At 39.5% G+C, this 123,608-nt stretch overlaps 2 protein-coding genes across 8 annotated transcripts; both read right to left on the bottom strand.

The window, feature by feature from the left end:
* Window positions 1-3,029: 3,029 nt before the first annotated feature.
* ISCA1 (iron-sulfur cluster assembly 1) lies at window positions 3,030-13,773 on the bottom strand. Its single transcript, XM_070431404.1, has 4 exons — window positions 13,582-13,773; window positions 8,190-8,243; window positions 4,802-4,907; window positions 3,030-3,424 (listed from the first exon to the last, which is right to left on the bottom strand). The coding sequence occupies exons 1-4, from the start codon at window positions 13,660-13,662 to the stop codon at window positions 3,276-3,278; spliced, it is 390 nt and encodes a 129-aa protein (XP_070287505.1). The 5' UTR covers window positions 13,663-13,773; the 3' UTR covers window positions 3,030-3,275.
* A 6,910-nt stretch (window positions 13,774-20,683) lies between these two features.
* TUT7 (terminal uridylyl transferase 7) lies at window positions 20,684-77,993 on the bottom strand. Of its 7 annotated transcripts, none has more exons than XM_070431399.1 (29): window positions 77,813-77,993; window positions 75,923-76,473; window positions 70,614-70,795; window positions 70,206-70,322; window positions 69,508-69,685; window positions 67,624-67,712; window positions 66,395-66,446; window positions 65,535-65,604; window positions 64,345-64,471; window positions 62,674-62,793; window positions 57,496-57,648; window positions 54,383-54,563; window positions 51,635-52,689; window positions 50,568-50,718; window positions 48,009-48,095; window positions 47,089-47,189; window positions 45,358-45,415; window positions 43,049-43,152; window positions 41,292-41,381; window positions 40,780-40,893; window positions 40,356-40,433; window positions 39,560-39,737; window positions 37,857-37,904; window positions 37,686-37,777; window positions 35,630-35,745; window positions 33,836-34,161; window positions 31,695-31,771; window positions 31,240-31,303; window positions 20,684-21,861 (listed from the first exon to the last, which is right to left on the bottom strand). In XM_070431399.1, exons 2-29 carry the CDS (start codon window positions 76,440-76,442, stop codon window positions 21,794-21,796), a joined length of 4,596 nt encoding a protein of 1,531 aa, XP_070287500.1. In that variant the 5' UTR covers window positions 76,443-76,473; window positions 77,813-77,993; the 3' UTR covers window positions 20,684-21,793. The 7 variants fall into 7 exon arrangements, with proteins under 7 accessions (XP_070287500.1, XP_070287497.1, XP_070287502.1 ...); XM_070431396.1 differs by having other exon boundaries at window positions 77,865-77,993; XM_070431401.1 differs by having other exon boundaries at window positions 70,614-70,792; window positions 77,865-77,993.
* Between the last annotated feature and the right edge of the window lie 45,615 nt (window positions 77,994-123,608).

Raw genomic sequence — 123,608 nt, 5'->3', positions numbered from 1 at the left:
GGAAGGGCCAGGCGGCTTCACATCACAGGCTTTTGCATTTCCTGATCTCTGAGGCACCAAAACGAGACAAGAAGCTGTTTTTTTTTAAAGGTATTTCCTGCTACGTGAAACCTAGAAATGTTAGGAACATCTGATCTTGTAGGGATTTTTCCAACCCCGCTCCACCCTTTCCTTGAGAAAAAAGTCATCCTGTGGGTCCTGGGACAGAGCGCAGGGGCACGCTCTGGGGCAGTGCGGCCCAGCCCCCCCACCATTTCACGGGATATTTAGCCACAGTGGCCCGAGCCGTCCAGTTAGCATCTTGATGTGAAGAGTGGGCTTTTAATTGTGATGATCCATCGGTTCGGGGTCTGCTTCTGCGTGAAGATCCCTCCACAAAGCTGATGGTCTACCTGTCACACAGGACGCCCGGGGTCTGGAGTGGGGCTTGGATGAATAGGACACTGAACACGTTATGGCTGCTAACGGCTGTAAGAATCATTTTGCGAAAATATTTATGATGTGCCTGGTGTTAAGTGAATAGCAAAGAAAATGGTAGAACTTGTGTCAAGAACCTTTCAATATTGTGCAAGTGACAAACCAAGATAAAAAACATCAGTACAAGTTTTGCTAGTGTGGGTAGCCAAGAGGCACAAAATCAGGTTGGTCTGTTAATGGAGTCCCACTGATTTCACCTTAGCCTTCCTCATACGGGTCCCTCCCTCAGGTCCTGCTTGGTTTTGAGGTAGCTTCCTGCGCTCCGCCGCATCACACAGCCTTCTCCATGCTCCACAGGACAGTCCGGCTGATACTTCCACATGCACTTGTTTTGATGACTCCCTTTTAGAAACCATCAGCGGCTCCCAGCACCTACATCACCGAGAGAAAGCCCAACGTCCCAGGCCTGCCTTGTTCGTCCTGTCTGCTGCCTTCTGTGCCTCACACTCTTCTGAATGCTCAGCTTCCTAAGTATGCTTGCAGTCCTCTTTAGTTTTGTTCATTCTCTTCCCCAAACCTCTGATGTCTCTTACGACTTGGCTCTTTAAAAGTGCACCATTTTGGTTCTCATTGTGACATGCAATGTGGCCTCGCTGCTAGGAACACGGGGCTGGAGCCAGGCACCATGGGCTGTCATCGACTTGGCCACGTACCGTGTTACCTTAGCCAACTACTTTATCTATGATGTGCTTTAGGCTCTCATCTACGAAAAAGAAGTCAGACCTACTTCACTGGGTTGTGAAGATTATGTTAATTAGAACAATCCTGGGCACATAGCAAGTCTGCAATAAACGTTAGCTATTAGCAACACCATATTTTCTTTATTGGTGTCTGACTCATTTGTCAACTCGAAGATCTTTGAGGTCAGAGACTGACCATCTCTGGTCATCTGTGAAACCTCAGGGCGAGTGGAGAACAGGTGCCCATGAATATGCCTGAAGTGAACCGTTAAGCACCTTTTGGGAGGTGAACACAAAACTCGGAAGACAGACTTGAGAAAGCATCTCAGGTAGGGACGATGACACACGAGAATGTATGAAAGAAATCTGTGTGGGAGGCTTGAGAAGCAGCTTTGATGACATGGAAATGCTGAGGACGGTGGAGCCAAGAGCAACTGGAAATGGTGTGACAAGGACTGCGTGGAGAACACAGCAACTGAAATGCAACAGAATCAGGTGGAGAAGATTCTGGCCGCAGGGAGACTAGTTAGAAAAGTTATGGCAATTATTCATAAGTAGCTATAACAGTTACTATTCCTAAACCCATCTTCCTTAAAAAGAAAAGGCAATTTCATGATCACAAAGAGGCCACATTTTTTAATTGACAACTCAAATCACTACATACATTCAGTATTGCACAAATTATAAGTGGGTTGACAATTATATTAATACAAACTCATGAGCATAAAGCAACTGCTCTAGGTTTTGGTGCAATTTGTGACAGGTACTTTAGTAAATATGACAAACATCAAGGAACTCAGCTACTTCAATTCATAAGACTTGGCTTTCAAGCATATGGCATCTCATAAAACAATATGTCAAGCTCAGGAAAATTAAGAATTACAAAAGGAACACTGTTAAAAAGAAAAATTGGTGATCAAAATGTTGGGTTAAAATATTAAGATTTAAAAATTTTAGCACTTGGACTTAGGATCCAGAAAGTATATGCATCCTGGGGATTTCAGGAGAAGACCCCTGTGCTCTGCTACACTCACTACTACATTCCAAAAGGGTGCGCTGGGTTACCACGTCTTCCCTGCAGGTATAAACCACTGCTTTATACTTCAAAAGTAACGTGGTCATTCACATAAAGGAGTTAACAAATAAGATTCTTCTCACTCAAAATAAAAATATGATCTCCATCAATTTACACAGAAATCTTATTGAAACGTCAACCAGCTAGAGAAGCCAGATAGTCCATTTACCTTCGCTGCCTGCCTTGGTGCTCCGGGCTGGCCTGTCACCTGAACGGAAGGGGAGATGTGAGTAGTCCCGCTCTGTCTGTGCAGGTGGCCACAAGCCCTCCTCCTTCCCTGGGGTTTTGCTTCCTAAGGTATAGAATTGACGGGGAGGGGCTAGATAGCTTGTAGGAGACCTTTCAAATAAAAGAATCTAAGCTTGAGATTCCATCTTCAGCAGATGTTTAGAGTGGCAAAGAAAATGGATGAAAAATGGTGGGTGAAGTATTTCTTACCTTTGATGCCATCACTCAAAACCATTCTGCACTGTATTTCAAGGAAATCTTTAACACTTTCATTTGATGGCTGATGCTGCTAAAGGGTAAGGAAATGAGGCATCTGTCAATGAAATTTTGGATACAAATGTAGAAAGGCTGAGCCAAGTTTGGGTAGAAAAACAATGCATTGCCATGTCAACTAGCAGTCAGGACTTTCTGCCTCTGAGTTTTAAGAACCATCAATCTGGCCCAGAGATGCACATTCAAGCCATTCAACAGAGATACAGTGTGCACACCTACTAAGAATGTGTTTCCCGAAATCCTCCCAGGCCGGCACCTTCTGTAAAACTGGTTCTAACAGAAAGGATGCAAGAGAATTAAGTACAGGGCAGGATTTATTTTTCTTTACAGATCAGAAAAATGACCCAAAGAGAGTGATGGCTTCTCATATTGTCCTCTAAAAAGAAGACAAATATCACTTCTGAAATCTAACACACTGGCTTCATTTTCAAAATGCTTATTTTCCTCCTAAGGCAGCCATGCATTGTCAACCTTAAGCATGTGACAGTCACGATTTCTTCCACAGCTTTCCTGGAGCTTATAGCCAGAGTAGTCCCGAGGAGTCAAATATTAAAGCTTTCTCCACAGCCACATGTTCCTTTGATGTTGGGGTTATTGAACACAAACTCACTGGATAATTTGTCCTCAACATAGTCCATTTCTGTTCCTAAAAGTGTTAGCTGTGCTTTCTTTTCGATGAACACTCTGACTCCTGGGGGAGAAGAAAACACATGTCATATAAAGCCTGCACACCAACAGAACCTGCGAGCCAAAGGTCAGTAAGCTTTAAATAGTAACACTAACAAAACCCAGACAGGGCGCTTTTGAATCTCTTGTTTCCTTTAAGGGATTCTGTGCTCAGTTTCCTGTCCCCTCTTTCTACACAATAGCTTATGTAAAAAACAATTATATTAGGTCAGAAAGTTGTACCCAAGCAAATTCCATGACAAGTCTATGTAAAACTAGAATTTGCCTTTCACTATATTTCACCCATTTTTCAAATTTGCAACATAAGGAAAATGTGTATATTCAGTGAATTTTGTAAAGATGGAGACGATACATTTATGAAAACCCTGCAATGCCATCTATGCACATGACACATTGCCACACTAAAGACTGTGGTAGAGTGGGCTGGTTTAAGACAATGCAGCAGTTCTGTTCTTCTGTGCATGGGCTAGAAAACTGGTAATAACATAACCCATAGTAATTATGTAGGCAGAAGTCAACATCTTCATAAATACAATCAGTTTAAGAAAGCTTTCTTCCTTATAAGAAATTGAGTCATTACTTAAATATAACCATACATATTTATTAGATCTCCTATTCATTAAGATGAAAAATTTAAGGTTTAAGTTTATGTACTGATTTAAAAATAAAATATTAACAAATACCTTTTTTGGTTAGTAAATACAATTTAGTAAAATGAACTCACACTAGGAATCCAGGAAAGCTGGCCAATAGCACACTTCTGATGCACAAAGCCACCACTGCAAAACCCATGTACACTGAAGTTCCCCTAAAGCTGTAGCACTATTTATTTTGTTTTAAATAGGCTTAATCAGATTATTGCATAGGGGCAGGCATTGGGGGCAAATATAATTAAAGACCTAAAAATTTTAATTTGGAAATTAAAATTGAAACTATAGAATCCTCAAAAGCATGAGATGACATTACTGATTTGATATATATGTAAAACTGCTACTTTACACAAAAGTAGTCAGTTCATTTTGACGTTTTATCATCTTAAAAACTTTTTGCACAGAATAACCTTTCATAATTGAAATAAATATATTTAACCAATAATCTACCCTAATTCTGCCATAAATCTGATTGGATTCAAATGTTCACTAGGCCACTTACTAGCTCTGTGACCCTATGCAAATTATTTAATCTCTCCATGCCTCAGTTTTCCTTATTGGCAAAATGGGGACAATATGGTATCATTCTCATTTGGAAAATCTCTCAAACCATGTCTACCTCATAGTGAACATTATAAATGTCATCCCTACTATTATTATGACTCTTGCTATATAAGGAGAAACATTTTAGGCAAAATAAAGTGCCCAGAAAAAGTTTGTTTAATACTCACCATCTTGGACAACTTCTTCATCAGAATCTCCTTTTGTTTTTGTATATTCTAGAGTATAAGAAAGGCCATTGCAACCCCTGGTTCGGACACCAACTTTCAAGCCTACCTGAAAAATAATTGTAAATATAAACTTAATTTTAACATAGTACAGATTAAACAATCATATTTAAAAAGTCCTGGCTATATGATATTATTCACTTCTTCATTTCTTTTTAAGCTAAAAGATATATATTAGAGGCCCAGTGCACAAAATTCGTGTACTCAGGGGTGAGGGGTGTGTGGTCTTTCAGCCCAGCCAGTGCCCTCTCGCAGTCCGGGAGCCCTTGGGGGATGTATGACTGACGGCTTAGGCCCGCTCCCCACAGGGAGCAGGAGAGGTTCCCGCCACTGCTGCTGCACTCAACAGCCGTGAGCCTGGCTTATGGCTGAGTGGTGTTCCCCATGTGGGAGCTCACTGACCACCAGGGAGCAGCTCCTGCATTGAGCATCTGCCCCCTGGTGGTCAGTGTGTGTGATAGTGATTGGTCGTTCTGCTGTTCGATTGATTTGCATATTAGCCTTTTATTATATAGGATTCCTGGCTATAAAATAGCTCTTTAGAAAGTATAAGTGGAATGGGAAGCAAGTATTTTAAAAATGTACTTATTGTACAAACATTATTATGACACTAAGGGGTGGCCCAAAAAGAATCAAAACTAGTTATATACAAAGAAAACAAATACAGAGGGGGCAAAAAACTCAAACTATAGTCACTGGGAATAACATTGTAAAGGAAAGAGTTTTAATTAAAAAAAAGAAAAAGAATAATCACTCTTTTTAAAAGGAAAAGGAAAGTATCTGAATGGCAGAGATGACAACTTAAAAAAAGGAACTTGGCCGTAACCGGTTTGGCTCAGTGGATAGAGCGTCGGCCTGCGGAATGAAAGGTCCCAGGTTCGATTCCGGTCAAGGGCATGTGCCTTGGTTGCGGGCACATCCCCAGTGGGGGGTGTGCAGGAGGCGGCTGATGGATGTTTCTCTCTCATCCATGTTTCTGACTCTCTATCCCCTTCCCTTCCTCTCTGTAAAAAATCAATAAAATATATTAAAACAAAAACAAAAACGAACTTGCTCAAAAACACTTCTGCTCCACGTCATCATGTGAGATGTTCTCAGGACGTTTCCCTATGGTTAGGTTCGCCAAGGTCCACAGACCTGGCAATCATGCTGCCTCTAACAGGGCCTTAATTCTAAGGCAGAGTTGTGTCAACATTCTCAAATACCAGGAAGCAAAAGACTGATGCCAACAGAAATGTAAGAAATTTAAAAAGTGACCCAACAGCACTCTTAAAATACCAAAGTCTGCCTTAATGTAATTTTCTAACAATATCTACAGAATTTCTATTCTTGGATCCTATCTGCTTTTTCATTTATGTATACAGCAAAAATATCATCATAAAAAGTATTATTTCACTAAGCAGATGTTGATTCTCAGAAAAGCAGCAACATGTGCTTGCTTTCAGAAAGCGATCATGAAGGAGGAAGACACTGGTGAAGAGTGAGTTAGAATGTCAAGCTGTCTGAGAGTTTTGATGAGCTGAATCATTCAGAGTAGTCTCTTTTGTCCTTAAACAGCAGCAAGGACAGAGCCATGATTTTATTCACCTTCAGAGTGCCAGCTTAGAGAGCCTCGGAGGCAGTTTAACATATTCATAAATACACAATAAATTGTCTAGCTGAAGTTCTGGAGCTCAAGTCATAAGTATTTAACTTAGTCTTTATCGTTGTAAACAGGAAGACGCAAGCAGGACGTCCAACCATCAGAATGGATCTAGACACTTAAACAGTATGTGAAAGTACAGCTTTAGGTAATTGGAATTTGGAAAAGGGATTGACTGCCACAGCGACACCAGATGAAGTGCTTGCTCAATCCTTTTCATGTCACTATGACCAAATCCACAAAGTTAATTTTTTTGTTTCATTTGGTTAATTTCTACTCTAGTCATTAGTGTATCCAAATGGAGTTGGAACACTGACATACGTTAGCACATAATCATTCATAGGAGGAAGGTGCCAGAACTCCCATTGTAACAGGACGTTGTACAATGGAATCTAGAAATCACTCTGTAGTCTAATCAGTAGATGTTAATAGTCTTGGAAGTAATTTACAGTATTCTGTAGGCAATTAGCAATACAATAAGACTAAGATTATGTACACACTCTTTACTCATCAATTCCACATCTAGGGATATAGCTTATGCACTAAGCTACGCTTACAGGTCTAGAACAATGGGCCTGGTGTACTATAGACACTAAATATTTGTTGAGTGATGTTTGTGGCAGCACTGAATGAAAACAACCCCAAAAAAACCTTTAATATGGGGGGACTGGTTAAATAAATCAAACTTGTTCAATAGACTATACTATTAAATGCAGCCAGGAATAACAATGAGGTGGATCTTTATAGAAAGACTAGAGGCCTGGTGCACGAATTTGTGCACGAGTGGGATCCTTCAGTCTGGCCAGTGATCAGGACTGATGATGGGGGACTGCCCGCCGGGGAGAGGGACTGCAGGAGGTTGGCTGGCCGTCCCTGCCCCACATTGGGCTGATGAGGGGGAGGGGGCAGCCGGCTGCGGGGAGGGACCGTGGGAAGTTGTCCCCAGCAGCAAGCTAACCAATGGAATCGGGCTCCCTCCTTTCTCCTGTCTGGGTCTGGGGTGTGGGTGAAACAGATTCGGGGCTGTCAGGGCCCCAGCAGCAAGGTCTGGGTCAGGGCGTGTCATAGTTACTGGCTAGTCATTCCGGTCATAATGGTTGCTTAGGCTTTTATATATATATATAGATATGAAAAGATCTTCAAGCTATTTCATTAGGGGCAAAAAGCAAAATGTAACTACAGCATATATGGTATGTTCTCACCTAAGTAGGAAAGAAATACACACACAAGCTTAATAAGCAGAGTTGAGGCCAGTGGTTCCCCCCTCAAGGAAATATTTTTGGTTGTCACAACTGAGGAATGAAATGGAGTCACTGGCAGAGGCTATAGATGACACTAAACATCCTGCAATCTAAACCCAAAAAAGAGAATTACACAGCCCAAAACAACAGTGCTGAGGCTGAGAAACCCTGGTCTAGGTAAATAAAACGTACAGATTATCTCCAAAGGACACTAAGAAGTTGCCTCTTGAAAGGGAGAATGATGACGAAGTGTCTGGGGTAAGAGAGTGACTTCCTTTTCTGAGTATCCTGTTGTATTATGTGGATTTAGGGAGCGTTTGAGATCTTGGTCCCTGGCTATGTTGTCAGTTTGGCTCAATTAAACTAACCCCTAATTAATAGAAGCATATTGTTTATCACAAGACAAATTCATTGTGAAAATACAACTTTATTTGACTGGTTTACTTACATGTTCAGGCTTATCTTTAAGAAGTTGTTTTATCTTGTTTACTGCTGAAGGTGTCTGAAAAAGAAAATGTTAAGGTTTTAGCTACAAAATTTGCATTCTTCAAATCAAAGCCTTATATTTTCTAGTTTTTAAGACTACTCAAGTCTATCTGCAGCAAATTCATGTGATGAATTTATGTTCCATTCCCACCAGGGTACCTTGTGGATTTTATACACAAACATATGAACTGTACTTAATTAAAATCATTCAATTTTTCTTTCTTATTTATTATCCTCACCAAGGATATGCTTTCATTGATTTTTAGAAAGAGAGGAAGAGAGAAAGGAGAGAAACATTGATATGAGAAAGAAACATGAATTGGTTGCCTCCTATATGCACCTGGACCAAAGACTGAATTTGCAACCTAGGTTAAGTGCCCTGAATGGGAATAGAAGTTGCAAACTTTTGGTGTATGGGACAATGCTCCAACCAACTGAGCCACCATCCAGGGCTTAATCATTGTCTATATTTTTACAATGTCTTCTAGCAACAGCCTTTTCATCTTGCTCCCTCCAGTAAAGGTCCACTCCCTGTCATAATCTCTATGGTACTATCCATGTGCATCACAAATGTAATCTTTCTGGGCAGCATCTATTTTGTGCTCCTACTGGATGTCCAGCAATAAGCACATTGCCCGACACACAGAAGGCACTCAAAAGTCAATGAATGAATCAAGTTAATTCCCGGGAAAGCCAACTTTCAGGCATTTTTTCTGTTGGTTAACTCCATTGCTCTTTTTGCTTACCCCAAATCTATTTCAACCCATCAAAATGCACACCTAGATGAAAGAGTGCTACCATCATCAAATAACCCAGAGTGTGTCTCTCATCCCAGTCTCACCAAATGTTCAGATATAAAGTTGGCTTGCCTGGCCAGTGTGGCTCAGTGTTTGAGCATCGACCCAGGAGGCTACGGTTCAATTCCTGGGCAGGGCACATGCCCAAGTTGTGGGCTGGATCCCCAGTAGGAGGGCATGCAGGAGGCAACTGATCAATGATTCTCTCTTGTCATTGATAATTCTATCCCTCTCTCCTTTTCCCTTCCTCTCTCTGAAATAAATAAAAACATATTAAAAACAATGTTAAAGTTGGCTTACATCAGTATTTCAGGGTATCTAAGCTAATTAACACTCCGGTGTGGGGTGAATTTCCCGCCAAAATATAAGATGGCGCGGGCAATTATTTAGGTTTCCCGCGCAAAATCAGGGATTTTTATGATACCTATTACCCCAATGGGTATGAAACAGTTCGCATACGCAGGTAGGTATCTTTGTGAACGGCAAACAAACAAATATTTGGTAATACGCAGTTACAATCGGCCCGAGTTTACACGTTTCCCGCACTCCACCGCAAATCTATATGAACCGAGTTAAGACGGCTCCCGCGGAGTACGCGCAATTCACGCGAGCCGACTTAACTCGTTTCCCCCACTCCAAGTGTTAATACAGTGGGGCCTTGACTTATGAGTGTCCCGACTAACCAGTTTTTTGAGATACCAGCTGTCTCTCCGCCGATTTTTTGCATTGAGTTGACAGAGTAATTTGAGTTAACGAGCTCGATCTCGGAACGAATTAAACTCGAAGGTCAAGGCCCCACTGTAACAGAAACAAGAACAGGGAGGAGTTTTTTTGGGGGGAGAAATGCTTTTAACCTAGTCCAGCTGTCCTCAAAATAAGAAAAACATCACAACATACTGCATGTGTATCACCAACTCCACTTTCTTGAGAAGGAGGCTGTTAGGGACAAAGTCTGTTCCAGGGCATTCCTGGTCTACCTCCTAGCTGTGTCCCAGCCCATTACTTGGCTTAAATGGGTATAATAGTCTCTCTTCTTCAGGATTCATGAAGACCATGTAGAGCAGTGGCAAATATAAACCAGCTGTTGTTATGACGATGAAATCATGTCCTTCCTACTTTATTAGCTCCTCTAGCTGGCAATGCTGTGCTGGTCCTCCAGTTTTTGTACTGGCATTTTCCTGGTTTGTGAAATCCCAAAGAGTGGACATCATGACCTGTGATGGGGCAGTAACTCTGGCCAGAACTCAAGCCTGTGCCGAGGGAGCAGACCCAATGGATGGCCCCAGAGTATGCTCTTCTGCTTTGCCCCGTGGGGCTCAGCCAGATGAGGATGGTGAAGCAAAGTCTGAACCCAAATTAGAAACGTCATGAAACCAGTTCAGAAGGTTGAGACTAGCATTTTTAAAACACAGAAAACAAACACAAAATAGAAAACAATGCATTGCAGTTGATAAAGATAAATGTGCAGTGAAACTTTGATTTCAGTTATTAATATACTATATGTATATTTTATTGTGTGTCACTGTAAAAACAAAACAAAACCTATTTCTACCAATGTCCATAAATCACTACCAAAGTCACTGAAGAAAAAAAATTAAACAAATCACTACCAGTGTCCATAAAGGTTCTTTCTCACGATTTTATCCTAACAGGAGGCAAGCCGCTCAACAAGACAGGGAACAGTACCCAGGGGGAGAAAGAAGGAAATGCTGAAGAGAAGAATTATGGCTTTTATTTACTTTGGAAACCATAGCATTCCAACCTCAAAGAGTTACAGAAATATTAATGAAAAAAATTTTAAAGTGCTCATTTACCCTTCTAACTGACTGAGGATAAAAACTAGCTTGCAAAAAAAACAAACAAAAAAAAACTAGCTTGCATAATTTTTATGGTCATATTTCCCATGAGGCCTGAAGAACTTACTTGGATTTCAAAAAGCAAATGATAGCTGATAAATTACACACAAAAAGCACAGCCATGGGAAAATATTCTTTGGAAGTACAACCCAAGGTATAACCTTGGCTAAAGCTGGTGGGTCAAAGGTGTAGAGGGCGCACCACTGCTTGAAGTAAACAGAACACATGCGAGGGGTCTGTACACTAAGCTGTCAACAGCCCCAAGGGTTTTTATCTCCTAGTGACTTTCTAAGTGACCTAATTTAGTTTTACAAAATAATATATTTTCTTTTTTTCTCAACTCTTAGTAAAAAGAGGAACCCTCAATTTTTCTGTGTCAGGAAAATCCCAAATAGACTCCACTGGGAGAAGTGCTACTAATGACGGATGCCCTAGTTTAGTACTCATCTAAGGGGAAAGATATGGTTCTTCTAACTTTCCAAGTGATGAATCCAATTTTCAGAACAAGTCAGAATGACTAAACAGGGAACATTTGGGACTAAAAGATAACTTCCGGGCAGAAGCTAAGGGGCCCACTTTGCTCTAAATCTATTTGCATACTTCAGCAACTTTGCACTTAAGTAAAATCAACCTGGGAAATAGTATAAAAAGTCCAAATAAACAACAGGCTGCAAGCTAGCAGCCTTCCCATTTCACTGCATTTCTCAATTAAGAACCCCATGCCTTTCCAAGAAATTTATGTATAATTAATGACTAGGTCACTTGAGATTTGGTTAGTGAATTAAAACTTAAGAGATTCTTAAGGGGGGGAGGTGGTGGAAATGGGGGACATCTGTAATACTCTCAACAATAGAAAGTAAATTAAAAAAACCCTTGAGACTCTTAATATAACGATGGTTTTTAATCTACTCATACGTATATCACAGAACAAGACATTCTTTCAAGTGTAGGAACATCTTTGAGTGAGATAGTGTGGCCTTTTAGAAAAATATTTCCAGTTTGTTTTTCGTGTTAACATTATGGAAGAAGGCACTGTAGATGATGCATTTTTCACCTACTTCTTAGCAACATACCTTTATCCAATGCCATAGGGTTTCTCTCCTTTGTAGCAAAAACTTTTCATTCTCAATACTGTGTTTTCTTTAAAGGAGACACCAAGTATGAGTCATGTCCTATAGTTCTTGTGATTTCAAAACCTTAGGAAATCCGAATAATCGATGGTATATCTTTGAAACATGAAAACAGGCTTGGTGGTATGGGGAAAAGTAATACAGAATATGGCCTAAAATGTCAATCCATTGTAAAAACGAATTCTTCTATTTTGCAACAACGAATTTTCTGGCTTATGGCACTATACTGACTGGAATCAATGATTCCACTTAAATACAGTCATCTATTTTCCTAGTATCGAGGTCAGCGGTTCTCAACCTATGGGTCCCAACCCCTTTGGGGGTCGAATGACCCTTTCACAGGGGTCGCCTAAGACCATCGGAAAACACATATATAATTACATATTGTTTTTGTGATTAATCACTATGCTTTAATTATGTTCAATTTGTAACAATGAAAATACATCCTGCCTATCAGATATTTACATTACGATGCATAACAGTGGCAACATTACAGTTATGAAGTAGCAACGAAAGTAATTTTATGGTTGGGGGTCACCACAACATGAGGAACTGTATTAAAGGGTCGCGGCATTAGGAAGGTTGAGAACCACGGATTTAGGTGATCAATACTTGAACGAAGTCTTCTCCTTAATCAGAGAGAGGGAGATGTGTGAGAAGGCCGTTGATCGTAAGCTTTCCAATGAAATTAATCTTTCCAAACTGCAAATGCACACGCCGGGGTTTTCTTTTGAGACGAAATGTTTTGGAACGACACAGAAACGATGGCTGGACAATACTGTGAATGTACTAAGTGCCACTGAATTGAACCCTTTAAAGTGGTTCATGTTACGTGAATTTTCCTTCGGTGACAACAAACAGCGGTCGGGGGTCGGCATGAACGCCGAGTTCTTTGCGTGTCGGATTTGCACTCCGCTGCCCTCTGAGTGTCAGACCTCTCACCCAGAAATCGCTGTAAACAAACGCAGGGCAGACACCTTCATCCTCCTTTGTTGCTGGTAGGCGGCCTAGAACGGCCTCCACACGGGGGGTGTTGCAAAGAGCCTCCGCTAACCCCACACCAGGAAGTAACCCTCGATGCCCCGCAGCCTCCGTCAGCGCAGGGAACGCACCCTCACCGCCGAGCGCCGCACCGACACCGAGTCCGTCCGCCCCAAGCACCTCAAGGGCCAATTCCGGTTTATTCACCCGGCTACGCCCCGCGGCCGGCCCGTTCGACCTCTAAACCTACGACCTCCAGCACAGTACCCCAAGGCCCCCGGGGGGGATCCTGGGCAGCAGGCAGGCCGCGCCGACCCCACCGCCGGGTCACGCACGCACACGGCCCCTCCCCCCAGGCGGCGCGCGGCCCGATGGGAAACGTAGTACCGGGGGGCGCCGGCTCGGGCGGAGCAGCCCCTCCCGGATCTATTTTCCCAGCAAGGACGAGGGCCTAGGGGTGGGGGGCGCAGGGCTGCGGAGCGGGCTGGGGCACCGCCGCCCGGCCGTAGCGCACCCCGCCGCCCCGGCCTCCCCGCGCGGAGCGGAGGTGAGCCAATGTCACGGGCCAGGCCGCGCGCCCGAAAACTCACCAGGGTGAGGGCGGCCCGGGTGGCCTGCAGCTTCCTCTTGCTCACAGCCCGGACGGTGGCCCGGACTAACGAAGCCGACATCCTGGCCGGCCCGGCGCCCTGATGTCTCGGGCCGCAGCTCAGATGCCTCAGCCGCTCTCCATGGACACACAGCGGCGCATTGACGCCACAAGCTCCGCCGCTGGCTGCCTCAGGCCTCGCCCCGCCCCTCCGCCCCGCCCCGCCGCGCCGCGCCGCGCCGCCATTGGACGGGCCGCGTGAGTGATGGGCGGAGGGCGGGCCGTGGGCCGTGACTCGGCGGCGCGGGGCCCGGGGAAAGGTGGCCACCGCGAGGGCACGGGGCGTGGTGCCGGCGAGGGGCCGAGGCGCGTGGCTCCGGGCGCTTCCCATGGGCCGGGTGCACCACCGCTTGACGCCGCCGAACAGTCAGCCCGGCTCGGGAGCTGGTGCTCTCCAGGCAGATGGTTCCGAGGCCCAAACGGATCCAGACGCTTCAGTCTTCTTTTTCGGTCCAGGTGGACCAGATGTTTCTTCACTTGAAAGAATGTCTTGTTCTTTTGGAGCTAGAATTCCCGCAGAGTCGTGGGATAAATGAAGAGCCCCCGAGCAAGCGTGCTGGACAGCCTGGGGTGGTGAAGGATGGAGCTAATGCAATCTTCGCTTTAGGTGTTGCTTTTGGAAAACATTACCGTATCCTAAAACGTGACTGGGCAGCTCTGTGGATGCGTACATTTATAGTGTCAGACCTTACCGTGGCTGCTTAGGGGCCCTGCCTGTTAATTCAGCAAATATTCCTGAGCACCAGGCACTAATAGGAAGCCTCGTAAACGCAGGGCCCAGGGAAGAATGAGATCCTGGTAGGACAGACGTGCAGCAGGGTTAGCCGATGGGAGAACATCAGAATAGATGCCATTTCTCACGGAAGTACTAGAAGTAAAGGGGGGAAGGAGTGGTGCTGGGAGGATAGAGTCTTGCTCATGGTTTTGATGTGGAAAGAACCAATCGGGGCAGTGTGTTTGCAGCCTAGTTTATCTTTAATGCTCTAATTCAAGCTTATCAAACTTGTGGCCTGTGGGCCGCCTGTGGCCCACAACGAATATTTTAGTGGCCTAGCCAATATAATGGTATGGGTATGTAAGAAACGTTTTAATAAAAATTTCATAACTTAATATTTATAATATCCTCTTAATTATTCTGCTGTGTATTCCTTCCAATGTGTTCTTTGTGTTATGTCACTCTTTCAGACTGTTCTTTTTTCAGTTACTATATCTTTTTTTATGCTGTTGAGCATTTTTACTATTATTACTCTGAACTCTGATTCAGACAAATTTCTTATTTCTGCTTCATTTATCTCTTCTGGAGAATTCTCTAGTTCTTTCATTTGGGGGTTGTTTCTTTGTCTCCTCATTTTGGTTTTCTTTTTGGGTTTATGACTATGTATTAGGTAGATCCTTTACACCTCTCAATCTCTAGTGCACGACAATGTTAAAGGCTGTTTCTGACTAATTAGATCAGGCATAGACTCAAAGCCTTCATCAATAGCCTCTGCCTACAGACTGATAAGATTCCGACTTGAAATGCCCCCCAGGTATGGCGAAAGTTATTTTCAATAGGGTGGGGCAGTTTCTTCTGCTGGAGATTCTTAGTTTTGTTTTTTTAAAATATATTTTATTGATTTTTTACAGAGAGGAAGGGAGAGAGATAGTTAGAAACATCGATGAGATAGAAACATTGATCAGCTGCCTCCTGCACATCTCCCACTGGGGATGTGCCCACAACCCAGGTACATGCCCCTGACCGGAATCGAACCTGGGACCTTTCAGTCCACAGGCCAACGCTCTATCCACCGAGCCAGACCGCTTTCGGCTAATTCTTAGTTTTAATCTCTTAAGTGGCCTCAGGGCAAGGTGTTATCCAATAGACTGTTTTCCCCCAGGCAAGGCAGACAGATGTCTATGTGGGAAAGATGTCTTCCACTGCATGAGGGAATGACTCAGCCCAGGAAATGTGGGGTGTCTGCCTTGTGAGCTCTATCCCCCCCGAGTCCCCAATCCTGGCTTCTGCTCTCACAGCTCCAGTCCACTTCACCCTCCCTCTGCCGGAGCACAAGGTGGGTGGCTCCACAGGTAATTTAGTGTGTTGGTCCTTTTAGGGGGTGCCTGAGTTTTCAGCTGTTACTCCCTGGCAGATAGCACCTTGCTGCTTTTTACAGCCAGATGTTATGTGGGTACCCTCCTCAGGTTTGGTGCTCTCTGGGGGCCCAGCTTGGGGATTAGATCCCAGAGTTCTCAGTGGCAACCCCCTACATCTGAGATATCTTTTTGGAACTTCAGTTGCTGTCTGTGGGTGCCCGGCCAGCTCTTTCAAGCCTCCTCCCCTCCCTCCTATCAGTCTCTATGTGGTCTCCACTTTTGGTCCTTGGGTATTAGGGTTCTCTCCTGCGAGTTTTCCATGTTTGTGATACATCCACTTACTCTGCTGCCATTCTTAATCTCCTCTCATTGCCTGTTATACATAATCTATATATATAAAAGCCTAATATGCAAATTGTCCTCTCAGGAGTTCTATTACTCACTATGATGTGCACTGATCACCAGGGGGTGGTATGGAATGAAGGAAGGCTCTGGCCAGCAGCAAGAAGGCCTCTCTCTCTCTATAAAAGCCAAGTGACTAGAACGCCGGAATGACTGGTCACTATGATGTGCACTGCGGCCAGCCAACTGGCCCGATTGGGAGGGTGGCCCCTCCCCCTGCTGGCCCAACCTGATTGGCCCCCATTGGGGTGGGCTGGCTGGACCCCACCCATGCACGAATTCATGCACCAGGCCTCTAGTTATTAATAATGAACTACAATGTTTGCTAATGACTGATTATTATAATTGTGTTGCATTCATTTCCTTTACGTGCCTTACGTGCAGGCACACCATTTCTCTCTGCTAATACTAGCAGTGAATATTTAGCAGCCAATTGCCACGTCATTAGTCTTGGACTGACTTGTTTGGTGTGTGCAACAGGAAATATTTTGCGTTTAAAGAACAAGAAAAATAGGTTTATTTACCTTACGTTTATTATTTTATGCAGTAATTCAGTGTCTGGTAAGTTAATGTTCAAGAAAAAATATTAATTTTTATTAAAATGTTCTATTATTTTGTTAATTACTCATTTATTTCAGCCCTTTGTATTCAGCATGTCTCTATTGAAATAAACCTATGTCTCTATGAAAACTGAAGCTTTTGTTTTTTTTGCAGCCCACATAAACTTAAACCTTATTTATTTGGCCTGTGTTAGCCTTTGAGTTTGACAGGCTTTTTCTAGGGCAGTGGTTCTCAACCTTCCTAATGCCACGACCCTTTAATAGAGTTCCTCATGTTGTGGTGACCCTCAATTTCATTGTTTCAAATTGAACATAATTAAAGCATAGTAATTAATCACAAAAATAATATGTAATTATATATGTGTTTTCCGATGGTCTTAGGCGACCCCTATGAAAGGGTTGTTTGACTCCCAAAGGGGTTGCGACCCACAGGTTGAGAACCACTGCTCTAGGGCCTACAGGAATGGTTAGAAATCCTGTTAAATAGTTTCCTCTCCCTGGTACTGAAATGCAATTGCACTGACAATAAGAGTGTAAGTTATTTTTCCCTAACCTCCAAAACTTAGAAGAAACTGGGATTAGGAGACAGAAGTGTGGTGTGATAGTAGTTGGGTGACTTAGGAACAAGGTATTTTACTTCTCATGTCCTTCCTCCTACAGGTATTGTGAAGATCAAACGAAAAGCCCTTAGAGGAGTGCATGGCACATTGCAGTGCCCAGTAAAGTTGCTAATTAATAATGGATATTTAAAGATGCCATATATTTCGAAACTATTCTGTGTGACACTACAATGGTGGATGCAGGCTGTTATATATTTGTCTAAATCCATAGAATGTACCACATCAAAAATGAATTCCAATGTAACCTATGCATTTTGGGTGATAATGGTGTGTCCCTGTACTAGTAGGTTCTTGGGTTGTAACAAATGTCCTACCCTGGTGCAGAATGTGGATAGTGGGGAAGTTTGGCTTGTCCGGGCTTATGGAAACTGTACTTTCTGCTCAATTTTGCTGTGAAAAACTGAAGTTAATAATGTAAAAAAACACAAACACACACACAAAAAACCCCACAAAAGGCCCCGGCCAGGTGACTCAGAGCATTGTCTAGATATCCAAGGTTTCAGGGTTCAATCCCAAGTCAGGACACTTACCAGAATCAACCAATGAATGCATAAACAAGTAGGAAAAAAAAAATCAATGTTTCTCCTTTCTCCTCTCTCTAAAGATCAATCAATAAAAAATATAAGTCCTTTTAAAATGTAAAAAAAATTGATTACCTGTTATCATTTTTATCAATTACTAAAATATCACACAGTTGTGTAGCACTTTACAGCTTTTAAAAGAACCCTTAGCACACTGTGTCATAGTAGCCTCACAACTTTGAGCTGTATAGGTCAGGAATGTTGGTGCAGCTATTTTACAAGCAATGCTTTAAATATAATTCATCACACGCTATTTTTAAATTTTAGCTCTAAGTCTTCTGATTCAGGACCCTGTGGTACATTGAACAGCCTTCTTTCCTTTAAGACACACTACTTAGTTTTTAACTTGGTTAGGTGTTTTGCAAGTTAAGTGCTAAATCACAAAATCTACTTGTCGGTGGTTCAGTAATACCTAATGTTATTTGAAACTGGCGCAGGTCCCTTAAATTGGATTTAAAAGAGTTTTCGTGAGTAAGAAATATGTGCACTCCTTTATCTCAGAGCAGGAGCTGTTCTGTGATGTGGAAATGAGGTGGGGTGGGAACTGTTAAAGGAGATTGCAAGCTGTAACCATTTTTAGATGTCAACAGGGAAATGTTCAATATTGCACCTCAGGATTTAGTTTCAGGGTTCTAGACATTTAAAAATGTCTTTTCCTAATAAGACCTCACTTGATCCTCACCACACGGTGGAAGGGCAGGTATGATTTCCATTTTATATGCAGGGAAATGGACCTGCCAAAAGGTTAGGAGGAGTGCCACACTCCTAGCTGGAAAACTGGCAGAGCCAGACCCCCTTTAAGTCTAGAATTTCACACAGTGAAGTTTGCTCAAGTCTTGACTGCTGCCCATACACACCTGCTTTCAAAGAAAAAAGCATGGAGCACATTTTTACAGTTTTATGGGGGGCGGGGGGGGGGGGGGGTCTTAAATTCCGTATTTGCTTTTCAAAAAAAAAATTTTTTTTGGCCTGAAACACTATGAACCCTTTTGACCTATCTACCACAAATTTTCCCACTTGAGAAATATTAAGAAAACCCAGAACCATTTGTGAAATACATTTTTAGATGAAAAAATAAACTGAAGTTATCTCAGAACAATTAAATAACATCTTTGGGCACATTGTTGATACTGTACACACTGAGCAATAGATTTGTAAGTATTGACTGGGGTTATAAAAATGGAATTCATATTTTTGTTTGTTCCTGAGAGAAAGAGAAAAGAACCCCAGGAGTGGGGCATTTGTAGAGCCTGTTAAGAGAGAGGCCAGCTGCATTCAAAAGATAGCTACGCTCAGGGAACTGGACGTGATATGGAACAGATGTATCTGTCCCCCACGGGCGTTGAGAAGGGGCTATCACTGGCATCCAAATGAAGGAAGCAAAAAGCCTAGGGCAACACTGCCCAGGTCTGTTGGCAAATACTGGCCACTGTCCCCCTGATCCAGTGGGAGGGCTCAAAACCAAACTAAAAGCATAGTACACTGGGTGGAATCTACTTTGGAAATCAGACTAGAATGCAGGGAACTTTCAATATCCTTAAAAGGATGTAAGAAAACATGGTTTCTATGAAAAGGAAGACAATGAAATTAAGCTAAAATGAGAGGAAATGGAAAGTGGTTGAGAGTAAGTCAAGAAAATAAGTTAAATGAAAAAATTTAGTTAGAAATAGCAAACAGCAGAATGGCACTAAAAAAATCAAGCTAGTCATGTGGAGGTTAAATTTGAGAAGTTTTCCTAGCAGGAAGGAAAAAGATGAGAGGAATATTAAGACAAAAGGATTTTTGAGAAAAAAAAATTAAAAACAGATACTTTCTCAAATTGATTAAGCCCTAGCCAATTTGGCTCAGTGGATAGACCGTCAGCCTGCAGACTGAAGGGTCCTGGGTTTGATTCCGGTCAAAGGCACATGCCTGGGTTGTGGGCTCGATTCCCAGTAGGGGCGTGCAGGAGGCAGCTGATCAATGACTCTCTCTTATCATTGATATTTCCATCTCTCTCTTCCTCTCCCTTCCTCTCTGAAATCAATAAAAATATATATTTTAAAAAAAGCTCTGGCTAGGTTGCTCACTTGGTTGGAGTGTCATCCCATATACCAAAAAGTGTGGGTTCAACTCCTGGTCAGAGAACAAACCTAGGGTTTGGATCCCAGTTCGGGGCATGTACAGAAGGCATTGCTGGATGTTTTTTTCTCTCTCTTTCAAATCAATACAAAAAATACCCTTGGGTGAGGATAAAAAAACAACAATAAAAAAAACTTGGGTAGGGAGATACATTGGATTCAGTTTTGTTCAGACAAAAGTCACTGACACAAAAGATACAGGAATAAACACACAAGCTTCAAAGCAGAAAAATAAAACCTGCAAGGGAATAAAAATCAGGCTGGCCTCAGACTTCTGCTATCATGCCAGAAGACAACCGTGTCAATAGGCTTTCCACAGAAAGTCTGACAAGAACTGTATGCCCAGTCAAGCTGACATCCATGCATGAAGGCAAGAGAGGAACTCGGAGGAGCAGCAGCCGAGGAAAGTCATGTAGAGCAGAGTTTTAGCCAAGGTTGCAAAATTCACTTAATTTACAAGTTTTGTATTCATTCCAATTGAGTAAGGAATGATCACTATTTCTATCACAATTCTGAAGTTAATTTTATATGATTCTTCTTTAGCTGGAATATGTTTTCAAGTAATTTGTTTAAAAGAAGGGCCATGGGTGTATATGTTTTGAGATCTCCCCTACCTAGGAATGCCCAGCAAAAAACCTCTGGTACCTCCCTCTACGTATTTGTTCTCCTAAACCTGTGCCTATTTGTGCATTCCTAGTGCTTGCCACACAGTGGGTGTCAATGAACACCAGCAGAGGCACAAGTAAAGGGAGCACGAGATAAAGAGGCTCAGATCTGTACTGCCCTGACTCCGGATCTAGTTTCCTCATAAAAGTTAGGATTCTCACTAGAAAGGGATGTGGATAAAATTACAGGTCGAAATTTTGCTTTTATTTCAAAATCAAACTGAAGCATAGTTCTGACCATGTACTACTTTTGAAAGGCTTGTGAAGTTACAGAAACAGTTCCATAAGGGTTCCAGTCAGACCCAAAATGACACCAAGCAAACTTATAATCGGCAGAGATGGCTTCTTTAATCTGCAGGGATTTTTTTGAAGTTCTCCACCCTAATTTCTGAATATCATAAAAAGTAAAAAGCACTTTTGTCATTCTTCCTTTGAAAATGTTTTTAGCAGCAAACAGGACTACTTGTTTTCCTCACTTCATTTTTAGGAGCATAGTAGATATATGTCAACTTAATTAAAATTAGAGAGGGAAAAACCAAAAGCCCCTCATTGGCATTGCTCATCCATGGAAGACTCACAGAAACAGGTAATCATGTTCATGTTATCACTTCTTCTACAAATATCAATAAAATAAGGTTTGGAAATGGTAAATACAGTAGTAGCAGTTCACATATATTTGACACACTTTCACACAGGATTCAGTAAACAACAATAAATATAATTTCCCCTCTTCAGAACAAAAAAAGGGATTTATAGGAAAGAAAGGATTAATTTCTTGGGGTTTATCAGCACACCATTTTAGTGTGATTTGAAAGAATTAAAAACCATGAAATTGTATTCACTGAATACTGGCCCATAGTTACTTTTTTTTTTTTTTTTTTAACCTGGCTTAAATACACACACCATGGCTTTCTATTAAAATCCTTAAATCTATGAGGATTTGTGGTAGGTAAGACTACATTAAAATTTTTTTCCTTATTATGAATTTCATTCAGTTAAAAAAAATCTGACATTTCCCTTAAATGTTAAGTTGAAGCCTGATCTATGCTGCTGAGTCCTGTAAAATGAACCTAATTTTCAGAGTGATTAGGAATGCCTGAGTGGCCATTTAGAGCGCTGCATTTTCCTTCCCTCATGATTCCTGCTGGGTCCTCTTCACTGAGGCTTTTCCCTGAGTCATATATTTACTGGAAAGGCTACCTAGAGGAGGGAAGGAAACAAAACCCAACATAAATAAAATAAGTCTCACTTCATCAAAAAATCTGTAACATTACTACTTATTGCTAATTATTCACGGAAACTTTTCACACTGGAAATGGTCACTTGTTTTGAATTAAGTAATTAGGCTAGATATAAAGTCTATAGCATATGAAACATGATCTATTAAACATAAGCCTAGTCAAAGTCTTTTTAAATGCAGACAAGTCGCTAGAGTGACATCATTTTAATATAGTTTCAGAAATGAGGATTACTAATTAAAACCACACCACAGAACAGTTAATAATATATGCTGTAACCTAAATAATTTGACTTCTGAGCACACACACCCTATAGAATCTCTCACCTAAACTCAAGGACATTCACACAAGAATGTGCTGTTTATAACAGCAAAAAATCAGACTCAATTTAATGCTCATGTACTAGGTAATGGATATATACAATATTCTGTATTCATATGATGGAATACTGTAAAAAAAATACCATAAACTTATATACAGTAATATGTTTAAAATACAGCAATATGTTTAAAATTTAAAAATCATTTGTTAAATAGGTATGAAAAAGCAGATTGTAGAATATTTTATACAGCAAGATGCCATGTAAATTTAAAAATTCACCAAGGGTAATATGTTAAAGGATACATATGTATGAGCTTTCATGAAGAATTGAAGGAGCCCTCAATTCACAATAATGGATGCTTCCAGGATGGAGGGGGACATGACTTAGAGAATGGACCTGGGGGTGGTAGAGAATGGACCTGGGGGTGGTAGTAAAAGGGTACTTTCAGTATTTTAATCTTTTATTTAAAAAAAGATCGGAAATGTGCGCTGGCCAGTGTGGTTAAGTGGTTAGAAAGTTGGCCTGAGCACCTAGGGTCATAGGTTCGATTCCTAGTCAAGGGCATGTACTTTGGTTGCAGGTTCAATTCCTGGCAAAAAAAAAGAAACAAGATGGAGAAAATATCCTTGGGTAAGAATTAATCAAAAAGGATTGGAAATGTGAAAAAAATGATGCCATTTCTCTAGTAGTGATGGCAAACCTATTGAGCTCGGTGTGTCAGCATTTTGAAAAACCCTAACTTAACTCTAGTGCCATGTCACATATAGAAATTTTTTGATATTTGCAACCATAGTAAAACAAAGATTTATTTTTTTGATATTTATTTTATATATTTAAATGCCATTTAACAAAGAAAAATCAACCAAAAAAATGAGTTCGCGTGTCACCTCTGACACGCGTGTCATAGGTTCGCCATCACTGCTCCAGTAGATGGGTAGTTGTTATATTATGTGTATCTTTTTATATTTTTCCCAAAGTGTTAAGAACCATTCTTTTCTAGTAGTACTAATAGTTTTATTAATATATTACCTAAACATGTAACTTCCTATATCTATATATATAAAAGCCTAATATGCAAAGTGTCCCCTTGGGAGTTCAACTGACTGAGAGTTATATTGCTTGCTATGATGTGCGCTGACCACCAGGGGGAAGTGTGGAACCAAGGGAGGCCTCGGCTGGCAGCTGGCAGCCCCTAGGGACCCCACCTGTGCACGAATTTCGTGCACTGGACCTCTAGTATAAACATAAATCTCAGCATACCTGACGATACTTTAAAATTAATAGAAATAAAATATAAATGAACACCATGAAATTCATAAATTGTGTAAGCATGACTTCAAAGTACCCGAAAGTTGGCTTGAGATCAAACTACTAAAATAAACAAACAAGCAAACAAATGTCTGGATGGCAAAACAAATCATAAATGAGGCTTAAAGAATAATAAACTGAGGGTGGAGGTGGTGAAGGATGTTGTAACACATTTGACAAAGCATGAATGCATTTCTATGTAGAAAGAACTAAAAACAAAGATGACTACTGTAATAAAAAGTGCAAAGATATAACATGAAGAAATACAAATGAAAACATGTACAAAAATGTTGAGTTCAATGGTATAATAGAAATTCAAGTAGATTGACAAAAAAGTATCTCAATGAAGTGAGGGTGTGGGAGACAGGTTGTGAATGACTCTCTGGGATTGCCAATCATAAATTGGCATTATTGGTACCACTGTTGAAAGGTACATACTTCTCAACTCATCATTCTAACTGGGAATTTGTCCTGAGGATATATACCTAGACAAATATCCTTTATAGGGTTTTATATACATAGTGATCTTCAAACTTGGGTATATGTATTTCTGAGCTGACTTAACAAGACAAGTGGGGAAGGGGTGTTAAGAGAATTGCTTGCAGCCTCTCAATTTCTATCTGAATCTTCCTGAGAATGCCTTCATGACCAAGGCTTGGGGCAGGTTCTTAGAAATCACACCAATTTTCCTTTCTAACTTCCCTTTCACAATTCTTCTCCTACTTTCACTATAATATAAAACCATCCAAATCTTAATGTGGTATGATGCCCTGGAGTGGAAAAACCTGGAGGTAGGGAGGTGAAGAAAATGATGGTTTGTGATAAATGTGAATGCTTCTAATAAAACCCCAAAGTTTTAGTTTTTTGTAAAGTCACATTAATAGCTGATGATCATCATGAATAATTTCTGACATCACATTACTATGTGATTTTTGGTCATTTAATGAATGATAAATAAAGAGTCATTGTTGGCCGAAACTGGTTTGGCTCAGTGGATAGAGCGTCAGCCTGCGGACTGAGGGGTCCCGGGTTCGATTCCGGTCAGGGGCATGTACCTGGGTTGCGGGCACATCCCCAGTGGGGAGTGTGCAGGAGGCAGCTGATTGGTGTTTCTCTCTCATCGATGTTTCTAACTCTCTGTCTCTCTCCCTTCCTCTCTGTAAAAAATCGATAGAATGTGTTAAAAAAAAAAAAAGAATCATTGTTGTAATACATTTTCCATTCCCAAACTCTTAAAAGAATTTATATTATTTTTAATTTGCTATCATAAAGACTACTAAGTTTTCTCAATATTTACCAACCATAAAAACAAAAAACAAAAATTAGAGATAGTAATGATAAAGAACACTGTTTTCATTCCTGCAATAAGTAGTATTGGTCCATAGATAGATAAATGCACTGGGAAAAATCCCATCTATTCATTAAATAACAGTCATTTTCAGTATGTAAACATAAAAAGTAATTTTAAATCCAAATTTGTAACATTTTCTTTGATCAATCATTGTTCTAATGGTTGTAAAAACAACTTAGAAGAAAATTCTGCTTTGAGACTTAAGAAAAAGCTTAAAATTCCAATTTACATAAATATTTTTATTTCAGGTAAGTATGATAGGCTGATCAATAAAATGCTTGAACTGTATGATAAAAATATATCAACCTATATAAAAGCCTAATATGCAAATTGTCCCCTTGACTGGGAGTTTGACCAGGGGGGCAGGGCTGGCCAGCCAACCACTTGCGGCCCCTCCCCCAGCCAGCCCAGCCCCCAATTGGCTCCCCTCCCACACCCCCCCCCACCCCCGACCATGCACGAATTCGTGCATTGGGCCTCCAGTCTTAATAGAAAATTCTGTGGAAGTGAAACAAAGGTATTCAAGGAAAAAAAGGAAATGATGTAAAGTTTCTGCAATAATATTTATATTTCATTTGATACATACATTTAAGGCTGATTTAAAAGAAGTATTTTATGTTAGTATTTATTATCCCCTCCACCCCCAGAAATTACAAAAGCTTTGCAGCTATGATGAAAAACTTAGACATCAACTTAAAAACATAAAGGAGACATATGAACTTTCAAAATTTTGTGAGAGTATGTAATCAAATAATGTTTTGAAGACATTGATATATCATATATTTGAAAACAGTCCATTAATCAGGAATGATTAAAGAAATAATAATATAGCGATATACTGGAATATCAAGAATACCGGATATCAAAAAGGATGATTTACATTCATGAATAGTAAGATCTTCCTATACTGTTTCAAAAAATGTTGGAATGGCTCAGAGGTTGAGTGTCGACCTATGAACCAGGAGGTCACGGTTCGATTCCCAGTCAGGGCACCTGCCTGGGTTGCAGGTTCGATCCCCTGCGTGGGGTGTGCAGGAGGCAGCCCATTAATGATTCTCTCTCATCATTGATGTTTCTGTCTCTCTATGTCCCTCTCCCTTCTTTTCTGAAATCAATAAATATATATTAAAAAGAAAAAAGTTATATAAGTACACATCATCATGAGGGAGAAAAGATACCCATTAATCTATTTACAGCATCTTTAATTTTTAAGATTTCAAACCATGGGATTAAAGTGGAATACATGAAGAAACAGATAGTTCCTTTAGAAAAGTAATTTCCTTTAAAAAATGGGGGAGGATTAAGGATCAGAAATATATTAGGTTCTTGAGATTCACAGACTGAATAAGCAAAAAAGTCAGTTTATAACCACGATTCTCTAATTTCCAAATACTCTTATTAAGAAATTTGTCCTGTAAGATAAATTACAGCAAGGTTGGTATTTCCTGTTAATTACAGTAATAAGAACAGTGATAATTTATTGAGTGGTATGTGCCCGATACTGTGCTATGGGCTTTACATATATGAAATTAATCCTTATTGCCCTGTAAGGTGCTAGTTCCAATTAATTGATAAGGAAACTGAGGCAGAGAGAGGTTCAAAACTTGCTGAGGTGACACAGCCAGTAAATAGTTGGGCTGGATTTCAAACTCAAGTATGTCTGACTTTAAAAGCTCATGTTCTTAGCCATTCCACACTCTATTGTTCCTTCAAAGTGAGTATACCTCTAATCAATACAATTTACAGAACATCTAAGGCATTGTGTTGTCTGTGTGTATGCGGGGGAGGGAAATAACAACGAAGAGCAAGGAAATTCATGACATTTTCTATTCAATACTATCTAGTTTAGGAGGTAAGAACTGTATGTAGCCATATGGAAAAGAATGGCCCGGCTGGCGTGGCTCAGTGGTTAAATGTGAACCTATGATCCAGGAGGTCACAGTTGGATTCTCGGTCAGGGCACATGCCCGGGTTGCGGGTTTGATCCCCAGTATGGGGTGTGCAGGAGGCAGCCAATCAATGAGTCTCTCTCATTATTGATGTTTTTCTCTTTCTCTCTTCCTCTCCCTTCCTCTCTGAAATCAATAAAAATATATTAAAAAAAGAAGAAAAAAAGAATGGAGGCAGGTATTAGGAGAGGACAGGGAATGTGGCTGAGTGCTTACTATAATCTGGGTGCATCTTCTCAGCACCTAGAGAGATAAATGGTGCTACTGCAATTTTATACATGAGACATCTGGAACTCAGAGAAGCTAACCTCTTGCCCAAGGTCAACACAGCTAATGTGCAAGAGCAGTGGCTGTCCATCAACAGGCTCTGGTGAGAAGGAAGAGCTTTGGGGAAATATAACACTACATATAATTGAGACATTTCACATTCATAACAACATATATAATTTGGGTAAGTTTATCATGGATATGTTTGACAGTCTTAACAGCTGTCATATACTTACTTGAAGAGTTTATTTTTTTTGGAAAGGATAGATTTTAGCTACCTATAACTGTTATTTTTTTTTTTCTGGCATTACATTAATTTTTTTTTCTGTAGTAAATTTAAGTTTTACAGTTGCTCAAAAGATTTATAAGTGTCATTTTCTTACTTAGAAGATAATTACAGAAATCCTAACTTATTGCCAATCAGTAATGCCATTTTTATAATGTCTAACATCTGTATTCCTCCAGCACTTAAAAAAATTATAATAAAATTCTACTTTCAAGATGTGTAAAGCCTTTAGCAGGAGCAATGTTGACATAGCCCTGCAGAAATACCAATGAATCACCACCCACCACAAACCTCTGCTCTGTTCTTGCTGTCTGCAGGCGCTGCTCTAAGTGCTTTGACATGGATTTCTCAACATCCCTACAAGTCAGGTATTACTCTTATTATTATCCCTTAGAACAGATAAGAAAACTGAGGCAAGTGGAGGCTAAGTAGGTGTTTCAAGATTACAAAGCTAGAAAATATACCATGCAATCTGATTGCAGAGCTGATATTCTTAAGACATTTCATCTTTGGCCAAAAGGACATCTAAACTAAGCAAGAATCAGTATTTTTCCTATGTAACATGTTCTGGAAATGTTTGTTCAGGGCTGACCCTTGTATAAACAACTCTTGGCTTGTTTCCATATGCTAACCTTGTGACCCTCAAACCCAGAGGATCTATGAGAACAACCCCTAACTGTGGTTGAGTCTGTTTCCCACAGCTTTCATTTGTTGAATCAAAGTTGCTTCCAGGGACAGCCTGTCAACTTCCTTATCCTTCTTTCATGGCTGCTCTCATTGTCAATCAAATCATCTCACAATAGGCTCTATTCTCATTTCACTTCTATTTGATTTTGGGGGTTTTCAGTAGTATTTTTTTGGTTTATAAGTCCATGCATTCTACGGAGAACAGTTACAAAACCTTCTCAGCAAACAGCTGCTCCTAAATTTTCTCACTGAGCCTCCTGTGTCTTTACCTTTCACGCATTCCAGTCCCCTTTTGGGTAAGGGTGGCAATTCTTTGAAGCTTTGTGCTTCTCTTTGAATCATCTGACCTCACTCTGTATGTCAACCTCAATCCCCATGCTTTTGAAATTTTGATTGTAAAAAGGTCTGACGCTATTAAAAAACCCACCACCAGTCAAGTTCACAGATCATAAAAATAAATGCCTATTTCTTTTTAGATTATTTTATATGAGATAATTGACCTTGGCACTTTTCTCCTGTTAATATTCAAAGTAGAGATAACCAAACATTCCTCGCTGGAGCTTTCTTAGCCTTCCCAGGTGAGATCACTGTGCCCTGGCACCAGCTGGTGGACCAGGGAAGAGCTCTCTTTACTGCAGGATTTAGGAGGCTGCTGAGGATCTGAGAGTGCTACTTCTCCATAACTGACATTTATGGGAGATAGCTTAGAGTCCAGCGGTTCTCAACCTGTGGGTCACGACCCCTTTGGCGGTCGAACGACCCTTTCACAGGGGTCGCCTAAAACCATCCTGCAAATCAGATATTTACATTACGATTCATAACAGTAGCAACATTACAGTTATGAAGTAGCAACGGAAATAATTTTATGGTTGGGTCACAACATGAGGAACTGTATTTAAAGGGCCAGAAGGTTGAGAACCACTGGCTTAGCCCCTTCACACTCTGTAACTAACACAGGCATTAGCAATAATATGATATGTACAAACTGAGCATACAAAATGTGGGTTGACATGACATACGAAAATGTCAGGTTACATTAATGAAGTTTTAAAATTTCCAAATTTTCTCATAAATTATACAATCAAGTTCAAAAGACTATACATGCTTATATAATTTCCCTCCTTTAAAACGACTTTATTGGACAAGATGAGAGAGGGAGAGAGGAGAGAGGAAAGGGGAGCGGTGAAAGACTGACCGGCACTTTTAAGCAAAGTTACTAAGGATATCAACAGGCCAGAAGTCAGAATGTTTGCATCAAATTTATAGTTTCATCCTTTTGTACCAAAAAAGCTGAAAAAGCTAGTATGTTAAAGTTACTTTATTTTTCTTTTCTGCTTCAATTTCCTCCCTTCTGTTTCAAGACTCAAAAGCACTATTGAAACTCCAGGAAAAGGCCTGCAGAGCCTTCCAGTGTCCCCTCCCTTTCAGCACCTGTCCATAGACCCGGGGACCTGACACCTTGTGCCCACAGCTGAAGTCACGTTGCCTACAATTCCTCTCCCAGCATTTCTCACCAGAACTCCTGGTAATCAGGTTTTTCTCCCTTGCATGCCAAAGAAACAGCTCTTTCCAAAGTCACCAGTGACTTCTGCATTGCCAAGTCCAGTGCTTAATTCTCAGTCTACAGCTGCAGCAGACCTATGAGCAGCAACTCACACAATTCCCTTCTCTTTGAGGAACTTCCTCCATTTGAATTCCAGGACCCAGCTCTCGCTCTCTCTCTCTCTCTCTTTAAAAAAATATATTTTATTGATTTTTTACAGAGAGGAAGGGAGAGGGATAGAGAGTTAGAAACATCGATGAGAGAGAAATATCAGCTGCCTCCTGCACACCCCCTACTGGGGATGTGCCCGCAACCAAGGTATATGCCTTTGACCGGAACCGAACCTGGGACCCTTCAGTCCGAAGGCCGATGCTCTATCCACTGAGCCAAACCGGTTAGGGCAGGACCCAGCTCTATTGCTGCTTCTGCTCTCTCATTGACCATTTTTTCTGTCTCCTTTATTTTCCACCTGAGCATCTGAATGCTTTTCTTTTCTATCTGCATTTACTTTCTAGGTGATCTCACTCAGACCCAGGCCTAAGTACAATTACACTGATATTAAAATTTATATCTCCTGCTCTAAAGGCCAGGATGTATATCCAATTGGCTACTTGGCATCTCTACGTAGATATCTAGTCAGTTTCTTAAACTTAGGTTTCTAAAACTAAACTCTCTTTCTCCGTCCAATATGCTCTCCAAGCAGAAAATTCAACCTCTATTCTTCTGGTTGCTCAGGCCAAATATCATAGTGGCATCTTGATTTATACTTTGTCATCCAACCCTCAAAAATTATGTTTGAAGATGCCACCTTCAAAATACAGTAAAAGTCCTCACTTAATGTCATCGATAGGTGCTACAGAATCCAGACCCATCTACCCTGACCTCACCTCTTACCACCCTCTCCTGCTCATTCCACTCAGTGACCCAGGAGGACAAAAACTGTTTTTGGTTCTGCTGTAACAGTCGAACTCCAATTTCTCACTGACTTGCCCCTTTCTTGATTCTTTGCTTAAATTTAAAAGTTACTTTATAAGAAAGGCTACCTCCCTCTCCAACATTCTGTTTCCCCTTTCCTGCTTTATATTTCTTAGCACCTGTCACCACATGAAATGTTTATGTATCTCCTCTGACTAGAATGAGAGAAGGGGCTTTGCTGTATCCTCAGTGGGTGGGTGTGGGCCTTAAATATTTGCTGAAGGAATGAATAAATGACTTAGTGAGAGAGAGAGAGTGGAGTTCAGATCAATAATTAATTTCTTTCCTTACTTTGGTGCAGTGAATAATCTCCATGAAGAGATTACACTGTTGACAACACAGTGGCAATTTCAAAGCAGAAACAAAAAGCATGGAAGAGGAACAAATAATTCAAGACTATGGTTCCTTCTCAGGGATGGTATAAGAATCACCTATAAAATTAAAAAAATACACAGGCCCAAGCCTAATCCTTGAAGAATCTGATTTAGGAGATGAAGGAGGGGCAGGGTAACTGTATTTTTAAAAGTTCCCCAAGTGATTCTGATGTCCAATCCCTGTTAAAACCACTTACTCAAAAGAAGTGTCTCAAAAGGCATGTGGTAACTATGCAGTAAGTAAAATAACACACATTTGTTGTTTTCAACCCACATACCTGACTGGGGACTCAAAAATATAGTTGCTTTTTGTTTCTTTTTGTCTTCATGTAAAAGCACTGCCTAAAAAATGAAATACACTGGTTTACAAAATTGAAAGGAATAGCATCTGAAAGAGCTTTAAAACTGTAACCATATCCAAGGAGAGCTGAAATTAGGCATGTGGGTGGCAGAATTTTGCAAGTTACTGAAAAGCGAGACACATATGCAGGGATCCTTAAAGCACGCCCTGCCATCCCGGGCACAGCAAGCCTCCTCACCACACTGTGCTGAGGGCAGAGGGAGGGAGCCGGGGGGTTAGCCAGAAGGAAGGAGTGAGGGCCAGGGCCTGCCCAGCACCTCGAGGACCCGGCACACCTTGAGGACCTGGCACAGAGCTGCTAGCACCCAGTAAAGGTTTGCTGACTAGACAGATGCTGGAAGGCCTTCTTGCTTAGGTTTGAGCTAGGTTTACCTGAACAAATGTTTCAGTTGGTCTCAAAGTACTAGATGAAGAAGGGGATCCACATACCCAATGTGATTTAAACATACCTAAGAAAGAAATCGGCACTTTTTGTTCCTACTTTAAATGGAAAGCAGTAGCCCTGTTTTCAAACTTGCACAGAAAGCTTGTCTGCTGATATGACAGAAGCTCTACTGAATATATTGCGTGGACAAAATAATAATGTATTTGCAGAAATGAGAGGGAGCAGCAGAACTCTTAGATAGGAAGCAGCAGCTAATTATTTTTCATTGCAACTGGAAAAAATTCACCACACTCCAGCCCACTCTTCCCTTCTTATTTTACTTTTATAATATGACTACTTGACTTAAACTGTACATACTGCATTCTGAAGTAACCAAGACTAATGCTTCTGCTTTGGTTGGATTATACACCACCCTCCTGCCCCCGCCGCGATATCCCCTTCCCCTCTGATCTGCTGCTGTCACAGCCTGACAGAATCACTGCTCTAATTGTTTTGAGAGCTTCACTATTAGACAACTTAAAACTTGCTTCTAGCTAAAAAGAAGCAATCCATCCATGCTGGGGACCACAGGGGCATTCCTTCACCACTCCGTTGTACCAAAAAGGAACACAATGACAATGTGTTTCAGCTATTAGTAACACAGACCTTGAGTTCCTCTGAATGGTGGCCTACAAAAATAACTGTGGTAAAACTTTATTACATCTCATCTACACTGTTTACAGTTTCCTCATCTGTAAACTGGGGATATCAATAATACTACATTTGATGGGGTTGTGGTGAAAATTACAAGAACTTACCCATGTAGTTAAAATAGTGCCTGGTCTATATTAAGCACTCAGTGAATGTTAGTTATTGCTATTATTTTGAATTCTCATAATTATATTTATCTCATATAAAAGAAAATCATGTTATTCTGGCATTTGTCCCACATTAGGGCAAAAGAGCTTGAGTTTGAGTTCTTTAGAAGCAGGGCAAGGTGTATCTTTCATAAATGTTTTAAGTCCTATTTTAAAATCAATAATTAATTTAAAAATATACTCCTTTTCATATAAAGCTTCTTTTTGGAAAAAGAAAGTACAGGTGATCTATAAGTTTCCTGTTTTAAAAAGAAAGAGACAAAAAAGAAAGAGACACCATATTGCTGATTTAATGAACTGGGGAAGAGGTTATTAGTGTTCCAGGAACAATAAACACTGGAATGAACACCTTAAGGAAACTATCAGCAGTGCTAACTTTTGTATGCTGTTCACAAACATATACAGTTGAGGACAGAAATAGGGTTACTATTTTAATAAAAAAAATTATGTCTTAGAGTCTCTTTTCTAAACTAACCATATTTCATCCACATTCACAGATTTGTTCTAAAAAAAGTGAAAGTGTATAAACTGCTTATATATATACAAAGGCACCCTTACTCTTACTAGTCTGTCAAAAAGGTACCTTAAATATTTGAGCCATTTAAGATAATGTGTCAATTCAGATCCAACAACTTAAAGAGGCAAGATAATGGATGATTTTGAACTACTGACTTATGTTTTTCCTCATCATAATCGTCATACTTATTGCAGAAAAGTATTTCAATGATAAAATCCAAAGACAAACCCCTCCTTAATTCTCCTCTGCAGTTAGAACCACTATTAACTGTATAACCTATTTCCTTATAGTCCCTTTTCCACGCATGTGCATGTTATGTATTTAAATAGAAATACATGTGGCTCAGTGAACACACAGTTTGGCATCCTGAGACTACCTGACGCCTCCTCCATGGCTGGGCAGTGCTTTAACTTCAAAAGTGCCCACACTGAGTAGCGAAGCTCAAGTTACAGTTTGTCTTATGGTCACTTAGGCTACATTTTTTAGGTACTGGGAATGACCAGGTTTTCATTTTATTGATAATCTTATTTAAAAAGTCAACCAAATTACTTTCATAAGCTTCTAAATAAAACAAGGAATTAAGTGTTTAAGACTTACATGAGATAAGAATTAAAGGAGGAGAGGGAATCTCACTTTCTTAAAAAAAAATATTTTTGAGTCATTAGATTTGTTAAAGAAATAAATAGAACAAAACTCTAAAAGGATTTCCCTTGAGATGTGATTGGGAACATCAAAGTGTGACTGGGGTGCATACCTGGAGAGCCTTTGAACTGTGGGCATTCCTTTTTAATGTGCCCCTCTCGTCCACAAATAAAACAACGTTTTTCTCTCAAGTCTTTGTCATCCTGTCTCTTCCACTTTTCCGCCAACGGCCTGAGCATCTTCTCTCTCCCCAGATCGACAACTGCCTTCACCGGCTTGGCTTTCTGAGGCGTGTACTGCACGGGCTTCTCCTCTTTTGAGGACACCTCCCTCTCTGCACACTTGTTTTGAACTTCTTTGTCATCTTTGCTTCTTTTGTCCTTGTTCTCAGGGTATCTTTGGTTTGGGGTATCTTCCTGATCTCGCCGTCGCCTCACTCTGTAGAAAATGATATCATACTGGTAGGAAAAAAATCCAAACAGAATTCTAACAAAATAAGACAATTCCAGGTTTAGGAAATAATGAGAAACAGAAGGCATTAAAGGGCAACCCCAGAATTTAACAAACTTAAATCTATTTTTTTCTACTAAGAAGCAACCTCAGGGCTTAAGGGTATTTTTCCTTTTTATTTTCACAATTACTCCAGTGCTCTAAAACCAATTAGTGGAACTCCTTGATATTGATGTAATGAAACTTGTCCTTGGGATAATTTTTTTAGAACCTTTCTGGCCTGCTTAGCATTCTTTACTAGACACTGGAAATTTGAGATGTGAAACTTTAAATACATTCATTCACATGCCTAGAAAAGGGACCAGAAGGAAATAGGTTCACAAGCAAGTGATGGTTATAAGGAGATTTAGGGTCTTAAAATATTAAAATCATTTTTTTTCTTGCCCATGACCAGTGACTATATTACTTGAGTAAAAAAAAAAATGTACTAAATAAGAGCCTTAAATTTCAGATGATGACCTGTTTTATTTTTGTTGTTGTTTGTTTTTGGTTAATCCTTACCCAAATATATTTTTCCCATTGATTTTTAGAGAGTGGAAAGTGGGAGGAGAGAGAAACATCAATGTGAGAGAGACACATTATTGGTTGCCACCCATACACGTCCCGACAAGGGCCAAGGATCCAACCTGCTACCCAGGTACATGACTTTGACTGGGTATCAAACCCATGACCCTTTGGTCCCAGGGCCGATGCTCTAAGCACTGAGTAACACCAGCCAGGGAGATGATAACCTGTTTTTAAATGAGCATATTATCATCCAAGTAAAAGCACCACTACCACCCCAAACAATATGTTCAAAGTGAGCATCCAAAACCATGTCCCTCTGTCCTCCTGCAAACAGCAGAAAGCATGGTCACCAAGCTGAGTAGGTCACCATAGCAATATTAAGGCGTACAAGTAAAACTGTGTACAAGTGAAAGGGTCTTATAGTCCGAGACACTGTCAGTGAGTCCCAATCCCAACATGGCACGCCTGTTACTGTACATTAGAAGTGTAATTGACATCCTGAAGGAACCAATTTTACTTTTCATTGACTGAAATGATTCTGAACTTCTCACTGCTGTAAAAGGGAAGAATTTTAGTTTCCTCTTTTCTCTTCCATCCCAACTGGAGAGGGCGATAACCAGATGACTGAGTAATGATTAGGGCCATGACCAATATTAGGAAAAGGGACCAGGCCTGAGAGACTGTCGCCGTTACACTGGAGTCAATTCTCATTATCTGTATGTAAGGCCATATTTTAAATCACCTCATTTTCATTAAAAAAAAACCTTAAATTTACCTGAGAACTGCTGAATTTCCTAAAAGTTTATTTTCTGTTACAATAGAACCTCATTTAAAAACTGGTACATTAAGAGCATAAAATCAAAACCACCACTTTTGAACATTTACTTACTTTCTCCTCAAAGGACAGTCCTTCATGAAGTGTCCAATTTTCCCACAAATTCGGCAACATCTATCATTTGGGGCCAACTGTCCTTCAGTTAGCACATCTGGATCAAAAAAGTACTCCTAGAAAAACATAAATATATACAAATATGAAGTATTACTATGAGATCAAAACACAAAAACTAACCCGACAGCAATCAGGTATCTTATATCTCAACATCAACATTATCATTAACTTAATACCTATTATTTATACTGGTTAATTTCAAATCTAAAACCATTATGAGGTCTAAATCAGGATTTTACCTAAACTCCAATTTTATGTATCCTTTTCATCACACAGCACTCTGTTTATCCTTAACCACAAAGGTAGCTTTTCCCCAGCAATTCTAAATATAAGAGCATCACATAGCCCAGAAGTCAGCTGCCCCAGGACTTGGAGGGAGCTGAGTCCAGGTACAAAAGTTTCCTTGCTCTAAAAAAAGAGAAAAGCTAACACCTAATGAATTGAGGAACATGATTTGCATATACAGATTACAGAGAAAAATAAAGAGGCTATGTGTTGTTGTTTTATTTCATTGTGGTTTCTGAAGGGAAATATCAGAAGAAAGGAAAGACAATGGTCTGGACTCTAGCCCCTTTACCACTGAAATGAAGGTGGGGGACCAGCAGCATCAGCATCACCTGGGAGCTTGTAAGAAATGCAAAGTCCTCCTGAGTCAGAATCTGCATTTAACAAAATCCCCAGGTGATATGTTTGGACAAGTTTCAGAAGCACTGACAGACTACCACAGCAATATCTACAACTAGACGTTCACATGTAATCAAATGCTGAATATTGCTACACACAAAACAGTTAAGGTTCATTAAAAGTGTATTCAGAAGATTAATGCAGAAAAATAATAACTTTATTTTAAAAATACAACCCTCTAGCTCTGCTCTAGCTGGTGTAGCTCAGCTGATTGGAGCATCGTCCCATGCACTGAAGGGTTGACAGTTCAATTCCTGGTCAGGGCACATACCTGGGTTTCAGGTTCGATACTCAGACAGGAGGCAACCAATAGATGTTTTTCTCATACATCAATGTTTCTCTCTCTCTCCCCCTTGTCTCCCTCCCCCGCCCCCCCCCCCCCCCAAATCAGTAAAATATATCCTTGGGTGAGGATAATAATAATAACTGAAATACGTTATGTTTATAATGCAATTTTGTTTTTAATGAGTGCGGCTCAATAGAAACCTGAGCATTAGTTTATATGAGAACAGACAGTTCTAGTACAGGCAGCACCGTCCCATTAAGGGATTTATTACTCTTTGCAAGTACAGTAATAAACAAACAAAGGAAAGTCTAGACTTCATATGGATGCCCTTAGGCATGTGCAAATGGCTTGGCTGAGACTGGCATGGAGCTCAATGCTGGTGGTGCAGCAATGCCACCTATATGTCTTACCAAGGAAAAGCAGCAGCACCAAAATTATAAATCTTCCCACCCAAACTACACCTCTGGCTATTTTTCCCCATTCTTCTGATGAATTGTCTCAGAGCAGGGATTTTTTTAAAAAATGTATTTATTGTCTAAAGTTTTACATATGTCTCCCTTTTCTCCAACTGACCCCCCGCTCCCCACCCCACCATTCCCACCTCAGGCAAGCCCCCAAAAGCAGGGATGTTTTAGAAAGGGTTTTGAGGGATTTGTGTTGTAATTGTTTATCTTGGTGGCTAGACTCACCAGATATTCAGAATATTAAAGTTATTACTGAAGTAATGTGTACAAATTAAATGCTTAATATGGGCTTTCAGAATTGTTTTTATTTTTTTTATTTTTTTTTATATTTTATTGATTTTTTACAGAGAGGAAGGGAGAGAGAGTTAGAAACATCGATGAGAGAGAAACATCGACCAGCTGCCTCCTGCACATCTCCTACTGGGGATGTGCCCGCAACCCAGGTACATGCCCTTGACCGGAATCGAACCTGGGACCTTTCAGTCCGCAGGCCGGCGCTCTATCCACTGAGCCAAACCAGTTCGGCTGTTTTTATTTTTTTTTATGTCCAACAGATGCTTACCATTTTGGAGGGGTAGTCCTTTGGAAATCCTTTGACTGGAATACCAAATACTCTTCTACCATTAATAAATGCTTTCATTATAAAATTGGTCACTAAAAAGAAAAGAAAAAGAGCTCAAGTAGGTGAATTAAAAAGAGATCACATGAATATCTATAAACAAAGTTAACTTACTTTTCCTTGATAATCCAGCTCCAAGATTATGATTCAAATCAAAGGGATCTAAGTAAAAAAAATGAGAATAAGATAATCAAATGGAAAATGCCACTATTCATACAATAAATGGTTTATATAACAAGTGTTACATAATTTATCATTATTAAAAGTATTAAATAACTACCTTCTTAATGATCTTCAAATTTGTTATATAGTTAAGTAATATATATTCCCAACTACAAGGCAAGTTTTTTTCTCAAAAGTGTCCATCAGAAAAGAGGGTGTTGCTTCATATTTGAATTCTTATAAAATCTTTCACATTATGAAGAGTTGCTTTATTTTGAACAATAAAATACTATTTGGAGAAGACTAACATTAGCCTGACATTATTTAATGCTAGTTTTTGAATGTATATAGAGGTCACAAATATATTTAAAACATTTTAGCACTAAATGGTCCCGCCAATTAATAAGCTTTTTAAAGACCACTTTAGAAAATAATTCATCATGGATATCACAGAATGCACTCAAGTGATAAATTAAAACACACATAGCAATAGCTACTTGGATCTCAATTTCTAGTAAAGGCTTCATATAAGAATTCCCATATGATCTTAAATATTTTCACTCAAAACATCTTAGATGAGTGGATATCTGTTGTGTTCTGGAACACTATTTGTTAGATGATCCAGAAAGTGGTAGGAAGGATACAAAAGCTGCTGATGTCAAAGATGTATGTGGGATCTGAATAAACTGGTTCATAAAATAAATGGGGATAAAGCATGCTTTCTAAATCAAAATACTTTATAAATGATTTAAAATAAATTTACACTCATGATAATTCATAAGTGAAACATAATGTGTAGATATTTAATTTAATTATTTCCTGTAAATGCTTAAAAACATATTCAAGAAAGCAAAAAACACAACACAACAAAACAAAAACCATTCCAAAATCTTTTGGAGGGGTATCAACCCATTGTGATTTGAATTCCATTTTATATATTTTCACATTATAAGACTATCAATAGGTAGATAAAAGTTTAACCTAGAGCAGCGATTTTCAACCCATTTGTTGCCACATGAATTTTAAAACATGCGATACTTGACGTAGTCAGGGGGACTGACCTCTTTTCCCTTAGACTGTCAAATAAAAATATGACAACAGCCAGCACAATAGCCATTTGATGTGAATGAGTCAAAATTATACCAATTTTTTTTTTTTTTGCCAAATCGACACAAAAATATATTTTTTGGTGTGTGCAGAATTTTAGTAATTAGTTTATGTGTGCCATGAGATGAAAAAGGTTGAAAGTTGCTCACCTAGAGTAACACATTATTTAGGTGATATGACTCCTGATAGGTAAAAACCCTCCATTAATAGCAAATAAAGATGTTGAAAATTCACTCTTATTAGGAAGGTTTTAAAAGTCATTTATTTTGAAGCTGGCTTATGTCTACTAAGTGTTCAATGATAATAAAAGATCTGTCACGGTGACCAAAGACATAATGTGAGAGGATCCACATAAAGGCATCAATCATTTAAAAGTAAGTGTTCAGGTGGGAAACAGATGCCTCCACCTGACGCAGGCAGTACCGGAATGGTGCACTGCACACCCTAATCAGTGGCTCCGGGCTGCCCTCCTGGAGAGATGAAGAACAATGCCCTCTTAATTCAAACTCTACATTCTATGCAACTTTAAGTTTTGATCTTATTTGTACCTTCAATAACAATGTATTTTGAGGTCCACTGTTTCTTAAAAGTTGTAAGCAGACTTTTTCTTCTGATGCTAATAACATGTTCTTTAAAATCAAAGTCCTCTGTGTAGAAACGAAGAAGTCCCAGCCAGAGCTGCCCAACAGATTCTGTATTACTTCCATATTCTGGCCAATAGGTGGGCTAGAAAGAGAAGAAAACAAGGGATATCATGCCCTATAGTAGTGTTAATGTCAATATTCACTTGTATCTTATGAAGTAAATATGGGCTTATTTCTAATTAACTACAGTTTAAATACACAAAATATGTAATTACATAACTTCTTTTACATTTTAAAATACCACCTACCTGAGTTTATTAATCTTCACCCTATGACTTGGGATAGGGAGAGCTCAGGGTTTTTAATGTCAAACCTCAGAATGCATGCTAGTTGAAGAATCTTGAAATAAACTTCAAGAGCCTTGGTGATAATTATAAGTCTTTCCAAGTTATGTACAGAAATTACAGAGCAAATATTCATTTATTTGGAAAAAACTACCAAATTATTTGAAATTATTAGGCATTAAAGAACTTGGATATAGTCCCTAAAAACTCACCTGGCTTAAAAATGTTTTCAACTTCAAAGGAAACATCTGTATATGCTAGTTTTTTTGTTTTTGTTGTTTTGTTTTTACTATCATAATATAAATAAATATAGCAAATGATAATATAGTTGTTGACCATCTATCTATACTACACATAGTATAGCTAACTATTAGTCACGGATGTAAGAAAAAAATCTTTACTATTAAAATACGTACCAGTTCATCTATTTGATCAAAAAAATAAATATTCCAGCCATCAACAAATATTTCAGGTTTCTTTTCACCTTTGTATATCTGCAATTAATTTTTAAACTATTAGTATGGATTACAAACTTAATGCACTGATACAAAACTTTAGAAAAATTGTTAAAATTTTAACTATAGAACCAGAGAATTTTTCAAAAATATATTTTAATTGATTTCAGAGAGAAAGGGAGAGAGGAAGAGAGAGAGATAGAAACATCAGTGATGACAGGGAATCACTGACCGGGAATCAAACCATGACCTCCTGATTCATAGATTAATGCTCAAGCACTGAGCCATGCTGGCTGGGCCAGAACCACAGAATTTTTGAGAAGGAAGAAGGCTCAAAATATCACCCAGCTTTACAGATAAGAAATAGAATTTACTTTATTAATACCTCTTGAAGGACAGGAATGACTGGTGGTTTCCTCTGCTGGAGAAAATATAGCACCATAAGTGTGTATGCATATGAAGATAAGCTGCCTCTGGATGCATCACCAATATCACACATCTGGAGGGAAGGAAAATGAAGATCACAAAGGAAAGATTACCAATGTTTTCTGCTTGCAGCTATTCTATTATCACTAAAAGTAAGTGCTTCTACAGGGCATTAATATAAAAATTACATTTTCAAATGCTAAAATATGCCAACAAAACCAAATAAGAAAAAAACAAAACCCCAAATAAAACAAAGAACCCAACAAAGCAGTGGAACAATCAGTCACAGCAAGATCAGATAATCATGTAAAATTTAAGACAAAATTTTAGCTTGCTGAGTAGGGCTTCCCAAATAGTTAAAAGAAGCTTTTGACATGGCTAGTCTTAAAAAAAAAAAAAAAGACATGTTTTCAACAAGGTCTGAAGATGCAATAAAGTTTCCTAATAAGGTACAACTGAAAGCATACTCACCTTTGTAAAAACTTTCATGGTATAGCATAAATATTTCACTCTGGGATCAATGGCTGAATAAGCAAATAAAAGCCTTGTGTTATGAAGGGCCTGTTAAAAAGGAAATTATACTATAAGGCTATCATTTAGAAGAAAAAGTTTTAAGCTAGAATATTCTGAAAAGATTTACACTGTAATTCATTTTAGAATAAACACACTTAGACTAAAACTAATATTTCTTACCCCCAAATAAGCTTCAGTAACTTAAGAGATAATAATTAAGAATTGTAAATGAGCCCTAACCGGTTTGGCTCAGTGGATAGAGCGTTGGCCTGCGGACTGAAGGGTCCCAGGTTTGATTCCGGTCAAGGGCATGTACCTTGGTAGCAGGCACATCCCCAGCAGGGGGCGTGCAGGAGGCAGCTGTTCGATGTTTTTATCTCATCGATGTTTCTAACTCTCTATCCCTCTCCCTTCTTCTCTGTAAAATCAATAAAACATATTTTAAAAAAAGAATTGTAAATGACATTTGATTTCATGATTTCCATTATGTTAATACTAGAAGACCCAGTGTGCACTGGTGGGGTCCCTTAGCCTAGCCTACACCCTCTTACAATCTGGGGCCCCTCGGGGGATGTCGGACTGCTGGTTGCCGGGATCAGGTCAAAATCCCCCAAGGGATGTAGTAGTGCCTGAAGTGGCAAGCGGCTGGGGAGGAGCCTGAGCCTGGGCAGGGCGCCGCACTGCTCCCGCTCATCATGGCCAAGCTGCACCTGCTGCTGCTTGGTAGCGCTGCCATGGAGATGGGAGGTGGGAGAAGATCATGCTGCCGAAGCTGTGTTTGCCAGCCATGAGCCCGGTGTCTGGCACCTGTTGGTCAGCTGAGCGGTGCTTCCGCTGTGGGAGTGCAATGACTACCAGGGGGCAGCTCCTGCGTTGAGCATCTGCCCCCTTTTGGTCAGTGCACGTCATAACAACTGGTCAAACAGTCGACCAGTTGCTTAGGGTTTTATATATATATCGATAGATGTCCTTAGTGTTAACATTCCTAAAAAATAAGGGCTATTAAAATAATCAGTTTCCTGAATATAATGAACAACCTAAACTGATTAACAAAAATAGATCCAGAGATGTAGAAACACTGAACAGACCAGTCAAAGCTCAGAGGGAAGGTGTGTGTGTGTGTGTGTGTGTGTGTATGCGTGCGTGTGTGTGCACATGTGTGTGTGTAAGAGATCAACCAAAGGACTTGTATGCATGCATATAAGCATAACCAATGGACACAGACAGTAGGGGAGGGGGTGAGGTCATGTGCTAGGGAGTGGGAGCAGCCGGGGAGAGGTCAATGGGGGAAAAATGGAGACATATGTAATATTTTCAACAATAAAGAATTTAAGTAAAATTAAAAAAAATCAGTTTCCTGTAAGTAGATGGATGATTCCCCCAACCTGCCCTGGCATTGCCCTTAGGGGCCAAAGAGGTGCTATAAAGCCCTGAAACAAACCAAGTATGAAACAGATACACACACACACACACACACACACACACACACTCTCCAAAATTAAAAAAGTTCAAGCCAAACAAAGGCGCCTGCCACTCTGACCTAATTTCAAATGAATATTAATATTAACTTAATTCTCTGTTATACCCCCAGCCTCACATCACTGCCAGGTACAGAGCAAGCACTAATAACTACTGAAAGAATGAATGCATTGGAATGAATGGCTTAAGAGACATTTGTTTCCCTTAATCTCCCTAGAGAAGCCGCTATATCTTACCAATGTGTTATACAAACTGATGTCCACTTCCAGACCACTTCTCAAATGGTAGAACTTTACAATTGGCACCTTTGCTGTTGTAATAGGCAAGATGTTTCTCAGACCTAGGTTGAAACGAGAGTGTCATTAAATACAGCTGGGCACAGAAGCTCTTATGTGAATACCAGAGGCCCGGTGCATGGATTTGTGCACTGGTGGGGTCCCTCAGCCTGACCTGCTCCCTCTTGCAATCCAGGACTTCTTGGGGGATGTCAGACTACCTACGGGGCCTATGGGGATCGGGCCGAAACTGGCAGTCTGACATCCCCCAAGGGATGTAGCAGTGTGTGAAGCAAGTTGGCTGGGGAGGAGCCTGAGCTGGGGCTGGGCAATGCTCCCGCTCATCCCAGCCCTGCTGCACCTGCCAATGGCTGGGAAGCACTGCCACAGAGGTGGGAGAGGCACCCACCGCCACATCTGCGCTCGCCAGCCAAGAGCCCGGCTTCTGGCTGAGCGATGCTCCCGCTGTGGGAGCACACTGACCACCAGGGGGCAGCTCCTGAGTTGAATGTAGTATGCTCCCCTGGCAGTCAGTGCACGTGATAGCGACTGGTCATAACGGTTGCTTAGGCTTTTATTTATAGATATCAATATGGATGTATACTTAACTTTATTGTTATTCCCACTTTATAGATGAGTAACTGAGTGCTAATAACGAGGTTGAGTGACTTTCTGAGATCACATAGCCAGCAAGTGGGGGAGCCAAGATTTAAAACCAAGAGAATTTGATTCCAGACCCCCCCGCCCCAATTACTCTGCTATACTGCCTCTAAAGTAGACAGCCTTTTCTTCACCTACTTCCCATTCCAGAACTTGACACTGTTAACCTTAATGACACTTATAAACCCATCCTCTAGGACTTATTCACAGCACATCCTGGTTTTATTCCAATGGCTCCTTTTTCAGTGTCCTTCCTTAATTTCTACACACAGAAATTAAAGTGTAGTCCTCAATTTCTCTCAAACAACAATTCCCTTGGCCTCTTTACTTTTCTCTTTCTTCGCTTCTCTACTTCTCTCTCTTTAAGGCTTTCAATGCAAAACTTCTATTTTGTTCTATAATCCTGATTGACAATTCCATATTTTTAGTTTCTTACTAGAGTGCTATCTCTTGGAGATTATACCTTCATGGCAAACTAAACACCTCCACACTGGTGTTCTCTGCAAATATTCCCATTTCCCAAGTACCCAGACATCAGCCCGAACCCTTACTTATTTCCTACTTGTAGGTACCAAATCTAAGAAATTTTCCTTTGGAATCTCTGGTCTTCTTTTCCTTTTCGGACCACTTGGACCTGGATAAGGTCTTTCTGCTCTGTCCTTGGGTTATACCCTCCAACAGAGACTATGCTAGTTGCCTAAAAACCTCAAGTTATGCTTTTATTGGGTCCCTCCTCTCCTGAAGAAACTTCAGTGGCTTCTTAATATCTACAGACTTTACCTTATCTCCTAATAGTTTCCACTTGAAACTCCTCTCTAACTGTATCAATCTTCTCACTGTTCTCCAAAATATACTATACTCCATTCTAAGGAAAGACTTCTCTTCCTATTCTTTTCAAATCATATTCATCATCATTTGAGATCAGAACAAGCCCATCTTTTCCATTAATCTCCCCTATGCAACAATTTCCCACTCTCTCCTCAGAAGTTATTTAATACTTATTAATATTAATAAGACACCAATTCTGCAAACATAATATACATAAGCCATGATGCTGTTTTATTGGCATTAGTAAATTCTAACTATGCAAAATACTAATAAAAAGATGAAAATAGCCTTAACTGGTTTGGCACAGTGGATAGAGCATAGATAGGCCTGTGGACTAAAGGGTCCCAGGTTTGATTCTGGTCAAGGGCACATACCCAGGTTGTAGGCTCGATCCCCAGTAGGGGGCGTGCAGGAGATAGCCAATCAATGATTCTCTCTCATCAGTGATGTTTCTATCTCTCTCTTCCTCTCCCTTCCTCTCTGATAATAATTAAAAAAAAAAAAAAGGGCCAGCCTTTAAAAAAAGACGAAAATATTTTTAGGACTCTCTTCTTCTCTCTCTCTGCCCGCGCCCGCTTCCTTTAGGTGTGTTTCTTTTTTACTTTTCCTAAGCTCCAACGGCCATTCTTTTGCCTCTGTAGCTTATTTCCTGAGCCCATGCAGCCCAGCTAGCTCACTTCCTCCATGGCTCATTTCTACCTCTGATTTTCTAAATAAACTTTTGCTTGTAAATCAATAAATCTATATCTATATTTATATGTAGAAAAAATTTACAGAGATACCTGAATGTTTTTTGAGGACTCTGGCCAATTCTTCAATAGTTCTTATACAGTCCAACCCCTGTAACAAAAATGGCAAAGTACTGAACCAAAAATGAAAGATAGGTTTCTAACCTAGTTATAATTTCTAGTACCTTCAGAATAATAAAATTAATTTCGCCTCATTTTTTTCCCCTTTTAGGTGAGCATTAATTAGTATACATAGCAAATATCCTAAAGATACCCCCCTCCCCCCAAATACAGCCTACTTAATTAATTGCTTTTGGAGGCTCAACAGAGGCTGAAATTGGAGCCTCCAAAAAAGTCTCTGAACCAGTGAGGACCTCCATTTTTCCCTCTGGGTAATTATGTCACCAAGAAGAACCCTATGTGCCAGCATAAATAAGAGGGAGCTTCTATGCCCTAATTCATTCTGGGTAGCCCTTCATTATTGTTTCATTAAGAGCTGAATGACTGCTGTGGAGAGTGATTAAGCTCACATTATTTTTCCATAGGACTAGACAAAAATATAATGTACAAAATGAAAGTCATATGGCAAATATGAATATTTCTAATAGATCATACTTAAAAATATTTCGGCTGGCCCTGACTGGTTTGGCTCAGTGGATAGAGCGTCAGCCTGCGGACTTAAGGGTCCCAGGTTCAATTCTGGTCAAGGGCACCAAAAAAAAAAAAAAAATAATAAAAAAAAGATTTCGGCTGACCCTTTCCAACATAGGTCTTTTCGAAGGTTATATATGTCCCACAATACACTGAAATTTTATTTTAGAAATGCCTTCAAAACTAGTTTATAAATCATGTAAAAATTCCATCTTGATGATGTACATTAAGGTCATTCTAGGTATCGATCCCAATATTACTTATCTACCTTATTCAGCAAAGTTGGGCCTGATAACTTTGCTATTTTCCCAAATCAGATACATCCTCAAAAGACAGACTTGAAACTAAGAGAAGGCATAAATAGATCTTGGGCAACAGCAGCATCACTCATGTGGATATATAGTATTTGCACTGTTGCTAAAAAATCTTTTTAAGAGTAGGGATTTGGTACTAATCAGATTTTACACCTTTTCACAGTATTTTTATTTCATCTTCACCAGAGCTGGCAAACCTTTTGTTTTGTGGATCTTATGGTCTGTTGCAACTACTCAGTTCTGCAGTTAGAGTGAAAGTGGCAGTAGAGTATATATAACTGAAGGGTTGTGGCTATGTTCTAATGAAACTGTATTTACAAAACAGGCAGTGGGCAGAATTTAGCCCGTGGACCGCAGTGTTTGCTGACTCCTGACATACATGATCCAGGCTGATATGCGTAACAATCTCCTGAAGCAAAAGGACCAGAATTACCATTTCCATTTTGTAGATTATCAACCAAACACCACATGTACAGGGACTGATAAAACCAAGTTTGTCTTGAATCCAGGTCACTGGACTACAAGTTCAGTACTCTTATCATTATACCACATTACTGCCTGCTAATCTAAGCCTAGCTGCTATGCCAACGGGACACTGGAGACACTGGCTTGGCTTTCTAGAATCCCCAGAAGTTGTTTTCAAATTCACTTTGTACTCTAAGTTGAAAGTATAAGACTTTCTAACCCTTACATCCACTCTAAACTTCTTACTATATTTGGTCAGACTGTGCCCTGATAAATTTGGAGAACACCAAGCTATACTGTCAAAGTTATCAAATCACACTGCCACAGCAAATGGAAGTGTATGTGGTCACTGTACCTCAGCAGTTTCAAGTCCATTAATTGTCATACAGACGTCAAGATCACTCTGTTTGAACCCAAATCCATTTTTGGAGGAGCCAAACAAGCTCAATTTAGTTCCTGTTAGGGATATATGAAAAGTAATAATTAATTAACTGATTACATTTACTTTTTGGATCAAAAGGTCCCTCTCACAAATCAAAATATCCAGTTAACTATCTTATATTAATCACCTAATTATGTCCTTATTAATCAGTCATTTATTATATTTTTCTCTCAAACTTTACCTTAAATAAATACAAGTTGTACATGGCATGAAAGATTACCAAGTACCACTTTATTCTTAAATGTAAGGATATTGCCTGGTCAGCGTGGCTCAGTCATTGAGTGTTGACCTATAAACCAGAAGGTCACGGTTCAATTCCCAGTTAGGGCACATACCCAGGTTGCAGGCTCGATCCCCAGTGTGGGGTATGCAGGAGGCAGCGATCAAGGATTCTCTCTCATCACTGATGTTTCTATCTCTCTCTCTCCCTCTCCCTCTGAAATCAATAAAATAAAAAAATAAATAAAGAAAAAATATAAGGACATTTTGAGGAAAATGTGGATCTCCTAAACATATTTAATACTGTAAGCTTACTACTTTCTAAATAAATTGACTTTTTAGAGGTGTGAACTTTGACTCTAAACATAGTCCTCAATGAAATTCACTTCGCGACATCTGCTAAGAGAAATCCTACATCACAGCTGTCTTCTCTGTTGGGAAGCTAGGACCGAGCCGACCAATGGCCACCCTAGGCATGCCACCCACTGAAGCCCTGTCCCCTTCACTGCAAGATTACGTTCTCTTTCTCAAAATTAACGTGACTGCAACACATGGACGCTTTCTGAAGGAAGCTCACCCTACCCTTCTTTCCTTAAAGGTAAAAAGTTAGTTACCTGGAAACTCCTGTCTTATGAAACTTTCTAGGTTTTGCCGAATATGTTCACGAGCTTGATCTTCTAAAATAGTTGGAGAAAAATCCTCTGTTTTAAATAAAGAGAAACATCAGAAACAAAGATGTTCACATTTTCTGAAAACTATATTTTTAATAAAATGAAACCTAATAGGCTTACAGAAAAAAAAACACCCTAAGTTTTGTGTCTTCTCAGTAGAAAGCATGTAAAATAAAGAAGATGCCTTTAAAAAAAGATCTATCACCAAGAACTGCTTCTGAAATGGAAACTAATCTGAGAAGTACTGCCTTTCAGAGACGCAGGGTTCTCCAAAGGGCAGCCTTCAGGAAACTCTTCCAGAGGGTGCACACAAAAGTTTGTGAGCATGTGCATATATACACTGAGTGGCCAGATTATTATGACCACCTGACGTTTGTAGGCAAATTAGCTATAATTTCGTGCTGAAGTTGCTAGAGGGCCAGACCATTATAAATAGGGAGGCAGGTTGTTTACCACGACAGAAGTGATTTTTTCCTAAGGATATGGGTAAACAATGCGATTTAACAGCCTTTGAACGTGGGATGGATATATATACACACACACACACACACTCTGAGTGGCCAGATTATTATGACCACCTGAGGTTTGTAGGCAAATTAGCCGTACACTGCATCGTACGGGAGATGGAAGCCAAAGGCCGGTTCGAACACCTTTGCTGTCTGCAGTTACCAAGATAAAACATCTCCAATTCGCACAAGGATTGGACAGTCGAGCATTGAAAAAAAGTCATGTGGTCCGATGAATCACGTTTCCAGTTGCATCATGCAGATGGCAGAGTGAGAATTTAGTGGAAACAGCATGAAAGCATGCACCCTACATGCGTGAGAACAACCCTTCAAGTTGGTGGGGGCAGTGTTATGGTTTGGGGCATGTTCTCCTGGCATTATTTAGGCCCTTTAATTCGTGTGGAACAATGTCTGAATAGCACAACATACCTAAGTATCGTTGCTGATCAAGTTCATCCTATCATGTTGATGGCATATCCCAATGAAGATGGCTTCTTCCAACAAGACAATACGACATGCCACGATGCTCGTATTGTGCAGGAGTGGTTTCAAGAACATGAGGGAGACTTTAACTTGCTTAGGTGGCCCCCACAATCACCAGATCTCAATCCAATTGAGCATTTGTGGGACGGAGTTAAAAGAGCCATCAGGCAGCTGGTTCCACAACCATCAAATCTCACAGAACTGAACAGTGCTATTCATCAGGCATGGTGTCAGATTCCTCGCATCACCTTTCAACATCTCGTGTAGTCAATGCCAAAAAGAATTGCCGCAGTACTGAAGGCAAAAGGTGGCCCAACGAAGAACTGATGGGGTGGTCATAATAATCTGGCCACTCAGTGTATATATCCCATGTTCAAAGGCTGTTAAATAGCATTGTTTACCCATACCTTCAGAAAAAAATCACTTCTACTGTCGTGGTAAACAACCTGCTTCCCTATTTATAATGGTCTGGCCCTCTAGCAACTTCAGCACGAAATTATAGCTAATTTGCCTACAAACGTCAGGTGGTCATAATAATCTGGCCACTCAGTGTATATATTCAAGGAGGACCTACAATTTCCTTTCATAGGTTATAAACTCCAAAAAGGCTTAAAAAGTAAATCACTTGTTAAGAATGGTCATCTTTTAGCACACAGACACCTCAAGATGTAGCACTGTGATGCTTCCAGTTCTTCTCTAAGTAGCTGCATCCCTTTCCTTTAAAAGATTCTTCTTAGTATAAATTTAAACCTCTGCATACCAGTGCATCCCAAAACCAATGTTTCTTAAAGTGCTGTTATGTAGGCTATTAATTAGTGTTAACCAAAAGTATTCTATGCTCAATTTTGGAAATTGGGATTAAAGAGTTTAATAAATTCTTTACCATAACATTTATCAAAAGCCTTTATTATGCTACTGTGCCCTGTGTTCTCCGAGGGAACAGTAAGTAGAGTTATTCCCTACGTGACCCATAAAATATTTCTTATCACAAAACTAGAGGCCCAGTGCACAAATTTTTGCGGGGGGGGGGGGGGGTATCCCTTGGCCTGGCGATCAGGGTCAATAGGGGCCAATCAGGACAGGCCGGCCAGCTGGGGGAAGTGACTGTGTGAGGTTGGCTGTGGCAGCGCACTCACCACTAGGGGGCAGCTCCTGCATTGAGCGTCTGCTCCCTAGTGGTCAGTGCGCATCATAGGACCGTCAGGTCATCTGGCTGTAACAGTCACTTAGGCTTTTATATATATATAGATACTATTAACTGTACCTAGAAACACATTTCAAGAAATTCCACTTGAGAAATGATAGTACTCTAATTAAAGCCTTTAAAGATTCTCCTCCCTGTCTTTAGCAATTATTTATTATGTGTCCCAAATGGAACAGGATACAAAGAACACTGGATACAATGGGGAACAGAACAGATTTAGTTCCTATAAAGAAGTTAGAAGGTTAGTGATTCAAGTGACTCTTGAGAAAACATCAATTTAACAAATCAAAAGAAATGTTAACAACTTACTATAACACTGGATACAAACTTGATCTAGGATACTTGTAAATTTGGGCGTCAATGGTGGCAAAGGTTCCAGCTGGATTCTTTTGAAGTCTTCAGGGCAGTCCTTCTTTAGATGACCCTCTCGTTTGCATAAACTGCACACTACTGTAGGAGACTGCAGGAGGAAGGCAAAGCAAAACAAGACTTAAGATAAAACTTTATTTGCCAAATAAAGGGGCCGTAAATCTTTTTTTTAAAAATATATTTTATTGATTTTTTACAAAGAGGGAGAGGGATAGAGAGTTAGAAACATCGATGAGAGAGAAACATCATCAGCTAAATCTTTTCTTTTTAAAGTACACAGTCTACTCTTCACATTCCAAAGGAATCCTCCAATATAATAAAAGCCTAATATGCTAAGTGTCTGGTCGTCCATTCAACCAATCAAAGCATAATATGCTAATGATATAGTAAGGCTACTCAATTGCTCGCTATGACGTGCACTGACCACCAGGGGGCAGACGCTCTGACTGGTAGGTTAGCTTGCTGCTGGGGTCCTGCCGACTGGGACTGGGTGAGATGGGCCAGAAATGTCCTGGAGCCCTCCTGCGGTCCTTCCCTGGCTGACCAACCTCTTGCATCCCTCCCCGGCCCTGTGCAATTGTGGGGTCCATCAACCTGGCCTGAACCCTCTCACAATCCGGGACCCCTCGGGGAATGTTGGAGAGCCAGTTTCGGCCCTATCCCACAGGCCAGGCTGAGGGACTCCACTGGTGCATGAATTCTTGCACCGGGCCTCTAGTGAAAATATAAAGTGCAGCCATTCCAAGCTATCTGAGATGGGGACACCTGAATGGCATACTCAAGAGGAAAAGGCAGTTATTTTCACTACCAACAGTATTCCCTTTCTCCTGTGCAAATTCCCATGAGACTAAGGAGGGAAGTGAACCAGTACTGGAGTTGTAGACCAACTCATTAACCACTACCAAAATGGGGAGTGCCCTGTTCTAGTACATAAAATTGTAATCACATGCATTACAACTGTTTCAATTCTCCCAGTTCTATGTCTAAGACTGGCACTGATTACCTACCTTGCCTTTGGTGAAGGTGAGCTTACTAAATTCATAGAAGTTAGATGGATCCATGGTTGAATTTTCTTCACATACATTTTCCTCCTTAAGACTGATTTTATTAAGTTCTGTTAGTAGAGCTCCATCCACATCTTTTCCACATTCTTTCGAGTCTTCATACTTAGACTCGCCTACCTCCTCATCCTCTTCAGATAGGGCATCCTCATCCCCTGATCCAGTGTAGGCATTGTCTAACCCATCTTCATTAGCACCATCGTCCTCATCTTCTTTTCGGGTAACGCCCTCCTCCTCCTCTTCATCAGAGTGAATGACTCCTGAGGTCTGACTCCGTCTTAAAGGGGCAAAGTGGCTTAGAGAGTCTTCTAGTTCATCAACATCTAAGCTTTCTTCATCAACATCTACGTCATTATCTAAAGTAGCAAATCCATCGCATTCTTTAGCTGTAGAGCTTTGGAAGCCTTCTACATCCAAAGTGCAATCTGCCTCAGTATTTCCTGTGCTACCAGAGGTGAGAGGCTCTCCACGTTTGCTGCTGCATAAATCTCGAGCATCAGCAGTCAAAGGATGCTTGCCCTCCCTTCCAATTTTTTCTTTCTCAGTTTTACCTCCAGTTTCTCCATGGTGTACATTAACATCCTCATGATTATCACAACTAACTTCTACCTCGATACAACCTGTGTTTCCCAGGTGGACACTGATGTCTGTGCTTCCTGTTCCCTCTGTTGGTGGGCTTCCAAAGCTTTCAGCAGTCTCTTTAAGAGTAACTGGCTGTGCTGTGCAGGTATTTACAGCTGAACTGGGAGCACTGGGACCTTGAGCAACAACTGACTTTTCGAGTTTATCATTTTTTGCTTGTAAATCTGGATCATGCTTTGCTACTTCTTTAGAATGTTCTGAACATGTAACAGTACTCAGAGGCTTCGGAAGGCTAGATTTTGTAATTTTGTGTGGGAGAGCAAAATATTTATATGTTGTTCTTAAACAATGAAGTATGTATTCAAACACAGGTTGACTATTTAGGGTTCTTGCCACATTCCTTTTAACAGAGTAGGGATCTGGAATGAAAAAAAAAATCTATTGCATACATTTGTATTACATGTTTTAAAAATTAGCCTGCTCTAGATAAAAATAGACAACAAATGAACAATTGTAAAATTCAGCATGTATCTTAACTATGCTTTTAAAAACTTAAAGATGGGGAGTAAGAAGATTAGAGTTTAAGAACAAAAAGAAATGTTTTCTTAAATATCTGCTCTATGAAGAGAACCCATTCTGTTCTGAACCAGTACCCCTTCCCTATTTTGTTCTATGACTGTGGGGATAAAAAAGATGTCCTGAGTGTGGCTCTTGTGCCTGGGGAAGTGAGGGCTTTCCACCAGGTTCTGCTAAGTGCTCTGCCTCCCGACTCAGCCAGGCTGTGTGGTTTGTACAGCTTACCTCCACTCTTCTGCCCTGGGAAGCCCCATCACTGAACTGGCTGGGCTGAATTCAGGGGCGAGAGGGAGGCACCAGGAGGAGACACCACTTCTCTCAATCTTTTCTCCTCCCCTAGACTCCAGCAGGTTAGGTAATTGGCCAGAAGAGCTGAGCCAGAGAAACTGCAGGGGAGGGTTTAAAAAGGTGAGATCCCTATGACTGTACAAAGAATTTATGCAAAATGCAAAAAAACCCCTCTTATGCAATATAAAGCTTGAAAAAAATCAAGCAAAAATAACAGAATTCCATTTAGGAGATTCTTTAAATTATTTAAAGGAGGAGAATTAAGATTTCTAGAGAGATTTCAACCGCCTGACTTTGAAAAGCTGAGAAGAGATAGTCCATTTAATGAAGTTTATGGGGCACATCAGTGTGTCTTTTATTTTATTCATTTTTAATCTTCACCTGAGGATATGTTTTAGAGAGAGGGAGGGAGAAGGGGGAGGAGAGTAGTAAAGGAGGGAGGTAAGGAAAGACAGACAGAGACAGAGAGACGGGGAGAGCGAGAGAAAGAGCGAGAGAAAGAGCGAGAGAGAGAAAACCATCAAGGTGAGAGAGAAACATCCATCGGTTGCTTCTGACCAGGGACTGAACCTGCGCCTAGGTATGTGCCCTGACTGGGAATTGAACCTGTAACCTTTTCGTGTATGGGATGACACTCCAACCAACTGAGCCACCTGACCAGGGCCACATCAGTGTGTCTTTTAAACAATGTTTTCAATTAAATGAGCCTCACTAGAAAAAGTGTTTTCATTAATAAGTTCTAAGTGTTACTGCAGATATTCCAAAAATAACTATCTTTTCTATGGTGGGGAATCTAACAAAGAATGTTATTTTGCATGAGGAAAAGTATTATCTTCAACCTCTATAAAACTAAACAACATCAACAATTCACGAAATGACTCAATTAAAAAATACAGAAATGAGGACATTAAAAGAAGAAAGGGGATTCATACATCACTGGGAGAAAACTTTTTAAGGGCTCAAGTTTTTAAGCAATTTACAAAGAAAACAAGGACTCAGCCAGCCATTATTTAGTTGCTTAAGTGATTAAGATGCGCTTATTGCTGCACTTAAGAAATACACTTCAAAACAAAAAGTTTGGTTACTTGTAATGACCACTGTAATGCATGCAAGATCCTATCTATTTCACTTTTGGGGTCAGGCCTACCTTACATGTAGAAACTGAAAAGAGACTGAAATAAAAAGCATGCCGTTAGACAGGTACCTTAAAAAATAAAAAAGGAATTAAAGATAAACATTTTGGGATACCTTCGATGGCAATGCGCTTTTTGGGCCAATCCTTTGATTCCCGAGATATCATTTCTTTGACTCGGATACTTATCACTAAATCAGCCAAATTAAATTCTAAAGCATAGAATCGAAGCAATTCCACCCAAAGCTGCCCAACTGGCACTGAAGGCTGGTGTTTTAAATCAAATGTTAATGATACCTATTAATCGCAAAGAGAAAACACAGGTATTTCAGATGTCAGCACAATTTGAAAAATTAGCATTCAAAAGCATGAAATTTTTAAAAATCTTAAAAACCTTAGCAAAGATATGAATTTGACAACCATTTAGATAAATCGCATTCTAGTTTTAATTTTGCTTGTAGAAAAAGAGCATTCTTTCACTACACTGCTGGGATTAGAGTATTTTAAAACTTTGTCTTCATCATAGGAATAGACAGACAGTTGTATGTAATCAGACAGTACTCCTAGTTTTGAAGTTCTAGTGACAGGTGGAGAGAACTGTGCAACTATTTCATTGAACTCTCCCTGTTTCTGCTGCTGGAGGACACCTTTACAATGTTACACACAGAAATAGGTGGCAGCTAAAAGCATAGAGCAAAAGGAAAAATGCTCCTCTCATTTGCTCTGAGAAGCTACTTAAGCTCACTGAATGTGCCAGTGATCTTAAATTAATTTGAAAGTCAAATAACTCTCTATGTCAGATATTACTGCTAGTTTTACATTCACAGACTCTTGACAAGTTGGAACACACTGTAATTAATTGGAAAGCACACAGGACTTAGAATAGGAAAAAAGCATGTGTCCAATACTAATTCTGCCACTTCACAGTTAACTGCTCTGTGACTTAGTTTCTTCCTTCTCATTTGGAAGTATAGTACAGTGGCTAAGAGAACTGGCTTTGGAATGAGACATGCTTAGGTTTGAAATCCCGTTCCGCCATGTACTAGCTGTGTATGATCCTAGTCAAGGTATATAAGCTGTCTAAGCCTCAGTTTCCTCATGTGAACAATGGGGATCACAGTACCCACCTCATAGGGTTGTTGGGAGGATTGAGTGAGAGAGTGTCTGAAAAGAGCTTAGCACAGTGCCTGGCACACATGTTCAAAAAATGGTCGCTATCATTATCTGCAGAGTAGGGATGATACCACCTATAACACAGGATAGTTATGAGGATTAAATCAGAAACAAGGGAAAGCAGACGTGGTTGCTCTCTGTATTTTTTCACTTAGATAAAATCTTTAAGTACAAGAAATCCATTTATCACTGAAACATAAAGTCACAACTGTAAGATGCTGTAAAGAAGTAATCTAGTTCAACTCCCGTATGTTACAAGAGAAGAAATTGAAGCCAGAGAGTTTATGTGACTTGTCAAAGGTTCCACTGCTTGTCAGCGGCAGAATGAGAACAGTTTCCCATCCCAGTACAGTGCTATTTCAATCACACCAAGCAATTTCGACAGTTTAGATATCCCTTTCAGAAGTGGCAGCATGATTACTCTCTCCAAATAGCATAAAAATGTAAAGACATAGTCTTTAATTGGACTTATAGTAATAGCTTTTCCTTCTAAGGTATAAATTTGTTCCTGCTTGCATTTATTATATCAAGCTTCAAAACAAGTGGTAGAGTATTTTAATAACTACTACATCTCAACCACGCAGAATCTATCTAATAAGACAAAGTCATCAGGTGGATTTACAAAGCAGACCTGGTTGAAAAAGGAAGTTGTCTAGGTCCCAAACTCTATACAGTTGAGGACACAAAGAAAACCCCCAGAAATTGAAAGCCTTATTAAACTTCACCTCTTCATCCATAGGATTTTTAAGCATCTCATTGAAATGACTTGGTAATACTGTACTATGGAACTTAGAGACTTTTTATATATCTAAACTAGTGGTACTTAAGCGATTTTTTTTGGTTATTGTCATTGTTTTTTTTTTAAAGTAGAGAACACTTTCTTTTTTGGCACTGAGTTAAGCATTCTATAAATCAATGACCCTATGAGAGGGTACCAATATCATCCCCATTTATAGGTGAGGAAACTGGGGCCCACAGAAAGATCACATCACTTGCTCAAGGACACACAAGCTAGGAAGTGGGAGAGCTGGGATACAAATACACATATTCTGGCTCCACAGCCTGTGCTCTTATCCACTACTGGAACCATAAATAGGACACAGATAAAAGTGTTGCTGTGCTGGTGACAGCAGAGAAAGACAGGTTCCCTCTCCCCTTCCCCCTCCAGGATTATAGAAAGCAAACTGGAGTATCTATGATTCACCACTACCTCCTCTTTGTAGGCTTGGACTAGAAGAGTGATATGACCTATTGGTGTAAAGCTGGGATTAAAATCCTGGTCTCAGGAGTAATTTGCGGATATTATTATCATGTCACCCCCAAGGGTTATAAGGCTGTGGGGTCTGCCCCAATTTGGGGCAAAATCCTATTCTTTTTTTTTAAAGTATATTTTTATTGATTTCAGAGAGATAGAAACATCAATGATGAGAGAGAACCATTGATCCGTTGCCTCCTGCATGCCCCCCACTGGGATCAAGCCCACAACCCAGGCATGTGCCCTTGACCGGAATCAAACCTGGGACCCTTCAGTCCACAGGCTGACACTCTATCCACTGAGCCAAACTGGCTAGGGATGAAATCCTATTCTTATTACTAGTATAGTTATATTGCTCAGATTTTTGTTTGAAATTCAAATGGCAATTCTTTCTTTGTGCATAAATTTCCCTGCCCACCCCTAACGGTATGGAAACAAGTTCATATAATTACTCATTGTTATTTTAATAATCTGAGGTTAACTTTTCATCTGTTTAAATCTCATAATACCATCATCTAAGACCTAAGTACTTTGAGAATAGGTAGGGCTTTAGCTTTGAATTCTGAGTATCTTTCACAGGACCCTGCACACAGAACTACATCAGTAACTGTAAATCTAATTTGAATTTTACCTTTTCTCATTACTCGTCTATTCAAAGGACTGCACAGACTAAGAAATGAAACATCAATGAAACAGTTAAGATAATTGAGGAAAGAAGAGAGGACTGATTAATTAATGAACTCTACAATTAATGATAGAATTAAAAATAGATGATAAAATTAAAAATAAGAGAGAACACACCTGTCCTGTTTTAACAGGTATTTTTTTTAGTGCCTCTTCTTTTGCTGTGTCAGCATCCCCTGTGGCATTATCAGTGTATTCCCAGACCACGACGTCTTTCTGAATATCTTTTAAGTTGAAGTTGCCTAGTTTATTCAATGAGAATCCTTCAATCTAGAGAAAAATTAGACATACATTATTATAAGGTAGAAACAATTTTATATCAATCAGAACACATTAATCCTGAAAGGAATGAAAAGATTAACACACTATGGTTCATTAAAAATGTAAAAGGTATCAGTTACGAAATTTTTGAGATATTTATAAATTTTTAAAAAAATATTTTTTAGAGTAAAAAATAAGTTTTGATTTGCAAAATAAATGATTTTGTGAAATAACTCTTTAGTAAATAAGAGAAGGCAAAATGGCCCAGGCCAAAGACCACAAGTTCTGTAGTAAATCTGTCTGGGATAAAATCTCAGATCCTGGGGTGGGAATAGGTAGAAGAGAGAATAGGGGGGATAAATGGTGATGGAAGGAGACTTGACCTGGGGTATGAACACATAATACAATATACAGATGATGTATTCTATAACTATACACCTGAAACTTATATAATTATACTAACCAGTGTCACCCCAATAAGTCCAATTTAAAAAAGAGAGAGAGAAAAAAAAATCTCAGCTCCCTCATGACTTTCTTTAGGTCTCAGGTTTCTGTTTAAAGAGATAACACTAGACCCTCCTTCATGGATAGTTGTGACATGAAATAATGGCAATAAAGGACTCAGATACAGGTATGGTATGGAGTAAATGTCAATAAATGTAAGAATTGTTTCTACTGATATTGCTGAGATATTAATTGCTGAAGAAAAGCCTGGGCTCAAAAGGTCTAAGAAATGTGGACAAATCTGAACAGGTTTCTTTAGTGTACAATGGGATTTATCACAGCCTTGAAACAGGTTAATGTATATAATGAACGAATGTGGAGTGGGGTGATGTGGTATACTATTTCCCAAATGTATTTCCATATCAAATGGACTACTTCTTTGGTTTAGCACAGTAATCCTGAGATAGAGAGAGAGAGAGAGAGAGAGAGAGAGAGAGAGAGAGAGAAATCATGTTGCTCCCAGTTATAATGGTTTCCTTCAAACTCAGGATGAAATTCACAGCCCTTTCCAGGGCTGAGAGAGGGCCCACATAATCTGGCTCTTTGCTTCTTATCTGACCCATCTTCCTGGCTCACAGCTGATACCTGCTACTTCTTCTGCTCGGAAGGTTCTTTCCCCCAACAATCAGGTAGCCCACTCTCCCTCAATGCACTCAGGCTCTGCTCGAGTATCTTTTTCTCTAAATAGATCCTTCACTTTCACTTTCTGTCCTTCCCCCGGTTTATTTTTCCTCAGAGAAATTACTGCCACTTGATATGTACTCATTTACCTTTCTCACCTCACTGTATATATAAATTTGAGGACAAGGATGTTGTTTTGTTCACTGCTCTAACACTAGCATCTAGAACAGTGCTCAGCACACGTAAATGCTCAGTAAGGACTTGCTAACTGACTGAAAGAACAAACTGCTCTTACAGAAAATACGAGGTGCAGTGACTGTTAGATTTATATATTCAATATTTTTCTTTAATTCTGTGGATTATGTTTTTGTTTTCTTGTTGGGTTTTGAAGAGTAAAACATTTCTAAAGAGTTTATCAATATTTTTCTCTATTGATGCAGTTTGCACTTTTAGTTTTCTACATAAGAAATACTTGCCTATCCCCAGGCTGCAAAGATTTTTCTCCTAGGCTTTCTTTTGGGCATTTTATAGTTTTAACTATGTCATTTATGTCTCTGATTTATTTTGAGTTAATTTTCGGGTACGTTGTAAGGCAAAGATTTAATGTTCATTTATGGATATCTAGCTTTTCCAAGATCAGTTATTGAAAAGACTTTCCTTTCCCCCAATGAATTGCTTAATTGGGGCAAGTCATTCAAATTTTCACAGGCTTGGGTGTGACAGAGAGCATTATCAACTAAGAGTTGACTTTGTTCTTTCTTTTTTCCCACCAGAGAAGAACATTCTAGCAAAGATACCTTCTCAAGACCCTGAATTCTTTCATTTCAGTACTACAAACACAAAGAGAGCTCCCTTAGGCAACCTGGCAAAAAGTGGACTGAAACTTCTTATTCCAGGACATAGTTCATAAGGGGCTTATTTTGCTTTAGTCTTTATTCCTGGGTCATGGCAGATAAAGGGTGCTGCTTAATTCTCAATCTATTAAGTAAAAAGAAAAAAATCCGCCACCTCCAGCCCCCAATGTATCCAAAGTTAAGTAACTACTACTCTGGTAAATGTTCCTTAAATAATGAGAATTCTACATATGTTAAGAAGAAAGGTAGTTAAAATATCCAAATGTGCCAAAGTTAGCTTTGCACCAAGTGAGACTTTCTATTAAGTAAGTGTACACAGACATTATCAAGATAAATACCTTGGTATTAAAAGTGAGTTTAATTGTTCTTAAAGATAGTATCTAAGTATGATTTAAGAGCTTTGGAAACCAAGATGGCGGCATAGGTAAACACCGGAAACTGCTGCCTCGCAAAACCACTTCAAAAATACAACTAAAAGACAAAACGGACACCATCCAGAACCATAGGAAGGCTGGCTGAGTGGAAATTCTACAACTAGAAGAGAAAAGCACACTGAGACTCAGAGGAGGTGTGGAAGTAAAGTGCAGAGGCGCACATGGAAAGGGCTGGCAATTGAGGAAACGGTTGTCTTTTTCAATCGGGAGGGAGTCGCAAGCTCCCGACTGCTCTGAACTCCAGTTCTGGGCGAGTCTCTGGGGACCCAGACTCATACGGGGAGAAACTGGACTGTCTGGCATAGGGCAGAACTCGAGGGTGGCTTTCTCTCAGTGGTGCTTGCAGCAAATACCGAGGAACACTGAGACCCGGGGCCTCTTAGGGCAGGACTGAGAATCAGCCATAGCTGTTTGCTCCGCCTTGTTGATTCCCTGAGACCTCGCCCACCCAAGCTGTGTGCAGAGGCTTTTGCATAATAATGGCCTGGCCCTTTGCAATCTAAAATTACCTAACAAACTGCAGCTGGGTCAGAGAAACCCAGAACACCCAAAAGAAGGCCCAAGGCCCCACAGCAGCTTGCATTGCTTCACAGCTGGGCCTCATAGCTCCTGCGGGGTAGCCTCAGGCAGAGGCTAAATTAGCACCTCCTTAGAGTTCCAAGAGCCAGTGTACCCAGTGGTCAGAGTGGGACCATCCAGATTACAACTCCTCAGATCCATAAGGGACACACTCAGGGGGCAGACTCACTGAGCACCAAAGCCCCACTGAAGCAAGTTTTGCCCTATAAGGGTGTCTCCAGCACAGAAGTTCTCCCACCGTAGACACAGCTGATTCTCACAGCCAATTGGCCTAGAGGTCAATTCCTCCCAGTGATACCTACAATAATCAAGGCTTAACTACAAGACTGTGCACAAAGCCCACAAAGGGGAGCACCAATAGTGTCCACCTCAGGTAATTGGGGAGGCTGAGCCACTGAGCCCTATAGGACACCTAGCACAGAAAGCCACTCTATAAACCCAAGGAAGCATAAAAAATGTGGAGACAAAGAAACAGGTCATAAATGACAGAAATGGAGGAAAGCAAACTACTGGATATAGAGTTCAAAACCACGGTTATAAGGTTACTCAAGAATCTTCTAGAATCCACTGATAAATTTAGTGAGACCCTCCATAAATCTAGTGAGACCCTTGAGGATATAAAAAAGGACCAACTAGAAATTAAGCATACACTGACTGAAATAAAGAATATTATACAGAGATCCAACAGCAGACCAGAGGATCGCAAGAATCAAGTCAAAGATTTGAAATACGAAGAAGCAAAAAAACGCCCAACCGGAAAAACAAAAAGAAAAAAGAATCCAAAAATATGAAGATAGTGTAATGAGCCTCTGGGACAACTTCAAGCGTACCAACATCCAAATTATGGGGGTGCCAGAAGAAGAGAGAGAGCAAGATATTGAAAACCTATTTGGAGAAATAATGACAGAAAACTTCCCCTACCTGGTGAAAGAAATAGACTTACAAGTCCAGGAAGCGAAAAGAACCTCAAACAAAAGGAATCCAAAGAGGACCACACCAAGACACATCATAATTAAAATGCCAAGAGCAAAAGACAAAGAGAGAATCTTAAAAGTAGCAAGAGAAAAAAAGTCAGTTACCTAGAAGGGAGTACCCATACGACTGTCAGCTGATTTCTCAACAGAAACTATGCAGGCCAGAAGGGAGTGGCAAGAAATATTCAAAGTGATGAATACCAAGAACCTACAACCAAGATTACTTTACCCAGCAAAGCTATCATTCAGAATTGAAGGTCAGATAAAGAGCTTCACAGATAAGAAAAAGCTAAAGGAGTTTATCACCACCAAACCAGTATTATATGAAATGCTGAAAGGTATCCTTTAAGAAGAGGAAGAAGAAAAAGGCAAAGATACAAATTATGAACAACAAATACACATCTATCAACAAGTGGATCTAAAAATCAAGTGAATAAATAATCTGATGTACAGAATAAACTGGTGAATATAATAGAATCAGGGACATAGAAAGGGAGTGGACTGACAATTCTCGGGGGAAAGGGGTGTGGGGAGTGCGGGAAGAGACTGGACAAAAATCGTATACCTATGAATGAGGACAGTGTGGGGGGGAGGGTAAGGGCAGAGGGTGGGGTGGGAACTGGGTGGAGGGGAGCTATGGGGGGAAAAAGAGGAACAACTATAATAATCTGAGCAATAATGATTTAATAAAAAAAAGTATTATTTAAGAGGTGATTACTAAGTTCTGTATCAACAGCAATTCTTATATCAAATTATAAAACTGTACCTAGAGACAGTGTACCAAATGATAAATTTATTACAGGTTCACATTCTCTTGTTCAAAACCCTCAGGATCGTATGTGTTTCACAAGTGTTTTCTTCAATTTAGAATAGTTCTCCCAGCAGAGGGTGGAGCAGCATATTGTAAACAAATACATTAACATTTCAGCAGTTAAATATATGAATATTCACAAGAGGATAAATTCATGTCAATTCTGAGTAGGTTTTTAAATTTTGAAATTATCCACAGGTATTGTGTAGTCCTGTATAAAAATCAAAATTGAATATATAATCAAAAAAGTTTTATACCCATGATCCTAGATAAACAGGTAGAAGGGGTTCTTTCCTCTGCTGAAGAAAGAAAACTGTCATCAGGGCAAACACATAGGGTGGCAAACCTCCTTCTTCAGGGCGATCTATACTGCAAAGCTACAAATGAGAGAAAAGAGGATAAGCATTCATTTGTACCACCCTGTTATATAATTTGGTTTAAAACCTGTCACTTCTTTTCCTTGTATTACATAATTTACTCCTCAAATAAAACACCACAGTGACAAAAACGTAAAGGCTCCTTATACTTTTGGAGCAACCACATATTGTGGTTTTGAGTAACAGCTTTAATTTCAACATTTTAATCTTGTTAACTACACTTATTTGTAAAGGATCCTAACATAGTATTTGCTGTTTCATTTTTTTCACATCCACAGTAATCCATTCACTTGGTTAAAACATTTGTTAATGAAATCAAAACGATGGTTCGATTCCAAGTGCAAGCCCTCACCATCCTAACCTACTGCCTTGAAAATGCATGCTTTGACCACATAAGTGATCAGGGGAGAGAATGTGGGCAGATTCATTAACACTAACAAAAACAACTTAAAAGCATGGTCTAGCCTGGCCAGAGTGGCTCAGCTGGTTGAGCGTTGTTCTGTGCACTGAAAGGTTGTTGGTTCAATTCCCAGTGAGGGCATATACAGAAGGCAACTGATTGATGTTTCTTTCCCTTTCCCTTCCTCTCTGTGTGTCATTGGGCGAGGATTAAAATAAAAATAAAAAGGATGGACTATTTAGTGATAAAGCGGAAGGCAGCTTTCAAAGAATGGCATAGTGTAATTATCAACTTACCCAGTTAAGAGTGGGGTACTCTCTCTTTAGCTTGGCCACAAGCCACAGGAACTATATGCATTGTTACTGCTATATATTAATCAGTAAAGCTTTGGATTTTCTCTATAAAGCACCTACAGAGCAACTCATTTTTATAGTCATGATGGGACCTTACGTTTTGGGGCAATGTTAAATGCTCTACTGGCATTTTAATTGAGGTACTGTATTTAAAACATTATGAAAATGTAAGCAAGACCAGATAGTGGCTTTCATTTTTTGGAGTCTCTGGGTATTCAAACAATATTACTGGAAATGAAGCTTTATTTCAAGCTTTCCTGTGGCTTATAATCACCTCATAAAAATAGTTAAAATGTAAATTCTTGGGCCATATCTTCTGGGATTTGACTCACAAGTCTGATTTATAATATGCACTATAAATCTTTTGAGCAATACTACTATATAGTGAAACAGAAACAATGAAGTTCCCTTTCTGTGCACATTAAAATTTCTGGTCCACCCTAGCTGGTTTGGCTCAGTGGACAGAGCATTGGCCTGTGGACTGGAGGGTCTCAGGTTCGATTCCAGGCAAGGGCACATGCCCAGGTTGTAGGCTCGATCCCCAGTAGGAGGCGGGCAGGAGGCAGCTAATCAATGATTCTCTCTCATCATTGATGTTTCTACCTCTCTCTCTCCCTTTCCCTTACTCTCTGAGATCAATAAAAGATACTTAAAAAAGAAAATTTTCTGTTCCAATATTCAGATGCCTACTCTCTTTGTGTTTATAAATATGCATCCAAACATTTAAGATTAAATTAACCATACAAAAATCAAAGCATATACATAGAATGTATTCACAAACTTAAGCACTAGACCTACCTTTGCCCAGTACCTAAATGCAATCACCAAAGGAACCAGCTTTGGTTCTAGTTTTCCAAGGGCAGTTAAGTGATTTGTTGTCAGACAAGCATGTTCATTTCCTGCACTCACTTTACAAAGAAGTCCACTGGAGGGGGCAGAGATGAGGATGGGAAGGAAAAAGAAAAGATAAAAAGTGTTATATAGGTATCAGATATCTTTCATGCCAACAACTAATTTACATTGATAATAAGTTCTTTAAAAATGAAAGTAAAGTATTAAAACCCCAAAACTCACTAAATCTTAAGAAAGTGTGTTGTTGTTGTTTTTTTTTAATTAAAAAAAAAAAAAAACAGGGCAGCCATTTTCTGAGTAAATTTTATTTTCAGAACTAAAAACTATGCACTTTCATACATTAAAACTATTTTGTGTGGAAATGAAAATAAGGGAATACTGCCCTAGCCTGTTTGGCTCACTGGATAGAGCGTCGACCTGGGGACTGAAGGGTCCCAGGTTCGATTCCAGTCAAGGGCATGTACCTTGGTTGCAGGCACATCCCCAGTAGGGGGTGTGCAGGAGGCAGCTGATCGACGCTTCTCTCTCATCGATGTTTCTAACTCTCTATCCCTCTCCCTTCCTCTCTGTAAAAAATCAATAAAATATATATTAAAAAAAAAGAAAATAAGGGAATACTATAAAATATTTCAAATGAGAGCATGAATTCCTATTTGTAAGTATACAAGAGTGTTCTCCCAAGAGTTGGAGAAATCTGCCTAGTAAACAATCATTACAGCCTGTAAACCACCCACTTATAGTACTGATAGTACTTCCAGATGGAGCAAGATATACATGGGTGAAGTCATCTAATTGCTATTTAGCAGTGCTAAAAATGCTGCTAAAAAGATGGCAAAAGGTGATCAGAGCAAGTAAGTTGTTTTTTACCATGTTGAAATGGGTCAAAATGTTTCCTTCCTCTATTTTTTCCTTTTAAAAAATTTTATTCTTTTCAAAATGAAAGTTTCCTTTTGCATCAATTGCCAAAAGTATAGGAGAAAGCTAGTAGTACGCCTATGAAATTAACCACATAAGGACTCTATCAATCTAGAAATTAGACATAAGATTTAGTGAAGTATAGATAAAAAAGGTTTAGTGAAATACACATGCTTTTGGCAAGTTGATATTTAATATATAAACAGCTTAAAGAAACAGACCTTTTCTTCTCTTTGCACACCACCATTGGCACCCTAGCATGAAAATCTGCATCAACATCAATAAAAGAATCTGAGGAAAGAAGACAAAAATGTTAAGTAGGTTAATTATACTTTTGTTTAAATAGAGAACTAGATAAAGTACAAGTTCCAGCTATGACTTATCTGCTCTGCCTTTTCCAAAACCATTATTAAGTAAAGCTCCAAGATGAATTGAAAAGTAAAAAGTATTATATTTAAGAATTAAGTAATCATGTTAATTTAAAACCCTTATTTTATAAAACTATGTTTGACTGAAAATGACTATATTATTGAATTAGACTGTTTAAATGTTATATGAATAACATAATTAGAAATATGTGTAGGCTATTCAAACAAAATTGCTGCAAAAGTTTCTAAAATATTTGATGTCAAAAAATATATAAAGTAAAAAAAAATGTTTACCGGTTTAATTCAACAAGAAGGATGGGAAAGACTAATTCAATAGAGAAGACAGTTGGATGAGACCTTTGGAAAGCATAAAAAGCCATTAAATCCCAAGCTGGGCAACTGACAAGTCTATTTGGGAACAACTGTTTGTTGATTCATATATCAGGGTTGGGTCACACCTACTTGCCATTAGAAAGTATTAATTTAAACCACTGTACAAAGCAGATTACCCTTTAGTTTTACCCTCAAGAGTAAATTTTACATATTTTGTGTCTTTTTAGACTTGGTCTAAGGTTCATTTAATCTTTACAAATTGTGACATTATTATCAAGCTAAATAATGACTTCCGATTTTCAAAGTTTCAGAAATGATATATTCAAATTATAGACAAAAGAAACATTTAAAAGTAAAATGTAGAAAGAATCTGGCCTTACCACTGTTCTTTAAACATTCCTGAACAAGTAGGAGAACATCTGGCTGAGACATCTAGAAAATAGATCAATGAATACATCAAATTATCTGCAAGTACTTTTGCTTCACTGAGATGATATACAGTCATCTGAAATTATCCAAATTAGAAAGTACATTACCACCAGAGTAAAGAAATTAATCATTATATTGGTCAGGGACAGAGAAATGAGCACCAAACGAGGATGAATATGGGCAAAGGAGACCTACTACACAGTTAACTCCAAATTATCTAATTCCTGAGTTACTTAGCCTCTCAGCAAATCTCAAAAGCTGTGGCTAGAAGCTGACATACTGTGAACAATATTACCTCTCTCACTCTCTGAGACTCAGTGAATATTTGCTAAATGAAGGAATGAATCAAAACTGTTGTGCTGGTAAATTACTAATCATAATTTAAGGTTAAAAGAATAGTAAAATCTATCGGTCAGCTGACCATGGCGCAATAGTACCCGGGATGGCAAAGAATGAGGCTGTGAAATAGAACATCTGTGGGTAGAACCCAGGAATTAGTATTTGAACTAGCAACCCAGGTAAATTAAATGGGCACGAACCATCTACACACTGGGCCATGGTAACCACCAGTGGATAAATGGATAATCTACTAAAGTGCCTCCCAGTTTTAAAATTCTGACTCATCAAAAGTTTTTCTGAGTCATGTTTAAACCAGAAAGTTAGGTCATGTGTGGTTCTTCAAAAGCATAATTATTTTTGAGTGGCTGGGGATAGTAGGAGGGAATAAAAAAAAAAAAGCATAATTATTTTAATAAAGTAGGTGTATTAAGAGAGGAAACCCAGAAGCAAATTAAGCTTTCAGGCCATAAAAGTTATATATCTACACTGTTTAACATCTAAAATTCTTTCCTACACTGGAAAGTTGACTTTCCCAAGGTAATTTAATCATTTCAAGTTAACTGAACCTAAATAGTCCCATAAGATTCACATGGTAAGAATACCAGTATTTGACGTATGAAAGATTTAAAGAGTAAAGTAAGTATGAAAAACTGTAGAGTATTTGAAATAATGCCCTCAAGCTGAAAACAGGCAAAAGAAAATAGAAATAGAAATTTTAGGAAAAAAAACCTGCCATCATTACACTTAAAAGAATCTGCAAATCTCTAAACTATATTCATATTTGAAATATAGAATTTCCATACCAATCTATGAAAATTCCAACATTTCATTTTATACTTACAATGGCTGGAAATTGAATGTCAATGTTTACATCCGAATTTTTGAAACCCAATTGGCTACAGGATGACCCATATAATCTTAGAGAACAATCTAAAAAAAAGTAAATAAATAAAAGTCATAAATAAGGTAAAATTTCTTGAAAGTTATAACAAAACACTGTTATTTCAGAAACAGGACCATCAATTAAAACTATACACAAAAGCAAAACACTATTCAAGGCTGGCATAAACAAAGGATAGCAAGGGTGACTTTTTGCTCTTTATTTTATTTTATTTTAATAGGGAAGACTGCATTGACAGTGATTTAGCATCAGGGCTACTCTTTTCAGTTGTAAAACATATTTTAAAAATTCCTAAATTATTATTTCACATTTTGTGCAAAAAATACTACTTGCTATCATTTTTAAAATGTTTAAATGTGAAAATGAAAAGAAATGGCTAACTTTGTTTTATATTTATAAACCTGATAGTATACTAAAGAGTTTATGCAAACACTTCACCTTTTAGAAAGGCCACATAAGGTGTAATTTACTATAAAGATTTTGTTTCTTGCCCTGACTGGTTTGGCTCAGTGGATAGAGCATCAGCCTGCGGACTGAAAGGTCCCAGGTTTGATTCCGGTCAAGGGCATGTACCTTGGTTGCGGGCACATCCCCAGTAGGGGGTGTGCAGGAGCCGGCTGATAGATGTTTCTCTCTCATCGATGTTTCTAACTCTCTATCCCTCTCCCTTCCTCTCTGTAAAAAATCAATAAAATATATTTAAAAAAAAAAAAAAAAGATTTTGTTTCTATAAAATAATAATCATAAAAATGACCTTCAGCATAAAGATTTTTAATAGGAATACTCATATGATAAACAAAAAGCATTTAACATAATATAATCCCTTTAGGAAAACTTTTGAAAAATAATTATACAACTGATATAAAACACTAGGCAACATGTGATTCACTTTTCAGAGAAAAGTGTGTATATGGCCTATATTTACCACTCAATGTTTTACCACCATTGTGCCAAAATTTTATCCTTTCTCATCAGGAAACTTTGTGGATTTTTTTTCCCCCAGGTTAAGTCAAGTGATTTCTTTGGGCTTTAAAAGTTTCCCATGGAAAAAATACATTCAATTTTACAATGGAAGTCTATGGCAAAATACATCAACATTATAAGTGACTTTTCAGGAACTATCTACAACATAAAGAATGAGGTCCCTATATCATGAAATGAGCAAATTCTCACCCTTTATTTTTATGAAAGCATGTATGAATATGAATGATACACTATATATGTAATGATCTTACAGTGGAGCAAATGGTTCTATGGGTAATATGGTAATAATTAAAACAGTGATTTCAACCCTATCTGTGTTTTAGAATCACTTGAGAAACATCCTAAAAAATAGTTTCCCATGGCTCCACAGACATAATATGGAGAATGAATTCAACAGTACACAAAATCTATTACAAATTAGTTTGCAAAGCTCATTTTAGATATTATAAGTCTTTTAAGTGTGGTTAAATAGAAACTTTTTTGGACACAGATACATGAAACTGACTCCAACATACTTCTCTGTATTTTAACTCAAAATATTATGTCAATTTAAATAGGTAGAAAGGTAAACAAACATATACACAAGAGTCCCATAGTGCCCCACTAACATGGGGCATTTAATTTCAAGTACATGCACATAATGAAATTCACAATGAAAACAGGTTTAATGACAATGAATGCAAAAGTCTTTGTTTCCTCAGGGGAAGCCAGGAAAAACAAAAACAGGCAAAAAATAAAGATATGGCAGATCAATTTCCATTAGGTGAAAATTATTACTAGTAGGTAAAATGACTGAAGTACCTTTAGCTAGGTAAATAGAAAAACAAATCTAGAAAATACCTGGTAACTTCTGTTGGAACACATTTTCCATGATACGTTTAATTTCTAGTCTCTGTTCCAAGTTCTCATTGAGTAACCCAAACTCCTGTACAACCTTGTCAATGGCAATACCAATTGCATTTATCTGGGAGGGCGTAGGCGGGGGCAGTGTAGTGAGCAACTCTTCCTCCTGCTTCTCCTTTTAAGATCAATGTTGAGATTAAAAAGTGACACACTTTTTTAACCTTCTACCATTTACCAAGACAACACTATAGTATATTCTTAGCCTTCCCTTTTACTTTAGCTGTGTTAGTTTTCATGTTATCAAACATTTCTTCATGCACATAAAGTAATAATAGCAGGAAGGCAGGAATAAGAAAAAAGTGCTGGCGGGGGGAAAGAAAAAGAAAAAAAAAAAAAAGAAAAAGAAAAAAAAAAAGAAAAAAGCGCTAAAAAAAGAATATTAAAAACAGCAATGACAAATTATTTTATTACTGGCAATAACGACATATACTAAAGTCCTATCAAAGACTTTGTTCATCTTCATAGTATCCTTAAGGAAATTCATAAGACTACCCAGTAAAACATGTCTGAGCAGCATAAAGTATTTTGGGTAAATTCAATAATATAGGTAGCAAAGTTATTAAGGAGAGGAAAGTCACAAAGACAAGAAATAACAACTGACAGGTAAACATTTGTTTTGGTTACTTTAAATTTACCTTAATGTTTTTCTTGTGCCTCTTCTCTTTGATATGCTTATGGGCAAATGCAATAGATTCAATGAAAACATCACAAAGTTTGCAGGTGTACTTTGCTGTAGGGTAGTTTCTTGGTCGCTATAATTTGAAGAGATTTATAAGATACATATCTTTAAAACTATAGGTCAACAAAAATTAGGCAGATGATTTCCCCTCCACTTTTAAAATTGTTAATATGTTACTGTCACTCTCTCACTATCTTAACAGTCATTTTTAAGTAATTCATTAAATCAAACTATCATTTGTAGCTTTCAGTGCTTCAATACTAATAACCAAAGTAGGATATCTAATTCACCAAAGCACATATCCCCAATTACTAACACAGTTTAAACAAAACAAGGATTTTAACTAACAAATAAAAGTTGTTACCCTTTTCAGCCTGTCAATGCAGTCCCTTTTCAATCGCTCCTCAGCCTGCTGTAAACCCAGGAGCTCCTTTGCTGAGAGCACAGACTCGTCGATCACAGGGCCTTCCAAGTCCCCGTCCAGTTCACTTTCCCCATTTCTAGTCCTCCGTGGCTTCCTAGGTCTGGACTTCTGCATCTTGTCTTCTTAAGTTAGGGAAAAAATATTATTGGTGATATTAAATAACAGAACTGACTAAAAAGCAGAATTTTATATTAATTAATGAAATCGTGTAATATCTGAATGAAAACTGAACACAGAGCATAAGGAAAGGGATAGGCATGGACAGAATGTCTGAATACTCATTAAGCGCCTCATCTACATACATTAATCCATAGAAATAGGTGTGTTTTAAACTTACAAGGAATTCTACTTCAATCATATAATTTGATTTTATCATCTTTTGGTATACTGCTGAAAGTATCCTCTGAAGGTGAGTATACTTGTTCTAATATACCTAATATATCATAATATATAATGTACATGTATCTACTATATTTTAGTGTACTTGTAAGTAAACCTGTTATTCTAATGAAAACTATCCACATTTGCTTTCATTTTCATAAGTGAACAAGATCAACAGAGCACAGATGGACAATAAATATGTTTCCAAAGATCTCAGAAATCAACTACATTCTTATCTGAAGTGAAAATTCAGTCTTCACATAATTGTCCCCCCACATTAATATCAAGAAGTTTAAGCCAAAATTTTATTTACTGAGGACAACTACTTCCCATTTTATCTTTACTTTCACTTTCACTTCTTCAATGGCATGCACACTGAATACTTGTGAAACTAAAGGCGATTGTGGAATTGCTTTATTAAAAAATTGTCGTAAATAACTTGGATAACTTCCGTCAAGTTCTGAAAAATTGTAATAAATAGACTGGATGACTTGAATGGAAATAAAGTTTCTAAATGGCTTACCAATAACTAGTCTGAAAATAGAAACCTGCAATGCCCTGCATAAGGCAATTCCTGTCAAGTTTCCACTGGAACTTATTACTTGTATAGCAGCTACAATAAATCAGTTGATTGAAAAAAAATTCTATCAGAAAAGGGAGATACAGAACCTTTTTATTTTACAAAAGCTACCTGCTAACAGTTCTAAAGGGAAATCAGCAAGCACTGTGTTCAAACAACCATAAGATGAATATAGTGAAATTCTGCAAACAGTTTCTGTACTATAGTAAGTGGCAATTAAACAAAATTAAAGTATTAGGACAAATACAGTTTTATTTTTAAAAGCAACCAACATAGATCAAACAAAATAGTAAAAAGTAGTCATTGGAAGAAAAAAATCAGTCTACACCTTGATACTTGCTTTTAAATACTCCCCCTACTCCCAATTAAAATATCAATCTTTTAAGGACAGTACTCTTGGTCTGCCTAAACTTTTGAGATAGGCATTTCTGTTACTTTAAAGGAATGTCTATTTTCATTTCATTTGCTTATTATTACCAACTTAAAAAAAAATTGCATCTGATTTCAGTATTCAGGACGGAAGTTTCTCACTTAGGCAAACACTAGAGATTTACACCAACATGTGCAATACCCATTAGGAAAGTCCATATTAGTTCACAAAAAACTAACTGATATAGAACCAAATTCCTTTTTTAATCCCTCTTCTCTCCTACTCACGAAGACTTCTAAATGTAACTATATTTGCTGTCATTTTGTAGAAAGAATGACTTCAATTTCCCTCCAGAGACCACAATTAACTCCTTACTGTTTTTATTACAGAGAAGTAGGTGGCTGCAGAAATTTTGTCTGATGCTGATGATAACAGCAGCTACCATTACAGAGTATTTTATTATGCAACAGATGCAATGCAAGCAGTTTATATGGCATTGCCTCATTTAATCCCTACAGTGATCCTGTCATGGATGCTAAAATTACTCCCATTGTACAGATGGGGAAAATGCTGGTCCAAGAAAATAAGTGACTTGTACAGAGACACATGACTAAGTCAAAGCAAAGGGATTTGAAACAGAGATTAAAGCATAGATGAAATTCTTAAATTCAGCCTTGTAACAACATACAAACTAAAAAGAATTAATTAAAATCCCTTGCAGCATACTCATTCACAACTAGAACAGACCAGTATTGATAAGGCAATATAACCTGAACCTCACAGGCCTGCATAGTAAAAATGATCAAATAAAATCCAGCTGTTGGGAATCGGGAAAGCAAAGCTGGGTTTTGCTAAAAAAAAAAATTCCCATAATTGCTTAAGACTACCTGGCTTATCCCAAGTTTTTTGGTAATATGAATGAATTCTCTATATACAGTATTCTAAGTTCCCATATTTTACTTGCATATGAACCACTGTTCCATTCACAAAGGACATGTGTATTTAAATGGATGTTTTCCAGCTAAGACTATTAATGGAACTGTCCCAAATACGATAAATTGGCAACCTAGGATATTTGAGAGATGAAGTGTAAGTGGTAATGAAAAATAGGTAGTATTAAAAACAAAGCAACTCGAGATAATTTCACTACATTTTCTCACATCATTTAATAAGATCCTTCCTTATTAAGACAAGTTTGAGTTCAGGAAAATTTCTGTTCCTTTAATGAGATCCTTTTTAGGAATCTCTGAGTGTAGTGCAAAGTTTAAATTTCTCTCTACAGTGAGCAATGTTATACCAAAGCTTAGTATTTCCTGTATGAAGATTTTCAAGAAATCGAGACTGAAAAGACCTTTAATTAGCATCTGTGAAAGAATCATCTGTATTTCACATAGAGAAAACATGGGAGCTTTCAATAAAAAGACAGTAAAGACGCATTTCCTATTCAAAACCTCTTAAAATCAACTTCTTTTAAAATGAAACACAAATACATATAATAAGTTTTTGGTATGTAAACAGTCCCTTTTAATATCTTTCTGGTTGCAAACTCTTGATCTATAAACCTTTCTTTACATAATACTGCTCAACATCAAATTTTCTTTTCTAAAAGACCAACTATTGGTAACTAAGTTAAAATGTCCATGTCCTGCAGACACAGTAATACACAAATACTTAAAATCACACAAAATTTTAAAAAGAAAAACACAAACGAAAGTCCAGAAATTCCATGCGTGTGCAGTTTCCCTCTGTCAGACTGCAGGTCGAGTGACGCTGAGTTACAGCCAGAGCAGCAGAGTACGTACATGATTTCAGTTTCACTTCCTCATCTGCCATTCTACATAAACAAGTCTGGATAAATTTAACCTCTCTGAGCCACAACTTCCTGCTTTGTAAAATTGTGATTCTACCTTTGGTATATCATGACAGACAATTCCTTCAAGTTCTTTACAGCTTCAAGATTTCCGAGGCTAAGGTTTGATCTCTCCCATGCATTTGATTCCTAATACTTCATTCTGTTTTGGCTATTTGATTCAAAGCATTTTCTTTTGCTTTTCCTATTTAAAAAAATATAAAATAACACCTTTTCTTCCCATTTTATACTTTCATAAGACCCTATAAAGACAGAACATGATGTTTTCCCTATTAAGACTTATAAATGTACAGGTGACAAATGACCTACAGGTTTAAAACACACACACACACACACACACACACACACACACACACACTGGCCATTGTGAGATAATATGAAGGAAAAGGGCCTAGAAAGTGCCAACATTGCCTACCTGTATTTAAATTAAAAGAAACAAACACACACACAAAACCAAAACCTGTAAAAGTGCTAGCTAGTTTGCAACTCATTCTATATGGCCTCCTTTCCTTCAGCCACACTGGCTTCCTTGCTCTTCCTGGAATGTACACGCTCTGTCTTGGCCTTTACACAGGGGTGGGAGAGGAGGACGTTTTCCTCAAAAATTCCCAGTGCCGGCTCCCTCACTACCTCAGTGAGGGCTACCTTGATCAGTCTATTTAAAAAGTGTCAACCGCCTCTCCCTCACTACCCCCAGGCCTAGCACTCCATTTCTTTCTCTCATTATTTTATAGTCAGTCAGGAACTGCTTTAAGTTTTTAGGAAGAAATGGTTTTTAATAGGAAGCAAACCAGTAGTGATGATGGAAGCCGAGTGTTTAGCTAGGCTGATTTGATAGCAGAAATGAGGAAGAACTACAGACTGGGAATATAAAGAAGACAGATTTCAGTAGTAAAATTAACAGGAATAATTTTGGTAGTAAAATTAGTAAAACATAATAGCTTATTCAATAGGGGAAGGAAAGGAAAAAGAGCATAACTAAGTTGCTTAAAAAAACAAAGCAGGCAGCCTTGGCCAGTTGCTCAGTGGTTAGAGAGTTGACCTTCAGACTGAAGGGGTTCAGGTTCGATTCCAGTCAAGGGCATGCACCTTGGTTGCAGGCTTAATCCCTGGCCTGATCTTGGACGGGCTCATGTGGGAAGCAACCAATTGATGTTTCTCTTTCATATCGATGTTTCTTTCTGTCTCTCTCGTCCCTTCCACTCTCTTTAAAATCAATGGAAAAAATATCCTCGGTGAGGATTAACGTTAACAACAAAAACAACAAAGTCAACAAACGTAATAGCCCATTTTTCCAAGAATAATTTTCCAAGCATACTTTGCATTTTCAGACTAAATATTAGTTTTATTTTTTCTGCAAATGTATGACTTTATTTTAGTAATTACTGTCCATTAGATAAAAATAATTTTCCTGTTTACAGATATCATTGGTACATGGACAAAATCTATCCACCTTTTAGAAAAATGTAGAATGCTTAGGGGCAATTATTATCAAACATGTAGGGACTCAGAATAGGCTTCTGGTTTGAAACTAAAAGGTAAAGCTTTTATGTGTATTTCTGACTTCTAAACTTAGTATCTCTCAACACGTTTGTAAAGCTCACTTTTGAGGAAAAATTAAAAAATCTTGGACTACCCACCTCTCCCTCCGTGGCAAGAGCTATATGCAGTCTATATTGTGCTTTTATATCAAATAAGATTTTTAAAATCTTCACAGTCTGTCATTTATATTATTCAAATACAAAACTGTGATACATGATTTAGACATTATATATTGTCTCCAGGAGGATATGATCACCCTCTTATGTAAAAAACACCAACAGGAAATATGTTGACTAAAATAAAATGAGCATTATGGCAAAGGAAACTTTTAAAGGGACCAATATACACATGTATCACAACTGCAATCCTTAAAATAATTATATTAAATAAGCAGAAACTATGAAAAATTTGAACTGCATTGCTAAAAATAATAAAACTCATTTGGATGAAAAAGAAAAGACTTTGCTGACTTTGGGTTGTTAACTTGACAGATTGCAACACATTACCATGGTTTCCTGTTTCCACTTCTGACATGGTTTCCAGGCTTGTCGGGTCTTTGTGAAATAGTCGCCTTACAGCTCTACAGCCTCTTCCATCTTGCCACCGATATCCATCTTCACTTTCTTGAAAGGAGTCTTTTCTTGGTCGGTTCATAACAGGAATTCTAGGTCCTAGTCTGAATTCTCTCCAACTCTCTGAACTACCAGCAAGTTCATCTGATAGCCATCTCTTACTTTGATCTCTGTGGTTGTCATTTACCCAAACGGGTGGACTGTAAATTGGGTTTTTAAATGCATATGGATTGCTGGAAACAGCATATGGTCCTTTTCTCGGAGTATTCCCATAGTTCCCTGGTGTTATTTTTTTCTTGGGAAGGCCTTTTTCCATTTTATTGCTATGGCCTTTGGCATAATCATCCATTATTAAATAATCTTGTTGAGGGTGACCCCTTCTGAAATCCTCATCTTCTATAGCTCCCCGGTCTTTAGCACGCTTCACAAAATAAGGTTTTGCTGTATCTCCCATGGTCTTTGACTTCACTTTCCTTACTTTGCACCTGAAAGAAAGCATTTTGGGGGAAAATCAAACTATAACAAGATATCATACCTAGTGTACCAAATACCACATGTATTGCACAGATGCTCAAAAGCCCATAAGAAATTTCCCCCCTCCCCTAATTTTCATCACATTCCAATAATCAGTGTGTTACACTAGAAGTTAGGAGGCTTATCCTATGATATTCATCATGAAAATTAGTACTTACTATCCTATATAATAAAAGGCGAATATGCAAATCGACCGAAGGGCAGAATGACCGGCCGCTATGACGCGCACTGACCACCAGGGGGCAGATGCTCAACTCAGGAGCTCCCTCCTGGTGGTCAGTTGGCTCCCACAGAGGAAGCGCTGCTCAGCCAGAAGCCCGGAGCCAGGCTCCGAAGCTGCTATGGCAGGAGCCTCTCCCACCTTGGTGGCAACCTTAAGGCTGTCCAACTGAGGCTTAGGCCTGCTCCCCACCAGGGCTCCCGGACTGCGAGAGGGCCTAGGCCAGGCTGAACGACCCTCCACCCCCACCCCCAGTGCAAGAATTTCCTGCAACGGGCCTCCAGTTTAACATGAAGATTAAACCTGTGACTAAGAGGAGCTCCCTATAGTCTCCAGAAGTGGAATATTACAAAATGTTACTCAGACCAAGTTTTACCTATATGACAAAAGCGCTTCTCTTAAAAAAACAAAACAAAAAGAAAAACCTTCATCCTAAGCCTATACTGTTAGAAAACTCCCGAAACAGTCTTTAAAACTCCACGTTCCCGTCCCTCCTCCGCGTCCCGGGACCTTGGCTCACCTCACCACCCCGATTCAGACCGATGGCTTCGGTCGCTTGGGTGACGGAGGCCCCACCGAGGCTCCGCTCCAGTCAAAGGGGCTGGGTTTCCAACCAAGAAACAACTCCAGCGACTCTTCCCCGTCCTCCTCCTCCAACCCCAAACAAGTTTCGTTTTTGTCACAAACTGCAATTTCCCCAATACGATCCCCATCGGATCGCCCCGCCCCCGATCTGCCTCAGTTTCCACCCTTTGGGACCGGAGGCGGAGAAAGAGGAAGCGTCCCCGTACTCCCCGCCACGAAGCCACCCACCGCGGGTACCAGGAAGCAGGAAGTGACCTACCTCCCCGATGGGTTCCGAGGCCCCCCGGGCTGGCCTCCACCTAAATCCCTTCTTCTTCGGCCCTCGCAGGGTCTGACAGAAAGTGGAGATACGGGCTCGAACCCGATAGCTCAGTCCCCGCTGGCCTGGCCCCTGGGACCGAGGCCAGCGGAGGATGAAGCCAACGTAACTCCTGGGCGGAGCCCGCCCTCCAGTCTGGGGACCCGGGAGCCTATCGGAGACTCACCCCGGAGGCGAGTCTGGGAGGGACGCGCGGAGAAGACGCTCGGAACACTCACCACCTCCGCGGCGCTCCTCCGCCTCCCTCGGTCCGGGCTGGGCTCCCTCTCTGTGTTGTCTTTCGGCCCCACTTCCGGCGCTCAGCGCTGGCTCATTGTGCGCGATTGGGAGACGGGGGTTGCCCCCGCCGGAGAGCTCCGCCGCTCACGCCGGAAACGCGCGCCCAGCCGAAGGGCCGCCCGCCTCCAGCCCCGCCCCGCCCCGCCCCGCCTCCGCAGCGCCACGCCCACTTCCGCCGCCGCCGCCACCCGTGCGCTGGCTCTCCGGAGAAAGGACATCCTATCAGGCCGTTGCGTCTGTGCCCCGTCCTCCTCGCCCAGGTCTCCTCTCTACCGGGAAGGCGGGGAGGCGTAGGAAGGAAACCTCTGTTTCTCGGAGGGAGACGCGGGGCCCGCGGTCGGCCGCTGCCGCTGCCGGGGTAGGCTCGCAAGCCCGGTTTGCCCCTGAAGGCTCCCGGTTGCCGGGTGTGAGGTCTCAGTGTTCTTGCCATTTTCCTGGTCGTTCCGAGGAGGCCTTGGTTGCCGGTCCTGTAGAAGTGCCCATCCTGTTTCAGCATCCGCTGCTCATCCAGCTCTCAGTATGGTGGAGGGAAAGGCTTTGCTTTTTTTCTTAGATTGTGTACGTATTAGTTTTACGTAAACAAAAACAACACAGAACGGTGTTTTTAAGAATATGTGTAATCTAAAAAGATGACCCAAGAGATGTACTCGCATTTTTGAACGAAAATTGCACACCTGGAGCTAGCAAACACCCCAGAGCGTTGAGAAAATGTGATAGTTTTGATTGCTCTGCTTTAAAACATTTAAACTTAAATTCATGAGATCCTGTGAGGCCTTGGTCTTAAAATAATGATGAACCCATAAGTACTGGCTACTGCCAGGAACTGGTCTGGGGGCTTTACAAATATTTAAGTCGTTTAATCCATGCCACATCCAAATGCTTTGGTTCTGAAAAATACATGGGAATCAAGCCAGTAACCTGTCTGACAGGCAGACAGTGCCTTTAATAGTGTCCAAAGGGAGCTTGGTGATGCATGATTACATTTATTAAGGGACAGTAGCGTTGCCTCACCCAGTGGAGTAATTCTTGCACACAAGAACTGGTTTAGGAAAAGTTCTAGAGGAGCAATAGAAGATATATCTTTTTAAGGATTTTAAATATTTTTTCATTTGCATTTTCTTCAGTGCACCTCCAAAAACCTAACTTTTATTCTAAACTTGCTTTGAAGTTTGTTAAAAAGAAATAGCAGACCCAAAATGCAGTCACTGTGATAAGCCCCACCAAGACTTAATACCTAAACTAATCACAGGAGTGGAATTTTAATTCAATTTGAAATTTTCTGATCAGCACTAGTGAGGTAATATGCCCAGTAAGAACCCCCTGCCCTTCCCTAAGGGAAGGTGATCTTGCCTGAAATAATCCACTCTTTTACCTTTTTTGTCCTACCATCTTTCTGTCTAAAACAGCCTTCCAGTTTGTACAATTCCTTGTAGTGCCCTTCTAGTTGCTAGATGGGATGCTGACTGACTCATGAATCAATTAATAAACCAATTAGACCTTCAGATTTATTCAGTTGAATTTTGTTCTTTAACAAGATTCATCTTGAGGATACCAGTATTACTCAAAGGATATTGACAGTTAATATACCTCTGTCTATATTATACTGCAATGACAATTTAAATTGGTCATGGGGACCCATACAATTAAGTTGAAAAGTTTGGTTTAAAAAAATTTTTTTTTAATGTTACTGGAGGGAATTGAGTTTCTCAGATTGTTTGTGTGATTGCTTCACAGTCTAGACATTTTTCCAACAACTTGGAGCAGAAATTTGGGGCCTGTTTGGCTCAGAAGACATTAATATTGCTCCATATGTTACAATGTGTCTTCTCCCTTGAACCAGAAGCTGAACGTTGTGGCACCTCTTGACAAGTTAACCTTTAACAAACACTGTGCCAACGCTGTTTTTCTTGTAGGGCCATGGAGTCAGAAGTGCAGAGGTTGTGTTCATAGCTTTGTCAGCCAATTTTTTCCCCTTAGTGCTTTTTATTCACTTTGTTAGTGAATTATATTGGCTCCCCCTTTAACTATGTCCAGAGTCCATTGACTCCTCACCACTTCCACTGCTCCCAACCTGACGTTAGTCACCACCATGGCTCTCTGATGCATTGTTGCAATCACCAGCTTTCACCCTTACCCTCCTCACCTATTCCCAACACTGTAGCCAGAAAACTCATGTTCAGATGGAGGCAGATTACTATTTCCCCTCTCAAAATCCCTCAGTGGCTCTTCAATTCTCTGGGAGTAAGAGCCAAAGTCCTTAACATGGCTACAAAGCCCCTCCTTTTACTTCTGATCACACTCTTTATTCCTCTGACTCACTCCACCCAAGCTATACTAGCCTTTTTGCAATTCCTTCATCATGCCAGGGCTTTGCACTGGCTGTTCCCTTTGCCTAGAAAGCTTTCCCTCCCTTTGGTGTCTGTATTGGTCACACCTCCATCTCCTTCAATCCTTTGCTCACATTCTCAATGAGAGCAATTCTTACCACTCATTTAAATTGCTGTCTGCTGCCCTCTCCTCTGCCTTCCCCTCACTTGGTCTGTTTTTTTTTTTTTTCCCCCTTGTAGCACTATGTGCACTTTGTCACCTGCCATGTCACTTAACTATTTGTCAAAAAACAAAAACAAAAACAAAACAACAAAAAACTATTTGTCATGGTTATTTGTTTCTTGCCTGTATCACTCCATAAGAACTTAAGTTCAACAAGGGCAGAGACTTGGCAATTTTATCAGTATATCCTGTAGGACCTAGATCATTATCTGGCTCATGGTAGACTCCCTAGAAATATTTGTGGAATGAATGAAAGATGCAGGATGTCAATGCAAGAACATTCAAACTTGTGGAGAATTTTTGTAACAGTTTATTTGAACCAAACAGAAGACACATCTGGATGCAAGATCTCATCAGAGTGAGAAAAATGCTTCCCAGAATGACATTTTGCAGTTCCTTTCATACATGTGGAATTAAGGAGGGAGGGTAAAGAAGATTAGTACATGAATGTGGAAGAAAAGTAAGGCAGTGAAATCTCTATGATTGGATTACAGGATAGTTAACAAGAATATGTTCTCTCTTCAGGTTGGTTATGCTTCACAGGTATCTTAAAAAGAGGCTTTTCAAGTGTGTTAACTTAGGTCAGTGATGGCGAACCTTTCGAGCTTAGCGTGTCAGCATTTTGAAAAAACGCTAACTTAACTTTGGTGCCATGTCACATATAGAAATTTTTTGATATTTGCAACCATAGTAAAACAAAGATTTATATTTTTGATATTTATTTTATATATTTAAATGCCATTTAACAAAGAAAAATCAACCAAAAAAATGAGTTTGTGTGTCATAGGTTCGCCATCACTGACCTAGATGCATAAAAACAATGAACAGGGCTTGCTTAAGGCAAAGATAAACTTTTTATGGGCCTGGGATGGGATTAAGTACCATGACCTGCTCAGTTAGGAACTTGTGATCAGATCACCCTGTGAGGTTACTTTTGGTTAGGTTTATTACAGAACCCCTTTTTCATTCAAGACAAGCCAGGCTCTACAGCAGTAGTTTGTCATTAACGTTTGATTCCCCTCTCTTCTTACGGTGTATTAGTACTCTGATAGAGTTCTAATTTTATAATAGGACTAGAGGCCTGGTGCACGAATTCGTGCACAGGTGGGGTCCAGCCAGCCTGCCCCAATGGGGGTCAGCCCGCCCTGATGGGGGCCGATCAGGGGTGGGGTTGGCCAGGGGGAGGAGTGGCAGATGGTTGGGGGGGCCCGATCGGGGCCCCGATGGGACCAATTGGCTGCTGCAGTGTGCATCGTCATAGCGACCAGTCATTTTGGTTTGTTGTTCAGGTCACTTGGCTTTTATATATATATAGATGAAAAATAAACTCAAAAACTTTAGAATGTTCTACCCTTCTTTCCTCTTTCACTGTCTGCCTAAAGTTTCCAACATCCTCACATGGCTTGCTTCTCCCCCCACCCCCAATTCTCAGGTAATTGAGTTAGAATACTTCCTTGAGTCAGTTAGGGTATGTACAGCTTTGAGTTTGATATAAAACCTAATAGATGTGGAATGAATGTTGTTGGCTGCTATCCATTCTCATCTTTGTCCTTCCTAAAGGGACCCATATTTTATTCTGTATCCCATCCTTCTCACTTACAATAAAAAAATATCCCCAGGTATTGCCAACCGTCCTTGGGAGGACAATATCATTCTTCCTTGGAGCCAGGGGTTGGGCTCCAATATTTACTTCCTTTGGGACAAGTAAATATTTTCTCTGAGCTGCTCTGGCCTTATGGATGCCAAATGTGTCAAAATGCAACTTCAAGACATCCAGGGATTCTTGTAGGAGGGGAGGGTCCCCAATCAACCTAGGTCAAAGCATTTAATGATATTCAGTGGGGTAAACACAATGACTCAAATTTTCAGAAGCAACCCTCTAAGTAAGTCGGTTGTTTTGAACTTCTCTCCAGACAATAGGGTGTTTTGGAACTTCTCACAGACAGTAGGGTGGTGAAGACTTGGGATGGGGGGTTGGGGGTTCAGGCTAGAAGGGGTCATGGGGGGAGAAATGGAACATCTGTAATACTTTCAAAAATAAAGATTAAAAAATATAAATAGAGTGGAATTTGATTAAATAAAAATAGTAGGAATATAAATGGCTCTAATCTTGAACTGTCCTGTTGTTCCTTTCCCCTGGGTATGGAACAGTCCATAGTGCCTCTCAGGGGAGGTGGGCATACTTATACTGAAAAACTGTTTGTTGTTTATCTGAAATTCAAATTTAACTGGGCACCCTGTAATGAATGAATGAATAATGTTGCCCAAATTGGCTATCTGCAGTATCTCCCAGATCCTTTCTGTTGGAGCTTGCACTCTTGGTGAGGATCCACCTAACAGATATATTGGCTGCTTGTCAGATTGTCTATGCTGTCTTCTTGCAGTGACTGTGTAAACAGCTCCCTCTTCTCCTCCCACCATGTTGTATTTTGAAAAACATCAAACCTACAGAAAAATTTCAAGAAGTATACAATGGACATCCATATACTATTTACATAATTCACCAATTTTAACATTTTGTCACATTTCTCCCTTTGTGCATGTGTGTATTTTTTGGCTGAACCATTTGAGAGTTGCAGACATCTAGATACCTAAACCCCCAACCTTTAGTGTATATCTCTCAAAAATGAGAATATTTTCCTACATAAGCACAAATGCAATGATCACACTACACTTAGGACATTTGGACATGACACAGTACTATTTTCTAACACGCAGTCCATGTTTAAATTTCTGCAATTGTCCCAATAATGGTATACTTTTTAATTTAACACTTATTTTTACTAAAGATTTGAGCAGGATTCATACATTGCATTTTTTCTTTTTTTTTTTTTTTAGTGTTCTTTAATGTAGCACAGGTTGCCAGTTTTTTTCCCATTCACGATGTTGACATTTTGGAAGAGTCTGGGCCCATTCTTTTGCAGTTGATTGTTTCCCCATGGTTAGACTTACATTAAACATTTTTTTGGCAGGAGTACTATATAGGCGATGTTGTGTCACACATCTCAGTGTATCACAGCAGAGGACGTATGAGGTGGCAATGTTTTTTTAATGATAAGTTTGATCACTTGGTTAAGATAATATCTACCATATTTCCCCATTATAAACATTCATTTTCCCTTTGAAATTAATAAGTAACTTGTGATACTTTGGGCTGTGTGAATATTCTTTCCCCCCATCTTTCTCCCAATGGCTTTAGCATCCATTGATGATTAACTCCTGAAATCAAATACTGCTATGTAGTTGTGAAATGACGATTTTCTATTTTTACCATCCTTCCTATGTTTATTAGTTGGCATTCTTATATAAAGGAGGACTTTCATACTCTGGTTTCTCTTCAGATCGCATAAATCTTTCGCCTTTTAAAGGAGGACTTTCACTTTCTCCCATTTTCTTTAAAGTTTCTCTTTAAGGACAGTGTGAGCTCATGGATTCTATTTTATTAAGTGTGTTATAATCCACTCCGGTCATTATCTATTTTGATGCTCAAATTGTTCCACATTTGGTAAGTGGCAGCCCCTTAAACTGGTTCTTACATCTCCTTGACAGATCTTCCTCAGTTTTGAGCGCTTCCCTAATTTCTGGCACAAGATGTCCCAGGTTTACCTTAAAATTAGGCATTTTCCCAATACTGTTTGGAAAGTGAGACCTGGGTGCCATGTGTACTCACTGTTCTAGGCTAAAATTGCTTTTAGTTTCTCTCAATGGACAGAACTAGGAAACATGTTTTAAAAACCATTAATTCATACTGATAGCTCTATCCGTGGTTGGCAAACTTCGGCTCGCGAGCCACATGCGGCTCTTTGGCCCCTTGAGTGTGGCTCTTCCTGAGCCTTAGGAGTACCCTAATTAAGTTAATAACAGTGTACCTACCTATATAGTGTAAGTTTAAAAAATTTGGCTCTCAAAAGAAATTTCAATCGTTGTACTGTTGATAGTTGGCTCTGTTGACTAATGAGTTTGCCGACCACTGCTCTAACTGATACCCAGTTCAGTAGGAGAGGATTCTTCCTCTCCTTGCACCATTCCATATTTGTGTCTTTGTTCTCCCACAATGAACTCTCTGTTTCCTCAGAACATCAATATATTTACTCATTTGCTCAATCCTGCAATATACACAAAACAGTTTCAGAATTGCCTTACCACATTACTACCCAAAACAAACCTACCAAGTAAAGTTCAAGATATTTTTTGTCCTTAGAATATATTCCACTGAAAGTGTATAGTCAGAATACTTTATGTTCAAAAGGTTTTTCGGATTCTTTTTTCTTTGCAGTTGTAGGTCTTTCCACCACTACCCCCAATCTTGTTGATTTAATTTAATTTTTTGAATATGTAAAATGCTAACATGGTTCAAAATCCAAAGCTATAAAGAACATTATATTCAAACAGTTCCCCTTTCTATCTCTTCTATTCCATTTCCCCAGCCCCCTTAGGTAACCAGATTGATTTGTTTTATGTTTATCTTTTCTGTGTTTTGTAAAAATAAATGAATATATATTTTATATATTTATGTAACTATATACAAAATCTAGCATGCTACATATAATCTTTAGTATCTTGTTTCCCCCCACTTAATAATATATTCTGGAAATCAATTTGTCATTTCATGGAAATGTTTTATGTTTTTTAATTTTTCCAGCTGTTTAGTACTCCATTAAGTAAATTTACCATAGTTTATTCAACCAAACTCCTATGTATGGGCCTTTGGGATGTTTCAATATTTGCAATTATAAATAATGCTGCAATGAATAACCTTATGCCTGTGTTTTCTTGTAATGTCAGAGGTGTATTTTCAGGGTAAATTACTAGGAGTGGGATTTCTACCCCAAGGGTAAATGCACATGTAGTTTTGCTTGATATAACCCAATTCCTCTCCATTTTGTACCCTCCAATAGTGGATGAGAATGTTTGTTTTCCAAAAATCTGTTCAACAGATTGTTTCTATAAGAGTTTATATTTTGCCAATGTGATGGGTGAAAAATAGCATCTCATATTGTTTTAACATCTACTTCTCTTTTTATGAATTGAGCATATTTCATATATCCTTCTCTAAAAAGTAAATATAAAACTTTAGTGATAATACTTGAGCTGAATCTTTTACCTGTGCTAAAATAAATGAAACAAAAAAAATTTTTTTTCAAAGAATCTCCTTCTGGGTGGTTTCATGTACACAAGAAGTAGTTTTATAATGTATTAGAGGGCAATGACTTTCAAGATAAAGCATTATTTTGTAACAGTATTGCAAAACAGATATGTGAAGTTAAGAGAAACATTATCTGAATGGGATATGGTGTGTATTTTCCTCTGCAATTTAGAGGAAGGTTAATAATCATATCATTTGCTGTTTTGCTCTCTTACAAAAGGCTCTCACTTTATTTTTTTTCTCACTTTATTTTTTTAAAAAATATTTTTATTGATTTCAGAGAAGAAAGGAGAGGGAAAGAGAGATAAAAACATCAATGATGAGAGATAATCATTGACTGACTGCCTCCTGCATGCCCCACACTGGGGATTGTGCCCGCAACCTGGGCATGTGCCCTCACCAGGAATCGAACAGTAACCTCAGATGCTCAACCACTGAACCAGGCCAGCTGGGCAAGGCTCTCACTTTAATTCTATAGGGTCTGTTGGGCAAAAGGTATTATCCTTTTTATAGGTGAGACTAAAGTTTGGAGACTTATCAAGATCACGTGACTAGCAAGTGGCTGAGTCAGAATTAGATCTCAGGCTATTTGACTCCTAATCCAGTATTTTTTAAGTAACGAAAGATTAAATACTGAATTATGAATTTATACATTGGGCATTTGTGTTTCAATGGTGGGTCAGAATTGGTGTTTTTTTTCTTGCATGCTGATGGAAAATTCATTTAAAAATACTGATTATTTAAATGAAATAATTAAGTTAACAATGTTGATTAAATGTTGGTTTGTTGTGGGGTTTTTTTCCTGATTTTGGGCATGCTCAGTTACTCAGGCTAAGCCAGATGGATAGTCAATGGAGATGCCTAGAAAAGTGGGGATAAAGTGTAAACAGGGGTCTCATTTACCATTTTCAGGCTTTTGGGGGGTGGGTGGGGAGGATTCCTGTCAGTCTCCCTTCAATGACTTCCCACTGCTGTTGAGATAAAGACTGACTCCATCTTGGGGTCCAGTCTCTGAGGAGCCTGGTCCCTCCCTGCCTTCCACCGTCATGTTGCCTATTCTCCCCAGGCTGTCTTTGCCTTAGCCACACTTTGCCTTCTTTCAGTCCTCAAACCTGTCATCCAGGGCTGTTACACACATTCTTCCTGGGCTGCTTTTCTCTCTCTCTCTCTCTCTCTCTCTCTCTCTCTCTCTCTCTCTCTTTCTCTCTCTCTCTTTAACGTTTCTCATCTCTCAGTGCTGAACTCAGACATCACTTATTGGGGAAGCTCTGGTCTCTCTGCCTGGGCCAATCTCTTTTATGTTTTCTTCTTCTTCTTCTTCTCCTCCTCCTCCTCCCTATTATTATTATTATTTTTAATCATCACCTGAGGATATTTCTCCATTGATTTTTAGGGAGAGTGGAAGAGAGAGGGAAAGACAGAAATATCAATGTGAGAGAAATACATTGATTGGTTGCCCCCTGTATGAGCCCTGACCAGGGCTAGGGCTGGGGAGGAGCCTGCAACTAAGGTTCATGCCCTTGACCGGAATTGAACCCGGGACCCTTTCATCCTCAGGCCGATGCTCTATCCACTGAGCCAGACTGGCTAGGGCTCTCTTATATTCTCTTATAATACCATGTACCCTTTCTTCATTGCACTCCTCACAATTGCAACTTTACAAATGTTTGTGCACTTACTTGATCAATGTCTGTCTCTTCCACACTCTGGCTTTGCTCACCATGGTGTTCCCCAGCCTAGCACAGTGCCTGACACATTGTAGGAGTTCAACCAATATCGATAATGAGTGTTGGTGTGTGTGGTTGCATGCATGCCTGAGCACAGGCAGTTTCCTATGCTCGGCAGGCCACTTTCATCCTTCACATCTTCTCTAGGTTTTATTTTCACCTTTCTGTATCTGCTTATGATATTTGGAGCCTTTAGTAGATGTATGTTTGATTGCATTGTTCTCTTGCTCCTTCTTCTGCATGTATATCCTCTGCTTTGTAACCTGTCAACTCAGACACAAACCCCACACATACTTGCAACCCACTTCTAAGCTTCATGGGTTTAGGGGTTTTGGTGAGAAGTCGAGGGGTTGTCTCCTCCATCACAGCCACCCATCATTTCACATGCTCTTCTTCCTTCTCTCTTTCTCCCTCCCGACTCTTCTTCCTCTTCTTCAGGAGTGTCACAGGCAACTCATCCTACACTGGGTGATTTTGCAGAATCCATGGTGCCAGCCAACATCCATGACCCCACAGGTATTCCCCTTTCCCGAGTGGTCCGACCCAGGTCTTTTCCCAGTAAGGATAGATCTTGTGGAAGAAGAATTCTAGTGCCAGCTACTAAAGTAAGTAATAATAAAGGGTACAGTTTCATTACCTTATATTAGAGGGAGATAATTTCTGGTCAAGTTTGAAGGATGTCCAGTGCCCTAGCCCATGCCATTTTTTTTTTTTATCTTTATTGTTCAGATTATTACATTTGTTCCTCTTTTTCCCCCCATAACTCCCCTCCTTCCAGCTCCCACCCCACCCTCCACCCTCACTCCCCACCCACTGAGTTCATCCATGGGTGCATGATTTTTGTCCAGTCTCTTCCCGAATCTCCCATTCCCCTTTCCCCCCCAAGAATAGTCAGTCCATTCCCTTTCTATGTCCCTGATTCATTATAGTCACCAGTTCATTCTGTACATCAGGTTATTTATTCACTTGATTCTTAGATTCATTTGTTGATAGATGCATATTTGTTGTTCATAATTTGTATCTTTACCTTTTTCTTCTTCTTCCCCTTCTTAAAGGATACCTTTCAGCATTTCATATAATACTGGTTTGGCGGTGATGAACTCCTTTAGTTTTTCCTTATCTGTGAAGCTCTTTATCTGACCTTCAATTCTGAATGATAGCTTTGCTGGATAAAGTAATCTTGGTTGTAGGTTCTTGGTATTCAGCACTTTGAATATTTCTTGCCATTCCCTTCTGGCCTGCAAAGTTTCTGTTGAGAAATCAGCTGACAGTCGTATGGGTATTCCCTTGTAGGTAATTGAGCCTCTTTCTCTTGCTGCTTTTAAGATTTTCTCTTTGTCTTTTGCTCTTGGCATTTTAATGATGATGTGTCTTGGTGTGGTCCTCTTTGGATTCCTTTTGTTTGGGGTTCTCTGCGCTTCTTGGACCTGTAAGTCCATTTCTTTCTCCAGGTGGGGGAAGTTTTCTGCCATTATTTCTTGAAATAGGTTTTCAATATCTTGCTGTCTCTCATCTTCTGGGACTCCAATGACTCTGATATTAGTCCGCTTAAAGCTGTCCCAGAGGCTCCTTACACTATCTTCACACTTTCGGATTCTTTTTTCATTATGCTTTTCCAATTGGGTGTTTTTTGTCGAATCTTTGGTTTGATTCTTGCACTCCTCTGGTCTGCTATTGGGTATAATATTCTTTATTTCAGTCCGTGTATGCTTACTTTCTAATTTCTTTATCGTAGCATCGAGGGTCTCATTAGTTTTCGTGAGGCTCTGCACAAATTTATGGCAAGCCCTCAAAATTGCGATTCTTAGCTCCATATCCTCCATTTCTGTCATGTTTTTTTGTCTCCGCATCTTTTATGCTTTCTTGGTGCACCCCCTTGTGGTCTCTGTGCGCAGTCTTGTTCTAGCGAAGCCTTAATTGTTGTAGTTAACACTAGAGGGATTTGACCACCCGGCCGACTGGCGGTGGAAATCAGCTGTCTAGCCCATGCCATTTTGAGAGAGATTGGTGGAAGGGAGGGTGAGAGGAAGTGTGAATAATAAAATGCTTTCTATACTCTGAGATGCATTTCTCCTACTGCAGTCCTAGCATACCTCCTTCCTAAAATTACTTTCCAGACACTCCCCTCTCTCCCTATTTCTACCCTTAGGCAAAATAACAGAAACAATTACACCATTCTCAAGAGTTCCTCTGAGGACACTTGGGCAAAATCAGATTCAGGGCAGGGCATTTGAATTTCTGGAATTACCAGGTAGGATTAGTTCAAGGAGTCCTGACCTTAATATGTCACCTTCCTTTCACAAGCAGTTAAGTGTGTCTGAGCTTTCCAAGTGGGTATTTTTGCCATCCTGGGTTCTTCTTTCAGGCTTTGTTGCATTTCTTCACCCAAAGCAATCTTGTACAAATTTCACATGATGATGTTGTCACTTTAGAGAGTTCGAGGTTTTAGTGTCCATGCTCTGAGAGCTTTAGTTTCTGTACCAGGTATTCATAAGTGTGAGCCTGCCCTCCCACTCCACACCCACAGTCACTGAGCACATTGTGTAAGTATTATTTCATCATTACTTACAACTGCCCTTTGACAGAGATTGACAGACATACCGTCCCCATCATATAGATGCAGAAACTGGGACTAAGGATAGGAAGCTTGTGCTAAGACACACAGCTATAAAGAGCAGGATTTGAACCTCTGACTCAACACCAAAGCCCATGAGCCTAAATGTCAGACTGTGTACCATGGCTGGTGGGGAGGGAAGGGTGAGGAATGAAAATCTGTGTTTTGTTAAATCAACAGGTATGTTGACATGTCTCTGTATAAACAGTGAAATTAGTGTTACACAAGAAGAGACAGTAACTCCTGAAAACACATTGGTGAACTTGGCTCTGCCTTAACTGCTGTGAGCTCTTGATTTTGCTCATCAATGTCTTACTTTTCTTTTGTCAGCATATTTTTGTTACTCATTAATCAACCAGCTCTCTTTTGGAATAGCTGTTTTTATAGTTTTCTAGAAAAAATATCTGCTTCCCTTTTCACTTTTTCCTAGGATATTTTCCTACAAAAGAGAATATCTCTAAATTTGTATTATTCCAGGCCTGAGAGAACCAAGGTCATAAACCATTATGGGATTTTCAAAGTTATTAACTTCTTTCTCCCCCCAAACGCGCGCGCGTGTGTGCGCGCGCGCACACACACATACACACACACACACATCGCTTTTGCATAGACATTATTCATTATTCAAAATATGTACTTTAAAATTCTTGGTTGCAGGCAATCAGTATTTAAGATGACTTCAAAATACATTGAGCTTGTGTGAGAGTGGGGAGGAAGTCGGTTGCAGTCTCAAGATAGAGCACACATACCCTAGCTAGTTTGACTCAGTAGTTAGAGCATTGGTCCCGGGCTCGATTCTGGTCAAGGGCATGTACCTCAGTTACAGGCGTGGTTCCCAGCCCTAGTTGGGGCACCTGTGGAAGGCAACCAATCGATGATGTGTCTCTCTCACATTGATGTTTCTTTCTCTCTGTCTCTCCCCCTCCCTCCAAAAAATCAATGGAAAATAGCCTCAGGTGAGGATTTAAAAAAAAAAAGACAGCACATGACGAACCAGTACTGGAGCCTGCTTGTAGACCACAAAAGCTTCTGCAGAAGGAGGGTTAGGAACCTTCTCCTTTCTAGAAAATTGGAATGACTCAGAATACAGATGTTCCACCTACCCCTGCATTTGTAATTATGAGTTGTGCATTGTCAGGGAGTCTTTGAATGATCTGTTTTTATATTTCTCATGCTGCTGTTCTTTTTTAGAATAATCTAGGACATGCCAGCTGAAAAATACAACAGTTGCTTGCAAAGAGAAAATGGCTTTTTTTTTTTATGTGGGGGTGGGGACTCAGAGTTCTCTTTCTCCCTCTGCTTGGGAACATGGTAGGGAGAATGAGCTAATAATTCTCAGAGAAATATATGAGTTCTGATGAACCCAGATATCTGGAGAACAACATGAAGTGAAGATGATTTAATGTAACTTTGAGCTTTAATCCTGGCATGAAAAAAATGAAGATATGATCATTTCACTTTAATAAATAAACACTAACACAAAGGAGATGAACCAGAGAAACCTGAATTTGGAGGCAGACTCATGCAGTAAAAACAAACTGGGTAGCTTGTTGCAAAATTATTATTGGTACCATGTGTCCCTGGGCCGTGTCACTCCTGGGTGTTTTTTTTTTTTCCCATCCACATAGGAATGTCCCAGTCCAGGCAGACCCTGGATTCAGATAAACAGTTGGAACTTCAGATCAGATGAGTTCCTAGATAACCTGGCACAGGAAAAAAAGGCCTTATTTTTTTTTTTTAATTTGTCAAGTTTTTATCTGCACAAAGCATTCACTCCAGTCTTCTATTAGCTTTTAAATTCCGGGGATTCTGAAAGAAGTGGTGGAAACAAAAGCAACAGTATTAGCAGCACGAAATTTTAGAGCAAAAAAGGACTTCAAAGGAATACCCCTCAAATGTTCCTCCCATGCAAGGTCCTGGATTGGTGATAGGAAATGTTCATCAGTTTGGATAAAGTGAAGAATAAAGAAAGAGGGAAGTGAATTTTATATAAAGAAAATGTTTTCAATTTGTGGGGAGTGAAACCCTTATCCTTAACCCTTTCTTTGCTGCCCCTTTTTCTGTGAAGGAAAGCAGAATATATTACTCCAAATTATGCCTCTTTGACAGAAAAAATTATTTTAAAAACAATTAAGAAGCAGAAAATGCAGGAAAAGTTCCCCCCTTTTTTTGCCTAAAAGCATAGTATAATTTTTCCTTTTACTGGAAATAGACTCTTATTAACTCAGAGACACTAAAGGAATCTGCAAGCAAACCTTACTTCATTAATTTCCTCTCATAGATTTACCTTCCTACAGTTTGAAATCCTTGGAAACCTAAAACTGCTTTCCTTTGCCCTGTCATTTCTATAGAAAGTCATTGTTTTTGGTTGAAAACGCTATATAAATTAGAGTTGTAAGCCACTGTTTTGAGTTAATCTTCATTTAGGTTTCTCCCACTGATGTATGCTGCTGCATGGTTGTTGTTGTTTTTTTTCTTGTTAATCTGGTTTTCCGTCCCTTTCTTTCCTTCTCTTGTCTCTTTCCTCCCCATCCTCCTCCTCCTTCCCTTGCTGCTCCTCTTCCTCCTCTTTTGTCTTCTTCCTTTTTAAAGAGCTCCAGTGGAAAACCTTAGATAGAAGAGGCTCAAGAAGTTAGATGAGGATGGGGACCAAAGTGTTACTATGGTCCTGGGCTGGTCAGGAGCCCAGTGTCGCTCTAAGTTCAGTTCAGAGGGAAGCCTCCTCCTCACTTGCCCATAATCAAATCCTGCCAGGTCTATTCCACAAAGCAGATCTGACTCATCCCCAATCACAGGCAGAGGAGGTGGAGCAGAGAGATAATGATGAGTTGCTAGAGTGGGCCTAGCTTAGTCTGCTTAACCACATAAAGAGAAGGACAGGTGCAGTGAACTCTCACTCAGGACTTTGTCCATCAGCAAACCATGCCTTGTGAATGTCATCTCTCGCCATTCAGATGCAGTGCTGCCTTTTTTTTTTTTGGATGGCAAGAATGTGGAGTGGAAGCTTTCTCCCAGCCTTGGCCAAGAGGTGGAGATGTTGGAGAAAGAGCCTTCCTTCATGGACTAAATGGGTGTGCAGGGGGGCTGGGTAGGCTATGGAATTCACTAAAAGGGCCCAGAGAAGTGCTGATGGTTTTATTGCATCTGCCATCACTGGGTACCTAAGGATTGGAGAGAATCATAGAAAGGTGTTCTTAGTTCCACACTCAAGTAGGAAATATTATTTTAATTAAAAAAATTTAAATTTGTGGTAAAATATGCATAACAAAATTTATAATCTTAACCATTTTCAAGTGTACAGTTCAGTGGTATTAAGTTCATTTACATGGTTGGGCTACCATCACAACCATCCGTTTCTAGAACTTTTTCATCTTCTCAAATGGAAACTCTGTCCCCATGACACACTAACTTCTCCATCCTCCCTCCAACTCCTGCCAACCACCATTCTACTTTTTGTTTCTATGAATTTGACTATTTTAGGTGCCACACAGTGGAACCATATAGTATTTATCTTTTTGTGACTAGTTGCTTAGCATAATATCTTCAAGGCTGATCCATGTTCAAACATGTGAATTTCCATTTTATTTCTTTTTAAAAAAATTTACTGGGGCAAATTTTTAAAAAAAAGCAAGATGCAAATTGACTGTACCTTCATGACGCCCACCAGCCAATCAGGAGTGAGTATGCAAATTAACCCAACAAAGATGGCAGATTAATTTGCATACACAGGTGCCTGGGGGTGGGGCGGGATGCAGGCGTTCTGCACCACCCAAGCTGCTCCAGGCTTCTGGGCAGCGTGGGAAGTCAGAAAAGCGGCTCTGGGCCAGAGCAAAGGCAGTTCCAGCAGCCAGGGGAAGGAAGGCCCATTCTTGCATGAATCTTCATGCATCAGACCTCTAGTTGGTTAATAAAATTATATAGGTTTCGGGGGTACAATTCTATAATATATCATCTGTATATTGTACTGTGTGTTCACCTCCCAAGTCAAGTCTCTTGCCATCACCATTTATCCCCCCTATACCGTCTTCTGCCTCTACCATCCCCTTTTCTCTCTGGTAATCACCATACTGTTGTTGTCTGTATCTAAGAGGTGTTTTTTTCTTAATCCCTTCAGAATTTCCTTCATTTTCAAGGCTGGCTAATATTCCATTGTATGTACTTAACTGATGGTTCCCTTTTTTTTTTAGAAAACAAGTGCATTCTTCTGTTTGTAGTAGTCGGTATGGAGGGATTCCTGGGTAGATAGGGTAACTGGAGGTTTGTTTGAACATAAGATGAAAAGAAATAATGACTGTATTTCTGAACATATTTTTTAAAAATATATTTTATTGATTTTTTACAGAGAGGAAGGGAGAGGAATAGAGAGTTAGAAACATTGATGAGAGAGAAACATTGATCAGCTGCCTCCTGCACACCCCCTACTGGTGATGTGCCCGCAACCAAGGTACATGCCTTTGACTGGAATCGAACCTGGGGCCCTTGCGTCTGCAGGCCAATGCTCTATCCACTGAGCCAAACCAGTCAGGGCTGAGCATAGTTTTTGATCATCAAGTGTCTGAGGATGTGGTTGTGATCTTGATTGGCCCATGGTGGTTTGTTGTAGGTGGATGCCTGTCTCAGAAGAACTGGATATTGCATATGAAACAGTGCTAATTTTTGATAATCCCACAGAGAAAATTTTATATTGAACTCAACTCACTTGTTTTTCATATTGCTCCTGTGGTGCAAAGGATTGATTTTTGTACTGCATTTGCTATTTGGCATTTTCTTCTTTGGTAAACAGTATATGTAAGCCTTAATCCTTTAACCTTGAATATGAGCCCCGGGCTATTTGATGGAAAAAGAACTTTTCTTTGTTCTATTATGTGGCCTGTTGAAGGATTGTATTAGTCAGGGTGAGGCAGAGAAACAGAACCAGTAGGAGATATACTATATTATGAGACATATTGCAAGAAATCGGCTTACACTAGGCCCACCTGAAGTTCATAAGGCAAGCTGCAGGGAAAACAGAGAGAAAACTCAGGGACAGGCTGAAGCTTCTTTTTTTTTTTTTTTTTTAATCTTTATTGTTCAGATTATTACATTTGTTCCTCTTTTTTCCCCCCATAACTCCCCTCCTTCCAGCTCCCACCCCACCCTCCACCCTCACTCCCCACCCACTGTGTTCATCCATAGGTGCATGATTTTTGTCCAGTCACTTCCCGCATCTCCCACACCCCTTTTCCCCCCAAGAATAGTTAGTCCATTCCCTTTCTATGTCCCTGATTCTATTATAATCACCAGTTCATTCTGTACATCAGGTTATTTATTCACTTGATTCTTAGATTCATTTGTTGATAGATGCATATTTGTTGTTCATAATTTGTATCTTTACCTTTTTCTTCTTCTTCCTCTTCTTAAAGGATACCTTTCAGCATTTCATATATTACTGGTTTGGCGGTGGTGAACTCCTTTAGCTTTTCCTTATCTGTGAAGCTCTTTATCTGACCTTCAATTCTGAATGATAGCTTTGCTGGATAAAGTAATCTTGGTTGTAGGTTCTTGGTATTCAGCACTTTGAATATTTCTTGCCATTCCCTTCTGGCCTGCAAAGTTTCTGTTGAGAAATCAGCTGACAGTCGTATGGGTATTCCCTTGTAGGTAATTGAGCCTCTTTCTCTTGCTGCTTTTAAGATTCTCTCTTTGTCTTTTGCTCTTGGCATTTTAATGATGATGTGTCTTGGTGTGGTCCTCTTTGGATTCCTTTTGTTTGGGGTTCTCTGCGCTTCTTGAACCTGTAAGTCCATTTCTTTCTCCAGATGGGGGAAGTTTTCTGCCATTATTTCTTGAAATAGGTTTTCAATATCTTGCTGTCTCTCATCTTCTGGCACTCCAATAATTCTGATATTAGACCGCTTAAAGCTGTCCCAGAGGCTCCTTACACTATCTTCACACTTTCGGATTCTTTTTTCATTTTGCTTTTCCAATTGGGTGTTTTTTGTCGAATCTTTGGTTTGATTCTTGAGCTCCTCTGGTCTGCTATTGGGTATAATATTCTTTATTTCAGTCCGTGTATGCTTACTTTCTAATTTCTTTATCGTAGCATCGAGGGTCTCATTAGTTTTCGTGAGGTTCTGCACAAATTTATGGCAAGCCCTCAAAATTGCGATTCTTAGCTCCATATCCTCCATTTCTGTCATGTTTTTTTTGTCTCCGCATCTTTTATGCTTTCTTGGTGCACCCCCTTGTGGTCTCTGTGCGCAGTCTTGTTCTAGCCAAGCCTTAATTGTTGTAGTTAACACTAGAGGGATTTGACCACCAGGCCGACTGGCTGTAGGAATCAGCTGTGCGGAAAACGTCTGTCTTCTGGGGAGGCGCTAATCCAGCCTTTGCCTGAGGCGATCGTCAAATGGCTGTGCGCAGGGCTTGGGCGGGCGGGATCAACAGGGCGGGGGGAGGGAGCCGCTATGGCCGCTCTCAGTCCGTCCCCAGGGGTTCTGCCTCTCTGTCCCAGCAACCGCTGCAAACCTCGGAGGGGCCGTAGCCAGACAGTCCCGCTTCTCCCGTTTGAGTCTGGGTCCCTAGAGACTCGCCCGGATCTGTAGCCCAGAGTCTGAGACTCACTCCTGATTGAAAACGACAACCGCGCCCTCAGCCGCCAGCCCGCTTTGCGCGCGCACCACCTCACCACCGCACCACCGTACCTTTAAATTTTCCACACTACGCCTCCTCTGAGCGTCGGAATGCTGTTTTTTTTGCTTCTAGTTGAAGAGTCTCTCCTCAGCCAGCCTTCCTGTGGTTCTGGTTGATGTCCGTTCCGACTTTTAGTTGTATTTTTGAAGTGGTTGTTTATGGCGGCAATCTCCGGTGTTTACCTATGCCGCCATCTTCGATCTCTCTGAAGCTTCTTTAAAGATTTTTAATCTGAATGAGGTCCATCCAGATTACCTAAAATGTGGGGGCTTTTAATTACATCTGCAAAATACCTTCACCTAGATTTGTGTTTGGTTAACTGGGGACTGTAGCCTAGCCAAGTTGGCATATCAAAAAGACCATCATTGCCCACCCCTTGTCAACTTAGCACCAGATACATCTCCTTAAACCATACTTAATCTCCAAATAAAGAAAATAAAAGGCATACTAACATCATACAACTTCTCCCACATACAATTGAAACATGCTAACCAATTTCCCACAAGAAAATGTGAAGTCCTGGATGGTGTTCACTCTTCTCATTGATGTCCTATGATTTCAATGTTGTGATATAAAGGTAATTATTACTCATGCATCTTAAGTTAGGTGATAAAGGAATAAGAGAGAAAAGAAAACAAAAATATTTGGTTACTATCCATATATAAACACACCCATAACAAAGTAAGGAAGAAATACTCATAATTTTACAGTTCTCATCTCTGCAACTGGTCACATGGCTATAGTTGGGATTTATAACTACTTTATTTCACTGCCCATCTCACTATACTTTGCTGTCAAGAAATACTTCAACTGCTCATTGTTCTTTGTGTGGAAAGGTGGAGAGAGAGAGAGAGAGAATCATATGCCAAAAAATGAATGGTCACTGAAAACAAATAATCTCCAAGGTGGGGGGGAGGGGGGATGATGGCAGAAGGCTGAAAGTGGTGGCCTCTGGGCTGAATCAAGCCTCCAGATTCAGTGTTTGGTTAGCACAGTTTTATTTATTTATTTATTTAGTGTTAAAAATCTTTATTGTTGAGATTATTACAGAAGTACCTCTCCCCCCCCCACCCCATATCCCCTCTCCACCCAATTCCTGCCCCACCCCAGGCCCTCGCCACCCTATTGTGTGTGTCCATAGGTAATGCATACATGCATATAAGATCATTGTGTACTCTCTTCCCGACCCACCCTCAACATCCCTTCCCTCTGAGAATTATCAGTCTGTTCCATTTCCATGCCCCTGATTCCATTCCATTCCCCAGTTTATTCTGTTCATCAGATTTTTTACTCGTTTGATTTTTAGATTCAGTTGTTGATAGATACATATTTGTTGCCACTTTGTTGTTCATATTTTTTATCTTTATCTTTTTCTTATTCTTCCTCTTCTTAAAGAATATCCTTCAGCATTTCATATAATACTGGTTTGGTGGTGATGAACTCCTTTAGCTTTTTCTTGTCTGTGAAGCTCTTTATCTGACCTTCAATTCTAAATGATAGCTTTGCTGGGTAGAGTAATATTGGTTGTAGGTTCTTGCTATTCATCACTTTGAAGATTTCTTGCCACTCCCTTCTGGCCTGCATAGTTTTTGTTGAGAAATCACCTGACAGTCATATGGGCACTCCCTTTTAGGTAACTAATTGCTTTTCTCTTGCTTCTTTTAAGATTCTCTCTTTGTCTTTAACCCTTGGCATTTTAATTATGATATGTCTTGGTGTGGTCCTCTTTGGGTTCCTCTTGTTTGGGGTTCTCTGTGCTTCCTGGACTGATAAGTCTATTTTTTTTACCAGATAGGGAAATTTTCTGTCATTATTTCTTCAAATAGGTTTTCAATATCTTTCTCTCTTCTGGCACCCCCATAATCCAGATGTTGGTACGCTTGAAGTTGTCCCAGAGGCTCCTTACACTAACTTCATATTTTTGGATTCTTTTTCTTTTTGCTGTTATGTTGGGTGTTTTTTGCTTCCTCATATTTCAAATTGTTGATTTGAGTCTCAGGATCCTCTAGTCTACTGTTGAATCCCTGTATATTATTCTTTATTTCAGTCAGTGTATGCTTAATTTCTGACTGGTCCTTTTCCATTTTTTTTGGCATTCTTACTAAGATCCTTGAAAGTCTCACTAACTCCCTTGGAGGTTTCGAGAAGATTCTTGAGTAACCTTATAACTATGGTTTTGAACTCTATATCCAGCAGTTTGCTTTCTTCCATTTCTTTCATTTGTGACATGTTTCTTTGTCTCCACATTTTGGCTGCTTCCCTGTGTTTGTTTCTATGTATTGGGAAGAGCTGCTAAGTCTCCTTGAGTTGATAGAGTGGCCTTGTGTAATAGGTGTCCTATAGGGCTCAGTGGTTCAGCCTCCCCAATCACCGAGGTGGACACTCTAGGTGCACCCCTTTGTGGGCTGTGTGCACGGTCTTGTAGTTGAGCCTTGATTGCTGTTGGTGTCACTGGGAGGAATTGGCCTCCAGGCCATTGGCTGTGGGGACCAGCTGCACCTATAGAGGGAGAGCTATTGTGCAAGAGACACCCTTATGGAGCAGGACTTGCTTCAGTGGGGCTTTAGTGCTCACTGAATCTGCTCCTTGAGCATGTCATTTATGGATGTGTAGAGTTGTAATCTGGTATGGTCTGACACTCACCACTGGGGACACTGGCTCTGGGGTCTCCAAGGAGGTGCAAAGTCCACCACTGCCTCGGGTCACCCAGCAGGAGCTACAGAGAGATCTGCAGATTCCTCCTCTTTTTTTTAAAATATATTTTATTGATTTTTTACAGAGAGGAAGGGAGAGAGATAGATAGTTAGAAACATCGATGGGAGAGAAACATCGACCAGCTGCCTCCTGCACATCTCCCACGGGGGATGTGCCCGCAACCCAGGTACATGCCCTTGACCGGAATCGAACCCGGGACCTTTCAGTCCGCAGGCCGACGCTCTATCCACTGAGCCAAACCGGTTTTGGCATTTGAAGTATTTTAGACTGTCATTGGATGTTCATTGTAAAATATCTAGTGAGTAATGTTGAGGATTGAGTGGAACATTATTTGGGATGGGAAACAGAAAAGGCAATAGAAAGAAAGGAAAACAACCTTTTATAACTTGCTTTATTTGGCTCTAGAACTTCCTTTCCATGATTTAGCCTGAAGTGAGGATCTCTATGTTCTGTAGTTTGATTTGTGGTTTCAAAAAAGTCACTTGATTCTAGAATTGCATGGTTCCTATCGATATCTTTGCTTCTGATGTCAGAATCTGACTTTCAGAAGCAATGTTGACTTGAGTGGAAATATAGCCAGTGATTTCTAAGAAGTGCTTATCTCCTCAGAAGCGAAGTGCCTTAGGCCAATTGGGCTGCTATAACAAAATACCATAGGCTGGATGGCTTATAAACAACAGAAATGTATTTCTTACAGTTCTTGAGGCTGGAAATCTGAGATCAGGATGGTCAGGTGAGGGCCCTCTGTCATTGTGTCCTCACATAGAGGAAAAGGCAAGGGGTCTCTATCTGAGGTGTCTCTTTATAAGGGCAATAATCTCATTTTCAGGGCTCCACCTCATGACCTAAGCACCTCTTAAAGGCCCCGTCTCCTAATACTATCTCATTGGGTATTTGTTTCAATGGATGAATTTTGGGGAGACACAAGATTCAGTCTATAGACAGAAATATATGTTAAAAACTGGGTGGCAGCCTGCAAATGAAAATGTGCTGTGCCCAGGAGAAAAGGTATCACAATCACACAGTGTTAGGCACATTCTTACACTCCATCATGCTTTGCTTGGGGCTCTCGCCCCTTCCGGTGATTGTCCTGTACTTTGACTTCCAGTAAACCGCCTCACCTAGTTTCCAGTGGACCACATCCACCTGGCCTCCACCTGCGCCTGGTTACCTTGACTGACCCTTACAAGACACATAAATATCCTGCTCCCCCTACTCTGCCCCACTGATGCCATTTTGGTCTCAGCCCTTCTGCTAGCAGATGTAATAATAAATTTATAATTCTTTACCCCTTTTGGCCTCCTGCGATCCTCCTTCAGCAACCCTAACACACAACGAAACAAACATTGCAAATACATCTTTTCGTCCATTTCTAGAGGTGCCCTCACCATTCCTTCATTTATTAAATAAATATTTGTTAAATGCATGTCATATATGTGCAAGGCATTGCTCTGGACATTTGGGATATACCAGTGAACAAAACAGGGGCGGGGGTGATGGTGGCAGGAAGCAAAATTCTCTGCCCTCTTGGAGCTTACACTTTCACATATCAAATAAACCAATAATCCTGTGAAAAAGAAGGCTGTGAGCACCAGGGAAAGAACACAACAGGGTGGGCAGCAGTGGCTGTGTGGGGTGGTGGTGGTGGGGGGGTGTGGGGGACTGGAAGGGTTGAGCAAACTGCCCAAGGTGTGTGGGCCTGGCCTGGTGGTTCCTCCTCAGGTGAATCAATGAACAACCAACTGACCAGCACAACTCATTGCCTTCTCATTTCTTTCCTTTCCTCTTTTTACCTTGGATCCTTGACATTGCCCCCTTGTTTTTCTCTTTCTTGACTCCTGGGCTTCCTATTCTAACATTGAGTGGTTTTCTTCTTCTTCACTCTTTTTCTTGTTCTGTACTCCATTTTTTAGTCTATTATTTTTTCCTATCATCCACACACACCCCTGTCTTATTCTCTTCCTCTTTCCTTTGAATTTCTCCTTATTTTCCTCTTTTTACCTTCCTCTTTCTAACCTGTCACACTTTGCCAAAGACCTGAGTACTCAATTGTAATGAAAGGAGCAGCTGGAGGAGTCCTTTGTGAGAGGGTCCCTGGGTAAACCAAGCCTTATCACCTAGGGTATATGGTAATGTGAAATACAGTCTAGTTTTTGAAGTATTTAAAAAAATCTTTATTTTTGCAAATATTACAGATGTCCCCCTTACTTGCCCCCATTGTTCACCTCCACCCAATTCCCACCTCCACCTCACAGGTCTTCACCACCCTATTGTCTGTGTCCATGGGCAATGCATATATGCATAAGAGTTATTTGGTTAACCTCTTCTTAACCACCCCCACCCTTCTCTCTGAGATTCCATGTTTCCATGCCACTGGTTCTATTTTATTCATCAGTTTATTTTGTTAGATTCCACATATAAGTGAGATCATGTGATATTTGTCTTTCTCTGATTGGCTTATTTCGCTTAGTATAATAGTCTCCGGGTGAAGACTGATAAAAATATCGTTTTTATTAGAAATTTATTTCATCCAAAGTAAAGCAAGAAGATCATGGTAGGTATAGTTTTCAAAAGTTTATTCTGCAGTAAAACAGGCTTTGAATCCAGATAAGTAAGCAAATAGTACACACTCACTTTCTCTCTCTCTCTCTCTCTTTTTTTTTTATGGAGTACAGAATTCTTTTCCCTCCACACTAGAGGGCAGTAGAATTAAAGAAAAACATCTAAAGCAACTTTGGTGAATTTTCCACAAAGCTGGGATGAGGATGGCAAACTATCGCCAAGACCAAATCTGGGTCATCACCTGTTTGTTTGTTTGTTTTTTTTTAATTGATTTGGAGGAAAGAGAGCGAGAGAGAAATTGATTTTGTTGTTCCTCTTATTTATGCATTCATTGGTTGATTCTTGTATATGCCCTAACCAGGTGGTGATCAAACCCTCAATTTGGCATATTGGGAAGATGCTCTAACCAACTGAGCTACCCGGCCAGGGCCCCATCACCTGTTTTTGTACAGACCCAGTTAAGAAGGGTTTTTAAATTTTTAAGCAACAACATTTTAACTGGTTACACAGCTTCCTAAAAAATATTTTTTATTTTTGTCTTTTGGTTTGCAAAGTGTAAAATATTTACTATCTGGCCCTTTACAGAAAATAATTTGCCAACCCAGGATCTGCACACACACACACACACACACACACACACACAAAGACACACATAATCTTGCTGAACCATTTGAAGGCAAATTGCAGACATTATAATATTTCTCCCTCAAATACTTCATTATGTATCTCCTAAAAATAAAGTAATATTCCTACTTACCCAAAGGCCATTATCACAATAAAGAAAATAAACAATTATTTTATAATATCATAAAATAGCCATCCATATGCAAATTTGTGATTGTATTTGCCAATTTTACACAATGAAAATGTATTAGCTTTGTAATAGTAAAATAAAACATTTAAAAATCAGATTTTTAAGTAGTCAACATGAATTTTTAGCACCAATTGCATTATAGAAGGGAGTTAGGAGAATTGCTCTGTGCAGCTACTAGCCCTAGTCATCTCAGATTGGTATTAAATATGTTTGCAGATCAAATAGCTCATATTCTGCAAAGCATTCAGTGTGGGTGGTGATGTTATTGTTTGCTGCAGGTGTAGGCAGGACAAGGTAGGATGGTGTGTAATCTTTTCTTTGTATTTGAAAACATAATCCCTAACATCTCTAATAATTTTGAAGCTGGGTTATTGGTACATAGGAATTTGTTATACTATTTCTTCTGACATTTTTGTGTATAGTTGAAAATTTCCATAATAAAAAATTATATGTATGTACACATCACTATAGTAATAGACTTGATTCATGACCTAATCTATTAAGGCAAAGTTACATTTAATGTATGTCAGAACCCTAATACTTAGATGTGAAAACTGTGTGTTTATATGAACCTTTTATTTTAGAATAGGAAACATGGTAGTTATGTCAAAACATAGAAAGATTGTCTTAAAATTTGGATGGATTTTGAGAAAAGGCTACTTTGTCCTTTGGGAGCCTTGCTTTTGTAAACATTCCATTTTTTGTGGGATGTGAATCATGTGTTGGAATCACCTGATTTAGCTGTGGTATAACTAAGTCTGGAGGGTTTAGGGGAGATTCTGTTTTTAAAATTCTCCACCACCAATCATGATTATGGTTACATGAGATTTGTGTCTTGAAAAAAGAGATCTGTGTCCAAAAGCTCTGGAATTATTTAAACCATGTACTTTTGTATGCTCATCTTTGTTCTGTTGAGCCATAATGTTATGTCTGCTTTTACCACAATCATATGGATAAAGAACTGGCAGGTCAGGTCCTCTCCCATCATGCAACAGTGTAGAAACTGCTGTATAAAGTCAGGCGGAAGATAAAACAAATTCTTCCTTGCTTTATGAAGAGCTCACAGATAAATATTCCAGTGCATTTTTATTTAAAAGTGGACACAATAATGCTTTGTTATTTGATAATAAAAAATTTAATAATAAAAAATTTGAAAGAGAGTTGTAATGAGCCCTTGAAAACTCCTGTGGTTAAAAAATGTGGTACTATTATATTTTTTTTTTTGCAACTATAAGACATGCAGATTTTTGATGTGCTCAATGAGATACAAAGAGTAAAGTTATTATGGAGTGTTAAATTCAGGGCAGTCAGATATGCTTGAATTTGCATAATAATATTCATTCATTTGGAAAGAAATTATCACAGAACATTTTCTTTCCATTGAATAAAAAATGCATATTTATTACCTATCCCTTTTGTATGTTCTCCTTATTATATGGCAGTCTATTTCTGCTTGTATTACATAACCTGGCACCTCTTTATTATCCTATATAATAAAAGCTTAATATGCTAAGTGTCTGGTTGTCCAGTTGGCTGTTCAGCCAATCAAAGTGTAATATGCTAATGATATGCTAAGGCTGCTCAACTGCTCACTATGACGTGCACTGACCACCAGGGGGCAGGCGATTGCTGGGGTCCAATCCCAGCAGGTCCAGGGGTCCCCAAAGGTGTGGATGGAGTCGGCGAAGAAGGAATGACATGAAGACAGCCTTCAGTTGATCAGCAGCCTAGTCAGGACCTATAGCCAGGATCTCCAGCCAAAGTTCTGGTCGGAGTTCTGGTTAGGAACTGATGAGGATCTGACGTTTATTGTCTTATTACATCCGTATTTATACCAGCCGATTTTAATCCTGTCAATTTCTATTACAAGGGTTAAGGTGTTTCTCATCTGCCGGGAGCCGGTCCATCCTTGCTGTTTCAAGGGACCTGGCGTATATAGCATACTGTTCTTAATATGTTTGCTCCCCTTAGCGCTATGTGTTTTAACCAAGGTCACCTCTCCGAGAAAGGTTGTTTCCCCAGGTAGGGATTTTCCCCTGAAGTTAGGGAGGAGATAAAACCCCTTAATTAAGTGCCAGGCGGGTAGTTAAGCTACATAATCTTTACTCCCTGGAATGGAGATAAGAAACGCCCTAACCTTTGTAATAGAAATTGACAGGATTAAAATCGGCTGGTATAAATACAGATGTAACAAGACAATAAACATCAGATCCTCATCAGATCCTAACCAGAACCTAGCCAGAGAACATGGCAAAAGATCCTGGACAGAACCTGGTTACAGAACTTCACTGGAGAACCTAGACAGAACATGGCAAAAGAACCTGGATAGAACCTGGCTAAAGAACCTGGTGACTGAACCTGGCTGGAGAACCAGAACCTGGCTACAGAACTTGGTTGGAGATCCTGACCAGAACATCGCTGGAGATCCTGGAGGGAGAACCTCGCTATGCTGATGAACTGAACCCAGTTTCCATGTCATTCCTTCTTCGCCGACTCCGTCCACACCTTTGGGGACCCCTGGACCTGCTGGGGTTGGACCCCAGCACTCATCTCCATTCCAGGGAGTAAAGACCATGTAGCTTAACTACCCGCCTGGCACTTAATTAAGGGGTTGTATCCCCTCCCTAACCTCAGGGAAAGATCCCCACCTGGGGAAACAACCTTTCTCGGAGAGGTGACCTTGGTTAAAACACATGGCGCTAAAGGGAGCAAACATATTAAAAACAGTATGCTATATATGCCAGGTCCATTGAAACATATGCTGTGTAGAATTTTCTTTCCTGCAGCGACTGTGTCAAGCAGCAAGGATGGACCGGCTTCCGGCAGGCGATCAATGCAGTAGCTGTCCCCTGGTGGTCAGTGTGCTCCCACAGGGGGAGTGCCGCTCAGCCAGAAGCCAGGCTCACAGCTGGCGAGTGCAGCGGCGGTGGCGGGAGCCTCTCCTGCCTCCATGGCAGCACTAAGGATATCTGACTGCTGGTTTAGGCCCACTCCCTGTAGGAGCCGTCAGTTGTACATTCCCGAGGGCTCCCGGACTGCGAGAGGGCGCAGGCCAGGCTGAGGGACCGCCCCCACCCGAGTGCACAAATTTCATGCACCAGGCCTCTAGTATCAACATAAAATTCTCTTTGTATATGTTTGCCTTCACGTGGGTTCATGAAGCAGCTTTTCATTTGTTAATGTCATTTTTTCCAACCAGATGTCTTCTGTTCTTTATTCTTTCATCATACACTTCTTTACCACTGACTAAGTAGATTCTTGCTATTTACAGTAGTTATGTGTTACAAAGTCAGTGGGAACACTGCATTAGCAATACTGAAACATTGCTCCTAGGGGAAAATACAGGGTTTGGTTCCTCCCAGTCTGTGGTCACAATGTTGTTGTAAATGAGTTAACACATAACCTTATTTTATGTATGTTTTCATTCAAGGACACCTTATTTAATAGATATTACTGATTTATTCACATCGGACTCATGGCCAACAGCACTGTAACTCATCTGAAACTTATCAAGGGCACACATTTACTCGGTAAGGCACATCACAGCCTTCGTGCACTTAGGAATACTAGACAGCACTTCAGTACAATGCTTGGAAGTCATTTTATTTATTTAACTAAAAACATTTTTTAAATTGAGGTAACCTTGGTTAATAACATTGTATAACTTTCAGGTGTACAACATTATAATCCAGTATCTATATATATTATGGTGTGCTCACCACCAAAAGTCTAGTTTCCACCTGTCACTATACATTTGACCCCCTTTCACCATTTTGCCCTCCAACCCACTCATCTCTCTGGTAACCACAAATCTGATGTTTGTATCCATGAATTTGTTTTTGTTTTGTTTTGTTTGTTCATTCCCTTTTTTCTCTTATATTCCACATATGAGTGAAATTATAAAGTTTTTATTCTTTTTCATCTGTTTTATTGCACTTAGCATAATACTCTCAAGATCCATCCATATTGTTGGAAATAGCAACATTTCATCTTTTCATGGTTGAGTAGTATTCCATTATATATATATTCCACATCTTCTTTATTCACTCATTTGTTGTTGGACGCTTAGGTTGTTTTCATATCTTGGCTATTGTAAATAATTCTGCAATGAGCATAGGGGTGTACACATCTTTTTGAATTAGTATTTTTGTATTTTCAGATAAATACCCACAATAGGAATTGCTGGACCACCTGGTAGTCCTATACTTAATTTTTTTTAGGAACCTCTGTACTGTTTTCTATAGTGACTGCACCAATTTACAATCCCAACAATAGTGTTTAAGGGTTTGGGAGTCATTTCAAATAGTGAAATCACAAAAGAAGCACAAAGTTGTGAAAAATATGGCACTAAATAGACCACATAGAGGACACTTTTTTTATAGTTTGAGAGCTGAAACATGAGGCAGAGTGTTGGACCTCAGCTTGTGCGAGTTGGATGACTCAAAGTTTTCACCCTTTGCACATGCTCATGCCCACAAAAGTGCCCCTAATATTGATTTTGGGGTGACAAATTTTAGCAAATTCTCAAATGTGGAACCTGTGAATAATGAGGATTGATTGTATTTGCAGTTACTTTACTGACTTCTGGGGACTCATAGATGAGTATTACTTAGTTCTTATGTTTGAATAGTCAAAATCAATCTTAGGCAGTCACCACTGAAATTGAACTATAAGCAAGAAGTTACCAGAGTTTTAAAGAAAAAGCACTCTCTCTCTTAAGACTCATTTTGGAATAGTGAGAGGACTACTCAATTTTGAAGTCAGGCCTAGGCACCAATTCTGGCTCTGCCTTGAAACAGCTGAGTTACTATATCCAAGTCTTTTAAAAATTTGGGTCTCTGCCTACTCATTGAACAAATGAGGGTGGTAACACCTTCTTTCCAGAACTACTGTGAAGAAATCTTCTAATACTGTGGAAAACAGTAGGTATTTAGAAAGGTGCTTAAGGTAGGAGCAGCCAGGGGTAGCTTTACAAAGGAGGTGAAATTTTAGCTGAGGCCTGAGGAAAGTGTCCAAGGGTACACTGCTGGTTGGGGGGAGCATCAGGCTTCAAAAGCCTTTGTAGTTTTGTACTTTATATGCCCCCATCTAGTCAATCATGGTGCTAGGAAAATATTAGTTACTCAGTTAATAAATGTTGACAGGTTGGTTAGTTGAGTGAACAGTGAAGGATTCCCCCCCCCCCCCCCTTTTTTTTTTAAGGATCCCTTTTTAATCTTTTTGGTACATGCTTCTTTGTTAAGTCACCTATTTTTTACAACACATATTTTTGGCATGCTGATTACAAATCCCTGGAGATTTAGTTTGTAGTAATGGAACAAGGAGTTGTATACTTCCACATTGATTTCAAGAAAGAAAATGAGACAGGGAAGTAAAAAAGATAAATGTGTGTGTGTGTGTGTGTGTAGATGTATGTGTGTGTTCTTTGAGTGGGTGTGGGAGAGAGAAAGATAAATGGGGGGGGGGTGAGATAGAGAGGTGAGATGCAACAATATGGATAAATCTTAGCCATGTAATATTAAGTGAAATTATATGCAAAGATATAATCTGTACAAACTGGGCAGCACTACCAACAAGGGACCAAAGATAATGTCACCAACAGTGCACCTCTGGATATGATTTACTGAGGGCACAGCACATGCTATTGCTTCTGTGATATTCTTGTCAAAAATGTATAACCTTGATGCAATCAAAGCAAGCATCAGGAGAACCTAAATTGTGGGCCACTAACATAATATTACATGAATGTTAAGGTCATAGAGTGAAAAGTAAGGCTGAGAAATTATTTCAGATTAAAGAAGACTAAAGAGACACAACAATGGAATGCAATATGTGATCCTGGACCAGATTCTGGACCTGAAAAAATTGCTATGAATGATATTATTGTGACAGTTGAAAAAACTTAAAAATGGACTATTGATAAGATATAAGCATATGTGTATGGTATTAATATTAAATTTTCTTACTTGTGGTTATGTAAGATTTTTCTTATTCTTAGAAAACACACAGTGATGTATTAAGGAGTAAGGAAGTAAGAGATATGCACCCTATTTTCAAATGATATGGATAATAACTCTTTCTTTATATAAAAATATAATATACAGGGAGGCTATATGAGAGTTCAATGTGTGTATTATTCTTGAAACATTTCTAAAAGTTTGAATTTATTTCCAGACAAAAAGTAAAAAACCTGTAAAAATATAGGTAAAACAAAGTAAAAGCACTAACCTTTTCATAGTCTTAAAAAATAGTAATAATAATTTTTTAGAACTACATATAGATACAATTAATCTGTATAAAAAGAAAGGAAGGAAGGATGGCAGGGATTCAGCATGGTAACCACCCTGAGTGAGGGACCCTGGGGGTGGGGTCGGGGGCTACCAAGGGTTTGCTGTAGGATATTGTTGTGACCCCCCTTTTAGTTTCAGTAGTTGTCAGAGTCACTGGTGTTTGTCACATTATTAAGACAAGTAGTTAGAAACATGAACCAAGTCAGAGAGGGCCATGCATGGAACCTGCTGAGCGTGTCATGTAATACAGTATGATCAATTTATTTTTGTCTGAGGTCAATTAAAAAGACAGAGAATGGGGAAAGAGGGAGGAAGGATGGGGGAAACAGAGAAATCAAGAACAGGGAAATAAAGGGCCATCAGGTATTTTGAAGGGAAAGAAAAAATAAATCAACTGTGGAGAAAATAAAGAAATGAACGAGGAAAGACAGAGTATTTCCCAGAGAAGAAGGGACCGGAAGAAGCTGAGAGGATGAGGAATGCTGAGGCAGAAGAAAAGCCTCAGTGGCATTTCGGAGCCACAAGAGGGACACTCTGTCTCCACAGAAGAGTGTCAGCCAAAGGGCTGGATTCCAGGAAAGGGTGATGCGGTTCAGCAACACACCAAGGTTTGTTCTAACGGAGGCTGACACTCAGCCAGCGGGGCTTTTCCAAAAACTCGGAGCGTTGTGGTTGCTTCTGGCTTCTTCGACCCTCCAGGCCATTAATTAGGAGGAACCGCTAGATTAACCCGCGGCCATAATCACCTATGATGAGGGCCTGTGCCCAGATGCTTGTTGTGGGTAACTGAGGGCCCGCCTCCGGGAGGGGCCACCTTGCTTCAGCCCTTCTGCTTCGCAGTGTGGGAACAGTGCCTGCTGGGAGCACGCAAGGGACGCTGGGTACACGCACAGCGTGGATGCACGTGTCCAGAATACCTGCCCCTCATGATTGCCCTGCAGCCCCTGAGTGCTCTGCGGTGAATGTCTGCCATTCAGCGTTAAAATTACCAGAACACTTCGGAAATAGGCAAGTCTCAGAGGTTCAGTCCTTCCTCTGTGTTGGTCTAGGGCAGTGGTTCTCAACCTTCCTAATGCCGCGACCCTTTAATACAGTTCCTCATGTTGTGGTGACCCCCAACCATAAAATTATTTTCGCTGCTACTTCATAACTGTAATTTTGCTACTGTTATGAGTCGTAATGTAAATATCTGATATGCAGGATGTATTTTCATTGTTACAAGTTGAACATAATTAAAGCATAGTGATTAATCACAAAAACAATATGTAATTATATATGTGTTTTCCGATGGTCTTAGGCGACCCCTGTGAAAGGGTCGTTGGGCCCCCAAAGGGGTCGTGACCCACAGGTTGAGAACCGCTGGTCTATGGTTTTTGGAAGGAAAACTAACCAAAGAAAATGCCTCTGCTGGCGAGGGGAGGGGATTCACATTTGCCAGGAGATTCATTCTGCCCGGCTGGATCTGTGACCTGGCTCCTGTGCTGCTAGCCTTTTCCTGACTGCCTTTCACCTTGGATGCCTTCCTGTCATGCTGAGCTGATCACAGCTCCTCCAACAAATGATGCTTTCCTCCTATAACCTCCTCCACTTGGAATGTTCTATTTCCCAATTCCCCTCAACCTAGGGAAGAAAAACGTTACAAAAAAGTTAAATGAACACTCTCTTCTAGTGATACTTTTATAACACCTTTCCTGATGTCCTGTGTCCCTATCCCATCCTACATGAATATAGGATGTGTTTCAATTACTTTAGGTCTTCTTTCAGTTTGTTAAATGATGCTTTGTAGTTTTCAGTGTGTAATTCTTATACTTATTTTGTTAAATTTATTCCTAAGTATTTTATTCTTTTGATACTATCAAAAATTAAATTGTTTTTATTTTTGTATTGCTCATTGATAGTGTATAGAAATACAATTAATTTTTGTATGATCATCATAAAATCTCGTCTTTACATCTATTTCGTCTGATGTTAATATAGGACTCCAACTCTCTTTATTCTTACATTAAAAATATTTATCAAATGACCAAATGAGTGAATTTGGATGAATAAAAAGTTCAGGATGGAACTGGGAACTTGGAAGAGAGAATCTATAATGTCAAATTTGGACCATTTGCTAGCTTATTAGTGAGGAGGAAACAGAGCCAACTAAGCCATCTGAGTAACAATTGGCTCCTGTGAGGTTATTTCAGCTGCTGGTATAGATCATTAACATTATTTTTATTAATTTTCAAGAACCAGGAAATGCCACATGGTTTTCAATTATACCCAACAAAATCTTACAGCTGTACTCTCTTTTGGAAGTTCAGAGAAAATAGAGGTATATGCATTATTGCATTTCAGTTATGGAAGAATGGGTGGCAAAGGTTCTGCAAGTACTGAGAAGAGAGATAATAGGAAATGCATGAAAATGTTGCTTTAAAACACCTAAAATGGCTTCATTATTATTTTCCTTTTAAAAATTCCTTTTTAGTCCTTAATTCTCCAGGGTAGTCAAGATCAGAAAATTTCAATAGTTCCAGCAAAGGTCAACAAAAATAAAGAATAAAATTTATTTGTAAGGGCTTAAACATGTTTATGTTAACTCTTTAATGTGATGTTTGCTAAAGGTTTTATAAATCTTTGGTTAAGGTTTACTTTCAGAAACTTGCACTGTTATATTTTTCATTCATTGGAGAAAGGAATCTGGCTAAGAGTCTTTCTGAGCTCATCCTTAACTACAGTTGCAAAGCCAGTAGAGGGAGCAGTGGATCTATGCTTTGATTTCTAGGATCGTAAATAAGTGCATAGGCTGGATACTATAGTATAGATAACCAATATTCAAGTTTATCTAGAAAGAAAGAATTCTGGGACTGTGATTTGGTTTTGACAATCATGATTTTATGTTAAGGAATTAGCAGAGTTTTAGAATTGCTTTACTGCCATTGGGAAATGTTGACTAGGGTGCTGCATAAAGACTATTGTTTTGCTTCCCTGACCAAAAAAAAAAAAAAAAAAAAAAAAAATCACATGTGAATTTTGTATCAAGTCCACAAAACACTGGCATGAGTGAACTCATCACCTAGTTTAGACTTGGATATCCAGAATTACTTGCACAATGGGTTGGACATTTTTTTGTGAATCCATGAAACCTTTAATGTGTCTGCAGAGCGGTAACTGGGATGCATTCTTCCCAGCAGCTCCCATTCCAGAGTCTCCAATGTCTGTCCTCAGCTGTCTCCACAGCTGACTTAGCAGAGGTAGGATGCCTCCTGTTCTCTCATCTCTCTCTGTTCTCTCTCCCACAGTGTGATTCTTCCTTAGCAGCAGGGCTGTGGGCTGAGTGAATGAGGCACCTCCCCACCTCCACCTCTTTTTGCAACTGTTGGTTTATGCGATGCTTTGCTCATCCTTTCTTCAGATATTCTCCAGTTACCAGTTTAGCTAGACCAGGGGTGGGCAAACTTTTTGACTCGAGGGCCACAATGGGTTCTTAAACTGGACCGGGGGGCCGGAACAAAAGCATGGATGGAGTGTTGGTGTGAACTAATATAAATTCAAAGTAAACATCATTACATAAAAGGGTACTTTTTTTTTTTTTTTTTTTTAGTTTTATTCATTTCAAACGGGCCGGCCTGTGGGCCGTAGTTTGCCCATGGCTGAGCTAGACTTATGAGGGGCTCTTTTCTTTGTCTTCGCTTATCTTCTGGTCTGGAAACCAATGCTTTAGTGTAATATTATCAGGCCACCTTTTTTAGCATTTTTTTGGAATACAATTCTTTTGACATTAGCTTTAGGCCTTCTTATATCTCCTGTATTTGTTTAGCAGTTGTTTAAATCTCCTTTTTAAAATTTAATATTTTTCTTTGTTTATGCCTTCTCTTTCCAGTTAAAATGCTAAAGCACTAACCTTTTATGTGCGTTAATACCTGTGGCTGAAAAGAATCTTCTATGCAGGAGTAGAAGTCTTTCTCATTTGGCCAAAAGTGTTTTAGAGAAAAAAGATACAGAAACTCAGTACCAATCAGCAATTCTGCCATCCAGCCTTTTGAAATAAGAGAAAAATATCTGTGCTGTTTGGGATTCAATTTATTTCCTTCTTTCTTTCATCTGACAGATATTGGTAAATGTCCAATTCCAATAATATGTTAATATTTTCAGGGTCAATCTGGGTTCAAAAGTAAGTGAACTGTTTTTGTTATTTTTCTCTTTGGCTCTTTCTTACTGTCACCTTTAGGCCTTCTCTCTCTCTCTCTTTCTCTCTCTCTTTCTCTCTCTCTTTCTCTAACAAGTCAGCATGTGTGCTATGCATGTTGTAGGTCAATGTGCTTGGATGGAGAATTTTGGTCCAATTGCTCAGTTAATCACTAATCACTCTCATGTGACTTGCTTTGTGAAATAGACTAACTGTTGGCCATTCTTAAAGTATAGCTATGCTGACAAAATCATTCAAGTGTCTTTGGCCACTGTATTCAGGAAAGATCTTAAATATAAGAATTTGGAAAAGGCAGCTTTATTCCTTAAAAAGGATAAGGCACTCCCACCTGCTTCACTTTTATTTTGCGATTGATTTAGAGGTGAAGAAGGGAGCTGGACTGACTTACTGGTGTCTCTCAAATCCCCAACACCAGGATGTGATGGAAAAAGTTGAGTTTTAAAGGTCTGGCCAAGTAGAGAAGGTTTGGAGAAAGGGAGAAGGCCAGAGGGAAAGACTATTGTGATAGAGATGGAAGAACTGGGAATGACCAGATTTTGTGAGGATTTCAGGTGTGGCTTATGTCAATGAGGAATGAAGACAGAAGTCTAAGGTGTTGCAGCGGTTCTCAACCTGTGGGTCACGACCGCTTTGGCGGTTGAACGACCCTTTCACAGGGGTCGCCTAAGGCCATCCTGCATATCAGATATTTACATTACGATTCATAACAGTAGCAACATTACAGTTATGAAGTAGCAACGAAAATAATTTTATGGTTGGGTCACAACATGAGGAACTGTATTTAAAGGGCCAGAAGGTTGAGAACCACGGTGTTAGAGTAAGGATAGAAACGAAGTTACCACATTTGAAAGAGTCAGAACTAGGAGTTTCAAAGTTTGTTGAAAAGAAGTTCAAACATAATTCTACTCTCGAAAAGGGGAATCTTACTGCGTTAGTGACAGTTTTATCTGGTGATTAAATAGCTACTTTAGCTTTTGTTTTGTAGATATATTCTGAACACACACACACATACATACACACATGTTTTGCAACCATTATATGTCCTTTTAGGTGCATCTCTTACAAACTGTGTAACCTGACTTCAGTTTTTTAAAAATTCAGTTTTGTTTTCATTGTTCTTACTTAGCTCATTTAGCTTTATTATGGACTTTCTTTTTGTCTCATTTTTTCCTAGTTCTTCCCACTTTAGTTTTTGTTGGTTTAAAAATTTAGTTTTTGTTTGTTTAAAAATTTTTTTTTCTAATTTGATAATTGTTTCGAAGTTATAGAGTATCTTAAGTCACTACCAAAACTAATCAATATCCTTATTGTTCCCTTATAAAACAAAAAGACCTTAGAATGTTTAAACTCTGTTCATTTCCCTTTCCCCTTACATGATTGCAGTTGTACTTTATATTTAGAATGTTTTCTGCCACAAATTAGATTATTATTATTGCTTTAGGCAGTAAGTTCATTTAGATTTACTTACCTGTTTACTAGTTCAGTATCTTTTGCTTACCTTTTATTTTTCATATATAATCCTTTCCATTTTAGATAACCCTCTTACCTGAAATACAGTTTTAAAATGCTTTAGTTTATCTGACAATGTCCTAATTGCACCTTATTATTATTTTTAAAAATATGTTTTTATTGATTTCAGAGAGAGGAAGGGAAACTAAGAGATAAAAACATCAATGATGAGAGAGAATTATTGATTGCCTGCTTACTGCATGCCCTCTACTGGGGATCGAGCCCATAATCCCAGCATGTGCCCTGACCTGGAATCGAACTGTGACCTCCTGGTTTATAGGTCAATGCTCAACCACCGAGAGCCATACTAGCCGGGCTCATCTCTTCTTTATCCTCTCTAATAATTCCTTCTGCAACTATTTTAAGCTAACTTCTCCACTTAAGATTCTTTGGACTATTCAAGCACTATGAGTTAGTACCTCAAACCCTAGTGAGGGCCACCTAGTGGGTATGACCCCTCAGAGGAGATTTTTCCTTCTCTCCCTTCCCTTTAGCATCCAGGATGGAATAGGCAAGTTCACTTCTGCCTGTCTTTTTCCTGTGGTGGAGTTTAGTTCTCGTTCACCCTCCAGGGCAGGCCTCTGGGCCTCAGCTTTATGCAGGGACCTTCTGTCACCTTCTCCACCTTGGCAGGCCTGGGCTTTACTGCCAGTCTCTCCTTGCACCTGAGAGTGGAATTCCAGTGACTCTAGGAATGCACAGAAAACTCCAGGTAAAGGCAGATTTGGCATTTTTCTCCACCACCAGAGCTGTTGGTGTTGGTAAGTTAAGTAATACTGGTATACACAGAGATTCTGCGTGGACTTGTTTGAATAAAATGGCCAAAAGCAATGGGAGTCCTTTTCAGGGCCATGATTACCAGAGATTTAAACCTGAGGAAAGCTTCTTCCAATCAAATGCTGGACCTTCTGGAGACATAGAATTCTTTTATATTGGCTAAAATTGTGCATGTTATTTATAGCAGAAATTGTAAATGCAGTCTTATCATTCATCATTAATACTTAATACATTCTGTAAACATTTCAGTGTATAAATTAAATATCACTTGCTGCCTGACTGTATTTCTTTTGGTAGTTTGTGCCAATTATGTTTTGACCATATTTAAAAAATTTTTGTTGTAATTTGTTCTTTTGGAATATTTTATATAGACGTTGACAGTTAATGAAAAGAGATACACACTTCATGAAGGTTTAATTATATACATTTTATATCATCTTAACATATGATTCGCTGGTAACACGTATGTACAAAGAAGAACTATGAACAAATGAATCTATGCTTTTTACATTAGAAAAGTAAATCAAATAATGAAAAAGTGAGCTAAATTGCTGTGTTGTTATTTATACTTCCTTACTCATGGAACCATGATGGATTTTCAGTTACTTTCTCATGTACCAAGCCAATAATTTTGAAATCATTACTTTTATAATCATTATTAATTGGTCACATGCATACTTTGGCAGTAAAATCTCATTCTTTTGAGACTTTGTATATTTAACATTAGGCCATTCTTAATGTATTTTATTATTTTATTCTATGGGTTCTCAGCTATATAATCATGTTCAATAAAAGTGAGAAACATATATATGTGGACAAACATATGAAGCCCACTGAACAAAGTGGAGCCTTTAAAACATTAACAAATCTCTTAAAAAATAGCTAATTTATTATCAGAGAACCACTTAGGCATCGGGCAATATGACTGAATAAGTAATTTGAGTACTTCAGATACTAGTGTAATCTCTCATATATGAGTCATGTGTTTTAAAAATTCAGTTTGAAATAAATATATTCGGCCCACTGTAATATAAGCTACATGAGGACAGGGACTTTATTTTGTTCACCATTAATTTCTAGTTTGAAATATAATAATCACCAATTTTTAAAAAATGAACAAGTTAATACTTAATTAGGAACTAATTAATAGTGAAAAATATTGTAGTAAGCACAAAGAAAATAAAAACGTAGCCTTAGTTTAAGTCAATATTTATTTAATATGTTTTGTGGCTATAGGTTTAGGTACATACAGATTTAAAGCAAGTATATATTTTTGGTATACTGTTCTTTTTATAATTAAATAATGACCCCTCTTAATTTGTAATCATGATTTTTTTTTTTGTCTTAAAGTCTCTTTGTCTAATATTGTTATACTGGCTTCTTCCTTCCCTCCCTCCCTCCCTCCTGCTGTTGATTCCCTGTAAAGTATTCTTCATTTCAGTTAATATATTCTTCATTTCTGACTGGTTCTTTTTATGGTTTCTAGTTCCATTTTTATGTTTCTGATCTCTTTGTTGAAGTTCTCACTAAATTCATCTACTTTTCCGCTAAGTTCATTGAGCATCCTTAAAACCAGTGTTTTAGCGCTGCATCTAGTAGATTGCTTGTCTCCATTTTGTTTAGTTATTTTTCTGGAGTTTTATTCTGTTCTTTCATTTGGGACATGTTTCTTTGTCTCCTCATTTTAGCAGCCTCCCTCTGCTTGTTTCTGTGTATTAGGTTGAGCTTGGTAGAGTGGTCTAGATTAGTAGGTGTCCTGTAGGGTTCAGTGGCTCAGCCTCCCCATTCATCTGAGCTGGGCACTCCGGGTGTGCTCCCCCGACCTGTGTGGACTGTGTATACCAGTGGTTCTCAACCTTCTGGCCCTTTAAATACAGTTCCTCATGTTGTGACCCAACCATAAAATTATTTTCGTTGCTACTTCATAACTGTAATGTAACTACTGTTATGAATCATAATGTAAATATCTGATATGCAGGATGGTCTTAGGTGACCCCTGTGAAAGGGTCGTTCGGCCGCCAAAGGGGTTGCGACCCACAGGTTGAGAACCGCTGGTATATACACTCCTGTTGTACTTGAGCCTTGACTGCTATCAATGGGAGGGATTTACACCCAGGCCAATTAGCTGTAAGGACTGGCTGCAACCACCAACACTGTGGAGGATCAGCTGTACAGGGGCTGACCCCGTGGAGCAGGACTTACTTCAGTGGGGCTCTTGTGCCTACTGAGCCTGTCCTTTGAGTGTGTCACTTGTGGAGGTGGCAGGGTGCTACTTCTACATGAAGTTCCCAAAGTGTGCTGGCTCTGGAGCCTCCAGGAGGTGCAGGCCAAGGTCAGCTGCTGCCTGTATTCTGCCTGGGGCCACCCAGCATGAGCTACAAAGTGATCTGCAGATGGCTGCAACTTGTGTTGGGCTTGGAGGTGCCCAGAAAAGGCTAAGCTGTGAACCAAAGTCAGCTGCAGTGCTGGGCCTGGGGCTATTTAGCAAGAGGTATGGGCATGCAAAGGCCAGATGCTGCTTGTTTGAGAGATTTTAGGGAAGTCTGAAGCATGAGCCAAGACAGGCATTCATATGGAAAAACCACTGGAAACAGCTTGGGTGGGCCCCCAAAACTGGGTGGGGTCTCAGGGAATCACCATGGAGGGGTGAACACTGATAGCCAGATTGATGGAGACTCGGATATTGCACCCTCCTGGTGGCTCTGGGGGTGGTAAATGGAACAATGGTCTCTGCCAGTACTTCTGTCTGGGAGAAAGCTGCTCCTCCACCTCTCACCTTGACGCCAGACAATTCAGTTCCTCCCCATATGTCTCCAGCACCCTTTGAACTGCTGCCCTAGTGCTAGAGCTCAAATCGACTGACTATGAGTAAGTCTGTGGGCAAGTCCTTAAAGAGGAACACCTGGGACTTCAGCTTCCTTCTGTCTCACTCAGCTACAATCCGCACTGGTTTTTACAACAAGGAGTATGGAGACTTCACTTCCTGGCCATGGAACCCCAGGCTGGAGGGCCTGGAGTGAGGCTTGAACCCCTTGCTTCTCATGGGGGATCTCCACAGCCCATATATGCCTCTCAATTTTTATCCGCCCCACATGGGTGTAGGACCAGCCCATTCCCTGTCTTTGCTCCTCCTACCAGTTTCAGTGTGGCTTCTTCTTTATATCCTTAGTTGTAGGACTTCTGTTCGGGTAGGTCTCAGATGGTTCTGAATGATGGTTGCTCCTAGTTTAGTTGTAATTTTGATGTGGTTTTGGGAGGATTCAAGTACCACATTTATCTACTTCACCATCTTGACTGGAAGCCCTATCTCAATAATTTTAAATAAATTTACTTGTAGTCTCTTTCATACTGTGTATAACCCAGATTTTGGGAGTGAGAATTTTCCTATTGATTGAATTTTCTGAATCTCTCTCACAGTGTCTTGATTTCTTATTGGGTTTATAAATGATTTTCAACAATGGGGCTCCCCAACCCCCACCCCCTTCCGAGTTTCTTAAATCCGTGTTCCTCCTTTCTTTTTAAAGTATCCCCAAAGAGTGGTTTCACATTTTCTTGAATGCTAAGAGTGCTTTCAGAATACATTTTATATCAACTGCATGGTTTGTTACATATTTAACATGGTTTGTTACATATTAATCATGGGAGTGTTACATATTTAAACCCTATACCCATGGTAATGGGTACTGGGAGTTTTAATTTCTCACAGGTGATTTATTTTTAACCCAAGGCCCTGGAGAGGTGGCAAGCTTACTAAGTGCTTCCACAGACAGGTAGGAGGAGTATTTTAGTTTTTTCATGAAGGACATAGTTTTTTATGGCTCCATGCTTTACATGGGACATTCAATTACAGCTCTTTGGCCCTTTGCAGACACTCTATGTTCTGTCGTCACAGAGGCGTTAGAATCTGGTCCCGAACCTCTAGTACCTGTGATTGAGGTGGAAAGTTCTGTTGGGACAGCTCTCTACCCTGGCCTTGATTTCTCTGTTTATCTGGCACATGGGGATTTTCTGTTTTTTGTTTTTGTTTTTTCCAGCATGGATATGTGTTAAATTTTTTTGTTGATTTGGCTAAGATTCACTTATTACTTCTAAATGTTTATAATGAGAAGATGACTCGACTCCTCCATGACAACAAAAGAAATTCCTGTTCTTGAATGTCCTATTGGTCTTAGAGATTTTTTTTTGTTTATACTCATTTGGCCCTGTCCTGTTTCTTGGTTTATCTTTGAGTTTCTTTGTTGTCCTTTAATTCTTTGTTTGGCTTAAATTTTTGTTGCTTTCAGTTGAAGCTCTAACATTCTAAGTATGGGATATTTTGAAATAAGCTATATTATCTTAAACATTTAATATAAGGTTAATATATGATACATATGTAACAACTTCTCTTTTATTCAGATGCCTTGCCTAGAATTTCTATTAATTGTATGCATTCTTAGAGTTATGAAAATTCAATGTGTTGAAAATTACCTACTTCAAGATGGAGATATTTCCCCAAGGAAGTAGGCACAAACTTTGAAATGATAAGTTTTCTTTCCTCATTCTTACTAATATTGCTAAAATTAAGGATTTTGAGGATACCAGTGTCCAAAGGCTAATGTGAGATTTTTAAAGCAAGACATTCTCTAGATCAACCATTTTTAATTCCCTTTCCCTTCTTTACTTTTTTCTTTCATACATATATCAACAACAAAAAGCAACCAAACACCTTGAAGATGTTATTTTCTTGGATAAATACTTGTTATTTATTTATACAATTTTTTCAATGGAGAGTACTAATTTTTAAAAGAAATGATAAGTTGTGGTCAGTAAATCCTACTGTTTGTGCTAAGGATATTTTATTTATTGAATCATTAGAAAATTGACAAACTCTCTGTTTCTATTTTTATGGCCTTTTAAAAATTAATTTAAAAAACCAGGTAACCAGAGTAACTTTTACAACAGAGCATGTACTACACACACACACACACACACACACACACACACACGAGCTCTGCACGCAGTCATGCCATGCCATCAACGTCATTTTCATTTACATTTTGTTTTTTCTGGCAATAGTAGTACATGCCCTGACAACACACCTTCCATTATAAATATTTTAACAGCTAGGCAGGAGAGAGTCATCCTTTAGCTACAGTCATATAATGTAATGAAGGATACACACAGCTGCAGCAACACTATTTAATTACTTAATTTGTTTTTGACAGCTCCCATTGCAGAGGAGAGGAAAGTATGAGCCACACATGGGCAGGGATTTTATATGTGCCCAAATTTGTCAGTTGTGAATATTCACACATATTCTTGGGGAATGTCACAAAGTATGGGGCAGGAAATCAAAACCAACATCACCCCTTTCCTAGTATAGAAACAGCTCAAGATGTTTGCTGTTGAAGTTGGATGCTTGCTGGAAAGTTGAAGTAAAAACTCAAGTCAGCGTCTCTTTACCAAAGAGAAGAAGTGGACTAGCAAGCACTTTCCAGCTTCAATTGTTAGGGTGGTAGAGCCAGTTAAGAATGTGAGCCTTGCTCATCAAATGGTAGAACTCATTTTAATGAGTAAATGGAGCCTAGGTCAGGTCACCACATTTATCTCAAGCCACCTTTTATAACAGTTATGTGTTGGGTGGTGAGATAGCTTTCCTGTGGTTTCTGTAACCCAACTGTGGGGGCTTAGGGTGCTCCTCCTTAAGCACTTCCCTGGAAACTAGTTTTGGCTGCTGTAGGATGGAGGTTAATGGGGCCCTGGATGTTTCCTAAATCCCCTGACATGCATCCTGAGTTGTCAGAGACTGAACATTTTATGGGGACAGGGATGTGTGATTGTGATTTGGGCTCATTCTGGGGTATGAGAACTCTCTTACCACAACTGGAAGTTGGAGTGGTGATCTTGAACAAAAAATACAGACAATTGTATGAGGGGTTGATGGCAGCAAAGTGGGAAGCACTAGGGACAATGGGATGATTTGAGTTAGCTCAGAATTATCATCAGCAGTCAAAACTGTGCTATGATTTCACTTCTATGTGGAATCTAAAGAATAAAACAAAAAAAACAAAAAAAATAGAAACAGACTTATAGATACAGAGAACAGACTGACAGTTGTTGGGGGAGGGGGCCCTTTGGAGGACTGGGTGAATTAGGCGAAGGGATTAAACAAAAACAAACAAACAGTAAAAAAACCTTATAGACACAGACAGCAGTATGGTGATTACCAGGGGGAAAGGGGTTGGGGGCAGGTAGAAGAGGGTAAAGGGGGGATAAATGGCAGTGGAAGGAGACTTGGCTTTGGGTGGTGAGCACACCATACAATATACAGATGATGTATTATAGAATTTTACACTTGAAATTTACATAATCTTATGAACCAATGCTATCTCAATGTGGTCTACTTTGCCCCACCTTGAAGAAAATTCTTGGAAGGGTCTGTTGCAGAAGGAGGTCGTGAAGGGAAGGAATTTGACTGGGAAAAAAGAGTAAACTTGAGGCTGGAGGCTCCAGAAAGCCCCTGGTAATGCTGGTCTGTCTTTGCTCCTGCTCCTTTTGGTCAAGTCATATAGTTATGGTCAAACCTCATAGTTACATATTCACATTGTCTTGCATTTTCTACTCAATAGAAAGAAATTAGGATCTGGAGGGACGCAGAAATTCCCTTTCAGATGTCTAGAGTGCTTTGGCCCAAGGTCGCAGTTATCAGGTAGCCTGTGGCTAAGATTGCTCTCCCTGCCCTTACCAACACTCCATAGCCTCAGGCGTTCAGAGCAGCCTTGGTGTCAGGATTATGCTTGAGTCAGCCTAACATGTATACACACAGGCATGTATAAACTGCAGGTGCTGAAAGTTGTGGGGCACCTTTGCCCTCTCTTATTCTAATGTCCTCTTTCCAGTTTTCAAGGTCAGTCTTCCAAATAGCACACATTTAAGCTGTGGTACTTTAGGTAGATGCCACCTTTCTCTACAGTTCTATCAAAATATTATTTGATGCTTTCACTAAGGGACACATTTATAAATATATTTATTTGAACTTTGGAGAGTGATTATACTTGATGAATCTCAGCACTTCGGTATATTCCCATATGGATCTGTCTGAAGGCATTGGCAAGTTATAGATGAACTTTTTGAAGTCAAAGATCTATGTTTCCATATTGGTTTTTCAAGTCCTCTCTTTCACATCAAACATTTGAATAAACTTAGATTGCACACTACTTAGCTCTTCCTTTTTACACATCATTGTTTAATGATAGATTATTCCTGACTATGTATATAGATGCGATTTATAAAACTATTAACTGCTAGTTAAATTAGATAACTCTAATTTATCAAAAATATTCCTGGAAGATGAATCCAAGGTGGAAAGAATTAACCAAAGAAAAAAAAATACTAAAAACAAGGAAACAATTTAGGTTACTGGAAATAAATTATTGGCATTTAAAACTTTGAAAGAACTTATTAGTAACCATCTATACTTCCCCCTTCATCCAATTTCCTTTTTTACTTTTATTTCCTCTTGATTTTGTTGTTATTAACAAGGGTAATTTATGATCATTATGGCTATTTAAACAATCTAAAACGTATAAAGAAAAATTTCATGATACCCTACCCCTTTAATGACTTAGAATAAATGTTTTCATTTCTTTCTATTTTTTTCATACAAAGACACACACACACACACAGTTTTTTTTAAAACTAGGATTATAATGTACAGATTGTATATTATACTGGAATTGTTTTGAGGCTCATTTTTCTTTGCTGAAAATATTCAGCAAATTTCCTTTCTCACTTTATACAATGTAGGTTTCTCTTCAGGATGATAAATATAGATCAAACATTTAGAAAATAAAGCTGTGCAATATTTCATATTAATTAAGTATCACAATTTATTTAGCCATTCGATAGACATTATACAAGAAATGCATACCTGCATCTCATCTTAGAAGAAATATGAGATCAGAAATATCGATTTATTTTTAAGAATGAAAGTTAAGCACTAAATAATAAGGTTCTGTCTAGGTAGATTTTTCAAGGCTAAGGAGAATCTGAAAAACAAGTGCATTTCAGCTTTGTTCTCAAGCTGGTGTCATGGAAGGTGAAAAAGGCAAGAATCTTTTTAGGGCTAATAAACTT

This window comes from Myotis yumanensis, unplaced genomic scaffold, assembly GCF_028538775.1.
Source record: "Myotis yumanensis isolate MYYU_CA2020_CCGP unplaced genomic scaffold, mMyoYum1.0.hap1 SCAF_12, whole genome shotgun sequence".
NCBI classification, from domain to species: domain Eukaryota; kingdom Metazoa; phylum Chordata; class Mammalia; order Chiroptera; family Vespertilionidae; genus Myotis; species Myotis yumanensis.
Note: the sequence above shows the minus strand (reverse complement) of the source record. Positions and strands in the feature narration are given on the sequence as shown.

Coding starts and splice junctions, on each gene's coding strand:
- ISCA1 (XM_070431404.1), bottom strand. CDS start 13,662: ATGTCGGCTTCGTTAGTCCGGGCCACCGTCCGGGCTGTGAGCAAGAGG. Junction 8,244..13,581: donor CCCGGGCCGCCCTCACCCTG/GTGAGTTTTCGG, acceptor TTTCTTTTTCAG/ACACCTTCAGCAGTAAACAA. Junction 3,425..4,801: donor TGAAGAAGTTGTCCAAGATG/GTGAGTATTAAA, acceptor CTTCTCCCCCAG/GAGTCAGAGTGTTCATCGAA.
- TUT7 (XM_070431399.1), bottom strand. CDS start 76,442: ATGGGAGATACAGCAAAACCTTATTTTGTGAAGCGTGCTAAAGACCGG. Junction 70,796..75,922: donor AGTGGAAACAGGAAACCATG/GTAATGTGTTGC, acceptor CCCTAACTTAAG/AAGACAAGATGCAGAAGTCC. Junction 41,382..43,048: donor TCAGTTTGTATAACACATTG/GTAAGATATAGC, acceptor CCTTTTTAACAG/GCCCTTCATAACACAAGGCT.